The sequence below is a fragment of the Histomonas meleagridis genome (genome assembly GCF_020186115.1).
Source record: "Histomonas meleagridis strain 2922-C6/04-10x chromosome Unknown contig_283, whole genome shotgun sequence".
Lineage (NCBI taxonomy): Eukaryota > Parabasalia > Tritrichomonadida > Dientamoebidae > Histomonas > Histomonas meleagridis.
Genome location: NW_027150850.1, coordinates 3,481 through 147,659, shown reverse-complemented (window position 1 = coordinate 147,659; position 144,179 = coordinate 3,481). Strand labels below are relative to the sequence as shown.

The following is a 144,179-nucleotide window of genomic DNA, read 5'->3' as shown; positions in this document are numbered from 1 at the left end:
ATTGGATTGATCTTCCAATAGAAAAGGCTGAAGTTAAAAGAAAATCATTTGGATTATCTAGTGACGACATTATGTCTGAAATCCATGGTGATTTAACGCGAATGCCAAACTCTCAATATCTTGAATTCGGGTTTCCACTCAATGAATTTTCTCAACACATCAGAAGGATTGAACGTATTCTTTATATATTTTCTTGTCTTAATTCCACTTATTCATACACACAAGGATTCAATGAAATAGTTATTCCAATTTATTATGTATCAATGACAGCCAACAGACTCATGGGCAAGAATGACAATGATGGCGAATTCCATGCATTTTATATCTTTCAAAACCTTATTATCGGAGCTGGTTTGGGAGATATATTCTTACTTACACAAAACTTGGATTCAATTGTTTCTAAGTTTCATCTGATCGAGACAATGTGCCAAATTGCGGATGGCTCTCTTTACAAGCGCCTCTTTAAGAGTGATAAACCATTAGTTCCAGCACAATTTGCATTTTCTTGGATATCACTTCTTTTTGCACAAAACTTCACATTACAAAATTTGCTGATTGTATGGGATAGAATACTTATAAAAGAATTTAACGTGATAGAATTTGCTATGGCAATAGCTGTGGCCCAATTAATTGAATCAAAACAAAATCTTATGAACGCTAAAAATTCCAACAAGCTACTGAATGACGTTCAAAATATTCGTGATTTGGACCCTCCAACCATTCTTGCAAGAGCTGAAGATGTTTGGGATCAGTACAACTCCAGCTTACAAACTTGAGTATCAAATAACCGTTTTTTGGACTCAAAAATAACGGTTTTAACGTTCTCTATATTTCATATGCTTTGTAAAACTTTCTTTCTGTTTCTTTCTTTTTTTATAGAAAAAGAAATACAAAAAAAAAAAAAAAAAAAAACAAAAACGAAAACGAAATAAATTTATTAATATTGTTTAAATTTTTTTTTTTCTTATATTAAACTGTGATTTTTGTTAATTTTAAGGTAACATATTTGTACCATTTTATTTTTCAATATAAATTTTATTATCATATTTTACTACATTTTATGTGCAATATCAATCTTTAAAAAATAATCAAATCAATATGAACAGTAACAAGTTTTTAAGGATTTTAAAAAATGTTATTCCAATTTTTAAAAGATATTAAAACCATATTCAAATGAAATGGGCTGATAACAGGATAAGAAATCTTATGTTTAATATTTTACTGATTTCTAGTTCAATGAACTTCAAAGTTTTATTTAAAAGTGTCGTGTATTCCCATCAGAAAAGACGATCAAATCGTATTGAATTCAGAATAAATGGTTTACAAAAATAACGTACAAATAATGACGAAGAGAATTCAAGTAAAAAATGACCCAAATGATATAAAAAGCATTGTAGAACGTCTAATAGCAGGAATGCCTCTTTCAAGGGTAAGGGAAGAACTTCATCCAAAATTATTGATCCCCTTATCGGCTAAGAAAAATGAAGCCATTGTAACTGGGAATACTTCCATTGTAAAAAGAATTCAAGCACTTATGAAAGATCTTAATCTTCAACCTGGAAAACCACAAAGATCCCGCCAAATTTCTCAACAGCCAACAAAGCGTTCCATATCTATCAAAGAACCAACACCCACCAATAAAAATGACACTGAAATCGATCTCCTTGTTGATGAACTCATTGAAGGTCGTGATATCAATACAGTTGATCCCAAAGATATGAACAAAATCATAAACAATCTCAAACAACGAAAAGAAGAAACTATTTCAGAAGGTGATTACCAACTTACGCAGCACCTTGAGAATCTCATACAAGATGCCAATACTTGTATTTATAATAGTACATATCATTCAATACAAGATTCCAAACTTTCCAATCTTAAATCGCAATTAATGGAAGCCCAATCCGACTTCAAAGCAGCTGACGAATATTGGGCAGGTATGGAGGAAGAGTTTACAAATGAATATAATACGGCATTAAATTCCCTTAAACAACAACAGAAACAACAGCTCGAAGATTTCGATAATTCATTTCCCGACGTCTTACCTGCAAACTATAGAAAGGTTAGTATTCATGTTCTTCAACTCCGTGAACAAGAACGTCATCTTGTGCTATCAAAAAGATATGAGGAAGCTATTCCATTCAGAGAAAGAGCCGACAAATTAGAAAACGAAGAACTTGAACAACAAAGAAAAAGATTTTTAAAAGATTTTAATACTCAAAGAAAACAATTAGTAGAAGCACAAAGACAACAAATGCAATGCTTCGATAGGAACTGGGAACGAAAATGGGGAAAATTCGAAAAGGAAAAATCGCATGAAATTTCAGTATTGAAAAAAACAATTGCAAACTTCGAAAGAAGAATAAAAAGTTTGGAGGCGGAAACAGAAGCAACTACAGCACCACCATCACCAAGAGATCCGTATTTGAAATCGCCAAGAAGAATGGTGAGACAATCACCAGCACCTGTAGCAAATACAAGAGTAAGAACAGTGGCAGCTTCTCGTGTGTCACCAACTAAAAAACCTATAGTTCGGCGCGTAACAACAAAATAATATGTAAAAATGTGTTTTTAGTGAAATCGCGTTTGTTTTGTTTTGCACAAGAACCACTTTTGAGTATACTATTCAAAGATTGTTATTAAATTATCGGCTGGTCGGACGATAGGAATGAGATGTTTTGGGTTGCTTTTATTACAACCCAACTCATTCATTTGAAACACAATGGAAATGGGACAAAATGTACTAAAATTGATCCATGTTCATATATGAAGTTTCCTTCAAATTCAACAAAATATAAAATTATTGATGATTTCGATTCAAATGAAAAAATTGCTTCCTTTTGTAATTTTGTTTCAAATTGTAGCAATGCTCTAAAGGGTGTTATAATTATTGGACAAAATCAAACAATATCATTCAGGCATAATCATCATCAATTCAATTTTACAAATATTAATCATATAGAAATCATAAATTTTACAATAGCAGATGCTGATGAACCAATTTTTGTTGTTAAAAATTCTTCTTTAATTTTTGATAATTTATCATTTCATCATTCGTCACAATTATTTCTCACATTTAATTCCACATTATCTTTTTATAACTGTGCCTTTAAGTATCTTTTAGTAAAATATAATCCAATTTTCAATATAACTAATTCCAAATTTATTTTTAATCAAACTAATTTTGATTCAGTTTCACAATTTCCAAATTCAGGAACATCATTTTTCACTATGTCTCAATCATACATTAATCTAAACTCCGTAAATATTTCTTCAAATTATTACCAAATGCCATTTTTTCATCTCATCAATTCATCATTTTTAATTCAGCATTCATTTATAACAGAAAATTGTGGAAATTATTTAATATCCGCTTTAGATCATTCACAAATATATAATTATAATTGCACATATATTTCGAATTCTTGTTCACTTCTTTACTCTATAAATGAAACAAATTGTTTCTTCTTTAACATAACACTTCGTAAAAATTGTATATCTATTCCAATAATTAGTATAATAAATTCAACTTTTCGAGTTAATCAATCTTTTTTTACATCTAATTCATGCGGGAAACTTTTAGAAGTTAACACTTCTAAAGTTTCAATTTATTCTTCGAATTTTTATGGAAATGTTTCACCTAAAGATATCATTCAATCAACAAATAATTACATTGATATACATAACACTTTATTCATAAATAATACATCAATATATGGTTCATCATTTAATGACTTTCATTCTAATATATCTTTTGAAGAAATTTCTATAATTTCATCAAAATCAAGAATTTGCGGTGCTGCAATTTCATTACAAAATTCGAATTTTATAGTTAAGAATTCTCTATTTAAGAAAACAAATTCTTTGATTAATGGAGCTTCTATTTGTGCTAATGAATGTTTTTTAGATATAGAAAACACTATTTTTGATGATAATTATGCAATGTATGAATATTCGATATCAACAAATAATACTAAAAATCACTTCAAAAATATTACGTTCACTAATGAAATGAAAAATGAAATTTCTTCAAATTTGTTTGGAGATTGTGTAAGTTGTGTATTTTTAAAACAAGCGGAAAACATTACCGTTGATGAAATATATGAAGAAATAGAAGAAACATATGAATTAAAGTACCTAATAATATTATTAATGTTAATAATTTTAATGTTTTTGATTTTCTTTAGGAAAAAATTAATGAAAATCTTTGTAGCTATCAGAAAAGGCAAGAAAAATATAAATTGATTTTATTGATGCAACAACAGAAGTAACAAAGGGCGAATAGTTTCGGATTCATTGGATAGAAAAGTCGTTCTAAATCATACTTTCTTTTAAAGATTGACCCTCCTATCTTGACTTCAAGTGAATAAATAAATTTAATATTATTATTTTATCATGCAAAATTAAAATGTATGTACTTATGATTAATGTTTATTAATTTCTTTTTGGTGATGAGAAAAATTTGACATTTTGACGGTTCGGAAAAAATACATCGAAAAAATAGTTAAAAAAAATATTGTTGCATTCGTGTAAAAGTTTGTAATTCAATATCTCTTCCGCATAGATAAAAAATACAAAAATATTGTAAACCTATGATCAGTCAAAAGAGTTGGTTTATCAACGAATCATGCCATCCTAAAAATATCCCATAATAGATACAAATAGAACTTGTTGAGTAAAGAATTAATGCAAAAGTTAAATCAGGTTATTCAGCACAATAAGTAACACGTCATTAAATGAATAAATATCAAAATAAATTTTTTTTACTAAGCGAAATTCCATTCCAAATAAAGGGATTATTTAATTCTGATATAATTTTTCATATCATAAAATTAGATGCATTATTCATTAAGTATTTGTAATATGATAAATTAATCTCTAATCTTTGATTTTAAAAATGTTTAAAATATTTCAATTTATTGTCAAAATTATTTATTCATTATAATTGTAAAGTGGTTTTCCAACGATAGAATCGAATGAATTAGAAATCATCGGATTTATATTCAAAAACTGTAGTGTTTGGGAAACCTTTCTGCAACCACCTCATTTTATGTATTTGTTCAGTGTAATGCCTTATATTACATTTTTTTAAAGAAAATACAAAGCGATAAAGAAGAGAATAAAAAACTGAATTGGATACATTACTATCTATCAAGCAAATAATTTAAATATTTATTTTCACTTTTTTTGAAGAAGTTGACAGATCAAAAGAAATGAAACAAATCAAACCCAGAATATTTGATGTATTTTCATGTTTCCTTCTACATAAAAACACAAGAATCATATTTTCTCTCAAAGGAAATAGATTGATCATAATTTTGTTCAACCAAAAATTGTTAAAATATAACAATTCCATTTTCAAATCATTTTATGTCAGGTAGAAAAATTGATGAAATAATTGGATATCCTGAAATTTGAGCTAATTCCAAAGTATTATCATATTACACCAACTTGGGAAAATTAAACAAATTTCGGTAGTCGAGAAATTAATGTTTTCGAAAATTGCAATACACAATGAAACACTTGTAACTCACGGATTAGAACCAGCACCCTTAAAACATATTAAACAAAACTGTCCAAGATCTTCAAGGTTAACATTTCATGAAATTATACATTCAATAGCATCAATTGTAGCCCTTACAAAATAACATGAGTTTGGTGTTATACTAACAGATATATGTAATAACAATGGTGTTGATGATTGTCCTTATTTTATGAAATCATTAACTGTTTTATGTGTTTTGATGCTCCAACAACTTCTGGTAAGAAAATATTTAACATTTCATCAAAATTTTCTGTGTTTAGTATTTGTAATAATGCTACCATTGATATTTATCGATAACGTAATGTTGGTGGTGATTGAGCTTATGTTGTAGTATTTAAGGTTTTAAGTAACACAATTGTGACTGAAGGATTTGAGGATGGGCACCAATGCAAAAGGGCGCGAAATTAACTTTTTGTGAGAAAAATTTGTTTTTGAATAAATTCAAACTTCAAATAACGCTTTCATGAAAATTTTCACGATTTTTTTCAAACGTTTATAATCACATTTTTCATTCAATATTTTCTATGAGGTTTTTTAACTCCTTGTCAAAAGACGTTAAACTATTTCTCCTTTGAAATTCTCCTTTGATTTCAAATATAAAAATCTCCAAAAACTATAAAAAGCAACTACATTCAAACATGGTACAAGAAACATATACAATACATAGTGATATTAATATTAATGAATTCATTATTTAAAGATTATATTGCAGAATATTCTTTTTCGATCTTCAATTTGTTTGAGAAGTTTCGACCAATCCAAAAGATATCTACGATAGGCAGTCAGTTTGACATAGTTTTGTCAAACTGACAAGATTTGGGATAATTCAATGCGGTTGTCAAATTCATTCATGTTCGCTATTCTCCTTGTTCAATCATTGTCGAAACAACTTCCTAAAATCGAAATCCCACAGGGACTTTCTAATGCTGATGCTTGCTCAGTTTGCAAGACAGTTGTTTCAGCAATTCAATCCGCATTAAAGAATTCCAAGGTTCAATCATACGTCAAAAACGCAGCACTTAAAGCTTGCAACAAGTTATCTAACTCAGCTGCTAAGACACTTTGCAATTCAATCGTTAACAATTTCCTTGGAACAATCATGAACTTAGCTTCATCTGGTCTCGCCAAGGCTAACATCTGCCAACGCATCAAGCTTTGCGGTTCAAACGACGAAGAATATTATGTTGAAGAAGTTGGTGAAAATTCATATGCTACATGCGCCATCTGCCTTGCACAACAAATTGCCATCTACGGTTCAGTCTTAGGTCCAGTCATGGCCCTTAAGAAATGTCCAAGCATTTGCGCAAAGAACTCCGATGATGAAGTCGAAAACGGTGTTTTTGACACAGTTGGATGCTATGCTTCCTGCCTTGCTCAAATGATTTCTCAATATGGCCCAATTAATGGTCCAATCAATGCAGCCAAGCAATGCCCAAGCAGATGCTCAAATGGAGTTGAAGAAGAAAGCAATAATATCTTCGAATATAATGACTGTGTAAAGAAGTTCATTTACAAAGGATTCACAGCTGCTAATGAAAGCTGTTACTTCTTATATAATAGAAATGATGGTGATGAATCAGCTAATGGTGACGCTCAATGTGCTACATGTGTTGCTGCTCAAGTTGTTATCCATGGCCCAGTCTTAGGTCTAGGAGTTGCAGCAGTTCGTTGCAAGAACGTTTGCATTGGCTCAAATGATGAAGATGAAGAAGTAGAAGAAATCAGCACACTTGAAGGTATGGTTCAATACATGAAATGTTACAGTGAAATCGTTAGGAAGTATGGACCAGCTGGTATTCTTCGTGCTCCATCTGTTTGCAAGAAGTATACAACAGCCAATGACGACCTCGAAATCGAAATCCCAGCCGGAATTTCTAATGTTGATAGGTGCAATGTATGTAAGATCGTCGTCAAATGGGCTCAAAACGTCATCGACAAGTATCATGTTGACACATCAATCTGCAAGAAACTCCCATTAACTCAACTTCAGACACTCTGCACATCAATTATCGAAAAACGCCTTCCAACAATAATCGACTTAATCACCAAGAAGTATGATGCTGAAACAATTTGCAAGAAGGTTAAATTATGCTAAATAATGGGAAGGTAAAGAATTTTTTGGAATAGTTTTAAACTTTTTATCCTTATTTCCTTTTAGTTTTTGGAACATTTTAAAACTGTTTGACAAAAAGTGTGGAAATTGAGAATAACGATCAATAAACATTGAAACCTTACGATGTTTTGTCAGATTTATGTTTTTGAAAACGACATAAATTTTGTTAATTCATGTGATAACCAACAAAATACGTCCTTCAGAAATGGGTGCTCTTGAGCATCTGATTTTGTTGATGGATAAGTTCTTCGACTTAGTTCATTTTATAGAAAAGCGATCAAACTGTTTGCACACTTTCCGGCGGTTATCGGTACGATTTTCACTTTTTGAACTGAAACCGATCAAGTAAAATTTAGAAAAAGCGAATATTCACAAAATTCAATACTAAGTTATTGAGTAGTTTATTAGTTCAAGATGGACAAAAAGCAAACAGCAACAACAAGTCAGAAATCTCAAAACGAATGGGAAACACTTACAACGCTCAAAAACATAATCTTTGGTTTGAATATAGATAATTTTGCTCAATCATCAAATTTTATTATCAGCAAATTTTGTAAAGAATATCCAATGTCTTATGATATCACTATAAACCGAATGATATATACATCTCTTCTGATTAATAGTAATAATTTTGATATATATTTGAGATTATTACAAGAAATTGAAAAATATGAAGAAAATAATAAAATTAACACAAAAATAATAAATTTATTTGCTCAATTTTTACTTAAAGAAAACACACAAGAATCATTTTATTTACTTAATTACATGATTAATTATAATTTACTTGAATCAAAATTCATCAAAAATACATTTAATCCATTTTTTGTTCATATTAATCAAGATAAATTAGATAAATATAAGTATTTATTTGATCAAGAAAATATTGATTATGAAGAACTATCAAAGAATGATTTTGAACTTCATAAACAATTAATTAAAGAAGGAGTTAATCCAAATGAAATTGCTAAAATAATTCGAAATGATGAAATTGAAAAACTACAAGAAATATCGTCACAATCAAATTTTGATTTTAATCAAACAATTGAACCATCACTTTATGAAAGATATTCATTTATTAATCATAAAAATGTTACATTAATTGATTATGCAGCATTTTTTTCATCAGTTAAATGTTTTAAATATTTACTTATGAATCATGCAAGTGTCGAAAAAACAGGTAAATACGCTGTTGCAGGTGGAAATGAAGAAATCATTCATTTATGCGAACAATATCATCCATCATTTGAAGGTGCATATGAAACAGCAATTATGTTTCATCAAAATGAGATCTTTAAATATTTTTATGAAAATAAAATTGAAGATATTAATCAATTAAAAGAATTAGGAGAAAAATGCATTTCTTATTTTAATTATGAAATTTTTATATATTTAGAAAAAGAAGGAATGAAAATTAATGAAAATATCATTAATGAAGCAGTAAAAATTGGAAATATTTTTCTTGTAAAATATTTCCATAAAAATAATCAACTTCCAGTAAATACTTTAGTTTTTGCTTCATTTTCAGGAAATATTGAACTTGTTACATACATTTTAAAGCAAAAAGGAATTGATATTAATGCTGATGATATTTATTTGTTTTATTTAGTATTTATTATAATAATTTGATATTTCAAAATAATATTTGGAAATTATTAGAAGTGTTTGAAACAGCACTTATTTTGGCATCTTCAAAAGGTCATACAGAAATTGTTAAATTACTTCTTGAACAAGAAGGAATTGATATTAATGCAAAAGATATTTATTTGTTTTATTTAAAATTTATTATAATAATTTTATGTTTCATAATAATATTTGGAAATTATTTAAATTATTTTGGACAGCACTTATAAAAGCATCTTCAAAAGGTGATACAGAAATAGTTAAATTACTTCTTGAACAAGAAGGAATTGATATTAATGCAAAAGATATTTATTTGTTTTATTTAAAATTTATTATAATAATTTTATGTTTCATAATAATATTTGGAAATTATTTTAAATATTTGAAACAGCACTTATTTTGGCATCTTCAAAAGGTGATACAGAAATAGTTAAATTACTTCTTGAACAAGAAGGAATTGATATTAATGCAAAAGATATTTATTTGTTTTATTTAGGATTTATTTTAATAATTTTATGTTTCATAATAATATTTGGAAATTATTTAAATTATTTAGAACAGCACGAATGTATGCATATAGGGGAGGTCACAATGAAATTGTTAAATTACTTTTAGAATAGGGGCAAAAACTTGTAACTTTTTCCAAATTTGTTGCACTATTTACCAATTTTTCTTAAGGGCTGTCCTTGATAATGCTCTCCAAAACATTATTTTTCACTAATTTTAAAAATAAATAATAACAAAATTCAACCGAATATTATGTGTAAAATGATACATTGTAAATGTGTTAGAACAAAATATTACTCATGCAATGACATGTTAATAAATATATTAAGAAAAAAAAATTTGTATGAAACTATATATTAAATCTCAAATTATTAAACATAAAATAGAAACAGTTAAATTCTGATGGGTTTAATATTTAAAGTTTGAAGCTGTTGATTATATAGCCTTAAACATAAAGAAAAAGAAATTTCCTGACTTTTTATTTGGCTTTTTTATTTTGCCTCAAAAAAACCCAAAATTATGGAAAATGGCAATTTTGATTTTTGCTCAGTTTAAAGTAACAAACAAATGCTGTTCGAGTTGATTCAGGACAATTCTTTTCCCTTAAGGTGAGTGAAGTTTCGTTTACTACAAAGGATTGTTAAATATCGATTTCAAGATTATCTTTTGCAAAAACTAAATTCGGAATCATTTCATGTCCTTCTTTCTCAATTGACTCCAAATCACCATTAGGATTATGGTGTATTGCAATAACTTTTTCTGGTTTAACTTTATCAACAAATTGTTTCAATCCAAGTGTTGATGTATGACCTATATGTGGTGCAATTTCATGTTGGCTTTGGTTACAGTACATTTCATGAGCTAATACTTTGACACCAACAACATCTTTAATATATTCAGATTCTTCATTTGATGTTGTATCTGTTATATAAGCAAAAGAAATATCACTTCTTTCAACCCTATAGCCATAACAAGGATCTGTGTGATTTAATTTGAAATATGTAACCTTACATCCATTTGGAAGTTCAATTGGTTTGTTGTCTTCAAATGGAATGTACTCTATTTCAACATGAACTGGAAAATAAGGCCTTTCTAAAAGAGACTTTGCAGCATTTAAAATATCTTTTTCTGAATGAAAACGTATTTTTTCGATATGTCCAACTTCAAAGACTTCTAAAAGAACTGGTAACCCTGCGACATGATCAACATGTGAGTGAGAAAGGAAAATGTCAATTTCTTTTGTTCGAAGATTTTTCATCACCCTAAATAAACCAGATCCACAATCAAAAACAATTCCGAGTTCAGGTATCATATAGCATGCTGTGCGTCCTTTCTCACTATCATGAAAACCAAGTGTTCCTAAACATGCTAATTTTATGGTCGAAGAGCTTTCCATTTGGTCGGTTATGGAGAATTTGACTTCACATGTCAGCGACAAACGAACGATAGTTGAAAAATAGGTGGATTTATAAAATCTCACGATAGATTCATTACCAAATTTATATGGTATGTCGGAAATGTTATATGCATATTGAAAAACATAATCATTTTGGTTTTTATCTGATAGTTTTTGAGAAAAAGTACTTTTATAAAAAATCAAAAATTTTTACTTTACTTTATCAAGAGTAAAAAAAATCATCAAGAAATTTCGAGAAATATTGAATTTTTGAAAAACCTTTTCATCATTTCTTGAGATTTTTTCTTTAATATAAAAGAAAGAAGTGCTATTATTTCTTTAAATTAATAAGATATGAAGAAATTAATATAATACATTTTTCGACATAAAATTAAATTGAAACTATATTCCAAATATTTGAAGAAAACGAAATAAAATATACTTCACACAAGTGTCCATTTGAATATATGTGATAAATAAAATACTGAGATATGTTCGAAATTCTATTCTCAATGAATTTCAATTTTTCTCAAAACTTAAAAAAAAAAAATTGATCGAATAAAACCTATCACAGCTCTTCGCTTATATCGATTAATAGAATTTATTTATAAAAATATAAAAAATTTAAATTTTGTCTGCGTCTCCATATTAACTAAATATTTACAACAAAATCATCTTCTCTGAAATCTTTTGCAAAAGGATCTTCTTCAACATTTGATACATTAACAAAGTTATTTGTTGAAATGTCATAAGTATTATTACCAAAGTTTACGTTTTCATCAATTTCGCTTTCGAAAGTGCTTTGTTTCCTATTCCGAAGTTTTCCAGCCAAGATGACAACTATGATAATCATCACAATAATACCAACACTTACGCATACTCCGATTATGATTTCATTCGTTTTATTATTTTCATTATTATCTTCATTTGCATTTTGATTCAAAATCGTATAGAAACCTGTGTAATATGATAAATATAATGTATACTCAATAACTTCGTATTTATAATATATAAATATCGTTTCAACATAAGAATAAGTTGAATCAAACATATAAAGTGTAATAGTTTGTGAAAATGTCGATTTAGGAACTAATGTTTGCGATATTAATTGTGAGAAAACTATTGTTTCAACATATGTTGCTCCGAATTGATTTGATGATGTAAATGTATTTGTTATTATATTTGATCCTGTGAAAGTATTTAGATTAATATGTGCATTGGATTGAGAAAATGTATTCGATTTTGTAAATGTATTTGATTGAGAAAATGTGTTTGATTGCGTATATGAATTTGATTGAGAAAATGTATTCGATTTTGTAAAAGTATTTGATTTTGTAAATGTATTCGATTTAGTGAATGAATTCGATTTTGTAAATGTATTTGATTGAGAAAATGTATTCGATTTTGTAAATGTATTTGATTGAGAAAATGTGTTTGATTGCGTATATGAATTGGATTGTGAAAATGTATTTGATTTGGTGAATGAATTCGATTTTGTAAACGTATGCGTTGGCCATATGTATTGATCACATCCGGCAATTGATGAACCTTTGGATACCTCAAGTCCAAAAAACTCTGTGCCTTGATACAAATCTGAAGTCATAACATGTATTTCTAGCGAAGTACTAAATACATTTGAACCTGTTGGTGGCTCATATCCAGCGAAATAAATACACTTTAAATTATCACATTTGTCAAATGCATAAACTCCAATTGAAGTAACGCTTCTTCCAATTGTAACTGTACTTAAACTTGTGCAGTAATAAAATGCATACATAGCAATTGAAGTAACTAAATCTGGAATTATGATATTTGTTAATGATAAACATCTGCCAAAAGCATTTATCCCAAATGACTTAACATTTTTTCCAATTGTAACTGTTTCTAATTTAGTACATGAATAAAATACATAACCATTTATTGTGTTAACATTATTTCCGATAGTAATTGATTCTAAATTACTGCATTCATGAAATGAAAATTGTTCAATTTTAGTGATTGTTTCTGGAATTATGAAAGACGTAAAAGTTGAACATTGATAAAATGCATAAGCTCCAATTGTTGTAACAGAACTTGGTATTTCATATGTTTCACTAGTTATTCCTATTGGATAGCAAACAATTGTTGTCATATCTTTGTTAAAAAGAATTCCGCTATTTATATTAGAATAATGCATATTATCATCAGAAACTTCGAAAAATTGAAGTTTTGTACAACCTGCAAAAGCACCTGACCCAATAGATTCAACTGATTTTGGGATTGTAACATGAGTTAATGATGTACATATATAAAATGACGAGCTTCCTATTGTTTTTACATTTTCGCCAAACGTAAAACGTACAAAACCAGAACATGAAGAAAATGCAGAACTTTCAATTGTTGTAACTGATTCTGGAATAATGACATTTTTTAAAGACTTGCATAAATAAAATGCATGACCACCAATTATTATAACGGAATTTGGGATTTCATATGTTTCACTCGTTAGCCCTGCTGGATAACAAATGATTGTTGTCATATCTTTGCTGAAAAGAATTCCATTATCCCCATTAACATAATATTTATTTTCACTCGAAACTTCTATAAATTGAAGTCTTGTGCAGCCTGAAAAAGCACCTGATCCAAGTGTAACTGATTTTGGAACATAAATATTGGTGATTTGAAAACATGCTTGAAAAGCATTATCACCGATTGCTTTTACATTTTCGCTAAATGTAACACCTGTTAATTGGAAACATGATGAGAATGCTTTATCACCAATTGTTTCAACATTATTTCCTAAAGTTAAGGTTTGAAGGTTTGAACATAATTGGAATGCAAAACTTCCAATAGATGTAACTGAATTATCAATTATAACAGAAACTAATGAACCCCAATTATAAAAAGCATTTGAAACAATTTCTTGTATATCACCATTAACTATGAGATGTTGGGCTTGATCTTTGAAAAGAGTTCTTTGGTTAAAATCATCTGAATTAGATATAGTTAATGTATGAGTCGATGAAACATATGTTTCAAATGAATATGTAAAAAAGAGTATAAATATACTTATAAAGGAAATAAATTTTTGTTTGATTATTTTATTTTTGGGAATACTTTGATAATTAAAATTTACCATTTTCATATATAAAAATAAAATAACTGGTAAAATGATTATAAAAATGATATTAACAAAGAAATATAAACATGAAGAATATTGTTGAATTTTTAAACATATGGGATTAAAAAAATAAGAATGCGATCTAACTGGTGATGAGCTTGATATAGTAGGAAATGATAATAAGTGACACATAAGAATTTGTTGATGAGATCTAGCATTTGAATTTTTAGATACTTGACATAGCATTTTTGTAAAACAAGGCTTCCATTTCAGGTTTCCAATATTTTCCACTGAATGCGCATACACTAGAAACAATCGAAGAAACGAAAGCATGAGTTTTTTTTAACAATAATTAACCTTTTGAGTAAAAAATGACTTTTTCATAAGAACGTTCTCCCTATGAACGGTTATAACCGTTCAAATTCCTGACTAATTTTATACAAACGTTCAACACCGCAAAAGTTCATTTCACTTGAGGTATTGTTAAATAACTTTCAGAACTCTAGCCACCATTACTTACTTTCAGAGGCTGAAATTCATAAACTATTATCTAGGGTCAAATTGATTCTGATTGGGTCAAGCAGTTTTTTGTTTCTTTTTGTTATTTTCGATACCAAATAATTTCAAAAAAAATTATTATAAATTGTTTCGTTTTTTAATAATTTACATATATAACTCATATGGTTTTCATGATACATATTACTAAAATATAAAAATATTGAAAAGAATTTCATTTTTTTCTCCGTTTTTTTCTTCTGCCGATTTCATTGACACTTTTAAATAGATTTTTTGATATGAATATTTAAAAGTGTCAATGAAATCCCGTTTCCAAAAGAAACTTGGTCAAATATAATGTGCATGTATATGGTAAAAAAATTTACTTTTTCTAGAAAACTATCGAGAGTTTTTTCTTTATGCTTAGGTGTTATGTAGAAAAGATTTGGTCCTAATGATTTATCTAAAGAAAATGGCCAATTGACCTAAAATTCATTTAAAAGCCTAAATATTTTTCATGATTTATTTTGTAAAATCAATTTATCAAAAGATTTATAAATATAACAAAGAAAAAGATAACAAGAATTTATTCTTTTTTTATTTTATTTATTTTGTTTACACAAACCGAAACGATGCGCTCAAATTATAACGGGTTTCAGATTAATGATTTTTGAATTGATATTACTACGTTATCGTTAGCGGTTATTTCATTCAAATGCTTTTTTTTTTCGAAACGCGTTTTAAGGAGATGAATAAAATTAAACAACTTTAATCATATTATTTTTTATTCCCCCATGTTCTTAAATGAAAGATAAAAATGATAAATAAAATAACCATAATATGTTCTCTTATTAAACAAAAAATGAAATCATTTGGATTTGAAATTGGGAATTTGATGAAATGTATGATTCTGTTGTTTTTGTACAATTTTTCGATATTATCAAAGTATTTCTATAGTTGAATTAATTATTATAATTTTAGTTTGCATTGATTCGATGGTGTGGAGTTATGGACTCATGAAAGTAAATTTTTCACGTATTAAACATTTCATTATATATTTATTTATCTAAATTTATTATTGGCGACATTTCCTTCAGCACATTTTTACCTCCGTTTTCATTTATCTCGTTAAAATTCTTTGCTATTTTCTTCACTATTTGTTGCCCCGTGAACAGTTTTATGATTTCGTCGCCATTACTGTCATCGAATCTCGACAGCCGCACTACGGACGACTCGAACATTCCGAAGCTCATTGACAACGCCTTTTTCACCTCGTCCAAATTTGCGAGGAACAGCAGCGGCATAATTCTATTTTCGTAATATATGAAACGAATTTTCGGGTTTCCATCTTCATCAGTTTCGAATGCCAATGTATTAAATGCGTTTTCCAAGAATTCGATATTTAAATGTTTTCGAAGAACTAAACCATGGACAATAACAACGTTATTATATTCCAAATTTATATTTTTCAAGTTGTATAATGAATTATTGTTTTCAATCTCTTCATTATATATGTTATGAATCTCATTACGAATAAATGTTTTGATAAGAGGCTCTTGTAATTTAGTCGAATATTCATTGATCTTTTGCTTACGGCGTTCTCGCATTGCTATTAGTCGTTGCTTTTCTTCATTCCGTTGTCTTTGTTCTTTCTCTTTAAGAAGTTGTTCTTGAATTTGTTTCTTTTTGGCTTGTAAATTCGTTCGAATAATTTGATTACAATTTGTGAAAATGTATTTTTTGATTAAATTCGTAGAAATGTTCTGAATAATGGTCTGTTGATATTGTTTGGGAATAGTCTCAAGATATGATATTGTTTCGGGTTTTCGCTTTTTACGTTTCGACCGATTTTTTGAAGAAATTTCTTCTTCTTCAGGAAATGATGATAAAATTGAATCACGAAAAAAGTCGTTAGGTTGGATATATGAGTCAATAATCGGAAGTAATATTTGTTCCCCAGCATTTATATTGTTGAATGATTGGATTGGCAAATCAAATATATCATATGATGATGAATTGGTAGGTGAATGTTTTCGGATAAATTTGGTAAACGTTGAAGAATATTTCGAATTATAATAAATTCCAAACGTAGAATGTGCTTCGTCGGAATTGGAATTGTCATTGATATCAATTTCAAAGTCTTCCTCAAAATCATCATAGGACTCTTCTGAGCCGGATTCGTAAGCTTGGAGGCTTGGAGCAATGGTATTACTGTTGGATTGAAGAATATAATTTGGTTGTTTATTTCGTTTGATAGCACGATCAAATTGGAGTTTGGTAAGCATGCCTTCTAAATAATCTTTATCACTCTTAATATAATGAAGATGAGATTCAAGATGAGTACATATTTCTTTTTGGTGTGATTCAATGATATGATTTAAAACTTCTGTTCGTGAATTACAGAATTCACAAAATTGGCATTTGTATTTGTTATAAGAAATACGTTTGGTGTTGAGTTCTGAAAAACAATGTATCATGGAAATGATGGAGAAATATTCTTCTGATAATGAATCATCATCATAAACGCCAAAATTTTGCAGAGTATTTGTGCTTGAAAGGCTGTTATCGAAAATTGATGGACCTTCAAGAAATAAAGAAATGTTGGGTACTAACGGATATCTAAATAAAAATGGAGAAAGTGGATCATGTTGTCCAAGCCCATAACAATATGAATTATCGGTGTCTTCACTATTTCTAAATTGCTCTAAAAATTCTTGAATTATCAGCGAAAAATCTTCATCCATACAACTCCTATAGCTGACGAAATTTAAAACGTATGAATTATTTTGGCAGCAATATTTTCTATGAAAATTTCTCTCGTGCAAATTTTTCTTGAAGAAATTGTTTTAGGAAAATTCATCAATTTTTGGCACTGTGTGCATACACACATCAACTTTAACAAAAATAAAATTCTTTAAATCTCAAAATTTATTTTGGCAAATTATCAGAAATTTTCTTAAAAAAATTTACTTCTAAGTATTGATAAACAAAACCATTTTCATATAATTTTTTACTTAAATGTTATAATATATTAATCAGCCCAAACAAATCAAGTTGTTGAACAAGTGTTTGAATTAACAAAATCAAAAAGTTGTCTTTATTTTTTATTATTTCATCGCATACGAATTGTTCATTCAAGGATCGACTAAATCACTGTGGAGCATTGCTTTGGATGTATTTTCTGATGGTTCTGTTTTATCGCCATTAGCCACGTTATCATTTGGCTTCATATATATCATTGCAATCACAACCAATAAAACAGGTAAATTTCCAAAAACAAATTTTTGCAAGAAAAAAAGGAAAAAGTTAAAATTTCTTCTCTTTTCTTTCTCCCAGCCTAATAAGACAAACATAATATAAGGCATTAATAAGTAATCGCCACTATGAAAAATGATCTTATAAGCAATGCTGAAAAAACTAAAAAGCGAATTCACAAATATTATAATTTTCATTTTTTTGCAATACCCAGGCGAAACTATCCACTCAACCTCGTTTGAAAAGACAAATACATGAACACATACAAATGTATATAATAAAATTGATAAACTTTCAATTACAAGAAATATATAAAATTCATAGTTCTCAAAATGATGCATTGTTAAAACACATACTAAGATCGCAATGATAAAAATTGAATTAACTAATCCAATCAATACCATGATAAAGTGTAGAACAGCTCCAAAAATAGGGGAATTAACACGGATGAGGAAAATAACTTGATTTGCTGCAACAATATATGTAAAGCACCTGAGTGCCATAGATATAATATAAAGATATTGTATTGAAATTTCATAATTTGAAAAGTAGCAAAAAAAAACATTGATCAAGGAATAAAGGATCCCTGGAATAACCAAAGATGCCATTTTTCGATTGGCATTTGTTGGATTGATGAAAAAATTACGTGCAAATTTGGCAAAAAAATAAATTAATATAAAAGAAGAGATACTTTGAGAAACAACAAGGACAGTTAAAAGACCGTGTTTCCCATTCATCTGACAATCATGAGATGTATATCCGATTATACAGGCAGAATCATTGAAAATTTGATTCTGGTACCAAGTGCTAATACCTATTTCCTTTGTTACATTGACTGTATTTAAGGGAAACTGACCATTGGACATTTGAAATTTCCCACTTTTTTGACCCTAAATAATGGCCACCTTTTTGTGATGTAAACCAACCAAAGAACATTCAAAAATGCCAACTTTTTCACCTGTTTTACAGCATTTTTCAGGGGGTTATGGGAAAACGATAAACGGTTATATTGAGGATCGATATAAACGGTTTCTTAGAACTTAGATTTTGCTTTTCAAAAGAAAAATGAATGCGATGTTTATTTATAAATTTTTTGATGCTAAAAATATCTTATGCAAAGCATAGCATATAATGCCAAAATAGCAACACAATTGGCTAATCAATTTTTGAAATTGCATTTTGAAGTGCATTGTGCAATAAAGCAACATAAAAATATAATAGCAGATACAGACATCAACAATTTGTATAAATACAGACAGTTTAATTTTTCTTATGAATTCATGAATACAAGAAAATTCCGCACTGATAATTGTTGATGAAACCTTTTGTTGTTTTCTCATAACCGTATGTGATTTTTCTGTAACCTCCTGAAAATGCTGTATCGTCTTGAAAAAGCACTCAAAAAAACGCTAAGACGCAAGGATTTACAAATCATGCATAAAAAAATTGAATATGTAGCCATTTCCGGAATATTTGGCATTGCATATGTTTAATTGAAATAAACGGTAATAAAAGTCATAAAAAATAAAATAAAGTGGAAAAAATAAAACAATGTTCACCTTTCTAAAAAATTAAATTAATGCATGAAGAATGTCTAATCTAAAAATAATACCAAATTCAATATTTTCATCATGCAATTCATATCTATTTATTACTATTCCTGAATCAGTCACAAATTTTGATTCATATGCCTTTTCGTCTGTAAAATATTCATAAAAATTAATTTTACTGAAGGATTAAATACTGTTGGCGAATGTGCGTTTTTAAATTGTGTAAGTCTTAGTGAAGTAGTTTTTTCTGATTCATTAACAACACTTGGTGATTATTCATTTCAAAAATGTTATGATTTAACAATATTTATAAATATACCCGTATGGTATTTACACTTGATGGCATATTAACAGAAATTGCAATTCATTACAAAATGTTATAATAGGAAATATACTAAGTGTATTTAGTTATGAAACATTTTATATTTTTATATCATTGCTATGAAATTATAAATAGGAATAACGTAAGTGAAATTGGCGAATATTCATTTTATAATTGTAAATTAATAAAAACTATTGAGGATGTAAATAATATAAATGAAATTATTTATTATGCATTTTGTTTTTTGATACTTGCAGCGCACACAACATGTCCATGCCAAAATTCACTGAGCCAAGTTGTGTTTAAAGTCCAAAGCAACATGCTATTTGAAAACGAAGATTTTTCGAGCAACTACTGCCACGCTACTATCCATGATCACGTGCATTTCTCAGGCAAAATGTTTCTGATTCAAAACATCTTAAATTTCATGTCAACGAGACAAACATTTGCTTTTTCATATTTGTATCATTTGTGTGATTACATTATTTTCCCTTTTAAATAACACAGCCCCCATCAAAGCAAGTCCTATTTTAGATAATTGCTCCGAAGAAAGACAGTTTATTTCTTTTCTTATTGTCGTATTCTTCACCCACACGTTACAGACATATGATGATATAACGAAAACTTTCACTGTGTCGGATCCGAGTGAGTTTCACAAATGAAATACATGTAATCCCAAGCATAGTCACATTAATTGGTGATTCTGCATTTTATTCATGTAATAAATTAGAGAAAGTCACTATTGGCGAAGGTGTGAAAACAATTGGTGATCATGCATTTGAATTATGTTCTTCATTGAAAACCATCACAATTCCGAGTTCAGTCACATTAATTGGTGATTCTGCATTTGAAAAATGCGATTCATTGAAAATCATCGCAATTCCTGGTTCAGTCACATTAATTGGTCAACGTGCATTTCATTCATGTTCTTTATTAGTAACAGTCACTATTGGAGAAGGCGTGGAAACAATCAGTTTAGATGCATTTGAATTATGTTCTTCATTGCAAGACATCGCAATTCCTGGTTCAGTCACATCAAATGATAATTATGCATTTGTATCTTGTACTAAATTAGTAACGGTCACTATTGGCGAAGGGATGAAAACAATTGGTTATTATGTATTTACTCAATGTTCTTCATTGAAAGTCATCACATTTCCGAGTTCAGTCACATCAATTGGCTTAAATCCATTTGCAGATTGCCAAAGTCTCCAATTCATCAATGTGTCTGAAGGAAATGCGCATTATATCAATGATATCAATGGAATCATTTACAACAAAAATAGTACTGCTATCATTTGCTATCCATCCGGAATTCGAAGTGCAAAATTTGTAATCCCAAGCACAGTCACATTAATTAGTGACTATGTATTTTATGAATGTAATAAATTAGAAACAGTCATTATTGGCGAAGGCGTTGAAACGATTGGTGATTATGCATTTTATAATTGTTCTGGATTTGCAACAGTCATTAATGGCCAAGGGGTGAAAGTAATTGATGATTATGCATTCTATTTATGCAGGTCACTCAAATGCATTTATTTTTATGGCCAATCATCGCCATTATTTTATTATAATTTTTTTGACGGCGTTCCAGCAGAATATGTTATGACATTGGAAACATATGAAGATAAAAAGTTTGGAAATTTGAAACCTTCCAAAGGAATAACAATTGAAGGATGTCAGCCAATATCAACAATCACTTCAAACACATTCACGAAATCGAACACATTTTTACGTACATTCACGAAATCGAACACATTTTTACGTACATTCACGAAATCAAACACATTTTTACGTACATTCACGAAATCAAACACATTTTTATATACATTCACGCAATCGAAAATATTTTCAAACACATTTTCAAACATATTTTCAAGTACATTTTCGAGCGCAATCACTAATTCGGGCACGTATTCTTCCGGTATCAACACCACGACTATCGCAATTTGTGTCTCCGTTCTGCTTGCTGTGATTTTGGGTACGGCATTAATTGTTGGATTAGTTATTCTTTCTAGAAAAAAGAAACAATACAACAACAACAACAACAACAGTGAGAACACGCTTGACATGAGCTTGATAGATTAGTAAAATTGAAGTTGAATAAAGTCTTATTCAGGAAAAAGTAAACTGAGTACGAAAAATAGGGCCGTTCAATAAGTTTGAATAAAGAAAATTTCACTCGATCTTTATGTTTAATAATCGATAAATTTATCGATGAAATTCATCATTTATCTTATGATTTAGTTATTATTCAAATGATATATTATTTATTTGTAATTAAAAATAATTATGCAGATTTGGAATATTATAAAAGAAATAAGAACATTTTAATAGAACAATAAAGTCACATCTAATATAAATGTACATTTAAACGATTTAATAAAAAAGGTTTTTTAAGCCAAAAATAATTATTGTGATATTTGTCCGGCTGATTATGCGCACAAGAAATAAATTTCAATGGTTTACTATGATGAGAAAACTAATTATGCCTAAAATCAATAAAATTGTTCAAAATATATTTTAGTACATGTTTTATTTTATACATGATGGGAAATATTATGCTACAAAAAGTCCGAAAACCTATTTAAATCCAAAATTCGTTTACCAGAAATTCAATTCATTTTGATCGCCTTAGGAATTGAGAAGATAATCGGTCGGGTTTATAACGGCTCACGATTAAATACAATTCAATTAAAAACTTTTTCATAGAAAATCTCTACACGAATCATGAGATGATTTTGAAGCTGGAAATATTCATTTATGTGATTCAGAAAAACAACACAGTATTTTAAAATTGTTTAAATTATTTTATACAGAACTTATATTAGCATCTTCAAAATTTCGAACAGAAGTCGTTAAATTAATTCTTGAACATGAAGGTATTGATATTAATGCTAAAATATTTATATTAGTTTTATTTAATATGTATTTTGTTAATAATTTGATATTTCAAAATAATATTTGAAAAACGTTTTTTGTTTAAAACTTTTTTAAGATAAAAACATGAATATTTTTCATATTTCAATCTTTTAAATATTGCACATAAAAAAATCCGCAAACTAATTATTTATTCAAGGAATTAAATCACTGTGTAGCATTACTTTGGATGTACTTTCTGATGGTTCTGTTTTATCGCCATCATTAGCCACGTTATCATTTGGCTTCATATATATCATTGCAATCACAACCAATAAAACAGGCAAATTTCCAAAAACAAATTTTTGCAAGAAAAAAAGGAAAAAGCTAAAATTTCTTCTGTTTTTATATGACCAATCTTTTAAGACAAACATAATATAAGGCATTAATTCGTAATCGTCACTATGGAAAATAGTCCTATAAATAATGTTCAAAAAACTAAAAAGCGAATTCACAAATATAATAATTTTCATTTTTTTGCAATACCCAGGCGAAAGTATCCACTTATGAAGGTTAGAATGATATATATTGAATTAGCTAATCCAACCAATATCATGATAAAGGATAGAATAGCTCCAAACTTAGGGAAATTAACTCGGATGAGGAAAATAACTTGATTCGATGCAACAATATACGTAAAGCACTTTAATGCAGTTGATACCATATAAAAAGATTGAATTGAATTTTCATAATGTGAAAAGTAGCAAAAAAAAAATATTGATCACAGAATAAAAAATACCTGGAAAAACTAAGGATGCTATTTTTCGATTGGCATTTGTTGGATTGATGAAAAAATTACGTGAAAATTTGGCAAAAAAAAACAAATTAATATAAATGAAGAAACACTTTCTGATATAATAAGGCCAGATAAAAAGGAGCAATCCTGCCTATTACAATCTTCGAATGTACCCCCGATGATACATTTGGAATCATTGAAAATCTCACTCGTGTAATAACCAAGATACTTTTTACCTCCTTTAGGAATGGATCGTATATTCACAAAATTCTTCATTGTCAATCAATTCAAATCTTGTTTCCTAACGTTCGTTTAAACGTCCTCCCATTATTTTTTCACTTTTCAGAACGTTTGCATTCAATAAGTGAAATTCGGCAAAATATTTCAGCTGAACGCAATTACATTAATATCGATAATGCGCATGCTATAAATAAATACTGTTTCTAGATAAGTACACAACACTTCAAAATATGAGATAGAAATTTATTTTAAATGTGCTTATAACTTGAAATTGGCTAAACATATGTTAATGAAAGTGTTAATGTAAGAAAGTTTAATTTTTCATATTTGAAGAACGAGTTTTTTTTAAAAGTCTTTGAATGTATTAGATTTGAAAAGAGTACTTGACTTTGAAAATGTTTTTGATTTTGCAAATGAATTTAGTATGACCAATTTTCACATCACATTTCAGTAATGACTCTTTTCAGATTTTCCAATCATGAGGTCAAACTTGAAATAGATTCCATACAAGAACTTGTAGGAATGAGGGTTGGAAATGTCCATCAAATATCCAAAGACACTATAATTATCAAATTTTGGAAACTTGGCGTAACACGTAATCTTCTCATCAAGAATGGAATTCGTTTCCATCTCACCGAGTTTCCTCGAGAGAAGCCCAAAACACCTCCAGATTTTTGTTGTCGTCTTCGTAAATTACTTCGTTTTCGTCGTCTTGATGATATAATCCAACCTGGAAACGACAGAGCAGTCTACTTCTGCTTTGGAGATCTAAGGCTTTGTCTTGAACTTTTCCAAGCAGGTAACATTATTCTATTTCAACAATCAGATAGTAAAATTCTTGCTGTCCTTAGGTACCATGTTATCCAAGGAACCACAATTGTTGGTGTTAACCAGCCATATATGGTTGATCAATTTCGTGATTATGTTCCACCAACAGATGAATTTATTCATGAATCCCTCAAAAACATTCCCGAGAAAACAAACCAAAAAATCCGTACATACTTAACAAAGATATTCCCATTCCATAGACATACTTTCTTTGATCATGCAATGACAGTTTCCAAAATTCCACTTAATTCAACATTAGAAACATTTGTTTACGACAAAGATAAAGTTGACATATTCATCAAAGAAATGCGCCGCTTTGATGAAATCTTATTATCTAAACCCGCACCTAGGCCACCCCGCCAACAACCGTCCGACGGGGAGCCCCAACCGCCAGAGCCCGAAGTAACGGTCCTCCCGCCCAAACCTATCGGCTATTTGTACTCCCCCAAGAACGTTAAGGACCGATGTATTTGTGGAATTCAATTAGCACAATGGGACCCAAAGTTTGTTACCAAATGCGATACTTTTGACATTGCATGTGATAAATTATGGTCAGAAGCTGAATTAGAAACTGCCCAAAAGTCTAAGAAACAAATTGAAAGTATTCCAGAACGTAAAGTCAATAGTGTCAAACGTAATTTTGAGAAAAAGAAACAAGAATTACAAGAAGAATTAGATCGACTTAATTTAATCGGACAATTAATTAATGAACATGCGACAGAAATAGAAAATTGTCGAAATATAATTAACTCATTCATAGGTAATCATATTCGTTGGGATGAAATTCGTTTAGCAATTAGAGCTTATCAAGAATCAGGTAATCCACTTGCGAGTATGATAGACAAAGTCGAGTTCGAACAAGGAAAATTTTGGGCATTAATAACCGATAACGAAGGTGATGTTCACCGTGTTTTGATAGACTTACGCAAAAGTGCCTACGCTAATTCTTCTTTTTATTATGACTCACGTTTAGCTATAGCAGAGAAGTTAAAACGAACATCCGAAAAAGAAAAAGAAGTAGTAAAGAAAGTTGATAAAGAAGCACAGAGGAATAAGAAATCGATTGCAATGTCGATTCAAGAAAAACGGAAGACTTGGTGGTTTGAAAGGTTTCATTGGTTCATTACAACTGAGAATTATCTTGTGTTAGCTGGTAGGGATAAGATACAAAATGATGTTTTGGTCAAACATTATTTGAAAAAAGATGATATTTACTTACATGCCGAAATTCATGGCGCAGCATCTGTTATCATTAAGAACCCTAATGGGCATCCAATATCACCTATAAGTTTACAGCAAGCAGCCGAGTTTGCTGTCGCAAGATCAACTGCCTGGAAAACGAACGAACCTTGTCAATGTTTTTGGGTATATGCAAATCAAGTTAAGAAAGTCCTTGGTCAAGAGCAAGCTAAAACAGGATCATTCTTCATTGTAGGCGAGAAGAATTATATGACAATGACAATGCCTCAAATGGGACTTGGAATATTATTCCATGTAACAGAAGAACATGTGAAAAATCATTTAGAAGAAAGAAGAATTCGAGTAGAATCAGATTATGAAGGTGACACTACAGAAGATGAACCAGTTATTGAGCAAATAGACTCAGCAGATATCGCAAAAGAACTTCCATTCCAAAACGTTGAAACCGAAGAGGAAGTGAAAAGTGAAGTGAAGAGTGAAGTGAAGTTGGTCGACGATACGAAAAGTGCCGGTGAAGAAAACAAGAAAGATGAAGAAGAAGGTGATGATGATGAGGAAGAAGAATTAAGTGATTATGAATTAGCAAGAATCGCAATGGAAGAACCAGAGCGAGCAGATGTTGCACGAAGAAGAAAAGAACGTAAAGAAAAACGGAATCGACCGAAACCTAAGCCACAGCCACTTGAGCAAGAAGTAATTGATGTGATGGAGAACGAAGGGTTATCTGTTGATATCGATGTCGAAGGAATTAATTCATTAACAGGACAACCACTTCGAGATGACGAGTTCTATGCTGCGTATATTATGGTTGCGCCATTGTCTGCGCTGAACAACTTCAAATACAAAGTGAAGTTCACGCCAGGCGACATGAAGAAAGGAAAGGCGTGGCCGGTGATACAGAATTACTTCGTGTCGATGAAAGGAGTGCCACCGGAAGAAATAGCACTGATCAAATTGGTGAACGGAAACGACGTAATTAACCAATTGCCATTCAACTTGAGGATATCATTGGGCGCTGGAGGAACGTTGATGCAGAACAAGAAGAAGGCGGCTAAAAAGAATAGGAAAAAGAAGAAGTGAAAACTTAAGTGTAAATGTTTTCTAGTAAACTCATTGATATCAAAAATATATATAAATTGTTATTTAGTTGAATTTATAAGTAAAATCTGTTAATTGGCGATAATTTGCGGAAATAATATGAAAATTCGATTATTACAATTAGTTTCAATGAAGTAATTATGGGACTGCTCCAACACTTATATAAGGCGCTACAGTGGTGTATAGTTCATCAGTGGTACAAATGAAAAATAATTCATTATAAAAGTGTTTAAATTTTTAAGAGGAATCAATTCCTTATTGGAATGAAGTAATTTTGCGATCTCATATTCAAGTGCTGTTCTAAATATTTTCAATTATTTCGAAATATTCTTTTGGAATACATAATTATTAAAATGAATATATAATAGAGAAAAATAATATCAATTCCTTCTTTAATTAATTGTTTATGAAGATCAAAATTATTCTTTGAAAGTTCTTTAAATTTTTCAACTTTATTACAAATTTCGTTTATATCTTTTTTAGGAATATAATGCATAAAATATTGAATTTTTTTTTATTCTGAACAACTTTTACTGGAATAAAATTATTTTCAATCATGTGTTCAAGAATATAATTATATTCTTGTGTGGGCTTATTTAGGATTTTCTTTAATATATCATATATTTTATCTTTATTTTTATTATTTTCTTCCAAAGTTTCTATTTCATTCATAAATCTTAAATAAAAATCAACATCGTTTATTTTTATAAAACATAGTATGTATATCATTTGACTTAGGATTATGTTAAAAGTTAAATTGAAATTTTCTTCCATTTCACTAAAAATTAAATTTGCTGAGTGAATAATATTTTCTTTATTTGCTTCAAACACCAATTGTTTTCTTGACATTAGCGTTTCCCACTCATTATTAAATTGATTTGTGTTAAATCCTTCATGAATTTTCATATATGAATAAAAATGTGAATATTCTGAATTGTGATATTTCTCTGAAAAAAAGCTATCGTCTCGCAACCTAATTGACATTAAATGTCAAAAAATTGACTGTATTTAATGGCTGAGCACCTTTATCAGGCACCAAATGAAATTTATAATAATATTTCAAAAATTCATTCAGAAGTCATAAAAGGAAAGTCAGAATATGAATTAGCATTAGAACAATTAGATAATATTAATTTCCAAATTAATGAAAAAGAAAAAATGATATCAATGCTTAAAGAAGAACTGAACCAATTAAGGTCAGAAAACAATGAAGGCCATGAAAAAGTATCATACAACAAAAAATTAATCAATCAATATGAACAACAATCTGTTCAAATAGAAAGACTCATCAGTTTATTCCAAGAAAAAAATAAAGATTATGGCGAAGCAGAAGTTCCGGATATTTCGTCGACTACTATATCTGAAATTAATGAAAAAATTAATGAAATTTTAGAAATCATTTCTCAAGAGTATTCAACATGCGATTATTCAGAGTTAGAAACTGAAATAAAATCAATCCGTGAGTTAAGAAAGGCAATAGATCATGAAATTTCTCTTTTATCACTGATTGATAAAAATGAGAAATTTGATAATTCAGAAGATATCACATCTATTTTGGCTGAAGAATACTCCCTTCCTACAAGCTCTCAATGGACCAAGCACTCAATTTCGGATATTACATTTGATGAATTCAAACTTTTCCCAACAATTATAGAAAATTTCAACGATTCTCAATCGATCGATTCCAAGGTTGAAGCACTCGAAGAAGATATTCAGAACCTCATTAAAATTCTCCAATACCATGAAAATATGGAAAAATCAATTTATTCATCTCAATTGGAATTCTTTCAAAATCTTAAAAATTTACTAGAAAATAAAAAGATAAATGAACAGGAGATGCAAATTATAGAATCACAAATCCAAAATAGATTAAAAATCATTTCACAAATTGATGCAATTACACCACTCGTTATAAATGAAGAGCTAAAACCTCAATCTACAGAAGGTCCTGACGTTGTTTTGTCAGAGCAATTTAGACAATTCTACGAAAATCTCCAAAGCAACCACATGAAAAAAGATAATCAACTTAGTATTGAAAAATTATATGAAGAAACTTTAGAAATTCCAGCATTCGTACCTCCACCAAAACCAAAGTGTATAAGAAAAACCGAAATCGACAAAGAGCTGATTAAATTTTCTCAACAAATACAACAAACAATAGAGCGCACGAAAACGTTTATTTCTGATTTTGATTCTTTTAAACCGTCTTTCAAATCACATGTCACGGAGGACGTTAAAGATGATGGGAGTATTCATATTCAACTCCCGGAAATAATCCAAGATGATGAAACATGCAAAAATACTTCGATACAAAAATTTCAGTCTAATGTAATTTCGAAACTTCCTCAAAATATTGCACAGGAATTTCAACAAATTGATTTTTCGATACCAATTGAAGAAGTTGACGTACCTCAAAGTAATGAAAACTTTGAACTTCCTCCACCAGTTGAATCTAATATATCTCAAAGAAGAAAAGCGCTTACTGAAATACTTAGTTCAATGGTATCATGCACAACGCCACAGATTTCAAATGTTGTTCTCCCACAATTCATAGCTCCAAAGACCAAAAAAGTTGATACATCGCCAATTTTAGAAACAATAGAGAGTATTATGAATCCATCTCAACTCGAAACTCAAAACTAAGCGATTTTTTGTATTAAAATTTTGTTTCAATTTTATTTTATTTGTTTATGTTTAATAACTTATAACAAAAAAATAAGTGAATATAAATTATTTTGAATTCATTCATTTTTTATTGATATTAATGCTAAAGGTATTAATTTGTTTTATTTTTTGTTTGTTTTAATAATTTTATATATCAAAATAATTTTTCAATTTTATTCAAATTCTTTAGATCAGCTCTAATGCAAGCATCTGGAAATGCCTATATAGATGTTGTTAAATTACTTCTTGAACAAAAAGGAATTGATGTTAATGCGAGGGATATTTCTTTAAATAATTATATATTTGTTTTATTTATTTGGTATTTAATAACAATATATATATAATTTACTTTTCTCATACAGCGAAGCAAAATGCCACTGGAGATATTTGGTATTCGTTTCCCGATAGTACCAGTCAAATATCTGAAACAGAAAATTTTTATCTTAATACTTATGGAAACACAGCAATGATTCAAACAGGACACAGCAAATGTAATGCAACAGAATTTGAAAGGATAGTCTTTGTTAACACTATGTTTTATCTTAAGCAAAGGACGACTGAACACGAGTTTGAAGAACATCACTATTCGATTGACAAAGCAAATCCAGTGATTAGCAAGGTAACAAAAGATCTAATTAATTATTTAGCAATAATCGAAGCACACGATGTTGGAACGTTATACACATTTAAAGTTGTATCATATAATCGTGAAGGCAAAGAAATCGATAATTCAGAAGCTGATGTTAATGTTACTACGGGAATCAAATGTTATAAATATATGATTAGCGAAAATTCTAAATATGATGTAGAAGTTATGACAAACATAACATATAATAATACTATTAAATTTACTACAGAAGATATTGTTTATCAAAGATATTTCAATTTCAAATAAGTGTTCGTCTTGAGTAGTTCTGCTTTTATCTGTGATAAATTAAGTTTGAACAAAAAGTAAATTATTATGAAAATAACAAATATATTGTTAATTCATTGTATATAATTAACGCATTTTTTAACATAATTATGAAGTTCAAAATCATTATGTAAAAGTTCATCATAATTTTCTTGTTGTTTTCCTAAAATGATGAGCGTTCATCAATCAAACAAAGTATAAAATAAAAAGGTTTTATTTTTTTTTTTTTTTTTTTAGGTATAGACCATGGTCAGCTGGATGTATGAAAGTTTACAATTTTACTTGAAAAATGAAAGAAAAAAGTTGTATGCATCCACCACCACTTCAAAAATTTGTTTCAACTATAATTGTTCACACCATTTTATTATACCTTTTTCCTTATACATATCCACACCTTGTGATAGCATCCTTTTGTAGGAATAAATTGACATATTTTTTTTCAAACAAAAAATTGATGTAATTAATGGCAAACTAAATTTGTTTGAATTTTTTACAGAAAAAGTCGAATGATTTTACAACACAATTTTTGGTGAGGGAATGTAATTGATATTTCTCTTTATTACACTTTAAACATTTTCTTTTTACTTCAAATTATGTAACCAAACAACTTCAAAGCTCATTAAAATATGTTACGTGTTTTAAAAATTCTTTAACTTTTTATATATGTTTATTCGGTAAGTTTTTTAGAATGATACCAATTCCTTACCAAAATGGAAAGAATTCCATTTGATCATTTGCTTTATCTGTTATATCATCTTGGATTCCTTCTTTTTTACGAAACATTTCAATTATTTCGGTATATTCATTTTCTTGCGTACATGTATGCTGTTCAAAATACTTTATATAATTTTCAAATATGATATTATTTTAAATAATTTCCAAATATTATTTTGAAATATCAAATTATTAAAATAAATTTTAAATAAATCAAATAAATATCTTTAGCATTAATATCAATTCCTTCTTTTTCAAGAAGTAATTTAACTATTTCTTTATGACCTCCTAAAGATGCCCACATAAGTGCTGTTTTAAATAATTTAAATAATTTCCAAATATTATATTAAAATATCAAATTATTAAAATAAATTATAAACAAAACAAATAAATATCTTTAGCATTAATATCAATTCCTATTTGTTCAAGAAGTAATTTAACTGTTTCTGTATGACCATTATAAGATGCTTCCATAAGTGCTGTTCTAAATAATTTAAATGATTTCCAAATATTATTTCGAAATATCAAATTATTAAAATAAATTATAAATAAAACGAATAAATATCTTTAGCATTAATATCAATTCCTATTTGTTCAAGAAGTAATTTAACTGTTTCTGTATGACCATTATAAGATGCTTCCATAAGTGCTGTTCTAAATAATTTAAATGATTTCCAAATATTATTTTGAAATATCAAATTATTAAAATAAATTTTAAATAAATCAAATAAATATCTTTAGCATTGATATCAATTCTTTCTTGTTCAAGAAGTAATTTAACGATTTCTTTATGACCTTCTAAAGATGCCCACATAAGTGCTGTATCAAATATTTTAAATAATTTCCAAATATTATTTTGAAATATCAAATTATTAAAATAAATTTTAAATAAAACAAATAAATATCTTTAGCATTGATATCAATTCCTTCTTGTTTAAGAAGTAATTTAACGATTTCTGTACGACCATTTTCAGATGCCCACATAAGTGCTGTTTTAAATAATTTAAATAATTTCCAAATATTATTTTGAAATATCAAATTATTAAAATAAATTTTAAATAAAACAAATAAATATCTTTAGCATTAATATCAATTCCTTCTTGTATTAAAATATAATTAACAAGTTCAATATTTCCTGACTCTGATGAAAATACTAAAATATCTTTCGGAATTTGATTACATTCAAGAAAATGTTTTATGAGAAATATGTTTCCAATTTTTGTTGATTCATTAATAATGTTTTCGCAAATTAGCATCCCTTCTTTTTGTAAAAATATAAAAATTTCATAATTATGAGATGAAATACACTTCTTTCCAAATTCTTCTAAATTATTAATTTCAGCAATTTTATTTTCATAAAGATATTTAAAGATATCATTTCGATGAAATTCAATTGCTACTTCATATGCACCTTCAAATGATGAATGATTTTGTTCACATAAATGAATGATTTCTTCATTTCCACCTGCAACTGCATACCTACCTGTATTTTTTATATCAGAACCATTCATAAGTAAATATTTAAAACATTTAATTGATCCGAAAAATGCTGCATAATCAATTAATGTAACATTTTGTGTATTAATAAAAGAACATCTTTCATAAAGTGATGGTTTAATTGTTTGATTAAAATCGAATTCATTTTGTGCTGATATTTCTTGAAGTTTTTCTATTTCATCATTTCGAATTATTTTCGAAATTTCATTAGGATTTTGTCCTTCTTTAATAAGTTTCTTATGAATTTCCCAATCATTCTTTGAAAGTTTTTCAATGTTTACTATATTTTGTTTCAAATATTCTTTTTTTTCTAGAAATTTTTTGGACATGTAATGTATAAAATACGATTCTTCTCTCATCTGTACAACTATGTTTGATTCGCATAAATTTTCTTGAATCATTCTCTCAAGAAAATAATTTGATTCTTGAGAATATATATTTAAAATCATTTGTAAAAAAACTTTATGTATTTTACTTTGAGTTTGTTTGTTATCTTCAAATTTTTTTATTTCTTTAATGAAATTCATATAGACTTCTAAATCATTCATACCTGCTACAAATGATGAATAAATTATTTGACTAATAAGTAAGTTAAATGAATACTGATAATTATTATCAAATATATCAAACACTGAAATAGCTGCTTGAACAAGATTTTCTTTATTTAAGGAAAATATTTTTTGTTGAATAAACTGAATTGTTTCCCAATTGTTCATTTTGTTTTATAGTACCGGACAAGCAAACCTAGTGAAAATCTTTTCGCCCTTATCGACATATTCAAAAAAATGCGAACATATCATTGAAAACTTTATTTTAGTGCATTTTGGCGTGAGCAAATTAGAACAATAGGAAAATATTGCGATAATTTAATGGATACACATGAAACACATTTCAAATTGATAACAATGATATTTCAAACACAATTTGGCTTAGCAAATAATAACTATGGTTAAAAATATCATTGGTCATCTAAACAATTCTTCATTTGCGTTCCTTGAATTATTTAAAAATTTTTTTTTATGCGTCTAATTACTTTTTACTCATGCTTTTCTTCCAGGAGAAGTGCTCTCAATAAGGGTGATATAAAAGTACATAATGGTCCATATTATTGTGAAAAATGTGAACTTTTTGGTTGCCTCAAACAAAAGATACGTTCCAAGAAGCGTAAGGAAGCAACCTTTGTACTGTGGATGTCCAATATCAAATGGGAAGCCATGAATTGGAGGTGAATTATCAATACCAAGTTCCCAGCCATAATATGCACGTACTTTGCCAAGACGTGTATAAACGATATAATTAAGATATTGACCTATAGCAATACAAACAATACTAATATAAATATATTTAAATGTAAACTTGCCTTGGAAACCATAAGCTGCATATAATACCATGCAAATGGTTTTCATGATAGATGATAATAAAATAAGTTGATTTTGTGTCATAAATCGTTTGAATATTTGAGGATATTTATATGCAATTGAATAGAGTATATATGGCGCAACAAGTGTTATAAATAAAATTAGATCAAAGATGTTAACAACGATTATTGTTGACATCTATTTTTAAACTCTGAAAAAATAAACGGTTTTCAAGCTCAAACAAGAAATTTTTTATGGAAGATGATATCGACAGCGAATTGGAAAGTTTCTTAGATAATTCTTCTATAACAACTTCAAATATTTACGGGTCAATAGAAAAATATGAGAAAAAACTTCATATTCATTCATCCATTTTAAACGATAAGTTTTTTGTAAATGAAGAGGAAGAAGAAGAAGAATCTTTGGATTCGTTGGTTAAAAACATGTGTCTTTCAACAGTTGAAATCACACCTCAAAATATCAAAAATCCAACTAATTCATCAGAAACTACCAAAAATAACAGCAATTTTACCAATACAAACAGCCCTTCAATAAATTCAAATCAATTAGAATCTGAAATTGATAATCAAAATCTGTCTAACGACATTCCAGAATATGAAAGTGTAACAAAAACACCTATTAAAAAAAGAATCACGTTTAGTGATTCAGATGATTCTCAAACAGATCTTACAGAAGATTTATTTTCTCCAAATAGTATCAAACCACTTTCAATAGAAGATGAACAAACAGAAATTTGTTTTTCTTTTAGCCTCTGTGATACCATTCCGAAAGAATCCTTACCAAAAGAATCTAAGTATTCAAATCTTATGATCAAATCTGATGAATCCGAAGAATTTGAGCAACAAATTCCCACAATGCCCTCATCCCTCTTGAGTATTAATAATTCGATTCCAAAACCTCATTCTTTAACAATTTCGAAGGAAATATATTTTTCAAGTGAAGATGAAAATCGCGATTTTTCACCTAAAAATGATAAACCAGAACTCAATCTTTCGCCTGTTTTTGTACTAGAAGATATATCTTATGTGAATGATGATGCTGATACAAATTCACACAAGCAAATAAACTCTTTTTCTAATTCACATAAGCAAAACAGAATAAACTTTCAATCGCTACATTCACTTTCAGTTAATAACACCGAAATTGTTGATCAAAATTTTGTCAATGCACTTCGTTCAGCTAAAGAACAATTAAATTATATAAAGGAATCAATGAACTCATTAAGCATGATAAGGAAAACGAGAAATTCATCACTCGGGTCATTTGAATACACAAGAAATCCATATAATACATAAACATTTGTTTGTATTTATTTTGTTTACTTTAATATTACAATTGTAATATCTGAACCAATCTAATGATCGATCAAAAAAATTGTTTTTGTTGACTAAAATGTGTTGAGAAATTGTATGAACTCAAGATAAAAAAAGAAACTCAATTATTCATTTGTCAAGTTTCAGACTGATTACTCCAACATAATACACAAACCATATAAAATAATTACTCAAATCCAATTATGTGCTAACAGATTAAGATATACTTAAATTTAATGGAATCAAAAACGATGAAATTATGCAAAATTTGGTTTTTAGACGACTGAGATTGTACCCCTCCTGCGACCAGTACGGCGGGCGGCGACGAGACCAACCTTTTGACCTGGACGAGCGTTACGAGAAACTGTTGATGGCTTACCGATGTGTTGATGTGAACCACCACCGTATGGGTGATCGACTGGGTTCATTGCTGTACCACGGACAACTGGCCATGCCTTCCTCTTTGCAGCGTATTTGTGTGCAACTGTACCGGCCTTAAGGAGTGGCTTTTCAAGACGACCGCCACCAGATACAACACCAAGGCATGCGCGGCAATTGCTGGAAACAACGACTTTACGGCCGGATGGGAGTTGGACACGTGTGTAGCCATCATCGTTGTGTGTGATAACACGGCATGAATCACCTGAGCAACGGCCATAACGACCACCATCTCCTGGATGATGTTCAACGTTGCAAACTTCGGCACCTTCTGGGATTTGACCGAGTGGGAGAATGTTACCAACATGGAGGGAGGCTGTTGAACCAACTTGGATTAATTGACCAGTGTGAATACCTTCTGGGGCAATAACAAGATGTCTTTCAAGACCTGCTTTTCCGGATTTTTGGAAAACAAGTTGAGCAAGTGGAGCGCCTCTTCCTGGATCATGGATAATGTCTTTGACAACACCAACGATTTGAGCAGACCTTTGTGCAGCTGTTAATGGCATGAACTTTGCAGCGCCTTTCCTGTGGTGTGTGTGAGCACGGAAAACATTACCATTACCTTTACGCTGAGCACGAATGATGTGTCCCATATAAACCAAGGCTTGACCAAAACCGCCAAAACTCCCAAAACCGTTTACTACACCGTTTATTTGGGGCAGCCCTATTACTTCATTTCTTTTCATTTTGTTCTTTTTCCATTTAATTTGGTTAAAATCTCATTTAAACAATGATTATTTCATAATGCTTTTCTAAATCGTTCTGTTTTTATTAAAAATCAGAGAAATGTAAGAAATAATAACCGTACATCAAAATTTGATGTATTAATTAATTTTATTTGTGGCCTTTATTCATTGCGTAATTAATGGCTGCGAGCTGCTTGAACAGCCTTTTCACCAGCTTCTGTAAGGTTGCTAGCGGGGATGATTGGGAGACCTGATTCCTTAAGGATCTTCTTACCAAGATCAACATTTGTACCTTCGAGTCTAACAACAAGTGGGATCTTAAGTCCCACCTTCTTTACGGCTGCAATGACACCCTTAGCAATCATGTCGCATTTGACAATACCACCGAAGATGTTAACAAGAATTGCCTTAACCTTTGGATTTGAGCTGATGATAAGGAATCCTTCAGTGACGGCCTTCTCAGAAGCAGCACCACCAAGATCAAGGAAGTTAGCTGGATCACCACCGGATAATTTGATGACATCCATTGTAGCCATTGCAAGACCAGCTCCGTTAACAAGACATGCGATATCACCATCAAGTTGGACATAGTTAAGACCATATTTCTCGGCACGGAGTTCCATTGGGTTAACTTGTTTAAGGTCGCGATAGCTGAAGATTTCTTTTTGACGATAATGAGCAGCATCATCAAAGTTGAATTTGGAATCGACTGTGATAATACGGCCGTCAACTGTTTCGGCAAGTGGGTTAACTTCGACTTGTGTAGCATCTGAACCAACAAATAATTTCCAAAGCTTTTGCATTTCTTGAACACCACTTTGATATGCAGCACCTTCAAGACCGAGTTTCTTAGCGAGGCGCTTAGCAACGTCTTCTGTGATACCATCAACACCATCAAGAACTTCCTTGAAGATTGCATCTGGTTGGTTCTTAGCAACTTCTTCGATTTCGACACCACCTTGTGTTGAGGCAATTACAACTGGTGCTTGTGAAGCACGATCAAGGAGAATTGCGAAGTATAATTCACGCTTGATCTCAACTGGGTCTGAAAGCATAACGCACTTGCAGAGGGCGCCTTCTTTTGTTGTTTGCTTTGTGCGGAGATGTCTGCCGATCATTTTAGCAGCAACTTGTTTAGCTTCTTCAGCTGATTTAACGAAATGAACACCTGACTTGAAGCCATCTTCAACCCATGTGCCTTTGCCACGACCACCGGCATAAACTTGAGCTTTAACAACGACTGCTGGAAGACCGATCTTCTTGAATGCTTCAGCTGCTTCATCTGGTGTGAAAGCAACTTGGTTGATACCTGCTGAAACGTTGAACTTAGCGCAGATTTCCTTGGATTGGTATTCAAGGATGTTGAATTTACGTGAGAAGCTTGTGGAAAGCATTAAAAGTGAAGTGGCCAGTTCATTCTTCAGAAACAAATGCAAATTTTTGAATTGCTATAGCCACTCATAAAAGTGACAAAAATATGGTCAAAAAGCGAACGTTACATTTTTATTATGGAAAATGTCGGACGATGAATTTCAATTCGAAAACCGTTTACGACTACTTCACCAAAATTTAAAAAAATCAAGACAGCATCAATTTAATGACTAGAACAAGTGAAAAGATATTTTCCTGCATTAGAACCAGTTCCAACCCAAATTTGAGCAGTTCCACAATCGCCCCATCCAAGTGTTGCAGCTTCCGATTCACACATATTTAAAAGAATTTGATACCCATCTGGTGTTTGATCAGACTCACAGAAATGTGGCCATCCTGCGAGGTATGAATTTCCGCTAACATTATTTTGCATATTTATTCCATGAGCAATAAGGAAGTATCGATTACTACTTTCGATTCCTTCACTCTTTATCAACTCTTGGATTTGTTTGAGAGATGTGTATGGGACCATTTCTGTTTCTTTCCAACTTTCTATTGTACAAAATTGGAAATATTGCCTTTGCTCATCAAATGAATCATATGGCTGAGGAGAAAATGGAATTCGAGGGAAGTGTCTTCTTTCATGATATTCCGGACTTGCCCAAATCTTTCCGTGGTCATCATGATAAACGAGTTTATCAAGTTCTCCTTCTCCATAAATCTTAATTTGGTAACCATTTGAACCTAGACATTCGGGACATATACCTAGAACAAGCAAAGATTTCCGATCTGCCTCTTGAAAATATTGTTGAACAAACTCTGGGAGTGATGGAATGTAAAGTTGCACAGCCATCATTGGGAATTGTTCACACACTGGACATTTTTGAATTGTTTCATTTGGCAAATAAGGATATTTTCCACCGAATTTCGAAACTCGAGGATTTTCATCCTCTGCAACACTAGAAATCACTGGGATAGCAGTTTTTCGATATAAGTTGTTCTTATTAATGAATTCTTTGATTTGTGTTACTGTTTTTTCGTAAGTTTCCATTTAATCTGTGGTAAACCATTCAATTTTCTTTTCAGAACAGCGATGAAACCGTTTAAAATGATTTTTGAATATATTACATTTACTGCTATAAGAGAAAATGAGCTATGACCTGCCTCTCCTTTTCAGTAGCCTCCAGAGTAAAAACGATTGGGGGTCAGTGAAGACATCCGAAATAGGTTCCATGCCGCCGGGTGTTTACAACTTATTTTCAAACGGGCCATTTTTATTCTTTTCTTCATCAAAGGCAAAATTCGCTTTGTTCTGCCCAAACTTTTCTCCGATCCCTGACCCAACAAAGAAGTTTACCATTATTTTAGTGAACATGACATTTAATTCACTCAAATACAATTTGACATTTTCCGATAAGGAAAAATGTGATAACTTTACGAAATCATTCTTCGAAACTCTCGGAGAAATCGAAGTATTTTTCCGAAATGCTGAGATGAATGATTATTTAAACGTTGAAGAAATCGAAGGTCTTCTTCCAGGATCCAAAAATTTGGAATCTTTTCTTACTTCTCTTCAAATCAAACAACATCATGTATTCCTCCAAACACATTTTCAAAAAAAGAATATGATAATTCCAGGATTCGAATACATATTTGGAAGAAACACTTATATCACAACACTTCTCGAATGCCCAAAATCTTTAAAGAAGGACAAAACAATTTTCCTCAGATCATTCCAATTAATGGAAGTCGGTAATACCGAAAATTGTTATACATTTGTAGCTAAAAATGAGACCCAAGCCATGTCGTGGATGCTTTCCATCCATATGTCGATTCTTTGCAATAAGACCAAGAAATTAGAACCCAAAGAAGTTGTCGTCAAAGATGTTCCTGTTACACCAATCGAAGAAATCATTGGAAAGCCAACTTATAGGGATGTCCCATCTCTCGATTTCCAACCTTTCACAGAAAAGCCAAAATCTCCATATGTCCCATTCTTCAAAGAACTTTCCAACTTACCTTCGAACACCGAAAACCCGAACGAACGCTTTTGTTTTCTTATCATTTCATTATTCCTTAACGGGATCATCGATCAAAACCGTTTCATGGACTCCATCGTTGCATTCAAAAAGCTCTTTCAGAAAAAGTTCCCCGGATCGGAGAACGTTAAGCTCGAAGAGGTTCTTCAAGCATCACAAAAAGAACCAAAGCCAAGCAAACAAATCTCTTTATTTGTATCAAGTGTAATCAATTCCAATCTCTTAAAGCCAATTCTTACCGTAATATCTGAACAAGGCCATGAATGGCTTACGCAAAACTATACGCAATTTGCATTATTAAGTAATAAGAAAGTTATACCAAAGACATTAAAGCTTCTTGATAAACTTCCATCGAATATTACGACTACTGAACCACGTAATGATTGTATTATCAATGCCACATTTAATGATCTCGAATGTTACTTCTATAACCCAGCATACACATTCTGTTGTATCAACGAAGCTAACACAAAGAACATTGTCCAGTTTATGGTCTCTATTTTTAGTGATGGCCTTCGCATTCGAGAAGCGTTTAATACATTAGGGCCATGGAACTTCATAATGACATTTCTCCAAAAGAATAACAGCAAATTCGACAACAATAGCTTCAAAGAGCTCATCAACAAAATCGACCACTTTAACAAATCGGATATAATGGACGACGACCGATACTATGGAACGCCACTCGAAGACTTCATATTCCTCGGACTCAAAATGCAGCGAATGGTCGAATGGTACCTTTACTTGACTTCCGACAAGGAGCTTGTAGAGAAGTATTACTTTAAGTCTTCATCGCTATACGACGAGTATAGGATAAATCACGTGGTTGAAGTGCTACAGCAAAAGGTGAAAATTCTCTCCAATACGGCTGCGTGATAAATGAAATATTAATAAAAATGAACGTGTATTTCGATCACATTTCAAATGCCTTTGAGTGACTTTTATATAAAATATTGCATTGACACTTCTATAGACGCCGTATCTTCATGTGATATATATCTTTCTTAATGTGTATAGCCGTAAGCGATGGTCATTCCATTAGATGTATCTTCAAATGATAATCCACGAAAAAAGAAATAATAAAAAGTGAATTTCGATCACATTTCAAATGCCTTTGAGTGACTTTTGTATAAAATATTGCATTGACACTTCTATAGGCGCTGTATCTTCATGTGATATATATCTTTCTTAATGTGTATAGCCGTAAGCGATGGTCATTCCATTAGATGTATCTTCAAATTATAATCCACGAAAAAAGAAATAATAAAAAGTGAATTTCGATCACATTTCAAATGTCTTTGAGTGACTTTTGTATAAAATATTGCATTGACACTTCTATTGACTGATGTAACTCATGTGATATATATCTTTCTTAATGTGTATAGCCATAAGCGATGGTCATCCCATTATATGTATCTTCAAATGATAATCCATGAAGAAAGAAATAATGAAGTACTGTTCGAAATTCTGACGTATAAAATTTTAAACCTATATAACTCATTACACATTCATAAAAGATAAAATATTCTACACATTCAAGACTGCTATATAATATAAATGTTTTATTAAATATCTTTTAGTTATTGTGAAAAAGTGAGATTTAAAGACTTTTGGATCACCCTGTAATTAATGAACTTGTATGATCTGACCCGTATTATGTTCGTAAGTCCTTCAAATAAACAATATCATTATTTAAATGTTACATCAAAATAAAAACAAAATAATTCCCATTTCATTTAAAGTATTTTTGCTTCATAATACATAAAATTTGGTGATATATTCACTAGTAAAAATGATAATTTATTTAAAATAATTTTCTTAATTACTCAATATAGACTGCAGCGAAAATCTGTAGGCTGACACCTTATTATAACCCACGCCTACACTGTAACTAGGGCCACAAATCGATTAAGGGAAGAAAATAATGAAAACTTGAATTCCAACAACACAAATAAGCAACAGATGCCTTATTTGGAATCATTCGGAGATTGACTTCAATTATGTTATAATATCGCGGAAAACATATTTCATAGACACAAAAATGATAAAACCCAGTGCCGTTGAACTTGTGCCAATTATAGAGTGGATGAGGCTCTACTAGACCGAAATAAGCCTTTTTAAATGTGCTCCAAATTAGAGGACACGAATTTCTCTATAGAATCCTTTCCATTATATACAGTATTTAATGTATAAAAAATGAATTAAAAAATGAAAATTTTGATTTTTTGATGATATGCGATTTATGAAATTTGAACACATATTTATGTATTTATCAAATCGTAATATATGTTAATTTTATACGTCAGAATTATGTTTATTCAAAATTTGACGTTTGCTGATGAAACTTTACATTTGTCGACCTCTGTCAAAACCTCCAAATTGAATGTAAAACGATCACTTGCAATATGGCCTCGAAAGCTTTGTCAACAACGCCTAAAACTGTTCAAGAATTCGAAGATTTCGCTTACGCACTTGGAGAACATTGCCTTTCTTTTTCGGACGATATCCAATACAAGATATTTGTTCAAGATTTAATCAAAAATCTTGTGAGTGATTTGACACCTGAACAAACATTAGAGATTGCAAACCATACAAAAAGACTCGCTGAGCAACGTGCAAAGGGTGAAAAAGCTGGTGATGTTGAGTATCATATCAAACGAAACCAAAGCGATGACTCTGATGCAGATAGTGATAACGAAGGCCCTGATGATTTGTATATTGATTTCATGTAAACTTTATTAATTTTTTTTTTGCATTTTGTTGTTTTGCCATAAATTTCCCAACAATATAAAAAGATACAATTGATGTTTATCTATTTAAATAAGTAACACATCTTATTTACTTAAGAATTTGCATTCCTTCCAAATGAGGTTGCGTAGATGTTATATTTTCTCTTTTTATAACTTAGTTGCATAAAATGAATTATATGTACTTGTGTGAATTAATCTCTTTTTGCTCCTTTTTCAATAAGCAATTTAACTATTTCTTGGTGTCCTTTTTTAGATGCAATTATGTATGCAGTTTGAAAAATTTTTTTTTAATGTATTTCAGATTGTTCAAGAAGTAATTTGATTTTTTTTCACCTTTTTGAGATGAGTTTATAAGTACTGTATCAAATAAAGATAATTACAATTTCATTAAAAAACGATTTATTAATAAAATGAAATTATGATAAACTAAAATTAATTTTAATATCAAAATTGCGTATATGAGAAAAAAATACAATAATTGTTCAATAGCAATATGTATTAAAATTTACTCATAATAAAAATCACATTGTTTGAAATGTTACAGATCCATACCAGTGTTAAAACTAAATGTCATAACGGTTTTTCACAAAAATTGAATAGATGACATTTTGATTGATAGTCAAACTTGTAAGTTGTCATCGTTTTGTAAACAATTCATTTTAACTAGTTTTTCAAAATAACGTACTTACAAAATTACTTGTTTCACAACAGATATATTTGGTAATAATGGTTAGTGATTGTCCTCGTTTTATGATACAGCTTCATGTATTTTTGATCCATGTCCTTTTAATGCATGTTTGGTATTTGTAACAATGTTAACATTGTGATAACCTGTAGGTTAATGCGTTTTTTGGATTTGGAACTTTTTAAATACAGTTTTCATTGCATTGAAAATTGAAATAAAAAAAAAATTTCACTTCATTTGCAATGGGTTGTCCATTTTGCGGAGTTGCAAACTGCTGGAAAATCTGCCGTCGTTGCAATACTATTTATTGCAATAACTGCCATAAGGATCAAAATGGTAACAGGGATAGTTCAGCAAACTGTTGTCCCAAATGCCATGGTGACTACGGATGGAATTACACTCAACAAGCACCATCATGGGCCCGCTAAACTCATTAATAAACATTAGTTATGGCATCCATCATTTCAATATAATTTTTTAGTTTCCACATAAATTTAATTTACATTTAAAGATTACTTTTTCGAAATTACTAAAACTTAATAACGAAACATTTTCGTGTTGAACAAGGTTCTTTAGGTATAAAAAGGTTCTTTTTATCATTATTTGAATAAAATTAAATTGGAAGAATACCAAACATGCATTAAAAGGACATGGATCAAAAATACATGAAGCTGTATCATAAAACGAGGACAATCACTAACCATTATTACCAAATATATCTGTTGTGAAACAAGTAATTTTGTAAGTACGTTATTTTGAAAAACTAGTTAAAATGAATTGTTTACAAAACGATGACAACTTACAAGTTTGACTATCAATCAAAATGTCATCTATTCAATTTTTGTGAAAAACCGTTATGACATTTAGTTTTAACTGAATGGAATCTTCGATCCAAGAATTTTTGAAGGCATCTTACGATGGCAACCTAGAGAAAGTTAAATCCCTTCTTGAACAAGGAAAGGTTGATGTCAATGCTAAAAATATTCATTTAATCCATTTTCAGTCAGATATATTTAATTTGATGTTTCAATAAAAAATTTGGAATTTAGTTAAAATATTTGAAACAGCACTTATGCTTGCCTCTTCAAAAGATCGTGGTGAAGTTGTTGTATTCCTTCTTGCACAAGAAGGAATTGATATTAATGCAAAAAACATCAATTTCTTTTTATTAATATTTATATTAATAATTTGAAATTTTGAAATAATATTTGGAAATTGTCCTAAATATTTAAAACAGCCCTTGATTATGCAAGAGAAAATGTATGTTTTCAAATTATGAATATGATACTTAACTATGGAAATAATGATGAAGATGACATAAATTTTAATAATTTGAAGATTTACCAGAAGATCTATTTTCAGCAATTCAAACGAAAGATGAGAAAATAGTTAAATTCCTTCTCAAACAAGAAGAGATTGATGTAAATGAAAGAGATATTTATTTGTGTGATTTAGTGTTAATTTTAATTTTTTGATGTTTCGAAATAATATTTGGAAATTGTTTTATATATTTTATACACCACTTATTTACGCAGCTTCAAAAGGTTTGACAAATATGGTTAAAATACTTCTTGAACATGAAGATGTTGATGTTAATGCTGAAGATTTTTATAAATATAATTTGATATTTATTTTAAATATTTGATATATTATAATAATATTTGGAAAATATTTAATTTATTTGATAACGCACTTATTTTAGCATGTGTAGCAGGTTATACTGAAATTGTTGAATTACTTCTTGAACATAAAGATATTGATATTAATGCCCAAAATATTTATTTTTTAAATATGAAATTTATTTTAATAATTTGATATTTGATTATAATAATTTGTGATTTTTTCGGTGATTTTCAACACCACTTATGTATGCATCTAAAGAAGGATATGACGAAATAGTTAAATTACTTCTCAAACAAGAAGGAATTGATATCAATGCTAAAAATATTTATTTGTTAAATATGAAGTTAATTATAATTATTTGATATTATAAAATAATATTTGGAAATTATTTAAATTATTTGATACACCACTTATTTTAGCATCTAGTGAAGGTAATGTAGAAATAGTTAAATTACTTCTTGAACAGGAAGGAATTGATATTAATGCTAAAAATATTTATTTATTAAATATGAAGTTAATTATAATTATTTGATATTATAAAATAATATTTGGGATTTATTTATATTATTTAATACAGCACTCACTAGAGCAGCAAGTGAAGGTCATACAGAAATAGTGAAATTACTTCTTGAACAGGAAGGAATTGATATTAATGCTAAAAATATTTATTTATTAAATATGAAGTTAATTTTAATTTATTTAATGTTTAATAATTCTGTTGGGTGTTTATGCAAATTACTTTGGACCGCACTAATTCACGCATGCTTAAAAGAGAGAACTGAAATTGCTAAAGAACTCATTTCCAATGAAAAAATTGATATTAACATTAAAGATATTAATTTGTATTATTTAATATTTATAATAATATTTTCGTGTTTTGTATAAATATTTGGAATGAATTCGTTTTATTTAATACAGCACTTGATCATGCTAAAAATAGTGGAAACAAAGAAATAATCAATTTATTACAATCAAAAATGTAATTAGTCTTGTTTGATTGAATAAGTAAAAATTAACAAGACTAATTTTTATATTTAAAAGAGGATTTGTGTTTTTGGATAATTGGCTCTGAGAGCAAAATTTATTTATGAAAGTTTTTCATGTGGCCAAATCATTGAGATGTTTTCTATCAAGTTATGCATTTACATCAATTTCCCCTTGTTTAAGAAGAACAAAGTAAATTTATTTATAAACTTTAACTATTTCCGTATGATTATTTTTAAATGAATGAGCGATACATTAAATATTTTAAATAAATTTCATTTTGTTATAGCAAATAATATTAATTTCAAATAATATTAATAAATATTTTAGGCATTTTTATCAATTCCTTTTTGTATAGCTAATTTTGACATGCAAAATAGTGAACAGTAGACCATTAGAAAAAGTGCCGGAAGTTTTTCGGTTTTTACGGTTTTGGTCTCTCCCTTTTTTCTAATGCCAACCCAATTTGTTCCTAAACACAACCGCGAACATGCCAAAGGTGCTTTTGATCGTGGCTGCCGCTGCTGCCAACGCCGTCGTGGTGTTATCCGCTCATATGGAATCAACATGTGCCGTAGATGTTTCCGTGAACGTGCCGGACTTCTTGGATTCAAGAAATATGACTAAACAGATGGTTACAAACTATTTAGCAAAACAATAAACCTTGAAATAACAATTTTTTTTTTATGAATTTAATTATGATCTCAATTACATTATTCATACTCATAAAATATTTTTTATTTTCACTGCATGAAATACATTGTTTCCTATGTGATAAAGAATATTTTCAAATATTGAAATTGTTAAAGAAATAAATAATTCAATACCAAAAGTTTTTAGAACTTCATAAGATGTGGACGATCTCCTGGTCTAAGAGTAAATGTAGCTTTAAGGTAGTCAGACATTTCTGGTATTTTTTCTGCAGCAGCATTGATTGCTGCAGCAGATCCTGCTTCGTCAACGTTACCAATTTCTAATTTTGTGGATGTGGCAATTAAGAAATCTTGGTCAATTTCAACTGGTTTGATAGCTGGGCCATTAACTTTAACAATTCCTTTGCCATTATCGGCGAAAACAACACCACGTTTGCCCTTAAACTCTCCATCAAGAATTATGACAATTGTACCAATTTTGATTGAGGCACGAGTCTTCCTTTCTTCAACTGGAATTGTTTCTGGTTGAACTGGATCAATTTCTGCAGCAACGGCTGGGCGTGTGAGAGCAACGCGTGGAATACCGTGCCATGTTGGCTTTCTTGGATCCTTTTTTTGGATTGGAGATATGAAGAGAAGTTCGGTCATTTCCAAACAGAAAGGCCAAACACATGTCACTTTTAATTCAATGGTGAAGTTTTTTTCACTGAAAAATAATCGATGATAGTAACTTTTTAAATTATTAAATGTTCGGTTAAAGCCAATGACTCAATAGAACCGACAAAATGAAATTGTTTCAGTAATTTTTTAATTAGAATTCTAATAAAGGTAATGAAAAGCACTACCCAAGTATCACCATTAATTTAGATCAAATTTGTAATTGATAATGAATTCAATGGTGTTTATCAAAATAAATTTTTGATAAATTGTAATTAAGAACAATAAATAAATTCATGAATGGATATAAAAATTTCATTTAATGCATTTAAATTGAAAATATAATTTTACTATGTTCCTTTAGAAACACTTACAATCAACAATTCCTTCTTCATCATATTCATTCCGCTGATAACCATTTGTTGGAAAGTAGGAAGCGAAGCAAGTTTACACCCACCAATCCACGCTGCGTACTTCGGCTGTGGTGTTGAAGCGACATTTATTTTCATTGCTGATGGTGCAAGATTCAATAGCTCATTCTCTATTCGTTCTTGAAATCCTTCGAACATTGTGTTACCGCCTGAAAGGAAAACATTAACATAGAGATCTTTACAAAAATTGGTATCACATGCCATGATAGATTTAAAAAGTGTTTGATCAATGCCTTCGTAATCGAATCCATTCATGTGCGGCTTGAAAGGAAGTTCTGCACATTCGAAGCGTTCACTGCCAATGGTGATGACATTGCCATTTGGAAGTGTGTACGAGATATCACATTCAGATGTTGTAGTAATTTGCTTTATTCAATTCTTCATCAAAATCAAATGTAACATACGAAAGGTTTTCTTTGATATCGCGAACAATACCAGTGGTACAGTTAGATGAGTAAAGGGAAAGAACAGCTTGATTACCAATGTAGAATGCTGGAATGTTTCAAATTGAATATGGATTATCTTTACACGTTGAATCTTGTGAGTGATTGGGGATTCTGTAAGAAGAACTGGATGTTCAGCTGGATCAACAAGTAATTCGTTGTAGAAGATGTGCATACAAAACTTTCCATATCATCCCAATCCCCAGTAACATCGCCATGTTCAATCGGGAGAAAAAAAATATCAATTAAAATTCAAAGTTCCAAAATTTATTAACATTTAAAGAAAGCAAATTCTTCAAATTTATGAGTTCTCTTATAAAATACAAAATCATTTTTGACCAATCCTTTTGTTTGACTTCTCCCTTCCTCTTTTTGTTTTTTGTTTGACTTCTTTCTCATCATCATTAGTTTCTCGGTTATTGTGTTCATCTTTTTCAACAAAATGCGCATGTTGGAAAACAGATCTGCAAACTGGGCACGTCCCTTGTTTTCCTTGATTTTCGCAAAAATTCAACCAAGACATTAAACAATTAATGTGAAAAACATGACAGCATGAAGTAACTTCGCATTCTTCTGTTTCTATTTTCCTGAGGCAAATGGGGCACTCCATTTCCTCGTTAATTTCAACCGCTTTTTTACGGCAGACGTTAAAGTTGACGGTTTTTTCTCTTTCTTCAAATGCTTTCAACAAACCTCTTTGATATTCCAGATCAGCATCAATAGAAGACAGAAAAGCATCGACAGCATCATTTTGGCTATCAATAGCTTTTGTTAGCCTATGGGATACATCTTGTGCTTTCCCAATTACCCATTTGCGATGAAGAATTGAATTGACAGGCGCATTACGACATATTTTGTCACGTACAAGATACCCACGGAAAACACGTTGAATATCACGAGCACAACGATCGTGATAAGCAGCTTCTGCTTTGACTTCAACAAATTCATATTGGCAACGGCAGACAGGACATGTGTGAACTTTACCACGAGTAAACTTCCTGAAGTTCATTAAACAAGTGGTATGAAGAAGGTGGCTGCATGAAAGGAGAACCAGATTATCAGGTCCAAATTTTTCAAGACAAATAGGACAGCATTCATTAAAAAATCCACGTTTTTGAGTGTTGATTTTAACTGTTTCAAACTGCTCGTCTGTAAGAGGTGCAGGCGGAGGCTTTACAAGGCCGAGTTGCTCAGCAAGTGTAAGTTTTTGATTATAAATTTTACGTTTATATGATACAGATTTAGATTCGAATATTGTTGATGTAGGAACGCTTGGCTTAGTAACATTTGGATGCTTACGTTTGGGCTTTTGCCGCGATATCGTTGTTTTCGGAATATTTGGTTTATAAAGTGGTTCTGAAAGAAACATTTTTTGTGACATATGCTGTTGGAGGGCAGCAGCACGAAGGGCTAAGCTTGGCTTTTGTGCGCCGCCCCTACTTGGCTTCCTCATTTAGCAAAATTCAAGAAAAACGTGTTTTTGTCACTTTTTGTATTAACATTTCAATTCATTTTCAAAATAATATTTAGAGAAATACTAGTATAATCCACATTATTGATGTAAACAACGCGAGTAAGCAAGCCAGATGATTTGGATAAAAACAAAAATTTGATCAATTGATTATATAATCATAAATTTATGAATAATTATTTTTAGTATATTTATTGGAAATTTGGTGTATACCTTTTTTTAAAAAAGAAAGTGATAAAGAGATTGATTTAATCAAGTGAAAATGAGAAACGAAAATTTTTGTTGTGTCATAACCGCAAAATTTGTTCTGAATTTCTGACGACCAAAATCGAGGCGAGATGGCTTTTGATGCATCTTTATTGCCATACATCGAAGATGATGAATGGCGTGTTCTTACAGCAATTGAAATGGGACAGAGAAATCACGAACTTGTTGCAGCAGAACTTGTTCATTCAATATCAGGTCTTCGTGGTTCAATTCATCATGCATTAGGAAGTTTAGTACAGCGTAGATTGGCACTTCATGAAGGCAAACCTTATGATGGTTATCAACTTTCAAAAAATGGATATGATTTTCTTGCATTACATGCTTTAGTTAAAAGAGGTGTCATTTCTCACCTTGGTGGTATCCTTGGTCAGGGTAAAGAAGCTGATGTTTATGTTGGTTACACTGATGATGAAACACCTGTTGTTATTAAATTCCATCGAATTGGTCGTGTTTCTTTCCGAAAAGCTAAAGACACTCGTGATTACCTCAACAAGAAACATTCATCATCTTGGCTTTACTTATCAAGACTTTCTGCTCAAAGAGAATTTCAGAATATGACAGCACTCCAGGCATTTCCAGTTCCAACACCAATCGATTGGAATCGTCACTGTGTTGTCATGTCATACATCAATGGAACTCTTCTTAATAGCGTTGAATATCTTGAAGATCCAGCACACACCTTCGAAGAATGTGTTGATTTAGCTGTTAATTTGTTAAAGTCTGGCGTTGTACATGCTGATTTTAGCCAATTTAATATCATTTTACAGCCTGATGGAAAAATCAGATTAATTGATTTTCCACAATGTCTCCCATATACAAGTAGTGAAGCTGAGGAAAAGTTTAACCATGATTTGGGAGAGCTCAGACGCTTTTTCTTGTTAAGGTTTGATCTTGAGGTTGAATCTATTCCACAATTTTCAGACTTTGTAGATGAAATTACACCAATAGACTTAAAAGGAAAGTATTATAATAAGAAAGGAAAGACGTCTGAAGAAGAAGAAGAAGTTGATGAAGATGAGAGAATTCAGAATAGAGTATCGAAAGAAAATAGATACAAAAGGAAAATAAAGAAGAGGCAAGAGTCTAAGACAAAGTCTAGGCTTATCAGAGAAGCACGCGATTTTCAATGATTAATAAAGATTATAAATTTATCAAAAATAATGAATTTTGGAATCGGATAAAACTGTAAGTGATTTTTGACGATTTGAGTTATGATGGAAAAGTCATTTTGTTATATATATTTTTACAAAAAGAAAAAATTAGATTTTGTACGGAGCTGAATTGGAGTTTCGTTGGGCTAAAATGGTTATATACTCTTGGTAATCTATATCAAATGACTTTTTGTTCTTTGTTTTTCGAGATTGATTATTTTCTGCTTCCAATAATTGTTTAATGAATTCAGGGCCAGCATAGTTTTTTGGGACTGATTTATATAGTTCGTGAAGATTTGGTGAAAAGATGGATTGATTAATTTGTCTTTCAATTTGTTGTCTTCGCATCAAACGATTCGGATATGGCGGTGTCATTTCAGGCATTGATTGTTCTGTTCTTTCATGAATTCCTTCTACATATCCTTCAATAACATCGAGTCTACGATTTAATTCTTCAAGCATTTGTTGTATGTACGTTTACTTTATTTCTAAATATTCAATTTTACGAACTTTACTCCAAAAGTTAGATGATGAATAAAGTAGTGAAAAATTGTATACAGTTTTTGAATTGTGAAATGAAATGTGAAAAAAGTTGCGGTTTTCATTTCTCTGATGAGCTCTCAAGAGATTTCCAATAAGATCAAGGATTTAATGGCTGAAATCAAGACATTTGAGGAAGACGCCAAAGAAATCGAAACACAAATCAATTTTGCATCATTCAAGGTCAACGATTTATCTGATGAAATCACTGAGTATGAATCTCGTATTTCTTTACTCGCTAAAACAGCAGAAAGAATTCACAGTAACTTTGATCAATTAGAAAAGTCAAATATTCAAAGAGATCTTAACACGAATCTTCGTTCCTTTGCAGAAATGGAAGAAGAAATCAAAAGATATCAAGAAAGAGAAGAAAAGCGTATTGGAGATTCAGCTAAAGCTGCAAAAGAAAACAAGGCAAATCTAAAGGAAATCTCGAAGAAGATTAAGGAAATAGAAGGAATGCTCAAAGCAATCAAGGGAGGAAACGAAGCTCCTCAGGACCTTGCATCCATCCAACTTCATTTCAGAAAAGAGATAATTCCAAAATGAAAATATCACACATTAAACGTAACGTTTCATCTTCTTTTCTCGGTCTTAATTAAATGTTAATTGTTTATTACATTTCCCAATGAATCTTTTAGAAATATTAAAGTTACTTACAATTCAATAATCCAATTTGTAAATATAAAAAAATTGTTGCGCAAAACTCTACAATTTCTTCTTTGTGCCATGGGAAATATTATGGTTTTATTTAATAAAAATGAAGTATTTCAGCTTTTCTTTTCGATTACTTCTCACAACTCAGTTAAAAGAACTTTTGGATAAATGATTTAATAAGTTCTGCCGATTTTTGCATATTGCAAAATGTTCTCTGCCATTTATGTGTACGATTGCAAACGATTTCTGATTTGCAATGATGTGCTCACAAGCTTCTTCATTATATCAAGATTCGAACAGTGATATTGAGCAGTTTTTGTTTCGCTGTCTGATTCGTATTTGATTATAATCCATTTTACGTCTTTTGGAGATTCATTACTTGGATGGATATCAAAATTGGAATTTATTGGAATGATGATATCTTCTTGGTTAAGTTGTGTAACTTTAACTTCTGTTTGAGATAACGAAAAATGAATTCTGTCAGCTGGTCTGAAGATGAATTTTCCTGTTACATCTAAGACATAATCTTGCGAATAATCTGGCTCATCATTTGTGCAATGCTCACGCCACTTGTTTTGTTGATTAATTATTTCATCCTTTATTTCAACAATATCAAATTGATTTGGAGTATAAATGAAAAAATGATCAAAAGAACATTGGTGAGACAAGTTTAATCTTATTGAATGCATTTGACCGATTTCTTCGAATGCTTCTGTAATTTGAATATTGTCAACATGAAAAGCTAAATTTGGAATTGTATCTTTTTTGTTTGAATATGCGCAAAGAAAGTATGAATCAAAAGATACCCAGCGCGTTTGTGGTTCATTATCAGAACATATAACTTTAGAATACCATCCTTTATTTTGCATTTCTGAAATGTTATGTGAAATTAAATTGATCTATAAACGGTCGGCCAAAAAGCAAATTTGGATAAACCATAGAAAATAAGAATTTGAATGAAAACCGTTAAACGAAAAATGGTCAATGATTAACGGCTGTGGCATACATTCATCATTATGTTTTCCCAAAAGAATCTTCTTCAACCAGGACGAATAGTTGTTCTTCTTAAAGGCCGTCATGCTGGAAAGAAAGCAATAGTTTTACAATCTTGTTCAGAACCTACAGAATCACACAATTATCCTCATGCTGTTGTTTTAGGAATTGATAAAGTACCTAAAAAATTAACAAAGGACATGGCGCAAGGCACGCTTGTGAAGCGCACGCAAATTAAACTCTTTATCAAAGTTGTTAATTTTAATCATGTACTTCTCACAAGGCACATGATTAAAGATGATGACCTTTGGAGCAAGATCAATCCAGAACAGATCATAAAATCTATGCAAGACACATCCCAAAAAGATGCCGAGATCGAATCTGCCTCAAATGTTTTCCGCCAAAAATACCTAAATGGCAAACTCCCATCGTTCTTCAAACCACTTCAAATTTAAACTCATTTGCAAATGATTTAAAGCACAAAAAATCAAATGTATAAATAAACCAATTCTTTGACATCAATTTTGAGATTGGAGAAGTGCTTCTTGTGTGAATGACTTGATCAAAAAATAAATGATAAAATATTTTTTCCAAAAAAAAATTAATTTTATTCTGTGTAAAAAAATTAGAAACTAAAATTAGAAATGAAAATGAGGAAAAAAATAATGAAATCAAATTGATCCGTTTTAAAAAAGAATCTGATATAATGCAAATATGAACACATTATATTTTTCTCAATATAAAACAAATTAAGGAACAAATTTCTAAGACCACAATTCCTTGAAGAATTCATCTCAGCACTTTATGAATTATCAAAAGATGATTGGAAATTTCATATGAAATGCAATATGTAAAAGAAGGAGTTAATCCATTAGAAATGCTGATTTAGAAAAGTACTTCGAAATGCCGATTTAGAAAAGCTTCAAGAAATATCAACACATAATGAATTTGACTTTAAGTTGATTAATCAACTAATTAAGCCATCACTTTATGAAAGATGTTCATTTGTTAATACACAATGAAATACTTCTGATCTCGGATTAGAATCAGCGTCTATAAAACATATTAAACAAAATTAATATTCAAAGTTGAAAGATGAATTTAATTTAATTTTTAGTTAATTCAGAACAAAAAAATCACCAAAACGGACACCACCCAATGAAGTGCCTCACGTATTCGTGCGGGTCCATCGCCTTTCTGATCAATCTATCGACTTGTTCACTTACGTCGCATTCCATTCCGTCATCATTTTGATCTGTTCCTGACAACTTACACGCGACTCTTTCCAGAATTCCCTTTTGCGCCGTCTTATTATTCTTCGTTTCATGTCCATAGAATATCGGCTCATGTACGAACACTTCCAATTGTGCGATTATCGAACTTTGGTTTTCTCTTAATACCCATAAAACGTCTTCGCAACATCTTCTAAACAAACCATCGACGCAGCCACTATCCAAAGCGTTCACGATCATTCTCGTCATTCTAAATGGTACTCTTTCAGGGAAACCATTTCGATTCATAGCGACTTCGAACGAATCACCGAAATCAATGTGGACAACTTTACCAGTATGTCTTTGTATCATTATATTCGATGGATGTCGATCACCTAAACCAATACAATAACCAGCCATAGACATTAATGCCGTCGATATAGTAAAGTTATGATTTCTTTCTAACCAAATGTTCGGATTAATTGCTCGAAGCCATAACATTTCACGAAGTTCATTTGCTTTAGTTTTCGATGCAATTAAGTCAAACATTTCATATCGTTGCATTGCAGACATAGAATTAATATTCGTAGTAACAAAATATTGTGATGCTATATCAAGTTCAATCGATTGACGAATATCTCTATTATTTCGATATTCATAAACTAATTGTTGGAATGTATCTGCACCTGTTACCCAACTAATTAAACCTGCGTTAGGTGCAAATGGTACAATTGCATATTTTAATATTGTTACATTTAAGTCGACTGTATTACGATTAGTTTTAAGTAATGAATTAATTAAATCAAATGATTGCATAATTCGTTGATCAACACGTAAATCTTCTTTACCTTTTAATAAGAACTTCCATTTAATTCCTTCATTATCAATCATATAAACACAACGTGGATGTTGTTGTGAGTTTAATACATGTAAAATTGGATCAATGTATTGTAATTGTGGTGATGTAATTTCTGCATCATATGTACCTGGAATTGATAATGAAAATGATTTCTTATTTGATAATTCTTCAGATACTTTGTTCAAATGAATCGATTCCATTTTCTTTACTTTAGGTTCGATTTCATTATAAAATATTCGGAAGTTTTCCCACATTAATTTAATGATATTTTCATCACCTTGTTTATATGTATCATAAAATGTTTTACATTTCTTAAGTGTACCTTGAAACATACGTAAAAATGTTCGATCATATTCACATTTCGGATTTTCCATTTTATCAAACATCGGTTGAATTAATTCGATGATTTGTTCTTTAGAATTTATATTATTACCATTTCGATAACGTGATGCATTATCTAATGCTGTCATCCATTCTTCCATCCATATTAAAGCTGATCGATACATTCCATCGATTAATAATTTCGATTCATGATAAATCGTTGGATGTTTATTCCCTAATAAGTCCATAATGTTTTGTGATATTTTAGAGATTTCTTTATCATTTATCATACTTAAGACATTTAATGGGAATATTACTGCTTGGAAATGTATTGACCCAAATGATTCAATAATTTCTCGTACAAATTCTGAAACATTTTTACTTTTATGTGAGATATGAACAACTATTTGTGGTATAATTTGTAATATAATTGATGGTGATAATGATATTATATCATTCTTAATGTTTTGTGGTAAACTTAATGATTCACCATATCTAAAAAAGATAGAAAACATTTGACATAAAAAACTCTAATGATTCTGATGGACGTAATTGTGTTGCCTTTAAAAATCCAGAAATTGCATTAATTGCAAATTTAGATCGTAAATCTTCAAAATGTGATAATGCTCTACTATTAGTATAAGCCCAACCTGACCAAGTACGATAATCATCAGATACTATTAAATTCGATTCTTCAAATACTTTACTAATTTCTATTAATGTTTTAGCTGAAGAAGTTGAAGATTTATATAATTGATATTGCCAATTACCTTGTGTACATAAGAATCGTGCAAATATCTTTTGATTATTCTTTTGTTCTTCTTTAAAATTCTTAAATAATGAATATTTAACATCAATATTTTTATCTATTAAATTTAATGAATCATAAATATAATTTAAATCTTCTTCCGATATATTTTCTGATGTATTTACAAATTCATTTAAAGTTTTAGTTCGTAATAATTCATTTAATGATGTTAATAAACTTAAAGCTTTCTTCTTAAATCCTCGACTCCATAATATTTTTAATTTAGACATTAATACTATTAATGAATTATTATTCGAAAAAAATCGTTTCCAATATGAATCAATTAATTTCCATTTACGTTCTTTCCTTAACACAGAAAATGCTTTCAAATATGACTTATAATGATCTTCTGGTGTTAATACTAAAGAACGAATTTCTATTAATTTCATCCATGCATCACTTTCATGTGAGAAATTTAATAATCGATTTTGCCATATTTCGATTATATCAGTATTATTACTTCTTTTCATTTCTAATGCTTCTTGAAGTTCTCTTAAATGTTGAGCAAAGACCATTTTCTTTGATATTTCTTTTGTATCATTACTATTAAATATTGATAAATTATTTGTTAATATTTTGTATCCATTTTGTATCATTTTTTCTGCTTCATTATAATTTTTACTAACAATTAAATATATTGATTTAAAGAAAATAGTATTAGTATCATCTTCTTGATTAAAAAAATTCATATAATATTTAGCCTTATCTAAATTATTCTTATGATATTCCATCCATGCATACCAAATTGAATTTATTGATTTATCTTCATTAGACATTTTTTCAAATTCATTTGAATATTTCTCAATGTTATCCCATAATTCTAAATGTCCATAACAATCTAATAAATTATTTAAATTCGGCGATTTTTGTTGTTCATAAATTTCTAATGCTTTATCCCATTCGCCTAATTGTTGATTCCATTTCCCTTTATCTATTTGTGTAAATTTATTTGATACTGATGATAATAAACCTCGAGCAGAATCAATTCTTCCCATTTTAGAATTTAATTGTAATAACTTTTGGATTGTATCTTCATCACATTTAGTATCTCGTAAATAACGTTGATAATAATATAATGATAATGCATTACTATTACAAGCTTTAGCTATTTCATTATCTGGAATTAACATAGGTAATCCGACATTATCTGCTATTTCTACAAGTGTTAAAGCTTGTGGATCAATATGATCAAAACATAATATTAATTTAATGATATTTGAAAAATTAATTTTTTCATTTGTAGTAGCATATTTCCAACATGCTAAAAATGCATAAGGAAATAATTCTTGTCGAAATGCTTTACTTTGCATTATGACTTGTGAACATGCTCGAATTGAGATAGAACGTGAATTAATAACTAATTGTATACATAAATCTTCTAACCATTGTCGTGCATTATTATAAACTGGACTTTGAAGACTTTCAAATACATTTTGAATTGTAGGTGATAATTGTGAAAATGTTATATGATGATCAGTACTTAAATTAATTTTAATTTTCTTGATAAATGTTAAATCATTTATATTAATTTCTCCATTATTTAATGAGTTTTGGATTTCATTTAAAAATGGAATTTGATGATTTAAAATTGTTAAATTCTTTTCAACAAATTCAATTGATAAATTACCAAAAGAACATAAATTATATATTAATTGATTTAATTCACCTAATTGTCGATATTGGATTAACTTTAAACATAAACGACCTAAACGTGGTGAATACATTCGAATTGACATATTTTGTACTAATGTTGAAAATGTTTTTAATATAAATGAAGTTCGAACTTCATCAATTTCTAATGGATTTATAAATAAATTCTCAATATATTCTATAAATGATTCGATAGATTGATGTTGATATAATATAGAAAATGTTATAAATTGTAATAAACATTTTAAATATCGTGAATCAGTCGAATTATTTAATAGTTTTAATGATTTCGGATATAATTTTGATGAACATTCAATAAATTGCATCTTTAAATGAAATGATAATGCACTACAAACATTCATACAATTAATATTTGAAAAGTTCTTTTCTAAAACTTTCGATAATAAAGGTATAAATGGATAAATATTAAATCCACAATGTATAATAATAATTTCTATTTGATTAAATAATGAATTTGAATTTTCATTATGTTCAATACTATTAACAAATGCTTTAATTATAGGCTCTAAATAAGGTAATGAATATTCTGTTTCATTAGCTATAATACATGTAATAGCATCAAATAATGCTGGAGAAGGTTCTTTTAACATTTCAATTAAGTTCTTTAAGACAAAATTAGTGAAAAATGATTCTGATTTAAATGAAAATAAATCTTTCGATGATTTTTCTATCTTAGATTTCTCTGATTGTATACTTTTAGGTGCGCCCATAGCACCTGTTAATTTAAATATTGCTATAGCAACTTTTTGATTTATAGTATCTGAAGCTAAAATTTGTAATAAAGTTGGTAAAAGTTTTGGAAATATTATAATGAAATTAAATCGAGCTTTAGAAGCTATAACTATTTCAGTCAATGAATTTAAAGCAGATAAATATACTGAATTTGAAGTCTTCGATTCAAATGTATTAATATATACTGGTATAATTTGTAATAAATATTGGATAATATTTGGTGCTAAAATTCCTAATGTTTGAAATAAATATTCATCACGTTTCTCAAACCATTTATCATTTTCAACTTGATAAATTCGTGATTTAATTGGATTCTTTTCAGATATTTTATTCTTAAATGAAAATATTTGTTGATTAAAATCTCGATGTATAACTTTCTTTAAGTCTAATGGATGATAATCTTCAATTTTAATTTTAGGATCAATGTTATTAATACCTTTACCATTTGATAATAAATTAATACATAACCAAGCAATTATTGGTATAATTGATTTAGAATAAGGTGCAAAATATTTTGCTATATTTGGTAATAATGAACAATTCTTTGCTGATAAAAATGGATCTTTAGATGCAGCTTTAGATAATAAATATTCATTAGTAAATGTAATAACATAAGGTATAGTATAAATACTTTGAAGATTTGCGGATTCAGATATTAATGGTATAGATGTTCGACGTATAGTATATGATGGATCGACTAATAATTGAATAATTATATCGGGATTTGATATTAAATGAATTGGTTTAATTTGTTGTAATGCTGTTAATCGAACATTCTTTGATTCATCCATTATAACAAACCTTAATAATGAATTGATTGATTCCGTTGTATTAAATAATGATGATATTTGCGCCATTAATATTCGGACTTTTTCATTCGTTGAAAAACATAAAATTGATATCTTTTGATATAATTGTTCAGAAATATCGAATATTAATTTCCCAAAGATTTGTATCATTTTAATGGATAATAATTGTTCATTACTTTCTGATTTAGGTTTAATACCTTTTTCAAAATTTTTTATTAACATTTCTTTTAATTCATTTAAATAATTTGTTTTAAGTCGTAATGAACGTAATAAATTAGTACAAATTGGTGTTGTTGAAAAGATTGAAATTGGAATATTATATTTTGGAAAATATTTTATTATTAATAAAACTGTTTTATAAATTTCATTGTAATGTTTTGAATATAATTGATTAGATGTAATACTCTTTAAATAATCAATTATAATTTGTAATGGAAATTTAGGATTTGAATGAAAGATCTTTATAAAAGTATTAAATTGAATATATAATTTCTTTGGAGTTTTTGGACTTGATAATATAATCTTTGTAAACCCTTGAAATAATTCACAGGCTGTGTCAGCACTGAAAAGTGACAATTTATTTTCCGAAATTAATGTTAAAAAATCATAAATTTCTATTAATAAATCATACTGTGTAATAGATGTAATATCACTTAAAAGTTTCCCAATTAATTGGGTAATAGAAGCATCAGAAAAAATTATAGGGTAAAGATTATATAATGAATGAAGAATTAAAAAAACACCATATTTTGTATCTTGGTTGGGCTTGTTATTTAACCTTGTGTTACAATCAACTAATAACATCTTAAGAAATTGATCTTGAATATTACTTGGAATTCTTGCAATATGAATATTAATGACTTTGACAGCTATTTTTCGTAATGTGTCGTCATTAGAACATGCAGAATTAAATAATTCTTGGAAACTTAATATTGTTACTGTAAATACATCATTTGGTAAAAATCTTCCAACTTCTCGTAAAATGGTTAACGAGTTAAAAATGTATCTATTCTTTTGTGGAGAGTTTAAAAATACTTTGGCTTGCTCTAAAGCATCCCTTAAAAAAGAATGATTTTCTGAAGATTCTTCAGCTAAATATCTTAAACATGTTATAGCTGACCTACATACTTCATGATTTGTGCTTACTATTAAGGTATTAATGGATGGGAATAGTTTGGTAATTTGATTAAAAGATCTTCGAAAGAAATGAAGAATAGAGATTTTTAATAATCCTAATAACTCATTCTCTATAAGGGAATTTACACAAAGATCTTTGGATTCGTTTTCCATTTGAGAAAATAATGTTGTGATTTCATTTTCTTGTAATTGTAATAATAATGGACCTAGTGATAAAACTAATGATTTTCGCTGACTTTTCCATGATGAAAAGGTATTGATTTTAAGGTCTTTAAATTTGTTATTAATTTCTTCCATTCCCTTTCTATAAAAAGTGTCAATGAAATTCAAAAGTGTCAAAACGTTGAAAATAAACTTTTACAGGCGTTACAAAAAGTTTGGGTTATCTAATAAAAGTGCCAGCTTCAACCTACCACCTCCCAAAAGGCATTCCCAACTTTAAGTAAACATACTTGAGTGGGACTTTTTAGAAAAAATAATGAAATGTTTGAATAATGTGTAATACATTACGTTGTAACTATTTAAATCGAAGGGAGAATTGATCCTCTCAATTCCAGCATTTTGTTAACAACACTGTCACGACACTGTCAACCAACTTTTCCTCTTATAGATTTCTTTTTAATTTTAAAATTATTTGTAATGTATTTAATACATTTCAAATTTAAACATATAATGACAGTAGACAAATTTTTATGAAAATATAATAATTTTTTAAAAATTTCCTTTGAATTCAGTCACTTTCCATTCAAATTCTTACGATACAATACACAAACGGTCATCTAAGCATTGGTACAAATTAACCACATCTAAACCAGTATATACAAGTATTGTTGAAAAAATGTTTAAAATATTTTTATTTTCTGTTTAAATTTGTGGTTCTTTTTTGTGAGTATCGTTCACTTGATAGAGGAACGAATCTTGATTTACCCATTCAAATATTGGATTTGTAACCGCAAAATGAATTCAAAAAGTTATTTTTTCTTCTTTGTCCAATTGGACAATTATTGGAGCTCCAATAATGAATAAATTTGTTTCAAGAATTTTCCTATTTATAGCACAAATAAATTATAAAAAATTACGAAGGCAGATTTTTGAATTTTCGCTCTGATCTATAGATAATGAAAATCTTGGATAACTTAAAAATAGTATGAAAACTGTTAAAAAAAATTATATAAGTTAATATTGACTATTATTTGTTCTATATATTTATTGGCTTTGAACTTCTGTATTTAATTCTAAAGCCCGAAAAAGTATTTTGAAATTTTGGAGAAGCATTTTTTGATATTATTTACAGACTATTATATATGATCAATGATTAAGTAAATAGCTATTAATTAAATAAATAATTTTTCTTAATTATTATTCTTGGTTTATTTTTTATGTTTATCAATATAATATCTCTTGTGGAATATAACCTTACAGAGATAGTTGTATATCAAAAAATCATTGAAATTATCATCAAAAATTCATCTTTATTCTAACAGCAATATATGCTTCATTTCCATTTCTTATTGAAAGTGAAGATCTAAATTATTAAAACATATATTAAATTATTCAAATGAATAGTTTTTGCATTAACATCAATTCCTTCTTTATCTAAAAGTAATTTTACTATTTCTATGTTATTATTTCTAACTGCTATATGAAGTGCTGTTCCAAATTATTCAAATGAATATATTTTGCATTAATATCAATTCCTTCTTTATCTAAAACATATTTCACAAGTTCAACATTTCCTGATTCTGATGCAAATGGCAAAATATTTTTTGGAATTTGATTCTTTTGCATGAAACATTTAACAAGATATAAATTTCCATTTATTGCTGATTCATTTATATTACAAGCATTAATATCAATTCCTTTTTCTTCCAAAAATGCTAAAATATCATAATTATCTTTTTGAATACAAAGATCTATCAAATAATGTGTGACTTTAGGCGTTTTTGGCTTTGATTGTATTTTTTCTAATTTATTATCATAAATATATTTAAAGATATCATTTTGATGAAATTCAATTGCTGTTTCAGATGCTTTATCAAATAAAGAATGATTTTGTTCACATAAATGAATGATTTCAATATTTCCACCTGCAACTGCATATTTACCCGTGTTTAATACATTTGAACCATTCATAAGTAAATATTTAAAACATTTAATAGAAGAAAAAAATGCTGCATAATCAATTAATGTAACATCTTCTTTGTTAATAAAAGAACATCTTTCATAAAGTGATGGCTCAATTGTTTGGTTAAAATCAAAATCACTTTGTGAAGATAATTCTTGAAGTTTTTCTATTTCATCATTTCGAATTATTTTTGCAATTTCATTTGGATTAGCTCCTTCTTTAATTAATTTCTTATGAAGCTCCCAATCATTCTTTGAAAGTTCTTCATAATGATCCAAAAAGTATTTTTCTGTTGGATCATTTCCATTTGCTAGTTGGGTTTGTTTTTGGTTTTCTTCTTTTGCTCTATAATGCGAAAAATATTTCGATTTAATATTTTTGGTAATATTTTTATCAATTAAATTTTGTTCAATTAGTTTCTCGATTAAATAATATGATTCTTGTGTGTTCTTTGTAAATATACGTTTGATAAAAATTGAGATTACTTTAACAATATTTTGATTAATTTCTTCTTCTTTCGTTTGAAGTGTTTTTAAAAAAATTATGTAAATATCAGACATATGCTTTAGTGATGAAAATGCGCTATAAAGTAAGTTACTTATAATAACATTAAACGTGTATGGAAAATTTGAATCAAAGATTCCCAATACTTTTTTAACTGACGTCTCTAAGTTTTCTTCAGTTAAACCAAATATATTTTTCTCAATTTTAATTAGGAATTTCAAGCAGGTTGATAAATTTTCCAACTTTTTATCTCCTGTGCTTATGGTAATCCCATCATTAGGCATGTGATTTTTCATCTGAGTGTTGTGTACCTAAACCCCCAAAAATCATCCAATTCTCAAGTAAACCATTCAATAAATTCGAATTCTTTTTCAAAACCCACTTTTTGACAACTTTATATTTTGCGAGATTAAAATGATTCAAGTGGGATGATATATGAACTCTAAAAAATAAAAATGTTTTGATTAAATAGGATCATAAAGATTTTTCATTCATTTGATTCTAACGTTGGAAATCTGCATCTAGTTTATTAAAAATATCCTTATGCAAATATGTACATTCTTTTTTCCCATCCAATTTTATTTTGATATTATCCTTTCAACATACATGTAAATTATAATGTTTTATTTATTATTCATAAATCTTTGATTCTTTTTCTTTTTCAGCATATGATATTTATCAATTTTTTTCTTCTTAACTGCATTCACCAGAATTTGAAACTCAAAAAATGTGAAGAAATTCTAAAAACCAATAATTTATATGATTTTGTTAGCTCCTTTTCTCATATCATAATTTTTTCTTCATAATCTGACATTTTGCTCCATCTATTTTTTATCTAACAAATTTAATTGCAGCAAAATGACATCTAAGCTATTTTTTTGCTACTAAAATTGACAACAGCAAGTTTTTTTAAAATGAGAAGAACGATATTTTGTTATATAGGGTGGTTTTTGTAATCAAAACCGAATTTTTTGGGCAAATCTTTTGCCCTCCAGTGGTAAATATTCAAATTAAAAGTGTTTGTTCGAAGTAATTTGAAATTCTTTGAAGACCATAAAAAATTACCCACATGTGCCCACTCCACCGCCGGGGTTTTAGATTGTATCATTGATGTGGGGCTCAAACTTGCACATGAAATAATGGTATTCAAAATATTTATCGTTATTCTGAAAATTTACTAGGGTGTGCTTTGAATGTTTTTGGGGTAATGTGTGAACATGCTCATAAAGAGAACGTTTGCCCACAGTTTTTTTTTCTATGGTGAACAAAATTTCAAAAAATGTATATTTTAACCCCACCCTAGTGCTATATTTGATAACCTATACTTTTAATACATATATATAATATTGACTCACAATTTCTGAAACTCGTATATACCGATCATCCTAAGATCTTGATATCATGAATATATAATATCTATACATAGTTGCATCTCAGATTAATATAAATCTAATAATATCATGATTAGCACGAGAAAAATTATTTTCATTTTAAAAAGTTACAAAAATGTCGACATTTGCATAGTTTATATCGAACGATAGTGGCGCCGATAAATGCCGATAGAAGCGAATTTGAATGATGGAAAATATTTTCAAATTTCTTGATATCAAAGAATAGTAATTTTTAAATATAGATTTTCCAGATTGATTGCATTTGAAATTATAATGCTTACTAAACTAAATACGATTTATGAAATACAGAATTGCATAATACTTCAATATTATAAACGAATTAAATATCATAACGGTTAATTCCACAATTTTTATCGAACGTTAAAAAATCCTAAATGTTTTTCTTTACATGTTTTGCGATTGAATCTTTATCATTTGTATATAAAGAAAATGAAATAAAAGCATACGAGAATTTTTTTGTTGATCTTGAAAAAGGAAAAAAAGAAGCACTAATTCTTTGGAGTCATAAAAATGATAATGATGCAAACATCACAGTATTTAATGAAACCGGTTTTACTATGCGACTTCTTGAAGGTGATACAACTGCTTTTATAACTGGTAGTCACAATTTTACGATTTCAGTATCAATTGATTGTAAAATTCATGTTTGGATTTTCCCTAAAGGAACTTGTTTATCAGGTTCACTTCTTTATTCTACGACTTCTTTCATGAACAATCATTTTAACGTAAGTCATAATTATGATTCTATTTGCATTTTCTTCGCCAATCATGATCCAGGAATGGATTTCTCTTTTTCTATAAAAGGTAAAAGCTCATCCAAAGTCTCAATGTTTTCGGAATCAACTGAATCAACAAAAAGCTTTCCATACAAAATAATTAATTTTCAAACTCGTTCACATTTTTTCATTCAAATTCAAAACATAACAAAAAGCGAAACGGTTCATATGAAATATACACTTAATGAACCAGAAGGTATTGATATTCAATGTGATCATATCCAAGTTCCATATTTCTCAAATAATGTTTACTCAGTTCACCCGTCAATTTTTGGTGAGAATGATATGCAGTGTAGTCAAGAAGAAGATCATTCCGACTATTTTATGTATCTCATATTTTTAATTGTTTTTGTTGTTATAATGATTATAATTGGTTTAATGTTCACTTGTGGCTGTTGCAAGTGGACGTATTATACAGTCCAATTCAGAAAGAACATTAAAGATGACCAAAATGAAATTAAAATTGATCCAAACGAACTTTTAGAATCAAGCGAAGAAATGGAAAAGGTTAATGAAGAAGAAGATAAGGATGAAAATTAATAAAAATGTTTTCAATTTTTTGGATTAATTTCATTACTGATCAGATTATTATTTGCAGCTAAGTTATGAGAACAATTTATTTATATGAGAATTTTAGATAGTTTTAATGACAACAAATTGTATATGTCAAGCAAACTTTTCAGAAACTGTAAACCGGCTGACCTCATAACGAGGTTTTAACAAATGTAATTCCGAACTGCTTTTGATCGTTTTTAACAGAAATACCATTCAAAAAGTTGGATTTGGTGTTTCCATTTTTGAGCACCCATTTCCGTTAGACCGGTTTTGTCAAATATCATCATGTTTCGGATATGTTTTAATAAGACACGACCCTCACAAATTACGATCCGCACCGATTAGCTTCAAAACCAACTTACAATCGGTTATATGAAATTAAGTAGCAAAAAAATTTCAATACTTTAATATTTTTGGTTCACCAAAAAGCTGCATTAAAGCGGTTCTAAGAAAAAATGGTAATTGTGGATTACATATATGTCGTATTAGAATGCTTATTTTCAATTGGCTATTTTATTGCAGTTTGGAAGATCAATTATTTATACAAAGAAATTAAAAGCAGTATTAATAATTTGGAGTTCAACGAAACAAATCGCACTGTAAACATTACATCGTCTTATAAGATGTTATTTCTTATCATTACAATGCCAAATAGTGATAGGCCTATACACATGTCTTCTTATTTTATTAATGATCTAAATCAAATGTATGGCTATAAGGCTTTATATCTTGATTGGAAAAAAGAGAATAAGACAGTTCAAGAAAACAAGGAAGATATATTAAATCTTAAAGTTCCAGAGTATTATCGAAACATAACCTCTAAAATCAAGCCATACCAGAACTATAATTGGAAAAGCATTGATATTTATCGAAAGACATATTTTGGACTATCTTATTTTTTACATGAAACTAATTATCGATGGCTTCATAGAGGTTCTGATGACAATGTTGTCAACCTAAAGAATTTAGAATCATTTTATGAATCAATTGAACAAAAATATGATCCACTTAATGAGAAAGTTATTCTTGGCTGTTGCACACGGCATGCTTCTACGCCAGGATATCTTCAAGGCGGCTGTGGCTTTCTATATTCACGGAAGGCGGTTGAATTAATGCTTCCCATTTATGAAGATGTTATATTTAACTGCAAAGTTTCCGAAGATGTTTGTCATAAGCAATTTTTAATTCGATTAAACATTACAATCATTAATGCAACATCGTTAAGCTTTTTGGGTCATCCATTTAGTAAAGAGGACTCAGAAAGAATCGATAAAAATGATTTCCATGACTTAGTTCCATGTCCAAAACAACACATATTCCCCGAAAACTTAAACCAATGCGGTGTCTTTCATGGGCCCGTGAATAAACTTGTTTTCTTACATCATCATGCTGATGGTGGTGTGACTGGAATCATAAACAGAACAAAAAAGGTGTTTGCTGTGAAAGATGAATATGTTCATTTTTATTTCCCTTATTTTAGACATCCGAGACTATGTAATGCCAATATGTCTAAGTGAGGTTTATACAAATTTGTATTGAGAATAGAAAAGATATAAAATGTTTGAACTTTTAATAAAAAATTTAATAATTTGTTATTGCTGTTCTGTAAATAAAAAGTCTCAAAATAATATTTTTGATTGTGCTTTTGTTAGAAAAAAAATTACCGTTGAAATGCAAATTTTAATGCTTAGAAGCAAAAATAATGATTGTATTTATATTGATTTTTTCAATATTATTAAAAGTATTTATCTGGATAATAAAGATGGAGCATGAATTAAAATTGAAATATATATGTTAAGGTTTGCAATGTACCTATCTTCATAAAAAATATGAATAACAAAGTTAAATGGAAATGATTATTGATTGAAAAATAAAAGTGACAACATCCCACTTTTGTATGGTTTATTTTGGTCATGGTCGTACCGATAGGCAACGATGAACAACGATATAAACCGATAGGAGGACGATAAATGATCTACCTTCCTAAAGAAAGATAAATAATATTTCTTGATTATTTCAAAGCCTTTCGAAAGATATTATGCATTAAAAATCAATTAATTGATATAAATCGTCAAAAGCTTTCACGAAACAAATGGTAAAATATCAAAAAATTAAATTTCTCAAATCATCAATTTTTTTATAAATTCTTGAAAAAAATAAATTTGTGGTTATTCATAAACACCTTGATCAAAAACACTTGATTGTTTATTCAGATTTATGATAAGAACTAAGAATTCATCCACTTTAAATTTCTAAAAACAACTTTAAGCACTATTGTACTCCAGCAATACTGATTTGATTAGTATAATAACTCCCATTAAATTTTCTAGAATCTCAAAAGGCAGATTTTCTTAATTTTTTTTCTTCATTAATTAAAGTTAAATTTTGGCGATTGGTTTGAAATCAATTTTACCTTGAGAAAAAATTATTTAAACTTTTCACCTCAACTTTGGATACAAATGACTTATTACCTTAAAAAAATCATTATTAATAGCATTAATGTTTCTTAATGATTGGTGACCTTATGATTTAACCATTGCTTGGATATCCATTGAGAAATAATTCATTTTTTGAAATTAACGTACAATTTCCGACCGTTTATGCATAAGAGCATGTCCTGTCAAAATCAATACAAAAAATTGTAAACTGTTGAATAATATATACGTTTATTAATTAATATGAAAACAAAAAATCTCATAAAATAATATATTTATGTATATAATAACAATAAAATATAATTAATAACCAATATATATATTATAATAACAAAAATATAATTATTTTCATTGAGCATATCATTAGATATGCCCTTCGTTACTTTGTGTATTCGATAGGAAATTGAAAATGAAACCGCTTTATTTCAATCATATGATAGAGCTTGAAGAAACAGACCAAACGAGAAAACTTTTATTAGATAAACCATATGAGGTAACAGCTCAAGTTGTAAAAGAGGTGTTGATTCAAGTTACAAATCAAGAGTCACAATTTCATGGAATAAAATCATTTTATAATTTAATCAATAATAACAAATCAATACTTTCAACAAGTTTCTTGGAGGAAGAGTTTATCGGAATTGCTCATAATATTTTGAGTTGTACGACTCAAGAAGTCATGACTTATGTTTTAAAGATACTAACAATTAGTGCTTCTATCTCACCTCAACATTTTGAAATCACATGCAGATGCATTAGTTGTCAGCAGCTTGTTGAATGTATTCTTGATCCTAAGTTTAATGTATATGTTCGTATTGAACTTCTTAAACTTTTTGAACAATACATAATATATTATGAACCAAAAATCTCACTCCCTTTTGCTCACATCATATTCCAAATCATTTGTCATACGATTCAATCAACAAATATAGAACATAATTGTTATTTGCACTTAGTTGGAGCTGCGTTTGGGTGTTGTCTAACATTTGCTAAGAAAAACACTGCCTTAGATACATTTCTCAAAGAATATAATTTATATGTGGAGATCAATAAATTTCTCACTCAAAAATGCACCACTCTTAAACTTAACCTCCTTCGCCTTATCACCGAAGCATACAAACAAAACGTTGAATTTGACAAATTTAATATTCCATATATTATTGAATTGATGAAACATCGTATTTTGAGCATACAAATCAGTGCAATTAATTGCGTCAAAGTATTTATTGAAAAAAACGGAGATAAAATTAGACTTATCAGTGATCAATTAATTGAAAGCATCGATTTTTGTATGTCAAACCGGTTTAAATCGCAAATCTATTGCGTATCTTTGATATATACATTGGTCGCCTCCTCTGATTATGTGAACACGCAAGCGTTTGTTCTGGAGCTTATCAAAAGAGGAATCGGACATTCGATTTTGACACTTTTGCAGTCGGGAGCGAATTCTATTCGACTTCTTGAGCTGTTGAATAAAATACTTTTCGTGCTGGAAGCGTGCGGTAATATGGAACTGTACGCTGAATTCATCCAACAGATGGATTCCGATGAAACATTGGCCGAACTTGTCGATTCGCCAGATGTTTACGTTGCAGAAAAGGCGGTTTTACTTAATGATAAAATCGACTCTTTTCTCACCCTAATTTCACAATCTCAATAAAATGTTTATTTTAATCATATTCAGTAACTCTTCAATAATTACATAAGTAATGTTTTAATGTTTTCACATACAAATTTACCACATTTAGTTCATATTCAGTAACTCTTCAATAATTACATAAGTAATGTTTTAATATTTTGACATACAAATTTACCACATTTAGTTCATGTGCAGTAACTCTTCAATAATTACATAAGTAATGTTTTAATATTTTGACATACAAATTTACCACATTTAGTTCATATTCAGTAACTCTTCAATAATTACATAAGTAATGTTTTAATGTTTTCACATACAAATTTACCACATTTAGTTCATATTCAGTAACTCTTCAATAATTACATAAGTAATGTTTTAATATTTTTGACATACAAATTTACCACATTTAGTTCATATTCAGTAACTCTTCAATAATTACATAAGTAATGTTTTAATGTTTTCACATACAAATTTACCACATTTAGTTCATATTCAGTAACTCTTCAATAATTACATAAGTAATGTTTTAATGTTTTCACATACAAATTTACCACATTTAGTTCATATTCAGTAACTCTTCAATAATTACATAAGTAATGTTTTAATATTTTGACATACAAATTTACCACATTTAGTTCATATTCAGTAACTCTTCAATAATTACATAAGTAATGTTTTAATGTTTTCACATACAAATTTACCACATTTAGTTCATATTCAGTAACTCTTCAATAATTACATAAGTAATGTTTTAATGTTTTCACATACAAATTTACCACATTTAGTTCATATTCAGTAACTCTTCAATAATTACATAAGTAATGTTTTAATATTTTGACATACAAATTTACCACATTTAGTTCATATTCAGTAACTCTTCAATAATTACATAAGTAATGTTTTAATGTTTTCACATACAAATTTACCACATTTAGTTCATATTCAGTAACTCTTCAATAATTACATAAGTAATGTTTTAATATTTTGACATACAAATTTACCACATTTAGTTCATATTCAGTAACTCTTCAATAATTACATAAGTAATGTTTTAATATTTTGACATACAAATTTACCACATTTAGTTCATATTCAGTAACTCTTCAATAATTACATAAGTAATGTTTTAATGTTTTCACATACAAATTTACCACATTTAGTTCATGTGCAGTAACTCTTCAATAATTACATAAGTAATGTTTTAATATTTTGACATACAAATTTACCACATTTAGTTCATATTCAGTAACTCTTCAATAATTACATAAGTAATGTTTTGATGTTTTCACATAAAAACTTTCCACATTTGGTTCATGTGCAGTAACTTTTCAATTTGCACAAGTTACAGCTTTGAAACAATATGAAATTGCGGACAAACCCTTTTAAGTTATTGCTTTACTTATTAATTAATTATTTTGGACATCATTGAGTGCCGATGGCCTTCTTCTTGTTGTGTTTGATCTTCTATTCCTTGTAACAGTTAATTTAGATGGGTTATAATCGCCACTTTCGTTTTCGTCCTTATCTTCTGCCAGCAGTGAATCTCTTGTTACTCCTGGCGCAAACGAAGCGCGTGGCGCGCCGGGCACTGGTGGACCGTTCGCATTCAAAAATGCAATTCGGTCGCTCATGGAGTTCCGCTTTTGTTTCTCGTCGCCAATTCGACGCCTTGTTTGCCTCGGCGCTGCTTTCGGCGCTTCTTCTTCGTCATCGTCATCGAACAATCCCTTCGACTTCTTCGGCTCCTCCTTCTTTACAGGCGCTTCATCGTCGTCTTCATCGTCATCGAACAATCCCTTCGACTTCTTCGGCTCTTCTTTCTTGGGTGCAGGTTTAGATGCAATTGGTTCGTCATCGAACAATCCCTTCGACTTCTTCGGCTCTTCTTTCTTGGGTGCAGGTTTAGATGCAATTGGTTCGTCATCGAATAATCCGCCTTTCTTCTTCGGCTCTTCTTTCTTGGGTGCAGGTTTAGATGCAATTGGTTCGTCATCGAATAATCCGCCTTTCTTCTTCGGCTCTTCCTTCTTTGCAGGTGCTGATTTAGGCGCGGCTGGCTCATCATCGTCGAATAATCCTTTGGACTTCTTCGGCGCGTTTGTGCTTGTTGTTGGCTTCTTCGGCTCTTCCTCATCAAAGAGGCCGCCACTGGACTTCTTGCTGCTGCTGCTTTGCTTGCTGCTCTTCTTCTTTTTCTTGGAATCATTGTCTTCGTCAAAGAGTCCGCCACTGGACTTCTTGGATGACTTCTTCTTTACTACTTTCTTCTTTTTGCTCTTCTTTGGTTCATTATCATCAAATAATCCGCCGCTGGACTTTTTGGTTTCTTCTTTCTTCTTGGGCGCAGATTTGGCTGGGGCTGGCTCGTCAAAGAGACCGCCGGACTTCTTTGGCTCTTCCTTCTTTGGTGCTGGTTTAGATGCTATTGGTTCGTCATCAAATAATCCGCCTGATTTCTTTGGCTCTTCCTTCTTTGGTGCTGGTTTAGAAGGTGCTGGCTCATCAAAGAGACCGCCGGACTTCTTTGGCTCTTCCTTCTTTGGCGCTGGTTTAGATGCTATTGGTTCGTCATCAAAAAGACCACCAGATTTCTTAGGCTCTTCCTTCTTTGGTGCTGGTTTAGATGCTATTGGTTCGTCATCAAAGAGACCGCCGGACTTCTTTGGCTCTTCCTTCTTTGGTGCTGGTTTTGATGCTATTGGTTCGTCATCAAAAAGACCACCAGATTTCTTAGGCTCTTCCTTCTTTGGTGCTGGTTTGGTTGAAATTGGTTCGTCATCAAAAAGACCACCAGATTTCTTAGGCTCTTCCTTCTTTGGTGCTGGTTTGGTTGAAATTGGTTCGTCATCAAAGAGTCCGCCAGATTTCTTAGGTTCTTCCTTCTTTGGTGCTGGTTTAGATGCTATTGGTTCGTCATCAAAAAGACCACCAGATTTCTTTGGCTCTTCCTTCTTTGGTGCTGGTTTGGTTGAAATTGGTTCGTCATCGAATAATCCGCCAGATTTCTTTGGCTCTTCCTTCTTTGGTGCTGGTTTGGTTGAAATTGGTTCGTCATCAAATAATCCGCCTGATTTCTTTGGCTCTTCCTTCTTTGGTGCTGGTTTAGAAGGTGCTGGCTCATCAAAGAGACCGCCGGACTTCTTTGGTTCTTCCTTCTTTGGTGCTGGTTTAGATGCAATTGGTTCGTCATCAAATAATCCGCCGGACTTCTTTGGTTCTTCCTTCTTTGGTGCAGGCTTAGATGCAATTGGTTCGTCATCAAATAATCCGCCGGACTTCTTTGGTTCTTCCTTCTTTGGTGCAGGCTTAGATGCAATTGGTTCGTCATCAAATAATCCGCCGGACTTCTTTGGTTCTTCCTTCTTAGGTGCTGGTTTAGATGCTATTGGTTCGTCATCAAAGAGTCCGCCAGATTTCTTAGGCTCTTCTTTCTTTGGTGCTGGTTTAGATGCTATTGGTTCGTCATCAAATAATCCGCCTGATTTCTTTGGCTCTTCCTTCTTTGGTGCTGGTTTAGAAGGTGCTGGCTCATCAAAGAGACCGCCGGACTTCTTTGGTTCTTCCTTCTTTGGTGCTGGTTTAGATGCTATTGGTTCGTCATCAAAAAGACCACCAGATTTCTTTGGCTCTTCCTTCTTTGGTGCTGGTTTGGTTGAAATTGGTTCGTCATCAAATAATCCGCCTGATTTCTTTGGCTCTTCCTTCTTTGGTGCTGGTTTAGAAGGTGCTGGCTCATCAAAGAGACCGCCGGACTTCTTTGGTTCTTCCTTCTTTGGTGCAGGCTTAGATGCAATTGGTTCGTCATCAAATAATCCGCCAGATTTCTTAGGCTCTTCTTTCTTTGGTGCTGGTTTAGATGCTATTGGTTCGTCATCAAAGAGTCCGCCAGATTTCTTTGGCTCTTCCTTCTTTGGTGCTGGTTTGGTTGAAATTGGTTCGTCATCAAATAATCCGCCTGATTTCTTTGGCTCTTCCTTCTTTGGTGCTGGTTTAGAAGGTGCTGGCTCATCAAAGAGACCGCCGGACTTCTTTGGTTCTTCCTTCTTTGGTGCTGGTTTAGATGCTATTGGTTCGTCATCAAAAAGACCACCAGATTTCTTTGGCTCTTCCTTCTTTGGTGCTGGTTTGGTTGAAATTGGTTCGTCATCAAATAATCCGCCTGATTTCTTTGGCTCTTCCTTCTTTGGTGCTGGTTTAGAAGGTGCTGGCTCATCAAAGAGACCGCCGGACTTCTTTGGTTCTTCCTTCTTTGGTGCAGGCTTAGATGCAATTGGTTCATCATCAAATAAACCTCCGGACTTCTTTGGCTCTTCTTTCTTAGGTGCTGGTTTGGTTGAAATTGGTTCGTCATCGAATAATCCGCCAGATTTCTTTGGCTCTTCTTTCTTTGGTGCTGGTTTAGGTGCTATTGGTTCATCATCGAATAAGCTGCTGCCGCTCTTCTTCGTATCTTTCTTTGGTGCAGGCTTAGATGCAATTGGTTCATCATCATCAAATAAACCTCCCGACTTCTTAGGAGTTGATTTAGCTGGTGCAATTGGTTCATCATCATCAAAAAGACCGCCACTCTTCTTAGGTGTTGTCTTCTTTGGTGCTGGCTTAGCTGGAGCAGGTTCATCATCGAACAAACCTCCTGACTTCTTAGCTGCTGGCTTAGCTGCAATTGGTTCATCATCGTCGAAAAGACCGCCACTCTTCTTAGGTGTTGTCTTCTTTGGTGCTGGTTTAGATGCAATTGGCTCGTCGTCGTCGAACAATCCGCCAGACTTCTTAGTTGTTTCTTTCTTAGCTGGTGGCTTAGTTGTAATTTCGTCATCATCGAATAATCCTCCAGTCTTCTTAGCTGCAATTGGCTCATCATCAAATAATGCACTTGGTTTCTTTTCTTCTTTCTTAGGTGCTGGCTTAGCAGTAATTGGCTCGTCGTCGAATAATCCGCCAGACTTCTTTGGCGTTTCTTTCTTAGGTGCTGGCTTAGCAGTAATTGGCTCGTCGTCGAATAATCCGCCAGACTTCTTTGGCGTTTCTTTCTTAGCTGGCGTTGGTTCATCATCGAATAATCCGCCAGACTTCTTAGATGTTTCTTTCTTAGGTGCTGGCTTAGCAGTAATTGGCTCGTCATCAAATAATCCGCCAGACTTCTTTGGCGTTTCTTTCTTAGCTGGCGGCTTAGCTGTAGTTTCATCATCGTCGAACAATCCGCCAGTCTTCTTGGCTGCTGGCTTAGCTGGTGCCGGTTCGTCATCGCCGAATAATCCTCCAGACTTCTTCTCTGTTGGTTTCGTTTCAGTATCTGCGTCATCAAATAATCCAATCGAAGCTTTCCTTGCTCCTTTCTTAGCTGGTCTCTTCTTCGGCTTCTCATCATTTGTTGCATCAACATCATCAAATAATCCAATCGATGTCTTTCTCGTTGTCTTCTTCTTTGGCTCTTCATCAATGCCATCGAATAATCCGCCGCCTGTTCCTTTCTTTGTTGGTTCTTCGTCAACGCCATCAAACAATCCGCCAGTAGACTTTCGTGTTGTCTTTTTCTTTGCTGGTCGTTTCTTTGGTGGTGGCTCATTACCGAACAATCCGCCATCTTCGCCGAAAAGTCCACCAGATTGTCCGCTAGAAGCTGTTTCTGCGTCATCGAATAAGCTCATAGACTTCTTACGACCTTTCGTCTTAGAAGATGATGATTTATTATCATCTTCTGTTGTATCAAATAAGTTGGTAGTAGATTTGCGTGGCTTCTTTGGTGCTGGTTCTTCGCCTTCAGTACCAAATAAGCCTCCTTTGTTATCTTCTTGTTCATCGAAAAGATTTCCATCAAATAGTGATGAACGCTTTCGGCTCTTTCTGCGTGGTTTCTTGGGTTGAAGATCATCAGCGTTGAATAGATCGACGTTTTCTGTGTTTTTGCTCTCGTTTTCGTCACCTGTGATATCAAATATTGATACGCGCTTCTTGCCTTTCTTCTTGGGACTAGGTGCGCTAAAGATATCTCCTGTGCCTGTATCTTCCGAGAATAGCACTGAATTCTCTTCGGATTCGCCGAAAAGTGTTTTCTGTTTTTCTTCCATTTCTTGTTTCTGTTCATCAGTAAGCTCAGGCTTTGTCTCTGTTGTTTCTTCAGATGGTGTTGTAGTGGTTGTGGTGGTTGTTGTTTCTGTTTCTGTGGTCTCTTCAGGTGGTTTCTCTTCTTCTGCTGGAATTTCAATTTCTGGTTCTTCAACTGGTATTGGTTTAATGAATGGAACTGTGATCAGTGGATTTGATACTTCTGATGTTAATGGACTTTCTTTAAGAGTAACAAGTGTGCTTTGAAATGCAGATTGGAATTTTGGAATTACATATTGACGAACGGCTTCTTGCCTGGTAAGTGGAACTTCTTCTTCAACATCTGTTTTGGGAACATCCATTATGTCTTGTTCTTCAATACGTCGTTCAACAAATTGATTTAAACAAAGAACATCAAGAGATCCAAAAGCATTGTTAACCTGTGTTTCAACTGAATCAAGAGCTGACATTAAACCTTCTAATTTGCGTTGTGTATTTCTTGTCTTTTCGAAAATTCGTTCTGAAAAATCTTTGAGAAAATGGTAAAACCCAATATCTGCTTGAAGTTTCCAGTCATTCTGTTTAGCTGCAGCTTCCATTTGTTCAATTGTCCATGATTGATTTTGTGTTCCTTCTTCTTGATTTTCTTCAGTAAGTGGAGGTGGGGGAGGTGGTGGTGGAATATCAGGGCCACTTGAGACAGTTGGTTCTCCTGCTCCTGTAGCATGTGGAGCATTGTCCATCATTTTTTGGAATTTATCATTTGTCTTGAATTTTAATACCTTCTTTTGAGCTGTTGGTGCTGGGGGAGGTGGGGGAGGAGGAGGAGGCGGTGGGGGAGGTGGGGGAGGTGGTGGTGGTGGTGTAGACATTTTTAGCTACCGCAATATAACCGTTGTTGTTCTTCGGTTTTACAACAGTGAAAATTCAGAGGTCTGGTAGATCTGATTAAATAAACTGACAAAGTACTCACAATTACTATTGTATCGTTTTTTTCGAACAACAATTTATTAGTACGTAAGAATAAGAAAACGAAAACAAATTTGCTCAGAGAGATTGGATGATGAGATCGAAAAGTTGAAAAAAAAGAAAAAAGAACTCGAACCAATAAAGCAAAGAATCTAAGAAATACAGGGAACAACAAACACATTGATATCAATAGTTGTTTGTTAATGAAAAAACTTCAACATGCGAAAAGATAAGGTATTTTATAAAATTTATGATGTGTCATTGAAACCGATTTAATTAGACCTTTTAGTAATTCAACTATTTCTGTATAACTTTTTTCAGATGCTAATGTAAGTGCTGTCATAAAAAATTTAAATAATTTCCAAAATATTTTTTTTTTAAATTTTAAATTATTAAAATAAATACTTTTAGCATTAATATCAATTCCATTTTGTTCAAATATATTTGACAAGTTCAACATTACTTGATTCCATACCAAAAATTAAAATATTTTTTGGAATTTTTGTATTTTTGAGAAAATGTTTAATAAAATATAAGTTTCCAATCTTTGCTGTCTCATTAATATTATTTTCATTAATTATCATTCCTTTTTCTTCTAAAAATGAAAGAACTTCATAATTTCCACTGTTAATACAATAAACTATCAAATCATTATCTGATTTTTCTTCTAATTTATTTTCATAAAGATATTTAAAGATATAATTATGATGAAATATAATTGCTGCTTCATATGCATCTTCAAATGATGAATGATTTCGTTCACATAAATGGATAATTTCTTCATTTCCACATGCAACTGCATATTTACCTGTGTTATCTATTTTAGAACCATTCATAAGTAAATGTTTAAAACATTTAATAGAAGAAAAAAATGATGCATAATCAATTAAAGAAACATTTTCTCCATTAATAAAATCTTCAAGAAATATCATCACGAGATAATTTTGATTTTAATCAAACAATTGAACCATCACTTTATGAAAGATGTTCATTTATTAATCAAAGAAATATTGCATTAATTGATTATGCAGCGTTTTTTTCATCAGTTAAATGTTTTAAATATTTACTTATGAATGGTGCTAATGTAGAAAAAACAGGTAAATACGCTGTTGCAGGTGGAAATGAAGAAATTATTCATATATGTGAACAAAATAATTCATCATTTGAAGGTGCATATGAAACAGCAATTATGTTTCATCATAATGAGATCTTTAAATATTTTTATGAAAATAAAATTGAAGATATTAATAAATTAAAAAAATTAGGAGAAAAATGCATTTCATATTTTAATTATGAAATTTTTACATATTTAGAAAAAGAAGGAATGAAAATTAATGAAAATATCATTAATGAAGAAGCAAAAATTGAAAATATTTTTCTTGTAAAATATTTCCATAAAAATAATCAACTTCCAGTAAATAATTTAGTTTTTGCTTCATTTTCAAATATTGAACTAGTTACATACATTTTAAAGCGAAAAGGAATTGATATTAGTGCTAAAAATTTTTATTTGTTTTATTTGAAATTTATTTTAATAATTTTATATTTCAAAATAATATTTGGAAATTATTTAAATTATTTAATACAGCACTAATTTATGAATCTGAAAAAGGTTATACAGAAATAGTTAAACTACTTCTTGAACAAGAAGGAATTGATATTAATGCTAAAGATATTTATTTGTTTTATTTAAAGTATTTTTAAATAATATGATATTTCAAAATAATATTTGGAAAATATTAAAACAATTTAAAACAGCATTTATATTTGCATCTTGGAATGGTCATACAGAAATAGTTAAATTACTTTTAGAATAGGGGAAAAATTTGTAACTTTTTCCAAATTTGTTGCACTATTTACCAATTTTTCTTAAGGGCTGTCCTTAATAATCTTTTTCAAAAGTGTTTAGATATATCGAAGTCAGCAAATGTCGGGACATACTGATAATCGCGATTGTTATTCGAATGTTACAGTAACTTTACTTTAGGTTGGAATGGTTTGATTGAATTTTGAATAAAAATTACCCTTAAAGAGCTCCAACCTAAAATGCAGTGACAGTATCCCATAATATACTATTATCACATCTTGCATCATCAAAATTATATAAATTTTATGATTATTATAGGGATAGATGCACTTTTTTACACACCAAATATTTTTTTTAATAAAAAATTTCAAGGTTAAAATTATTTATATAAAAAATTATGAAGATGAAATCATTTTAATAAATTATGATATCATAAAACCATTAAAAGCAATATATAATTTATATCGGAGAAACAATTTTATTTCATAATTTCACATCTAGTTAACTCGAAAAAACGTTGATATTCATGTTTTTCTATATTTGCGGTTGCTTAAGAGGCAAAAGGCGACAACTTGCATTTGATCTATATTTTTCATTAATTAATATGAATAAAATTAAAATGATCATTTTTTTGATTGGTATGTATAAATTTGTTAAAGTAGATAAGTATATTTGCCTATATTTCATGTTTGCATTCATGCATGAGCTTCAATAAGTGTAATATTGTTCAGTATGTTTCAGCTTTTTAAATATGTTGTTTATCATCATCTCAATTTGGCATATAACTAATTCTAATTCCTTCAACTTTTTTATCAATTTCCTATCATTTCAGCAATTAAAATGAAAGACAGATGAATGAGTAAAACAAAGTAGCATTTGTTCTATTTTGCCAAAAATAAAAATATACAAAAATTATTGCCAATTTTTTTTCCATCCTCACTTCAACTCATGAACTTAGTAAAAAATACCAATCAAGCATTAGTTTATGATATAGGATCAGCTTCAGTTAAGCTTGGATATGCAGGCGATCTTTACCCCTTATATGCTCCACCATCCTGGTATGCAGTTCAAAGTTTAGAAAATGGGGATATTCAATATCAGTTTGAAAAAGAATGGCTTACTAAATGTGTTGCAGGTCTTGAAATAAAACCCATGGAAGATGAAAATTCTGAAGGTCTTACCACTTTTTTAGATTGGACCTATTCATATTGTTTTGGAGAAATTGAACCAACTAATTGGTCAGTTCTATTTTCTCAACCTACAGTAGCCATTTGCAACACACAAAATGCCAAAGCACTTGAAGACAAACAAAATCATCTTGCCGAAATAGCCTTTGATTTTGGATACCATCCACGTCTAGGCTTCCAACATGACTCGTCACTTACATGCTATTCCCATGGCATTCATACAGGTCTCGTTGTTGACTTTGGGTGGAGTTGTCTTCGAGCTGTTCCAATAATAGAAGGACATCCATATCGCAGTGGGATACGCATTCATACATATGGTGGCAAAGATCTCTCATTTTTATTATATCGTATGCTTACTGACCATGGTAAAAACATCCATACACATCGCGAAATCATTGATCCGAATGCTTTCATTACAGAAAGTCAATTACAATTTTGTCGTATGGATCTATTAATTGACATGATAAAATCGAATTTAAAGTTTGATGTTCCTACAGAAAACACAACAATTCTTGATAACATATATTTTATGCCCGGAAAAGTTCCAATTGATTTAGAAAACGAAATGAATTATATATCGAATTTTTATTGGGAAGAAGAAACACCTTTACAAGAATTAATTAAAGACGCAATTAATGCTACACCAGAAGAGTATCAAAATGTTCTCTGGAAATCAATTGTAACTGGAGGCGGATTATCAAATTTAAAAGGATTTAGAAATAGATTAAAAATCGAAGTGGAAAAAGTTGCGCCAAATAACATAAAACCAAACGTTATATTGCCAAAATGTAGAGAGGCAGCAGGCGAATTCGCAACTTGGGTCGGTGGTTCAATATTCGCTTCTTCAGAATGTTTCCCTTCGTTTTGTATGACAAGAGAAGAATGGACTGAGGTCGGATCTGCGAATAGATTCATTTGAATTATATAAATTTTGTTTTGAGTTAAATACTGTTAATGAACATATGCTGAATAAATAATTTGTTTATTTGTATATTATTGTCGTGAAATTAAAAATATATTTTGAGTATTGGAAAAAGTTTATTGGATTTATATGTTATTTATTATATAAATAACAAAATTATTTCAAATATATATAAATATATATTTGGTTTTTAATCAGTTGATATTGGTGGACAATCTTCAAATGAATCACCTTTGAAGACACTAAAGTTTCCAAACTTTTCACTTGTGTATGAAGGCTTCACAATTATTGTAGATATATTTATTTCTAAAAATGAGTTATTAAGTATTGCTGGTTCTTTGTCACCTAAATAATAAATGCACTTTAGTGAATAACATTTATAAAATGCAAATGAGTTAATCATATCAGTATTATTACCAAATTGAACTGTATGTAATTTTACACAATTTTCAAATGATGAAACACCAATTGATCTTGTTGAATGTGGTAATAATATTTGTAATAAATTAATACACCCTTTAAATGCGAAATTACCTATCACCCATATTTTATCGTTCAGATGAATAAATTTTATATATATGCAGTCAAGAAAACAAAAAGGAGAAATTAATTTTACATTTTGATGAATAGTATAATTTTCAACTTTTTTCCCTGGTGGAAAGCGTTGTAAAAATATATGATCTTTGGCATATAAAACTCCATCATTTTCATAACATAAAAAATCTTCATTATATTGATCTACTTCAAAGAAAGCTAAAGATTTGCATCCCTTAAATGCATCAAATGCAATTTCTGATACTGATATGCCAATTTTAATCTTATTTAACTTAATGCAGTTAATAAAGGCTTGACTACATATACCTTTAACCAAGAAAGGAATTTTAACCTCTAATAATTCCCAACATTCTGCAAACATTAAATTATCAATTTTTTTAATGCTACATCCAATATCAATTGATATCAATTCTCTACATTCTTTAAAAAGTCCAACACCTATTTTTTGAACTGAATTTGGTATTATCATATGTTTAATTGATACACAAAAAGCAAATGTCAAATCTCCTATTTCCTTAACATTTTTTCCGATCAAAATATTTTTAGCACTTGAACAAGTTTCAAATGCTTCTTTACCGATTTCTTGAATGGAATCAGATAGGATGATATTTTCTAAAGAAACACAGTTTTGAAATGCATAATTTCCGATGAAAACAATCTGTTTACCAAAGAAAATGGTTTTTAAGTTAATACAGTTTCTAAAGGCACCTTCCCCAATAATTTTTGTAGAATGCCATATTGTAACATTTGTTAATTCTTTCCATGAGTTAAATGCATCTTTTCCAATTTTATAAACTCCATACCAAATGATAACACTATCAGGTATTTTTCCAATATAATCATTTTTTTTGATTTTATTTATTTCGGAAAATTTAATTTCCATTAAACACTGAGAATGATAAATCATAACAAAGAAGATAAGAATAAAAGAAATTAGTACCATAAGGAAAATAATTTTTTTAATTTACAACTTTTAACTCAATCTCAAATAAAAACATAATTGATTATTTTAATTGTGCATATATTTGAATTATTTATTTTATTATATCATCACTAAATAAATTTTTGTGAATAAAACAGTAAATATCTGCATCAATGATGAAAATCTCCTTTGAACATCCTCCAATTTTTAGAAACCACAACATTTTTTAAAGTTTATATATGTTTGTTATGAAAATGTTTAAAATTTATGTGAACATAAAAATAATTTCTTTGATCATTACTTTCTGATTGATAATCACTAACAACTTATTTAAAGTTAAAACAGACATATTGTATTTGGAAAAGGAAAATTATTCAAAATAAATTTTATTAAAAATAAAAAATCCGCTTACTAAAACTTATATTATCAACGAAGAGAGTGTGGTTTTCCAATGAATTTATTTGGGGCTTTACTTTTTGGTTCATAACAATCTTCTTCTTCTCCCCAATTATGAGTTAAAAATTCCTGGATCTTATCTGGAGAAGGAATCATTTCGAGATTTACATCAACATTAAATGTTGACGCCATCTTTGGAGGTTCCACATAAAGTACTTTAACTTGATGTATTTTGTTGAATATTGAAAGAGGGAGAATGGAACCAATTGTTAGGCAAGGAAAAGGTCGAAGTGCAACTTGAAGAACTGTTTGAACTGCAGATGGAAATTCATTTGTTAATGGTTGAAGTGTCAATGATTCTGCAGGAGGTAAATCTACAAGAGAAACAATTACTTTATCATTTTCTTCAATGTTAATCGTTTCCATCATCCACTTGGGTATAACACATGAAACAACATCTGAATTAAAGGATTCAACACCTGCAGCTACTTCTTGGTTTGTGATTGGATTTTTGATTGAAAATAATAGAATTGGCTTTTGTATATTATTTTTCTCAATAAAATGAAGAATTAATTCAGGAAGGATAACTTTTCCTTTGTAATTAAGACTTGGATCACCAAATGTCTCTGGGGAAACAGCAAGAAAGGTATTTTGAACCCTCATTAATTAACGAATTTTTCACATCACATCAACTTTTGATAAAAATTACTGTCATATATTTTGTTTCAAAAAGAATAGACATTGAATAAATTAAAAAATGACATAATGAATAAAACCTCAGAGGAAATCGAAGAAAAATTTGTTTTTAGACCATACAAGTCATTATGTACACATTACGCTAATAACAAATATGATCGTTGGAAAACAATAGAACAGTTTATTTTTTCATTACCACCTAATTCAATGATCCTTGATATAGGGTGTGGTACTGGGAGATACCTTAGCATAAACAATAAAATAATTGACATTGGTATTGATCCAATTTTTGAACAATGCAAATTTTCACATGAACAACATCCAAATTCAATCACATCTGAAATCTGTGGAAATGGACTTATGCTTCCATTTCAAGACAACACATTTGATCACGTCATATGTATTCACGTGATACATCATTTTCCTTCTAAAGATCATCGGATTAAATGCCTTAAAGAAATATGTAGAGTTTTGCGTGTTGGAGGAACTGCTCTTGTGTCTGCATGGGGAATTAATTGTGAAAGTTCACGATCCAACGAACAAGATCAAATTGTTCCATGGAAATTGAGTCAAGAAGGAATAGATCCAAATGTAAAACTTGACAGATTTTACCATTTCTTTAAGGAAGGAGAATTTTCAGAACTTGCAAATGAAATTTCAAACTTAGAATTACTTGAAGAAGTTAATATATCTGAGAGAATTGAAGCTGCTTTCCTCAAAATACCAATATAAACTTATATTTTTAATAAAAATTTAAGGAATATAAAAATTAGGCGCCGAATTTCAAGCTTTCAAGCTCCTTCACACATATTTCCTGCTTCATGATATGTTAAACGTTTTCGTTTGATCGTTATTTCGTGTCACATTTCATAAATATGTTTGTTCAAGCAATCTTTTTATTTTTTATTATATCATCATGTGATGAAGAACAACTTCCTTTTGATGACAACCCAGAAAGCATTGAAAAAGAACCAAAACCAACCACAATCCCTAAAAAACCGATAATTATTTCTTTAATTAAACTTCTTGGAATCAGAGAAATAATTGTTGGGTTAATCATTCTATTGTATATTTTGGTTTATATTGTTGGAGGTAATATTTTACAAAAAAAAGTTGAAGAACTTTCAAAACAATTTAGAACATTAATGCGTAATTATTTCATGATTGTACCAGAAACATTCTTTAAAGTTACCAATCATATGTATCATACATATATAACTGGGCGTACATATTATACAGGAGGAATTGTTCGTATCCAATTTCAGAAATGTCGTGATATTTTAGGTATTCTTTACGACAAAATTTTAGGCAAAAAAGATGTTATAACCTTTGAACTTTTATGTGAGCCATTAATGAAAAACACAGCAATTTTCTCATATCGAAATTCAATTATGAGAGAATACAAAGAATATAATCTTAACGAAGAAAAAATTGAAGGATTAAACAAAACAATTTTTACAGATTTTGGGCCATCAAAAATACCTTTTATTGAATTAATTAAAGATTATGAGCAAAAACATCCAAATTCAATTGTAGCAATCGATATGAATGACATGAACAGATTTGAAACGAGAGAAGAAGGGAGATTCATAGCTCGATTTCAGTTTCAGGTTAATGATGTTAAAGATGTAAACAACGAAATGATTGAGTTTGTTATGAAAATGGCTGACGATTTTAATATGCTTCAATTGGATACTGAAACTTATGATAGAAATTTGCAAGTAAGAGAGGCAATGGTGATAAAATCAGATAAAGAAAAATTAAAACCGTAAAATAAATAAACTTTGTTTAATTTCTTTTTTGTTTTTGGAAATTTGAAAATGTTTAAGAGTTTGTCATTCAAAGATTGATTCAATGTTAGAATATCTGTGGAAAATCTATTTCACATTCACAAAAATGATACAAACCCAGTGGCTTTGAAATTGTGCCAACTAGAGAGTGGTTGAATGAAGCCGAGCTGGGGTTTTTTGAAGGTGTAACTAATTCTGGGTTGCGATAAGTAAATTTGTTTAATTTACAAATTTATTGATTATTTTATATGAAAAAGTGAGATGAGGGTACCCTTACTTTCAATTTCTATCAAAAGTGATCCTGATAAACGAACGATACGCACAAACAAAAAGTCAACATTAAAAAGCCGTTAAATCCTCTTCTGCTTTCTACCATTGTTCCAAACTATTCAACAAATATGGAAGAAGTTTCATACACTACCAATTCTTTGCTATTCATTTTACCTTGTTTTTAACTACTGGGACAATTATTGGAGTTATATTGCTGGAACTAAATACTTCATCCTTTCTGTTCTTTTATTAATTTCATCTTTTGCATTACTTTTTGCATGTGTAAGTTATTTTTCATCCAGGCGTATGGTATCAAGTTTGTATGTATATTTTTTTACAGCAATAATAATTTGTTTTATTTCTTTTTCTTTGATATATCTAACAAGAGCCATAAAACACAGACAGTGTTTGTATTTTTTGATGCAAGCAATGAGTGATACTACAAATACAAGTATTTTTCAAGGATTTCCATATAATAATAACCATCAAAGTAACAATTTCATTTATCAAAAGACAGTAGCTGTTCATGATGCTCTTATTTGCATTATATGTTATTGGGCGTTTTGTCTTATTTTTATTAATTTTAAAAAATTTAATGAGCCAACAAATTTGAATAAAATTGCCATAACTCACAATATTGAACCACTTGTTTACAACAAAAGCGAAGAAGAATCAGAGTATGAGTATGACACTTCTTTCATCGAATCCAAATCCGATAAATCTAAATCTTCAAATTCAAACTCAGAATTTAATGAAACACAAAAAACACATTCACAAAAAACAAGTTTCATCAGTAATAAAAGTATGGACATGAAGCAATCAGAAGCTAAAACAGATGAATCCAATTCAAGCGAACAAAAAACAGATAATTCATCTAATAAAAACATAAAATTTGATATTTTTGAATCAACAAATAGCACAAGCAAAGCAGCGAAGAAAAGTAATGCATTCGAACAATTCGCATCGCCAAGTGACTCATTTACCAAAAAGAAAAATAAGAAAAACAGTGTTTTGGATCAATTTGCATCAGACAGCACAAACGAAGCGAAAACGAAAAATGTTTTTGAGCAATTTACGTCTTCTGATAGCGAATCCAAGAAAACAAATAAGAAAAATAACATTTTTGATCAATTCGCTTCTTCTGATGACTCTTCCAATAAAAAGAAAAATGTTTTTGACATGTTCGCCTCTGATAGCACAAGTAAAGCGAAATCAAAAGAAAAAAATGTTTTTGATCAATTCGCGTCAACTGATAGTGAGCAAAACGAAACGAAAAAAGATGTTTTCGCCGATTTTGCTTCAAGCGATAGTTCGTCTGATCAAAAAGCTAAGAAAAAGAAGAATGTATTTGCTGATTTTGCATCTTCAAGTAGTTAGAAATATTATAATTTTGTTTATTTATAAATACAATAAAATGCCAATTTTTTGTTTGCTGTGAAAATATTAACTGTGTTTGTGAATTAAAGATTAAATGTTTTTTTGGTTTTTTGCTTTAATAAAAGCAGATTCATATATTAATGTACGCCGTTATATTTTAGGTAAGTGGGATGTTGAGAAGCTTCATTGCCCTGCAAAAACAGAGAAATGCTTTAAAGAAAATTTCGATATTTTCTTTTTAGAAGGAGATTCTGCAAATACGGTCGATGTGTTTATGAACTCAACAGAAGGGCAATTCTTTTTCAAAGCTATCTTTACAGGAAATGCCATATTTGAATTTACTGAAAGGGATTCTAGCGAAAAGATAGCAGAATTTGAATTCTACTCAAAACTGTTTCCTCACTTGAATGCTGTTGGAAAATGGAAGGAAGATTCAACATATTCAGCCGAGTTCATTTCACAAAATTCCATTCACTTATCAATATTCAACAGAACAAATCAAGATTCCTATTACTATACTTTCTCTAAGGAAGTTCATCAACTCTCTGCACTAGAGAAGAAAATACCAATGATCCTTACGGCCGGAATGGTAATTGTCAAATTGTTGATTAGTGAATTTCGAAAACGGAAAGCCGCAATACAGCGACAAATTCAATCAGAGAAAGAGACCAAAGAGTTTGAAGAAAAAGAATTAAAAGAATTGGATGAAGATCAAAAGGAATTTATGAAAAAGATGAAAGATGCAGTTCATAAATCAAATGATATGTTTGAAGATGATGAAGAAATAAAGAAATTAGAAAAAGAAATCCAAGAAGATGATAGGAAAGAAGATGAAGAAATCAAAAAATTAGAAAAAGAACTTGAAGAAGAGGAACAAAACGATGATGAAGACATAAAATTAGAAGAAATTGATGAAAGTGATTAAAGAAAATAGAGTTTTTAATCTATATTAAATATTTTCTATGTTTATAAAAATGATTTTTTTTTGTTAAGAAGTGATGTTTTTTTTCTTTAAAGAATTTATTCTTGATATCTAATAATTTTATATCTTAATATGTTAACCCAGATTATAATATAAGTTATGCTTAGATACATCTAAATAATAATATGCAAGCAAGAAAATAACTTAAAATTGATGTTTTTTAAATAAAACAAGAACAAATTAATGAATTGATGAGAAATATTAATGAAATTAAAGAAGAAATCGAAGAAATACAAAATCAAATTGATGACTTAAAATTGAATAAAATTATTCAAGACGCACAAAGAGAAGGGAAACAAAATGTTAAACAATTATGTTCAACTTTGAATATCTTAAGAATTATCGGTAATAATAATAAAGAAAAAATTAAAATGTTCGAAATCGAAGATGAAATTAACCAACAAAAATTATATGAATTAAATGATATGTATTCCGATGAAGGTATAGTCAATTGAAATTAAGAATTCACAACAAATATTCTGAAAACAAAAATCGTGTTTTAATCAGTTGCTAAAAAATAAAGTGCCAATAAAGAATACGGATGAAAGAATTTAACGAACAAATTAATAAATATAAATTGAAAATTGTGGTATTAAAAAGAAAAGAAAGTGATTTAAGAGCAAAAGTGGAAAAGTCTATTAAAACTTTGAAATTTTATAACTTAGATATACCTGCGCCACCTGCAAAAAAACAAAATAAATAAATTTTTCTAAATTTGTAATTTTTTTTTTTTTTCCCCCGAAATGATATTGAGCAATGCTTTTATGAAGATTAGTTATGGGATTTTGAATCATTTATATTCTTCAATGTTCAAATGATAAATTATACAAATAGCGATATTATACTTCTTTAACATTAAAGTGTTATGCTTATAAGACACTATTTATATAAATAATGAATAACATAAAAAACCTAACTGCTTGAAAAATAATACGATGTTGATCTATTAAAAACTGTTAATAATTTTACTATCACATGAACATGTTCACATGCACATCAAGTTATTAACATACATATTATATCAGACAAAAAAATATTTCATATTAACATAAATTGATAAAAAGTAGTTAACTCCATCGTTTGGAGAAGAACAGTAAATCTTACCAATGTTCTTGAATATAAATTTTACAAATCATTTACCGTCAATACGCTGCCTTGTTTATATGCATGTGCGTTGATGCTATTCTCGAAACATTCCATCTTTTTGTCGAAATCATGGGTAGATACTTTAAAAAAGTTCGTGAAATAGATTTACGAGCACATTTCAATCAAGCGTATGCAATGCTTGATGAATTCATAATTGCTGGTGAAGTTGGTGAATGAAATAAACAAATTATCGTAAATATAATGAAACATCTAGATGCGCTTGACTAAACCAAAAACATTTAATTTTTCTTTATTGACATTCTATTTTGAATTTAATGTAAAATTTATTTAGCTAATTTGTGCAAGTCATTTTAAATTGTTAATTTTTATTTAAAATAAATATTTTAAATAATTTCCAAATATTATTTTGAAATGCCAAATTATTGATTCTCCGTTACACTTAGACGCAAAGCATTTTCACTTATCGATAGATGAAATTAAAAATAAGATTAAAGAAAAAAATATTTTCGAATTTCTGCCCTCATATTATTAATAGTAAAACTAATGTTGCCAACTATTAAGAAAAATTAATGCTATTAATAATGATTTTTTTAAGGTAATAAGTCATTTGTATCCAAAATTGAGGTGAAAAGTTCAAATAATTTTTTCTCAAGGTAAAATTGATTTCAAACCAAGAAACAGAAATCATGATAACATAAAATGTATCTATAAAAACATATTTTATATAAAAAAATTCACAAAACAATTTTTAAAAAATTGTCTGAATTTAAAAGAAAAGAAAGATTTTTTTCAAGAATTTATAAAAAAATTGATGATTTGAGAAATTTAATTTTTTGATATTTTACCATTTTTTTCGTGAAAACTTTTGACGATTTATATCAATTAATTGATTTTTTATGCATAATATCTTTCGAAAGGCTTTGAAATAATCAAGAAATATTATTTATCTTCCTAAAAAAGATAGATCATCTATCGTCCTCCTATCGGTTTATATCGTTGTTCATCGTTGCCTATCGGTACGACCATAATCAAAATAAACCATACAAAAGTGGGATGTTGTCACTTTTAAAAATGAAAAAATAAATAAATTTATCTTGACTTATCATGAATATTATTTAGCATTTATATTAAAAAATTATGTACATATATTATATAATATTTTTAATGACTGGTTCTCATATCATCCCAGTATAACTATGGCGAAATTTTCGAAACGAGTTTATATATAATATCATCAAAAATATGTTGAATAGTACCTCGCAGGAATGAGTATTTCACACCTTTTCTTCTTCTAATCATTTTATTTTCGGCTTAGAGTTAAAGAAGATGTATATCATTAAAAGTGTTTTTTCATTTTTGGTTTGGAACACAACCGTTAAAACAAATGGGTGAGACCCAAAATGAAAATCTTGTTTTGTCATCTCAGGATATAAACTTTGATGAAATGGAACAAGATATTGAACGCTTTGCAAATGAACCATCTGTTCGTGAAGTTTTAGAAGTTGGTGTTGATCTTCAAAATTATAGCAGTACCATTTCAAAGGAACTAGCAATTGCAGAAAAAGATTCAGTAGGTGACTATGTTAAGCAAGTGGAGGCAACTAAAACTCTTTGTAAAGAAATTAAAGTTTGTGATTCTTCTCTTGAAGCAATGGAAAATGTTCTGATGTTATTCAAGGATTCCATTGGCCAGCTTTCATCAGATATTTTTGCCTTACAAGCAAAGTCACAAACAATTACCATAAAACTAAGTAATCGAAAAAATCTTGAAAACCAACTTGGATTTTTTACCAATAACATTTCTGTTTCCAGGCAATTTATAAATCATATTCTTAATGGTGAAGTCGGACCTAATTATATTGAATATGTTAGAGAACTCCAATCTAAACTCGAGTTTTCTCGTTCTGACATAGCCAAACATTCACATTCTTGCCAGGAAGTTCAAGAGGTACTTAATACTCTCAAACTTAAGGCTTCAGATAATATCCGACAATGGCTAATTACCAGAATCAATGAATTACGTGATCATTATGATACTGAGCAAGTTGCCATTCAAACCATTCTACTTAAATCCCAATATCTTTATAGTTTTCTCAAGAATAATTCACCTGATTTCGAACAATCAATTCGGCAATATTACACATCGATAATGTCACGAATATATCATGCGAACTTTAAGTTACTTTCACAGCGTATTATCCGCCAAATGAATCCCATCTCAACAAATAATGAAACAATAGCACCATTTATTCAAAAAGGATTTTTTTCATCCAAAGTTTTATCAGCTGATTCAACCACATTTTTTAGCATTGGTGAAAGGATCAAAATATTAAATGAAATAATGTCACCACCACAACCATTTGGTAATGAGATTTATCCTGTTGAGTTATTATTAAGATCATTTTATCAAACATTAATTGACACTGTAATTTCGGAATATAATTTTTCTTCGGTATTTTTCGAAGAGAAAGAGATAATTTCGAACATTTTTTCATCGACATTTAAATATTTAGATGCATTTATGAATAATTTATTAATCAAAATCACTGATCCAATTTGTATTATACTTTTATTAAGAATTATAAATAAACAAAAAGAATTCATTACATTAGATAACTTAAATCGATTAGAAACACATTTAAACACTTTACAATTTAAATTATCTGATAAATTCAAATTAATTATTTTAAATAATATTAACATAATTAAAGCTTGTGATGCTTCAATGTTTAATGATTATTTTAAAGTCGCTTCTTTTGTACAACGATTTTCTGATTTATGTTTCTCATTAATATTAATTCAAGATGAATCAATATTTGATTTGATTAATCAAAATTTATTAAATTTAAATGATGAAATAATTACTTTAATCGAAAAGTCAGCTAATAATTTCCAAAGTGAAGAATTAAAATTAATTTTCTTAATTAATAATTATTATCATATAGCGTCAAAATTAAGCGAAGTTAAAAATAATAATAAAACAGTTCTTTTTAATGTGTATGAACAAAAAATTACCGAAAAAACTGCTTCGTTTGTTGAGATGCAATTAGTTTCTGGTTTTGGTAATTTGTTAAATGTCGTGAAAAAGGCATTTCCCAAACTTGAAAGTTCGGATTCGCCATTGAAAATTAACGTTTCTGAAAACGAATTAAAAAATATAGCAAATGATTTTAAGGAAAAACATACAAAGATTTTAAAGGAAATTTCGGATATGCAAATAAAACGTTTTTGCGATTTTGTTAATGGAAGAGAAATAATGAAACTAATTGCAAAAAGAATTGTTTTGTATTGGGCAAAGTTCGAACAATTGTGTAAATATAGCGCAAGAAATGCTCCTTGGATTAGTAATATGATAAGCGTAAGACAATTAGTAAGTAATATACAGGCGTTAACACCTTATTAAATATGTAAATATATAATTTATCTAAATATTTATTTTCTTTTTATAAAATAGTTTATAGTGATTTTCATTAAAAAATTGGTTAATATTACATGTGTATTAGTGATTATTAATTAACAAGTTGCTTTGCCTAAAAAAACGCTGAAAGAAGTGGGTGAAATGCTTTCAAAAAGTGAATTATCGGTTGAAAATTCAAAAGAAATGTTACAAAGAGTTCGTTTTTTTCCCCGAAAAATGAGTACTTTACTTTATTTGTAACGTACTTTCATCCAGGGCACCCCGAGTGAGCTCAAAATATCATGACGGACAAAAACTTTTTTTGGCATGGAGTTCTTTCACTAAATGACATGGGAGCCCATGCATTTTTTGATGTAAAAATCAAGAAGAATGTTCCAGATGCACCAAATATGGTTGGTATATATACAAGTGATATTCCTCCATTACCTTTGGGAGCTTCTGATACGTTTCATGTTACCTTCCTATTAGAAAATAATGTGGGTCTAAACACGGTTCGTTACAGGGTTGCTGAATCTCAATTTGAAGGATCAGAATTAATGAAGACTATTAGTGAATCTTCTTCAACTCAAAATACAGTAACTGTTTCAAATGAAACTGGCGAATGGCAATTTTCACTTCAACAGCAAACATGGATCATTCGTTCAATATTATTATATGTTCCAATGGCTCAACTTAAAAAGTTTATAAAAGATCCTTGAAACTATCATTAGTTTTTTTTTTTTTCTCGTAAATTTTCGAGTAATATCATTATTGATATCTAGACATAATTTGTAAAAAAATATTTTTGAAGTTTTAGATGCCTTTTGCTTGTTGCATCAAATAAACAAAATAAAAGCTTTTTATTATTATTACAAAGTAAGTTATACCATTTTTGTTGATATAATAGATGACACTTTTTAGCGACAAGAAAGGGATCATTATTTATCACAGGAAATAACTAAATGGAATCAACAAACCAAACCAATAACCACAGCGCTTTTCAACCTAATCCTACAACGTTTCAAAAATCCAGTGTAAATATTGGAGATGTTATAAATATTAATAATTATATGTATCAGGGCTTATATTTTAAAGTAGTAGATATCCAAGAAGACACAGTTACAGCGGTTCCACTTCCTATTCCAATTTCTGGCCATTTCTCTGATTTTCAACCAATTGAAACACCTTTTACAGCAAACATTCCACATAGATCCAATGTTATTCAAACCGAAACAGAAAATCAAACTGATCATTCATTTACAAATCCAGTTATGTTATATAGAGCCGGTGATATAATTGAAACATTAGATGGTTCAATATATATTATTACCGCTTCTCCACAGTGTACAGATGACTGCCTTTATGTTATGACTTTCGATAACAAAATTATTGATTATGAAATTGATCCAAAAAATATTAAACGAATACGTAAAAACGATAATTCATGCAGAGATCGAAATAATAAAAGAATTTACGTTGGAGATACTGTTGAAACACCAAACAGGAACTATTGGAATTGTAATGAATACATATAAAGGAAAAACTCTCGTTGGAATGGAGGAAAATGATGAACAAAGCATAATTGGAATGGATTCGAGGGAATTAATACTCATTGAACCTAATAAAAAAGATTGGAACACACAAAGTGAATATGGCTATTAAATAGAATTATAATATTGTGAATAAAATAATTATAAAAAAATTAATAAATGTTTTATAAATTTGATATTTTCTTGTTTTGACTTGATTTCAATATTATTTGCAAAGATTAGAGAAGTAATATGATTTGAATTTATGTAATTTACAAAAATATAAAATTTTCATCTTCTTCATGTGATTAAATTGGTTAATTAACAATAAGATTTCTCGTATGTGTTAGATTTCAATAATAATTGTAATCTTGTAAGATTTGTGTTACAATAATTTAAATCTATCTAAAACTTCATTATAATTAATTAATTTGCATGATCTGACCAGTATTGTGTTCGTAAGTTCCTTCATATAAACAATATCATTTATAAATGTTACATCATAGTAAAAACAATTTAATTCCCATTTAATTTAAAGAATTTCGCTTCATAACACATAAAATTTGGTGACATATTTACTAGTAAATATGATAATTTATTTAAAATAATTTTCTTAATTACTCATAATATATATCTATTAATTATTTCGTCCCAATTAATATCATTATTGATACCTTTGAGCCAATTCAATGCCTTTGTCTCAATTAGTTGCCATGAGTCCCTTTTCTCTAGTGCCTTTTTCCTTAGCACAGCCACGGCCAAAACAGTTGATATTACTCTGTCCATCCCCTCACAGTTCTTTATTTCAGTTAAAGTTGGATATTCTTGCAAACCAGCAAATTCCAAAATTTTCTGATTCTTTTCCCAATATCCTTCGATTTGTTGTAGTTTTACAATATCCATAAAATCGAATGAATTTTTCTCATTCTCATATTTCATTAGTTGTGAGTGATCTTCTTCACTACTTTCGTCATCCGAAAAGTCTCGATAATCAGAATAAACATTACCAACTTCAAAATCCAAATCCAAGTCCATAGATGGAATGACATTTGATGAATTTACGTCATTCCGATATGCGCATAACTGCGATGGTAATTTATATTCTATTAGTCCGACATAAGCAGTAAACTTTGAAATTACACCGCTTTCAATTGATAATTTGATGCACTTTTCCTTATTCTCATTGTTTAGTTCTAAGTTACGAATCATTTGATAAGCAAATAAAGGATAAATGCAATTCGTATCCCAATTCTCTACTTTAATCATAAAGTCATTGTCGGAATCATTATAATTCCCATTAACAAGTACAAAGTCATTATTAATTTTAGTATTAATATACAAAACTCGTGAAGTTTTAGGTAATGTTATAGGTATTGGAAATGGTACAACTTCGAAATTGTTTTGGTTTTCTACATGAACATTTATGTTAGTTATCGAATTTGATATTGACAAATTTAATAATGGAATAATTTTCATTGATAAGTCTTCGCCATCATTAATAAAAACTGATTGTCCTGATGTGATAGAAGCCATTATTGAAATAGTTCCTAAATCTGCACCACTCCCAAACCCAATTGTAAAGCATCGATTCATTGTATAGTTTTCCTTTAATAATTGATAAATTTTTAATGGATCATCGATTTCTCCATCAGTTAAAATTAATAGTTGTCGTTGATTATTAGTTGGTAGTTTAAGAACATATTCTAAAGGTGAATAAATATTTGTTCCGCCTAAATCTGCTTTCATATTTTGTACACAATTAAGTGCACTTTCGAAGTTTTCTTGATTATATGGTAATGAATTTTCAAATAATGTTTGATATTTGGAGCCAAAACGTATTATATTAAAACTACAATTCATTGGAAGAGAACGAATAAATAATTGTAAACATCGCTTAGCGTTATTAATTCGACTACCTGACATAGAACCACTACAATCAATGAAAAAGATAATTTCATTTGTGGATTTGGGAATAATATCAATATTTGGAACAAAAATAATAGCTGAAGAATTATTGGCTTGATATGCAACGCTTTGAAATTCTGTTTCAAGATGTGTTTTGATGAAATATGAATCCTTAGTGGAATTGTCTGGTGAGGATTTGATATGGAGAATTCCTTGATTTGGAGAGCTTTTGATGAATTCAAATTCAGAACAATTTACTGAAACATTTGAAATGTGCACTGGTTGTTGAATTCGAAGTTTAAAATCAAAATCAATATGATTTAAAATGCTTGATTGAATTGGGAATTTAAAAAGAATAGTTCGAGGATCTTCAAGAGTTCCTTCAAATGCGGAATTAATGATAACTTTAACATCAACACCAGCAGGAACATTACCAAGACAAAAGTTGCTATAGCCATTATTACGGTGTTGCACAATAAATGCGAAATGACCGGTATTAACAGCTTCACGATAAGTTGCTTGTGCATTCCCTTTATCTTCAAGTTTTAAGGGAACAACTTTGTCGCCTACAATAAACTCGGTTTTGTACGTGCAAATTTGATTATCATTTGGAAAAGAATAAATTAATTCTGGAATTTCAGATTCTGTTGTAAAAGATTGGGTAGTTTGAAGATCTATGATGGTGCCACGTTGTTCTCCTGTTATTGTTATTGATTTGAGTGGAATTTTAATAGGCAATTTATCTTCAATTACTTGGAAATGACCCAAATACATCTGATGGTGAGCAGGTATATTTTCATGTGGTTTTGGTGAAATGGTTCTGTTTTTCTTACCAAAAAGCCATGACATGGGTTGTAAAACTGAATCAAAAATTGCGGAGGTTTCATATTCAAAAAGTCATATGAAAAAATGCCGAATTTAGAGAGGACGATCAATCAACCGCTGTCAGATGGAATTTGAATGATAGTGTCAAATGGAGTTTTAAAATTGGAAAACATTTACAAATTTAGAAAAAAAGTAATTTTATTATATTAAAAATATTTATTAATTTATTATACTTTGTTGTATTTTGCTTACATTTGCTTGATTGTATTGCATCATTTCCATGATATTATCTAATCCAAATGATTTAACAATTTGTTTCCAAAGGTTCATTTGCTCATCCGGAATCATTCTTTTCAGCCAAGTTGGTACAGCCATAATTGTACAAACGAATTTTCCCAAATGTTTTCCAATTATTTGTTGATTTGTATTATATAATTGCCATAAACATTTCGAGAAAATTGGTATTCCTTCATCATCTGGATCAGGCGGTAACAATGATAAAACATGTTCCATTTGTTCACCAGTTGAAGGAGCTCCAAAGAGTACAACAATAATAATCCAATCTAAAGCAGCTGTCTGTCTTAATAATAAATAATTAGATGCTAAATCAGATTCAATTAAATTCTTTAACAATAAAATTTGTTGTTGATCAAATAATTGCGTATAAATTATCATTAAATACATTAAAGAAGCATAATATGTATTACGCATTTGATCAGTGAGATTTTTGGTTTGCGTTAATATCTTTAATGTCGTCTGTATGATAATAGGCGCAAATTCATTTAATGTTTGTGGTGATACAAAACATATACGCGCAAGTGCCATAATGGAATAACTTTGCATAACTTTTTTCTTTGGAGAATTCATATAATTAACTAATGCTTGAATTAATAAATTTGGATTCGAACATTTTACAAAACATCCGCCAAGAATAAAACTTTGTAATGAATAACATAATGGTGCTTGATAATATTGTGATATCGTTTTACCATTACTAGTAATAGAACTTACATGACATGTTAAACATTCGACATAAAATGAATTAAGTTTTTCGATTATTGCTATATCAAGTTTATCTCCAACTTCTACAAGTAGACATGAAAGCGATATGAATAAACTTACAATAATTTCGACTTCTTCTTCAACAGTATTTTCGATAACATTAAGAATTGAATCAATAATAGCATTATATGATATTGGGATATGTGATAATGCTGGACATAAATATTCAAGTGTTTCAGAACCAATTTTTTGACTAACTTCATCTTCTTGTGAAAGTAATTCGATTATATATTGAATTAATATTTGTATTTGATTAGAAAATTGTTGTGGATATGTTGAAGCAATACTTGCAAGACATTTAAGTGATTCACCTCTTGCTTTATTAATAGGATCTTTTTCTTCTTCTGTGTTATTTTTAGTATTTGAGATGAAATTAAAGAAAAACTCAAAAAATGGTAATATAAATGGTTGTATTGATATTGGAAGATATTGGATAAGTAACATAACAGAACATGCTATAGTTATTAATGTATCAGAATCATATTCTTGAACTAAATTTGATGACATTATAGATAAAAATGATGGTATATCTTCAATGATAAGTCTTGGTGCAATTTTTACACATTTACTAAAACATTCATAAACTTTTGGTAATGATATATTTGCATTTAATAAATCCGTAAGTATTTTTCTTATTGAAGTATATAGCTCTTCATTAATCCCTTCATATTTATATATCGCATTTGATATACATGGAAGTATCAAATCAGAATTATCTTTATTCATTAATGAAACAAGCGCAGAAACAATTTGAAAAACATTTTGTAATGGTTCATTAGAATTATGAAGGATATTTTCAAGTGCAAGTAATGCACTTGAATAAGATGAATGATTTAAAAATGATTCAATAAGTGTATTAAAATGAAGCTTTAAACACATTGGTGCATCTTCACTTAGACTTGATATAAATATACAAAAATCATTATATACATATGGATCATTAATTTGCATCCCGGCTGATATTATATTATTAATTTCATCAATGTTACTTTCTAATAATTCACCCGCTGTTTCAATCATATAAGTAAAACATACTATACCTACACGAAAGCCTACTAAATCATTATTTTGAATTTGTGATACTATAAAATCATATAATTGAAAGAATAATGAATCATTATAATTTTCTTCTGATGCTAAATCAGAAATAAAATGATCTTCCCAAAATGGTTGAAATTCTTCTGGATCAAGTTTACATTTCGTATATAATATTTGGATGACTTCATTAGTAATGTTTGTTAATTCCTTTTCTAATGAATTTGGCTCAATTTCAAGAATAGTTATGAAAAATTGAAGAGCACATTCACGAACATATGGAGGTAATTCATGATTAAAAACAATTTGCCTGGAAAATGTATAATAAAACTCAAGATCAGCAGAAATCTCAGGGACAAAATAAAATAAAAAACATATTAACTCATATATACGAAAGACTTCTTGTTGATCTCCATATTCAAGAACACTTTTTTGACATTCGATTTTAAGAGATTCAAGTAGTTGTGGAAATACACTGAAAAGTTGTTTAAAAAGACCACTTTGAATGATAGAAAATATTAAACTAATCGAACGAAATCGTAAAACTTGGTCAGGACTATTCATTGCTTGAAGAATACATTGAACTAATGGTTGAATTACTTGTTGTAATAAGGCTTCATCAACTGCATTGGTCTCAAGAAACATAGACCATGATGCAAGGCCAATTCCAGCTGTGCTTTGATCTGTCAAAAAACAAATTGCTAAATTTAACAATTCTGGAAATCCAATATTAGGCTTCCTAACAATTTCTGTGCCACTACTAAACAAATAACAGCGATTTTGATCAACTGTTTCTTTTTGTAAGATTTGGATTATGTTGGACTTGATAAAATTAAATTGATCTTCATTATATTGATCAATATTTTTTGTAATTACTTGATCCAATGCAACAATAGAATAATATCTAAGAATAGGATCTGTATTATTTAAAGAAATAAATAAAAGATCATTTACAATAGAAGGAATTTTGTAAAGCTCAATTAATTGTAAACTAGCTTGTTCAACAAGCCCAGGGATACCTGCTCTTAATTGAGTGTAACATGCAACGAGTTGTTCAGCAAATTGGGGTTGCATGACCAAATCTTAGATTTTGCACATCACATGTCATATCAATTTTCCTTTGTTGTTATTTTTAAATCAACAAATTATTCTGAATTAATATCAAAATGTTTTTCATCAAGAAGTAATATATAGAAGTTATAACATAACATTCACATAAATTTTTATTTAATATATTTAAACAATTTATTAAGCGAGGATACTTGTATACTTACTAATTTTTTTGCCTCTCAATTTTCCTTTTTCTTGTTTTTCTTTAAACTTTTGTACAGATTCATCATCAGGCAACAGAATGAATGGAATTACAGGTACACTATCATTAACAAATGTACCTAATAATGTCATATTAGATGCTAATTCATGTTTTCTTGAAATATTTATCATCAAGTTATCATCAGATTTGTTCTTCTTCTTAGTAGAAGATCTTGTTTGCATACTCGTTTTATATTCGGGATCATCTTTAATTTCGATTATTGTTTTCACTTTTCTTCTTTTTTCTTTCCATTCACATTTTGGTAATGGATATGGAATATCGCCATCAAAAGGAAGAATTATTTCACTATCCTTTTGTATAGCAAATCCTCTTCTTGACTTCTCTTCATTTAAAGGTCCTTTCATTCTTGTTGCAAATAACCCAACACTTATTTCATCATTAACACGAATTAATCTTACAATGCAATTAAAATGAAAACTCCTTCTAAAATAAGGAGTGAATGAAAAACTTGTATTCGATGTATCAATGACAACACTACTATCTGTTACTACTAAACATGAAAGTGGAATTCCATCTTCACATTGTACTTCATCTGTATGCATTAAAACCCCAGGAAGAAGACATATTAATGTGCCATCTTCCACTTGGACAGATGAATGAATATGTCCGTCTTCGCCTTTATATATTTCAACTTGATTTGGCTCTTTTTCAATTCGTGGAATTTGTGTTGAGTTTAAAAGTTTTTCGATGGATTCTGTGTATGTAAAACTATCATTATTTGGATCTGTTTCATTAGATAAATTTTCATTATAAATAAGTTTCGTCGCTAAAATGTCAATTGCATTTAATAAGACTTGTCTTTCACAATTAAGCAATTTACAAAATGTATTATTAAAAACTTTCCAAAATTCATGCGCTTGATCAAATAATAAAGAGGCAAAAATATGAAAATATTTTTCTAATGTTAATCTAAAATGAATTTGTGATTTCCCAATTTCTTCAGTCACGAGTTGCGAAAAATAACCGTTTGGAATTGAATTGATAAGTTCCGTTCTGTCAAAATCAACCGTTACATAACCGTTTGGCACAGAAACGTCTTTTTCATCAAAAGTGACATATGGAATTTCGTAAGTGTTTTGTCCACAGCTCCAACAAGAAAAGTTCTTTGGGTTAGCCCCAAAATCAAGTTTTTCACATGACTTATGAACCCACATTTTACATCTTGTACATTGAATTAAGGGTTCATTATAAAGAGTATTACGATTACATTTACAACGTATCTTTTTCTTAGAACAATAAGGACAATTATATGCTGTTCGCTGTTTGTACTCGTTTACACACATTGCATGTAAGTAATTTTTGCATTTTTTGCACTGTATTAATAATCCTTCTAAATGATGTTCATCACAAACACACCTAAGGTATATTTGCTTACCATCTTTTATTATTGGGTATGCATCTGGCACAAACATTTCATCTGAATTTAATGGAATTACAAATGGTTGTGGAAAAGAATTTTGTTGGATCATTGGTTTTGGAATTGTAACATGCTGCTGGGGAATTGGAACGTACTGAGGATATACAGGATATATTTGTTGAGGATAATATGTATTATTAAACGCAAAATTTGGTTGATAAAATGTTGGAGAAAAAGGCCGTAATATTGGCTGGCTTTGAATATATGGTTCTGGCGGTGCAAGTTGTGGTGTAAAATTCGACTGAATTGGAATAGATGGTAATGGCATTATATTAACGGATTTAGTTGGTTTTGGTTTTTCTTCAACAACAGGTTGAACAACTCTTCGTCTGACAATTGGTTGCTGAATTATTTTTCTTCTTACAATAGGATTTGTTTCTTTATTTTGTTCATCATTTGATGATGCTGTTGGATTATTAATAAAATTATTTAGTAAATTAATTGGTTGTTTGGCTATTGCATTCGTTTGCTTGGTATTTGAGCTAGATAATTTTGAATCATTGATTAGAGAAGAAATTGACAAACCAGATGTTGAATGCATTGACAACACCTCAGCATCGGATAGGTTGGCCACAGGTTCGTTCTCCGAACTTTGATGTGTGGCGTCAATGCTCATACAGGTAAAACTTAAGGGCGCGGGATTGAATATTTCAAAGTGTTTTGAATTTTGATATCCGCCCGACAATTCACATAGAAATGACTTTCAAAAATTGGTTTTGCTTTCGGTTTATTTTTTTATGAATTACTTGGGGCACGCCTTTGAAAACAGCTTACAAAAAGCCTCAATCATTTCAGTTCACATCCATCGAAATGATGGAAATGTTGTAAGTACGGTTCCATGACGTACTTCGCACTAATTTTTTATTGTTCTTGTTAAAACAATTGTTATGAGGAGCGTAACCACACCAAATGATAAAAAGTGCCATTAAATTTGAATTGAGTTTATGCAGAACAATTTGTTGCATATTTTTATGACCAAATTTTTCGATTTCATCCAACAATTCAATTGAATGTTTACTCATAACTCTTTCATTTCATTCTCTTCATCGTTGTCATTTCTCTTTCTATATAACTTTATCATTTGCGGCAACGCGACAATACAACATACAACAATTGCTAATATATCATTACAAATGTATGCAAAGAATATTCTTCTTGGGTCGTCTTTCTTTCCCGTGTAATGTAACAATGCGGCGAAACAAGGCAACGGAACTAACTCAGTTACCACAGATAACACAACGGCTGTTATTACCATTTGTGTCACCTGCAAATAACTAATTACAATAAATTTTATCGACGCAAGTATTATCGTGTAAAAGCAAACAGTCAAAATCTTTTCTGACCAATCAAGGAATTCATTATCAGTACTCCAAAGCTTTGCGACATCGCGTGGAAAGACACTTACAACAAAGGTAACCAATGCGCCCCATGCAGCAGCAATCCAAACTGCATGAAATGTTAGTTGGAAAACGCGCTTGATTTTACGTTTACCAAATGCATATGAAGCAGATGGAAGATATGCGGCGTTGATTGCATTTGGTACACACATGGTTACTTGGAATAGTCGTGTGTATGCGTTCCATATTGCCATAACAGTATTATATGATCCGATGTTTGATGCAGCAGTAGCAACAAACTTTTGGATAAAAATCGCTGGAATTGTGACAGACAAATTAAGGCCAAGAGACGACGCACCAGTACCTAAGGCCCCAATCGTTGCCTTATCGAATTTATTAATAAACCCTCGAAACGTTGGCTTGACAGAAAATTTATGCACAAAAACAAGTATAAATAACACAATTCCAGGAAGTCCTTCGGATAATGCGGTGGAAAGAGCACCACCATAGACATGTTTAATTGTGGATAAAAATAATGGATCGAAAAGACAGGTACTTACAACAAGAGAAATGATTTGGACAATGGTGTAAAGCCATGAACGGCCTTCGGCTTGGAGAATACCACAGCAAAAATAATAAAGTTCTGATGTGAATGTACATGATAATAAAGGAATGGTATAAATAAATGACATTTGTAATACATCAGCACCTGCGCCAAGCCATGACATAATATACTTGGAAAGTGGAATAAAAATGGCAGGAATAATGAGACCAATTAAAAATAATACACGGATTATATCGGCAATAACTTGTGCAGCAGAAGAATAGTTATCACGACTAAGGAGATATGAAATTTTAGTGTTGGAAGCTGTGTTTGCAAAGGATCCAAAGGCCTGAATTGCATTTTCAAAAATATAGGCTTGAGACATGGCTGTCAAACCAATTTCGCCTATGAATTTGGAAACCCATATAGAATTAGCAAGACCATCAACTGATGTAAGCAATTGTGATATGAGAGGTCCTACCAAAAGTTTAGCGATTGTCTTTAAGGGTGGGTACCCACCTAAACGCATGTGTTCATCTTCAACAGGATCTTGAATAATTTCTTGTTGACACTCCTCATTGGTATTCGTAAATTCTTCTTCCTCCATAATGTGACATGGTCATTCAGCAGCTTTGAAAGAAACGAATGTTACATGACCATTCATTGAGAGCATCATGTCACTGGTGACATGACTCATCCAAGTTGGAGATCTTGAACATTGAAAATAATGCGGTTAATTACTGAAAAAATGTAGTATCGTTTTTTATTCAAAAAGCGCTACACATCGGATGGTTCCAATCAATTAATCTCACAAAAATGACAAAGTAAAGTTAAGAATATTATTTAACGTTCATTCTCAATTAGGCGTTTTTGGATTTGTACACTTTTTTATAACTTCTACGATAGTAAAAAAAACGATCATCCAATTTATGGAATTCTCTGGTGACATTTATTCATTTTGGACTAATGTCGAAATTGAAATGACACCTGGAGAATTCGCTATTGGAACATTGTTAATGATTCATGATCATTCATTATATTATTTGTTGTGGACGCCAAATATTGTTAATGCAAATACATCAGATTTATACCCAGGAAATTATTCTTTCACCATCTTGCTACACCAAGTTGAGGTAATTGAAATTATTTCAAGCAATCCCAAATCTACGATCATCAACATTTTATTCAAGGATTATACAATATTTCCAAAAATAAAATTTAATATGTTTGGAAACCTAGCTGTAACACAATTATTCTCTTACCTTGTTCATGAAAATCAAGCTTTTTACATCAATAAAAATGAATCAATTGGTATTACTTCTTCAAATAATTCGTCTTCTTCCTCATTAACATTTCCTAAAAACTGCATCCATTCGTATCGTTTCGTGTCAATGACAAACTATTGGCGAGTTCTCAATTCTCTTGGAATCAAACAAAGCCTTCCACCAATTTTACTTTCAGATATTCACTTTGATGAAAGTGGACGTCTTCAAAATGGTAATGATGTTGTTAAGTGGTGTTTTAAGAGGGGCTTAGATGATAATTCAAGATATATTATATGGCCATTTCTAGTATCACTTTATCCAATTGATTCAACGCTTGAAGAAAGAGCAGTCATTGATCTTAATAATCTTGAAAAGTATGACAAATTTCAAAATTTACAAAATTTATTAATTTCAAGACAAAAAGAAATTTATCTCAAAACACTTAAAGGAATACACGAAAATATTAAATCTGAGTTTAACATTGATAAAGATCGTTTAGATTTTGTAATGAATATTATTGGAATTTATTTACTTATTGATAGAGACATATGGAATCACAGTGAATACTTCAAAATACTTCTTTTTCTTTTAGATGTATTCTTTATCTTTCCCATTGACAAAGAAACCAATGAAGTTACGACAAAAGATGGAAAGAAACTCGATCTTAAAGAGGCTTCATCATTTATGCTTTTTTTCTTTATGAAATTATCGGAAAAAGATTCGCTATTTCTTATCAACTTAAAAGAAAATTATAAATTTTTTTCAGAACGAGTAAGAATGATCATCGAAAATGTTCATCCTGGAACAACTAAATTTATTGGGTTAAAGAAAATTATTGATCCAGAAACTATGCATGATGAATTAAAAGCATTTTTCAAGAAATGTTTTAACAAAAGCGAAATCGTAAAACGATTTTTCGATTCATCTTTAGCAGCAAATCCTGATAAAAAGTTTTTCTTGTTCTTTACTGCTGCTATCATTTTGTTGTTTTATGTTCCTCTAATGATTAAAAATGGAGGAGGTGTATTCGATTTCTCCAATGATCATGAATTTTATGATCACATTGATATAAATGTAATCATAGACGTGGCAAGGAAAATGCCAAAGAAGCTGTCAAGTTTAAGAACAAAAAATATTATCTTCGAAAAAATAAAAGATGAAAAGGCTTTCATAGATTATGAACCAAAATTTATGCAAATAAGTAATGAATAAAAAATGTTTTTATTTTTCTAATTTTTCGTTTTTCATGTCTTTTATGTAAAATCCTTTAAAGGATTCTCAAAAATACCCATCTTAATGCGATTATATTTGTAGAACGTGTATCTTTCGAATAAATTTGAAATATTAAATTATTTTTATTATTAGATGTTCTATTAATATCTATAACTACAGTCAATGAATTAATTTATAAGTTAAAAATTTATTCATCCATCATCTCCTATGTATTTCATGTCTATCAAAAATTGAGTCTTTTGTTTTAAGATAAAAAAAATAAGGGGCAAATGCACTTTTCCCCACACCAAATATTTTTTTAATAAAAAATTTTATAGCTAAAATTATTTTTATAAAAAATTATAATGATGAAATTAAATTCGAAAAAATAATATATATGAAAAGTTATCTTCGTTTATGACTTACTTAATTTTTTATTGACATTTTTGTATCAATATCAATAAAAAAATTATGAATTATTCTACGGTTGATATTATGTTAAATTTAACATATTCAGAAGCAAATTAAAACGGTTTTTCATATCACAAAAATGAATTGTTTAAAAACTTTGGAAAAACTCGTATTTACTATAAGCGAAACAAATTTTAAAGAATTAGCGAAGCTAGCCTATGATTTATTTGATCCAGATCTCCCATATACTTTTCATTTAATGATTTGTAAATTAATATACTCTGCATTCTTATCCAAGGGAAATAATATGGAAATATATTTTGATTATTTAAATGAAGTTCAAAAACAAGAAGAAAAAATCACAATTTTTTCGATCATGGAAATTTTTCTAAAATATATTCTAGAAATTGATTCACAAGAATCATATTATATCCTTGAAAAAATGATTCAAAAACAATTGATTGATATGAATATTATTAAAAACAAAAAAACATTATATTTTGAGCATTACCAAAGAAATGAAAAAAATTATAATTCTTCTTTACCTTTTTCCAGCCACTTTATATCAAATATCGAAGAACTTTCAAAAGATGATTGGAATTTACACAAACAATTCATTAAAGAAGGACATAATCCAAATGCAATTGCAAAAATAATTCGAAATGATGAAGTAGAAAAACTTCAAGAAATATCATCACAAAATAATTTCGATTTTAATCAAAGAATCGAACCATCACTTTATGAAAGATGTGATTTTGTTAATCAAAGAGGTGTTACATTAATTGATTACGCAGCATTTTTTGGTTCAATTAAATGTTTTAAATATTTACTTATGAATGGTGCAAAAGTAGATAACACAGGCAAATATGCAGTTGCTGGCGGAAACATTGAAATCGTACATTTATGTGAACAAAATCATTCATCATTTAAAGATACATATGAAACAGCAATTAAGTTTCATCGAAATGATATTTTTCATTATTTTTATGATGATGAATCTTCAGAACTTAGGGATTTAACTGTGTTCGGAATTGCATGTCTAAATTTTAATAACTTTGAAATTTTTTCTTTTCTTCAAGAAGAAGGAATGAAAGGGGATTCAGAACTTTTTAAAGCAGCAATAAAATATGGAAATTCATTCTTTGTCAAACAGTTTCTTCAAAAAAATACAAATGATATTAATATGATTAATATTTAATATTAATTATTAAAGTTTAAATAAATTAATTGAAATTTTAAAATTTTATATGGAAATTATGAAAATAATTTGAAACAGCACTTATTTTAGCATCTAGATATGGAAATATTGAAATAGTTAAAATGCTTTTAGAACGAAAAGAAATTGATATTAACTTACCTGATGTTTAATTATTTGATTTTATCTTAATTTTAATTATTTCGTATTTTTATAAATAATATAAAATTTTATTTTATCAATTGAAACGGCGATTTCGAGTGCATCAAAAAATGGTCATATTGAAATTGTTAGAGTGTTATTAAATCTAAAAGGAATTAATATAAACAAAAAAAATATTTCTTATTTTTAAATATTGTTTAGTTTAGATGCTTGAAATTTATCATTTTAATTTGGAAAATATATTTAAATTTTTTGACACCACTTGTTTATGCATCAATGAATGGTCACTCAGAAATTGTAAAATTACTTATTTCACAAGAAAATATTCATGTTAATGCTACTGATATTTTATTATTCATAATAATGTTTAATAATTCTAAATACAATTTTATATATTTAATTGGAAATTATTTTATTTGTTTCGAACAGCATTAATTCAAGCAGTAATAAAAAATAATTATGAAATTGTCCAAACTCTTCTTCAAGTCAAAGGAATTGATATTAATATAAAAGATATTTAATTTAAATCTTTATATTTTAAATCTTAAATTTGATGTAATTTTTCTAAATTTGGTAATTATTTAAAATGTTTCAAACAGCACTCAATAAAGCACGTCAAAGCAATTACAATTCCATTGTTGAATTACTCGAAAATTATTCAAATACTCATCTTTAAATATATCTAGTTCAGTAAAATATCCAACAATAACTTTTTTAGGTTTTACCACTTACTAAGGATTTCAACAATGATTCATATGTAGTAGATTTTAAATGGGTAGAACAAAAAAATTGTTTAAAATGAAAATTAGTAAAATATTGGTTCCGCTTAAAACTTAGAATTTTCCTTTCTTAAGATTATATAATTATTTAGGTAAGACAAAGCTTCCGAAACCTACACGTGTAGGTCACTTAAGTGACCAATTTTCAAAGCTTTACGCAAAACGATGAAAGTATCAAAAAGTGGCACAAATGTTCTTATACATTCTTTCATCAATTCTTGAGGCTACTTGTATCACAGGAACAACAAATTGCTTGCGTTGCCTTGAAGATACTGGGTGTTTCTTTTGTTTAGATGATTCAAGTTGCTATACTACAAATACTACATTCGAATGTAAAAACAAAGAAGCAACAAGAACAAAGCGTTGTATAGAAGAACTTGGTGGTGATGCAAAGGATTCTGTTAGATATGCAATTGGATTTTCAATTCTTGGTGCATCAATTATTATAGATGTAGCTGTTAGAATATGCAATAGGCGTTCAAAAGATGAGTATGCCCATTTATAAAAAATCAAACCTAAAATTAGTAAAAATATATTTCTTTTATTTACACATACTCTAAATTACTTTATGAAAGACCTCTTTGCTTATACTCAAGTTTTAATTTTGAAATCTTTCTCGTGAGTTCATCAATTTCGTCTTCAAGCTTTTCTTTTTCTTGATTTATTTGATAAATGTTTCCTTTCCTTATATAAATTCTTCTTAACTTCCACTCTTTTGACTCAGCAATTGACGTTAAATTTTCTATTTCTTCTGTAAGTTCATCATTACTCATTGCTTTGATATTATTCATTGGAATTGCTTGAACTTGTCCAAATACAATGTTATCTTTCATAGCAGATGGTATTTCGTTTTTTCTAGGGTTTTCTTTTTGCTGATTATTTTTGTGGAAGTAATTAATTTTTGGTGAATGACTTTCGTTTATAGAATTGGAATTTTGCTTTCTGATGTGAAGGTTTTCATCTGCCTTGGCACGATAGTAAGTAGATACGTTCCTTAATTCAACAATTCTTTTGTATTGTTCTTGAAGTTCTGTTTCAAGCTCAGCAACTTTTGACTGTGCCTGTAAATATTTTTTTGATTGGATTTTCATGGTGTCTACAATTTTTTGATAATCTTCTAATAGATAATTAATTTCATCTTTCATTTTTTTAATTATTTTTTCTTTTGATGAAAGCAGCTCTTGAAGTTCTTTGATTTTGTTATGCGAGTTTTCAATTTCTTGTTTAAGATTTGCATTTTTTGCCTTTTGTTCTTTCAATTTTATTCTTAATTGAGTTATTTCAGAGTCACTTCGGGTCTCTAAAATCAGGTTTTCTTTTTTTAATCCTTTGATGCTTTCTTTAAGGTTTTTAATGAACCTTAAATCAGATATTTCTTCATTTTTTTGTTCAATCTGAGAAATATGAGAACTTTCATCAAACATTTCATTCATGGATTGTAATTCTTTAGGTGATGTATTACCTTGTTTTTGAAAAAATGATTGTGGTTTGATAGGTGATATATTTGAGGGCAATTGATTCCAGTTTTCACCATTAAACACTTTCTTACTTGAATTTCTTTCATTAACCCTGTTCTTAAGGGCTATAGCAAATTCTGGAAGTTTTTTTGTTTGCAAACTTAATTTAGAAAAAAAAAAATTAATGTAAACGTACATAAAAATGGAAAACACAAAAATTCAAGCCTTTTTAAATAGATATCAAAAAGAAAGAGAACTCAGATACTTCCTTTTATATTCACTTGAGAAATCAAAGCAAGAAAAAGAAATAGCTACTCTAATAAGTTCAATGCCAAAAAAGATTAAAGAAAACAAAATGTTAAATATCTTAAAGAAACAAAACAACACTACTTTCAAAGAAATGCCTGATTCGAAAACCCAGCAGAAAATTTTATTATCTTTATTACCAAGAGAATTTTCGGATTTAAAGGATGAAATTCAAAGTAACAAAGTGCATCCAGAACTTTTCTTTTCAATGTTTCAGTTCTTGTCCTATCATTCCATTCTCCAAAAGCAAAACGAAAATCTACAAACACAAATAAAAGTCTTTAAAATGACTTTAAATTCTCCTCCACCAACGCTAAATAAAGAAGAAAACGAAAGCACCACATTTTCACCTACATCAAGCGTGAATACAAAGGAACAAAAACTGAGATCTTTAATCCAAAGCAGGAAAAATGATATTAAATATTTACAAAAAGAAATTGAAAATCTTCAAAGGCAATATGATTTACTTAAAAAAGAGGAAGATGAAAAGTTATCCAAAGATCAAAACCATGCAAAAGGTTTGTTTTTGGTTATTGATTCTAAAAAGAAAGATTTAAATGAATTAAAAGTTAAAATTAAAGAAGAAACACAAGAAAATATTAGACTCAAAAAGCAATTAAATTATATATAATTATTAAAAAATTGTAATTTTTTTTTTTTTAGATTTACAAATTGTAAATTTTACAAAATATGTAACGATAGATTTATCTATTTGCCTTGCAACCAGATTTTAAACGGTCAAAAATTAGCACGTTAAGGGAATATTTTGATAAATCTCATAGAAAATATCAAGTCCATGAATTGATCAAGTAAATCAAATCATTTTCCTTCCTGCAAAAAATATATTAATTCAGAAATAATTACAAAAAATTAAGCGATAAATAATGTCAAAAATATAAAGAGAGTTTGGAAACCTAGTGATGTATCCAATTTTTTAAAAAATCAAAAAGACTTAAATGTAGTTATTCACTAAGGTTTAGACTTTCAACAATACTTCAGGAAAGATGAAAAATGGTTTTATTGATGATTAATTTTCTGGATCTTCTTTATAATAATCAGAATCCTTGTTATCTTCGACTCCACTCTTTGATTTCTTGGATTCTTTTTTGCCACCACTTTCTCCTCCATAAAAATCTGCGGATGATAAGTCAAATGATGGTGGTTCACCTTTTTGGAGAAGAGGGGCTGATGAACCTTTTGCAAAGAAGAACGAAATAACACAAAGAACGAACAAGCACCAGAAGATTACTGCAACAACGATTGCAAATGTTGAACTTTTTGAAAATATGAAAAATCCCATAAATAAGTACATAATTCCCTTTCCCCAGAAGGTGATGATGAATGCAAAATACATGAAAAATTTGAAGATATGGACTTCAACTAAAATAAGCATTAAGCAGAATATGATTGTAAATATACTTAAGATAAGTCCACCAACTGTAAAATGATCGAAGATATTGTAAATTCCGCAAACAATACCTAAAATACTTGCTATGATTGATATGATTTGAATGACAAAAGCAAAGTTGCAGGCAACCATTGTTATTATGTTACTTTTATTTCAATTGTGCGGTACAACCGTTGTCACTGTTGAAAAGCATTTCGTTTAATTCACAAAATTTGACCGTAATACCGTTAATCCAATTCAAAAACCGGCTATCAAAATCCATCAAATTGAATTTCCAATTGCGATCAGCACCAAATTTGCCAAATGGTAAACCCAACCCAAATTTCAATGCTGACGGTGGAACACTTATGCAAAAGTGAAAAAACTAACGAATTCGTTTAGGTTTAGTGCTTAGGTATTATATTTTGATATATATTACCAAAAATGTGAATTAAAAAAATCAAAGAAATTTCAATCAGAATATGTTCGTATTTTTTTTTAAAGATTGTTATACAGTCCTTCCAATACTTAGTCTAGCCGATGGGGAAATTGAATGTTAACATAGATTTCTGTGAACAAAAAAACGTTTTCTATTCAATTTTCGAACCGTCACATCACATCAGCAGGAATGTAAATGTGCAAATAGTATGATAAAGGACAAAATCTGATCACTTCTTTCTAATTTGCAAACCAGAAAATCGAGTACATTGAAGACCTTGACAAAAGTCAATATTTTTCTCTTCGGTCGGGATGGGAGATTGACTGAAACCATATCCTTCATGTATCGAAAGTGACAAAGCTGATGCAATCACATTTGACTTAAAACCAAATCCTCGAAGCCAGATATGAACACAAATTACAGTGCTATATCCAAGGGTAAAATTTCAACATAAAGATTCATTTTAAATTTTGATGTATATAATATTTAAAAAGTTATGTTGGCGTTGTTAGTAAATCATTATATTTAAAATGAGTATGAAGCTTCATTGTGGCTGCAATTTTTTTCAGAGAACCAAAATAAACGTTTATTTTTGTGTGCCTTACGTTTTTAATTTCAAGCGAGTCGTAATAACCATTCCAATTGCATTACCGGCATGACAATCTCTATGCTAGAAAATAATTATGTTGGTTTAACTATGGTTAACTTTTTTAGAAGATTGCATCTATTTAATAATAGGAAATAATGTTGAAATTTTAATATTATTTACATTTAACCTAAACAACGAATAAAAAAACACTATTAGATCGCTCCTAATATAAAAATTTGGTGTAATTGTAATTGTGCACGATTATTTTTGGCGACTGTACCCATTCACAAAATTGAAAGCGTTATTTTTCCTAGAAAAAGGCAACTCAAAATTTCAAATAAACTATTCGAAATACCGCATAGCTCCTTGGCATCTTCATGAACATTGTCTTTCTTGATAGCCTTCCTGATGATTATTTTGAAAATATGCAGCTAACCTCATTCGATGTATATGCAAAGGATGTCAAGGTGATACCAGTAAAACAAGATTTGATACCAAAAATTACCAAAGCTAGGTTTATTAATTGTCAGCTCCAAAGCCTACCCCACGGTCTTAATAAATACACAAACGTTACAATACTTGACTTAATTGAAAATCATATTCAAGATTTTCCTAAACATATTTTTTCTCCTTTTATAAGACTAACATCGCTTGACCTAACAGCCAACATTTTAAAAAATTTAACCTGCTCATTACCAATTTCACTTACAACTCTTAATGTTTCTTATAATCCCCATTTCGAGATCTCGTCAATTTGGTGCCAAAACTTACCTTTCCTTACGACATTGAAGGCTACTCATTGCTCTCTTTTTGATCTTCCAAGTGAAATTCCATCTTTTGTTAATTCCCTTAAATCTTTACATCTTGATGGGAACAATCTTACCAACCTTCCAACAGTGTTGCGAGAGTTTCCTTCACTTGAAGAACTATCATTATTTGGAAATAAATTAAATTCCATCAATCTTGAATTACCACAAGAGTTCAAAGTTTTCAATCTTTACTATAACGAATTCCATAAATGGAAAAAATCGTTCAATTTAAAGGCACAGTCACTCAACTTAAATAGTAATCACTTTACAACTTTTCCACTTAAAGTCATGGAAATTGATTGTTTGCGATCTCTTTCATTAGCTAAATCCCAAATTTCAGGTGTTTTAGACTTTGCACTTCCTGACAGACTTCTTGCACTTGATCTTTCACATAATCAAATCAGTGCAATTTCGGAGAAATTTGTTTCTTCACTTAAATCTGTTTCATTAATTAATCTTTCGTATAACTCAATATCAGAGCTTCCTGATTGTTTTCCTCCATCTCTTAAACTTAATAAGATATTTCTTGATTGTAATAAGTTAACTTCTCTTCCTAACTCTTTACTTAACAATGCTATTCGTATTGATAATTTTTCTGTTTCAAGTAATCGCTTAGAAAGAATTGAAACGTTTAATTTCCCACAATTACGAATTTTAAATGTTTCCATGAATAATCTTAGGGAGCTTCCCGATTGTTTTGCGGAATGTAATTTTTTAACTGAATTAAATGTATCTTTTAATCAACTTGAAGATCTTCCACATTCACTTTCTAATTGTCGAAAAACTCTTTTTATTTTTGCAGCAGGTAATTTATTTAAATCTGTACCACGATGTATATTTTCATTTTGTCAACTTAAGTCACTTGTTCTTTCAGGTAATAAACTTACAGTATTACCTAATTCAATGAGTTCTTTCTTCTTTCTAAAGTCACTTGATTTAAGTAATAATTATTTTCAATCAGTACCAAAGTTAATTGGTCATTTAAGATCACTTAAATTTTTCTCAATGAGTCATAATGCATTACAAGATATACCTGATGATTTAATATTGCCAAAAACACTTACACTTGTAGATTTTTCATTTAATCGACTTACGAAATTTAAATGTGATTTACCAGAAGCAAAATCAATTAATTTGGGATATAATTTAATTACAGAAATTGATTTAAAGTTGTTTCCTAATGTGCAATTCTTATGTTTAAGTCATAATAAATTTAATCAAAAGTTAATAGATATACTTGGATCATTATGTTCATTACAAAATTTAAAGGTGTTCGAATTCTTAGGAAATGAGTCAGGTCCAGCATTAAAGCCGCCGCCATTACGATTTCATATATTGTCTGATTTTCTTTCAAGTGCTAATAGAATGTATGGCGTTGGTTATTCAGCTACAATGGGTGAAAGACCTACAATGGAAGATTCAGTAGCAATAAAATCATATGATAATAGGCATTCTATATTTGCTATATTCGATGGGCATTCAGGTAATGTATCATCTGCAATAGCATCAAATTGTCTTGTCAGAGAAATGGAATCAGTAATTAAATTTGATGATGATTCAATAGCAAAAGAATTCTCTGATTGTTTTAAGCGTATTAATGATAAATTAAAATTAATTAAAGTTACTGATGGATGTACAACTGCTGGCGTTTTATTTAGAGACAAACATTGTTATATTATTGGCGTAGGTGATTCAAGAGTTGTTAGAGTCAGAAAGAATTCCGTACATAGAATGACAGTCGATTCAAAGCCTTTAATTAGATCTGAATATCAAAGACTTAGAGATTGCGGATTAATGATTAACAACGAAGGAAGAATTAATAGAAAACTCGCTGTCGCAAGAGCTTTGGGCGACTTTTGGATTGGCGATGGAATATTTGTTAAGCCCGAAGTGAACGAATTTACTGTCGATGATGATGACTTCGCTTTAATTGTTGCTTGCGATGGTTTATGGGATGTTGTGACTGACGAAATGGCTGGAATGATTGTAAGGCAAAGTCAAACAGCTGCAGATGCTGCAGTAACTTTAAAAAATTATGCGTTTGCACTTGGGTCAAAAGATAACATAAGTGTAATAGTAATATACTTAAATTCACAAAATGAAGATTGCGGATTTGTTACAAGAAATACAGTCGATTTAATAGAACCTTTTAGAGAACCTGAAGAACAAGAAGATAATGAATTAGGAATATTGCAAATTAATCCGTTGCCTGGCGTTAGAAGAAGGCGAAGATAAATATAAATAATTTATTAGATTTGAAATGAAACATTTTTTTTAGATAATATTTTTCTATTATTTTATTTAGATGAAATATTAAAAATTTTTTTATGTGCTTTATCTCTTTTATTTATATTCGTTATGTGAATAAAATTATGGCCGATGTATTTTATATAAGTGATATTACACTTTCACTTGTATTTTTTTCTTTGGGTTTTCTTTTTAATATTCTTTTTAGACATGAACATCTTTTCTCTCTTCTAAGATTTTTATTTCTTTGTTCGATTGATACAAAATCAATTCCATTGAAACAATTGTTCATAACATTTGTTTCTATATCATATGGAACAGATTGCCAAACTTTATTGAATGATGACTTAAGTAAAGATTTCATTTTTTTCTCACTTAAGTTAAACATTGGATTATTAACTTCTTTTTTAATATATTTTTGTATTTTAGATATTGTCAATTGTATTGTTTCATTTTCATTTTCATCTTTTTCAAATTTTTCTTTTGATCCTGTAAGAATTGTTGCAAATAATGCTGAAATATGTCTCGAAACAGTATATATATTTTCAAACCATTCCTTAATAAATGTCCAAATAACTCCTAAAATACCTGTGCCAACAATTAATGTTGATAACCAAATAATAACTTCTATTGTAGTTTTAAGTTCACAACTTTCGGCAACATTTGAATTGCCTTTTTGAATAATATTAAATCCTGTTGAATCATAACATCTATTATCAGATGTATTACCTTTACAAGTTTCTGGTACATTTGATAAACATTTTATTGCTAAATTACCAAATGCTTTATCACCAACGATAATTGATTCGTTTTTAGATGTTTCTTTATTAAAATATATTTTAGTAAATCCTTTACATTGTAAAAATGCATTTCTACCAATATATGAAATACTCTTAGGTAATTGCAATACTTGTGTCAATCCAATACAATATGCAAATGCTGAATCACCAATATATATTAATGATTCAGGTAAAATTAATTTATTATCTAATCCTTGACAATTAAAGAATGCGAAATCACCAATCGACATCAAAGTATTTGGTAAATTTAATGTACCTTTTAAGGATGAACATGAGAAAAATGCATTGTTACCTATTTCTTTAAGGATTTTAGTATGAATTTCAAGCTGACCATTAAATCCACTACATTCAGAAAATGCATATGCACCAATATATTCAACATTATTACCTATAATTAAAGAACCTGTAAATGATGAACATAATGCAAATGCATATTGATTAATTATACGTACATTATTAGGTATAATTAAAGGACCTGCAAAATTACAATTAGAAAATGCATATGCGCCAATTTCTATTAAAGATTTTGGTAAAACTAATGAACCACTTAAAGAAGAACATCCAAGAAATGCATATGAAGAAATATTTCGTAAATTAACACAGTTTGTAAAATCTAAAATTCCATTTAATCCATTACAACCTGCAAATGCATTCGAACCAATTGAAATTAATTGTTTAGGTATAAATAATGAACCTGTGATTTTACTGCACCCCGAAAATGATTCTCTTCCAATACTAATAAGTCTTTCTGGAAGTTTTGAAGCTAATTCAAATGTATCCATTTTCCAAAATGCTTCATCATCAATAATTAAATTATTTTCATTAGATTCAGGATTAAGAAATTCTAATGATTTAAAATTAGGACATTGTTCTATAAAATGAGGACTAATTTTTGTTACACTTGAACTTATTCTAATATATTTTAATGTAGATGCAGTAATTACATAAGAAGGAATAATTGGAACAAAAAATGTGAAACTTTGATAACAAGAATCTTGAAATGCATATGACTCCATAGATAAAACATTAGAACAATTAAATTCTAATAAAGGACATTTATAAAATGCAAAAGATTCAATATTATAAATATATGAATTATTGTCAATTATAATATTCTTAAGAAGAGCACAATTACTAAATGAATATTGTCGGAAAGTGATATTAGAATTTAAGAATTTTACTTTTTCGAGTGAAGAAAAATCAACAAATCCAGATTCAAAACGATAAGTTGCATTATCTAAAGTAACTTCTTTAAGATTTGGACAATTTCTTATTGAAAAATTGATTATATCTTTTACTCCAGCAATACTCAAAGTTTCTAAACTTTTACAATTACAAACAAAATTTTCAGAATAATATAAAGAGCTTCCGATTATAAGTGTTTTTAAATTGTCACAATTTGAAAATACCTCACCATTTATAATTCTATTTTGATTTGAAGCAATTTTAATTTCTTCTAAATTTGAACATTCATAAAATGCATGATAACAAATCAATACATTTCCATATATATTAATAAATTTTAAACTTGTGCATCCATAAAATGCTTTATCTCTTATTTCTAAAGCAGTAATATCACCAAAAGGGATAACAAGATTTTTACATTGATAAAAACATCCTATAGCAAGAATTAAATTACTATTTGTTTGAAATTCAATTTCTTTAATATTTGTGTTTGCAAAACAATAACCATCAATAATACTTAAACTTGATGGAAAAGAAATACTACAACTTAATGCTGAATTTTCGAAAGCACTAAGCCCTATGTAATTAAGTGAACTTTTTAGATAATACTTTTCACTAAAAGAAATGGAAGAAATATTTAATCCAGTAAAACTTTCATCGCAAATTTCAATAATACTTAGAGGAAAATCAATACTACCAGTTAATTTTGTTTCAATGAATGCACCTTTGCCTATATTTTGTAAATTTGAACCAATAGAAAATTCAATTGAAGTTATTAATGTTCCTCTAAAAGCATAATCATTAATTACTTTTAGTGACGAAGGAATCTTTAAATTTCCAGAGATTGTTGAATATGCAAAAGCAGATTGTCCAATGTTTATAATTTTAGTATCTTCTGGAAAATTAATAGAAGAAATTTTAATATTACTAAAAGCAAAATTAATGATTTCACTTAATGAAGCAGGAAAATTAATTTCACCACTTAAGTTAGAATCTTGAAAAGCAGAGTTCTCAATATTAAATAATTGTGAATCTCTTGGGAAAGTGATAGAGCGAATATTGGAATTCTTAAATGAATTAGGCCCTATTGTTCGTAGAGAAGCAGGAAAATTGATATTAAAATCAACAGTAAATACAGAATTTTCAAATGCACTATCTTGAATAGAAAAAAGTTTAGAATTAGGTTGGAATTCTATTGATGGGATTGTCGTATTATAAAAACCATATATTATAATTTGTCCCAGTGAAGATGGAAAAAGAATTGGTTTTGTAAATTTAATTTTACAAAAAGCAAATTCACTTATTACAAAAAGTTTTGAATCAGAAGGAAATGAAATTGAAGAAATGTTTGTTCCTTCAAAGCAATAACCACCAATAAATGATAAAGAAGAAGGAAATGCTACATCACCAGATAATTTTAAACAATTAGAAAATGCATTTTTTTCTAAAAATAATTTCGAATTTTCAAATGAATTTTCAAAAGAAATCGAATAAATTGACAAATTATCAAAACAATATTTACCAATATGCTGCAATGAAGAAGGAAATTTAATTTCACAACTTAGTAAAGAATAAGTAAAAGCATAATCACCTATTTGTAAATAAGTTTCATGTGATGGTTTTTCAAAAGAAATTGATGCAATAGATGAATTATAAAAACAATATTCATCAACAAGTTGTAAATTCGAAGGAAATTTAAATGTTCCACCAATCTGTGTGGAATCAAAAGCATGTGCCCCAATTTTTTGTAAAAATGATTCTTCTGGAAATATTATTAAAGGAATATTTGAATACATAAAACACTTTTCACCAATTTCTGTTAAGGAGGCTGGAAATGTAATTGATTCCGTAAATTGAATTGATGAAAATGTTGATGAACCAATAATTGACAAACCGGAACCTAATCTAAGAGAAGAAATACCTTGTCCTTTAAAATAGTCATCTCCAATAAAAGTTACATTGTCTGGAATAGTGAGAGAACCGGTAAGATTACCAGTAAGATTTCCATGAAGTACCAAATAAGTAACAATATATTCTTTGTTATCATGTTGGATTGTTGATGGAATAACCAAATTTTCAGCATCTTTAAGAATATTAGTAAGATTTATGCTGTTTGTAAACTCATTAATACAATACTCGTAAAGGCCATCTTCCGTAACAAAAAATTCAGGATTGTTTTCTTTTCCAAATGACAAGACGAAAGAAAAAAGGAAAAGCATTTCTCTCAACCCAAGACTATTGAATTTTGTGTTGGAGTAAAATTCTGAATATGCAATTTAAACCGATCGAACAGAAGCCACTTTTCAACGGTTATGCCGATGGAGATCTATCGGCTGATTAAAAAGAACGAATTTTTTTATAACTCAAAAGTTAAACCCATTGCAACAAATATTACAAAAAGAAGTTTTTCAAAAAATAAAAATTGTGTTGTCAAAACTTCTATATTAAATTATTTTTTTTCTCTCCAAAAAAATGTTATTTAACTATATTTATTTATGCATTTATAAATCAAATGAAGCTGCGCACAATCAGAAATTGATTAGATCTTATTGTACTCAAGTTTCAAGTTTAACTTGAGCTTGTTTTCAATAATATGCTTACTAATATTCTAAAATTGATGAATAGTCGACAAAAAAACCTAATTTTTAATGAAAAATATACAATTTTAATCATTTTACAAATTGACGTTAAGGTGTTTTTAGCGAAATCAATATATCATGAAATCATACATGATTTAAATAAAAAAAAAGTTGTATAGTCTATTCACTATAATCCAATTTCTTTTCATGTTGATATCGGAGATATCTAAGCGATAATAAGTTTTTAATGAATTAAGCGATTGAAATTATTTGTAGATTGTAACTTGAGTAGAAATATGCGATTTTTCATACAATCATAGTAAATTTTGGTCGAATCAGCAAAATAATGTGTGATGTAAATGAATTTGTATTATAAAATTTATTAATATTGCATATAGAAACAACATTTGATATTTAGAATATTAATGTAAATGAGATCAATTACACAACCGCAGACCAAACCTCCAAATCTTCTCAATCGATTTTTAAAGGGTAAATTCCGAACGATAGGAAACGAACTCACTTTTTAAAAGGAATTATTATTTCATCAATTTGATTATAAATAAAAATATAAATGACACTTATTTTGAATGAAAATAGAAAATGAAATACGGTTTGGCAAAATACAGTCCGATTAAAAAACATTAAAAAAGTGATGAGTTTCACAATAACTTATTGAATACTTTATGAATATGTAAACTATTCATTGATTTTACACGAATCACAGTGAGTGATATGAATTTTTGATTTTTTTATTAAAAAATATTAAATAAACATTAATGTTTTGTGACTTTAGAAATCATGTTTTACATAAATAAGATATTGAGGCTTTTATTTATTATCGATAACTTAGAATATTTTATATATTCCAAAGCAATGCATTTATTATTAAATTTTATTATTTAATATGTTTCGTTTCATTCGGATTTTACAGATGGAATAGTTTATTCTATGGTATTTACATTATGTATCATGATGGTGAATATAGATTGTATTTATAATAGTTCACATAATGTAAAAGGAAATTTTGATCAATAAAAAAATTTATCAATATTTCGAATCATAATTCTGATATTAGAAGTCGGATGCTTCTTAAAGTACTAATAATTTGTCATTATTTAATCTCATAGAATTGTTATAATTAATAATTCTTCATTATGTAATAATATATATAGTAAAAATGTTTCTCATGAATATTTACTGTGTTATATCTTTTGTAATTTATATGAAATTGTGCAATATGACAAGGTCATTATGCAGTTGCAAAAGTACAAAAAGAAATCGGTGGTATAAATGCTAATGATATTTATTTATTCTATGAAAAAAACACTTTAGTAATTTTATCTTAAATATTATAAGCAGCACTATGGGCATCTTCAAGTGGTCATGCATAAATAGTTAGATTACTTATGGAACAAAAATAATATGATATTAATACTATAGTTATTTTATTTTATTTTGTAATCATTTTAATCATTTGGTATTTTTAAATTATATTCGGAAATATAGATAATCCATATAAACATTTGGAATTACTTATAAACATGTAAAACAGTGCATATGATAGCATCAAAAAATATAAATACAGATATTATTCAAATGATATATTATTTAAATCCAAATTCATCGAAATGATAAAAGGATGATATCCAATTATCGAAATAGACTTTTTATAAATCTGCTTTGTTTGAATACAATATTATTATTTCATGATATTCGAACTATTAGAATTATATAAATACAAATTCGATGGATCGAAGAATATTTTTATATCATATTTCATCACAACAGAAAAAAAATATCAGAAATAATGAATATTTATATATAAGATTCGAATTTGATGCTATCATATAAATTTCGGTCATAATCATATCTAAATCATTCTAATAAACTTTCGGTATATATATGACGTAATATAAACTGGTACAAATAAATCGAGAGTACGATAGATTGAAAATTAAAAGGATGTTCAGTAAACTTATCAAAATTGAATAGGGGATTATTATCGATTTTCTAGCTAAAGTCGCTTTTTAATTCAAATTATTTATTAAATTTTCTAATCTTTCTTCTCTAAGTTTTTTTTCGTCGAATCTTAATTTACAGAACCATCGACTTTTACATTGTACAGGACTTCTGTTTTGCAAACATTTGGAAATATATTTCCATTGATGATCAAATTTGCAAATCATATCGTATAGAACTTTATCTTCTTCTTCTGACCAAGGACAGTATGTTCTCATGTTAAAAAGAATTTCTTTAAATTTCTTTTCTAAACCTAAAAACCTTGAAATTGAGCCTCCATTAATTTCAAGACAAAGCCGTAAACGGTCTCCAAAACCCAAACAAAGATTGTTAATTAATGAAATGTCTAAATTGTCCCATGTTTGTTCCAAGATCAATTTCAACTCTTCCAGATCTTTTGGGGACCTCTTGTAAATTATTTGCTTCATTATAGCCCAGAGCAACTCGATTGGGTTTAGGTCAGGCGAGTTGGCCGGCCAATCATTTATTACATCGACACGATCCTCAAGCCACTCCATAGATTGTACTGAAGTATGGCACCGAGCCCCATCCTGAACATAAATCCAATCAAGCTTACCATGGGTTTTGTCATATCCTCAATAAAATTGGAAACTTCCATGTTTTGTATATATTGTCCTGAGTCAATCGATTTATCTACAATTACTAATCTGCTCTTGTACTTAAAAGATATCACACCATAGGTCATTACAGATTTTGAAAATTTGGCCTTTTTTATAATCGTTTCTTCGACATACTCGCCTTTTCTCATCCACATCCATTCATTATCTTTTTTCAAGACAAATCGCGATTCATCAGAGAAAGCGATCTTGTCAAGATATGATTTTTGTGTGAGTATTTTTTTTGCAAATTCGATTCTTGCTTCTATTTGTTGAGGCGTTAAATCTTGTTCGACCTTACAAGGTCTATACCGAAATTTCATTTCGTTTCTGACCTTTGTAACAGATTGATGGGAAATCGATAAATGAAGACATTCTTCAATTTTATCCGCTTATTCTTTTGAATATAATGTTAATTCAAGAAGGGTCTTTAATTCTATAAATTCTCTAATTTTATTTGTGATAACAACTGGTCTTCTACTTTTTGTTGCATCATATAATTGACCAGTATTGGTGTATGCTTTAATTGTACTGCTTATCCTGTTAGTACCTACATGAAGGGTATTTGCTATTGTTTGATAGTTGTGCCCTAATTTGTACATTTCTATTATTGACTGTTCTTTGTTCCACGAGGTCATCTGATTTGAATTAATAAACGGTGTTTATTGAAAAAATTCAATATGTTCTCTCAAGCTCGAATTATTTGTACCAGTCTAATTTTACTCAAATTTCAACTTTGATAAATGAATAGTTTACATATTCATATAGTATTCAATAAGTTATTGTGAAACTCATCACTTTTTTAATGTTTTTTAATCGGACTGTATTTTGCCAAACCGTATTTCATTTTCTATTTTCATTCAAAATAAGTGTCATTTATATTTTTATTTATAATCAAATTGATGAAATAATAATTCCTTTTAAAAAGTGAGTTCGTTTCCTATCGTTCGGAATTTACCCTTTAAAAATCGATTGAGAAGATTTGGAGGTTTGGTCTGCGGTTGTGTAATTGATCCTGTAAATAATATACTCATTGTTAATTTCAGATCAGAAATAACTGATTCCATTTCATTACGAATTTAATTGTTAAATATAAAATATAAAAAATTTGTTTGATATATTTCAAGTGTCGTTTCAAAATGTTTTTATTCATATAACAAGTATCCCTGCGATACAATGATACTCGAATAATTCTTTTATATCTCGAGATGATGCAAAATTAATCTTGTGGATTTTTCCCTATTTCACAGGGATAGTTCGACCCCAATCCCATCCCAATGGGAACCCCATTTTTTCGATACTTTATTCAATAAATTTCATTTTTAGCCTCTAAACCGAAACATTTTCCCCATTTCTTACTTTTTTTCTATGTTTCCCACCTCATTAAACTTTTTCTGAGATTAACTTGAGAACGATAAGCCCGGGGCGGTTTTTGGAAAACGATAAGCCCAGGAAAAAAACGGTTATCCCATATCGTACATATTTTTCTTTAAATAACCGTTTAAGGAGGCGATAAGCATATTTTCTTAAGATTTGAATGCATTTTGTCCGTCATGGCATTCAATTTTGACAGAAAACCGTCCTGGGAGACGATAAGCCCATCCCACCCTACGATACGGACAAATTGAATAATATTGAAAAAATTATAATTCTCATTGAGCTTATAGAAAAAATCTAGAAGCAAGCACACTTTAATCATAAATTAATTTTGGATCAAATCAAACTTCATATAATCAAATTTTAACGGAACTAAGAACGGATGTTTCATGGCATCTTTTGCCTTTAATCTTTCTTGGTGATGGTAGCAAATACATTTATCGATCAAATCTAAACCGATTCTATTTCATCCTCTCTAATATGAAATCTGTCCACTCTTTTCCTGACTCATTTTTTAACTTATTTTTGACAAGTTCAATACATGGGATTATAATTTTTCATGTAGGTTCCATATTTTTGACTTCCAAGGACTTCAGCAATAACCTCTATGATTTCCATGCCAGCATCTCCATCACTTATTCTTCTTACAGACGATGATGAAAAAAATGAAAAAAAATTTATTCCGTAAATAGCAAATGTTTAATCATGATTACTGAGCTCATTGCTCATAGAGTATGGAGAATAAACTAATTAGTCTTGAAAAGAATCGACAAACCTTTCACTTTGATTTACAAACATAATATCAAAATCATTGTCAACATCCAACAGTACTTATGGCTCCAGTGAAAAGAGTTCATAGCTGTGGCTTTTGTGTGTTCGGTAGGTGACAGAAGTGGAGAAAATTGACCTGATTTGAGATAAAATATTTCTTAATTTTCTGCTGAAATTGTTTCCTCGGAGGCTGGAAGCGTTAATGGTATGTTAGTTGAAACTTTGTGTTTGATGGTTTATCAATCGAGACTTTGTTCCAATTTTTGATATATTGCTGCAGAGTTAAGTTATAATAATGGAAATTGTTTTTGTTTTTTGAGTATCTCATGAAGAGACGAGTAGTTCAATGCTGTTTTGTGGTGGAGGTCAACTCTTTTTCATGAACATCAACTTTGTTACGTAGCAATAGTGTTCGAGACCCATGAATTGAGAAAATTTCCGGCCAATAGATTGTGAGGGGATTTTGAACTGCTTTGCTACTTACTTCATTAACAATCATATTATCATAATTGCAACAAAATGTCCGTTGGATAAATGAACGAATTCTCTGAATTTGTTTAACAAATATCAGAAATAAATGTTATAAATTTTGAAATGATTACTACCATAACTTCTGGGATTGATTTTATATTCCAGTTCTACTTTTAACTTGAACTTTATTTTTCACCTGATCAATATTCGATTCTAATATCAAAATTCTTTGATTCCGTTAACCGAACTTCTTAATTTATATATTTATTATATCGTGTATTGATTATTGAATGATTTAAATACAAATTTTTATATAAAATTAATTTCCAATGTTCAATAAAAAAAGATTTTTAGAAGATCCTTTCACTTATATGAAATCACTCACGAAAATCATCATCAATATTGCAACTGTACGAATACAGATGCAAATGGTTTACAATGTAACTTTAAAAAAAAAGTTTATCATTTTTCCGATCAACTTAGAGAAGGAATTATTCATAAATGTCAATATACAAACGTACGAACAAGTGCTACTCTTGATAATTTTTTTAAATCAAGTTTTTCATAAGAAATAAAAATCGAAAATATATATGAAAAAATTGCCTATTTAATTGGAAAAAAAAAATCCAATTTTGGATTTTTGTTGTTCACAAGAATTATTATAATTAATCAATACATCAATTAGTTACGGCATTAAAATTGCCAATAAATTAAAAAAAGATTCAATCAATATTTATAAGAATCTATCAAGAGATATGATCAGAACTATTTCAATAAACAAATGTAATGAAGATCATAGAACAATTATGAAATTTTTTTATAATTTTCCTTATGTCTCGATAAGTTTAGATGAAGGAACAACACAAAAAAATAAATTTTAAGATTTTTGTGTCGAAAACCCTTTCTATGGAGTTACACCTTATACTGTATATACAACAATCATGAAAGGTCTAAAATCAATAGATTATTATGAAAAGATTAGTACAGGGAATATATAATATTTTTAAATATAATATTAATATAAGTAGTTTGGTTGTCGATGGAAGCAAATCTCAGCTAAAGGGAATGAACAAATTTATTAACCATTCAAGAGAGGTAGAATCAGATCAATTATTATAGTTCCTTGTCAATGTCATAAGGTGCACAATTCATTAATAAGTGCAACCAGATAAGACAATCAACTGTAAATAATTATTGATACAATACATATATAGGGGGTGGAGAAAGTCCGTTCGTCAGCTTTTTTTTTTGATTTATATTAGATATTAATGAAATCAAATTATATAAATAAAATTTATAATAAATATATTATCATTATTATTATAATACTTTTTTCCAAGTAAATATGATGCATGAAGTAAAACTACTTTTTTTCAGGATATATCTGAAAGAGAACGTATAATCATTTTAATGTCAGTTCCAATTGAGGAATTACGTTCTGTTGTCCATTTCCTTTGGTTAGAAACAAATGAAAATCAAGACATATATAGGCGATTATGTGCTGTATATGGTGATAATATTATTACACTTCGAACAGTTCAGAAATGGACAAAAAAGATGAATGAACATATTTTCTCAATTTTCGAACAGAAAAAAACAGGGAGACCAAGAAGATCAGATTTAGATCAAAGAATAACCAGTTTTATATTAAGTTATCCATATGCATCGACGAAGAAAATTGCGAAGAATTTAGGCGCAGATCCGAAAACAGTGAAAAATATAATGATTAATATTTTATAGATGAAAAAAGTTAACTTCAAATGGATCCCACATAAGTTTACTCCTGAAATTAAAACCAAAAGAGCTGCCATTGCGTCTGAATTATTTGAATTCCTTAATAGTTTAAATGATTACAAACTGAGGCACATATTGACACAAGATGAAACCTGGATTTATAATGTTAACGGGAGAAACTCGATGTGGATTGAATCTGGAGTGCAAAAACCATACAAACCCAAACAAACTATTGCCTCCAAAAAAGTAATGATATCTGTTATATGGTCTATAACTGGTATCAAATCAATAACAATGCTCCCGATAGACCAAAAATTTAATCGAATTTTTTTTTCTGAAGTTGTACTTGGACATTTGGCAATAAGAATTTAAACGAAGGGATATTTTTTGCATATGGATAACGCCCGGCCTCATTCGGTTCATGAAAAATTGAATGAATTGGGGATTAAAATACTTCCGCAACCCCCGTTTTCGCCAGACCTCGCACCTTCTGACTTTTTTCTGTTCGGATATCTAAAAAAAATGCTCGAAGGTGAGGAGTTTGAAAATGAAGATCAACTTTTTCAAAATATTGAAACATTACTGTATAATATTCATAAAGACATTTTCAGAGCCGTATATAATGAATGGATGAACAGACTTTTAATTACAATTGAAACTCATAGTGAATACATATCATAATAAATAACCAAATTATATTTTACTTTTGAATTCATTAAAAAAAAGGCTGACGAACGCACTTTTTCCATACCTCATACTTTCTAAAGAAATTAATTTGAATATTGATGAAATTGGATTAATGTGTCCACCACATGTAAATACTTGTTGGATTTACGATCTCGATATTGTTGAATATATAATAATATTCAATTCTATTATTTCGAAATATTACGAAATTTCGTAGTCAATTGATCAACTTCATAAATGTATAAAAATTTCAAAAGTTTTAATGAAAAAATTTGAAGATCTTAAAAACATGATTAGCATTGCATATTCTTTAATTGAAGATGCAATTGAAGCATTTAATGCATTAAATGAAATGGGAAATATTTATGCTAAAGTTATTTCACAAGAATTATATAATTACACATTTGGTTCTGAAGAAGTTCATGGTTTATTACTGACTTCTTCTTATATTTTAACTCCAGATGGTCATGATGATTATTATAATAGATTACTGAATCCTAATTTCAAAAGAAAAAAAACATATATATTTGAAAAATTTAATATACCATTTATCTTTATAACATAAAAAATATCTGGATTTGAAGATCCTATTCAAGAATTAAGGGAAATGGCAATCAATACAGTAATGGAAAGCACTGTTATAGAAATTACTAATTATGAAGAAAAAGAAAAGGAAGAAGAAATTGAATCTGAATTTGAAATTGAGTATTTTCAAGAAAATAATAATGTACTTGTAAATGATAAAGTACTTGGTGTCACTTATGAAATAGATTATAGGAATAGAATTTTGAGTTCATTATTCAATTATATTTAGAAATGAATTACTAGATTTGTTAGTGATCGAAAAAAATGTAAATTATTTTATTCTAGCATGAATAACTTTATTTCAACACCATGCTCGGTTGAAGAAGTTAATACATTAAAAGGGTGTTTTAATCGGCTCAATTTTAGATCAGTTGAAAATATGGAGTTATTAAGTGATTTGGTCTTAAGATTGCAAAGTACATAATGCAGCGAATCTGCTTGTGAACGTATAATATCTGCTCAAAGGTTAATATTGACGCCAAGAAGACTTAGATCAACAATTCAATTAAAAGATTCCAGACTTAATATGATGAGAAGTCAAAACAATGAATAGGAATATATTTTATTGTGATGATGTCCTCAAAAAGTATGAGAATTGTCTTTATTAAACATTAGAGTTGGTTTTTGTTAAATTTCATACACCAGCGGTTATGATGCAATTCCTGATACGAACGATACAATTTTTAACATAACGATAGGACTTTTTCATAATATAACGGTTTTTTTATCTCAAAGTTCTATCGTTTGTCAAGCGATTTCTGACACTAACCGTAAACTTTCGGGCTACCCTTAAACGGTTTTATTTTTTGGGCAAAATTTTCGGCCTCGAATCAAAAATTTTGCCCAAATTCACATGATTATGCAAAATAAAAATATAATAATAAATAATTTTCATATGAAATTCAATATGATAGCTATTCATAGAAAATTTTGTATAATTATGATATTATGATATAATATATGTTTTCAATTTTAAATCTTCGTATTAGATGATATTGTTGTATCGAATAATGATAATTTCCATATGTCAACAAAATCCAAAATATTATTCAGAATAATTTGAAATATCAAATAAAATATATACGCAAAACATATCATTTATCAAAGTTCGGATCGAATTATCTGACTTCGAACACAATCACGTGTAATACTTACATCAACACTCAAACACCTTCACCCCCTCTTCCCACACAACATACACATGTACCACTCACACACACACGTACCACCCAAACACAAGTACCACCCACCCACACAAGTACCACCCACCCACACAAGTACCACCCACCCACACAAGTACCACCCACCCACACACACGTACCACCCACCCACACACACGTACCACCCACCCACACACACGTACCACCCACCCACACAAGTACCACCCACCCACACAAGTACCACCCACCCACACACACGTACCACCCACCCACACACACGTACCACCTACACACACACGTACCACCCACCCACACACGTACCACCCACCCACACGTACCACCCACCCACACACAAGCACCACCCACACACAAGCACCACACACACACACAAGTACCACACACACAAGCACCACACACACACGCACCACACACACACACGTACCACCCACCCACACAAGTACCACCCACCCACACACACGTACCACCCACCCACACACACGTACCACCCACCCACACACACGTACCACCCACCCACACAAGTACCACCCACCCACACACACGTACCACCCACCCACACACGTACCACCCACCCACACAAGTACCACCCACCCACACACAAGTACCACACACACAAGTACCACACACACAAGTACCACACACACAAGCACCACACACACACAAGTACCACACACACAAGTACCACACACACAAGCACCACACACACAAGTACCACACACACACAAGTACCACACACACAAGTACCACACACACAAGTACCACACACACAAGTACCACACACACACAAGCACCACACACACAAGTACCACCCACCCACACAAGTACCACCCACCCACACACACGTACCACCCACCCACACACACGTACCACCCACCCACACAAGTACCACCCACCCACACACAAGTACCACACACACAAGTACCACACACACAAGTACCACACACACAAGTACCACACACACAAGTACCACACACACAAGTACCACACACACAAGTACCACACACACACAAGTACCACACACACAAGTACCACACACACAAGTACCACACACACAAGTACCACACACACAAGCACCACCCACACAAGTACCACCCACCCACACAAGTACCACCCACCCACACACACGTACCACCCACCCACACACACGTACCACCCACCCACACAAGTACCACCCACCCACACACAAGTACCACACACACAAGTACCACACACACAAGTACCACACACACAAGTACCACACACACAAGTACCACACACACAAGTACCACACACACAAGTACCACACACACACAAGTACCACACACACAAGTACCACACACACAAGTACCACACACACACGTACCACACACACAAGTACCACACACACACACACGTACCACACACACACAAGTACCACACACACACACAAGTACCACACACACAAGTACCACACACACAAGTACCACACACACAAGTACCACACACACACAAGTACCACACACACAAGTACCACACACACAAGTACCACACACACAAGTACCACACACACACAAGTACCACACACACAAGTACCACACACACACAAGTACCACACACACACAAGTACCACACACACAAGTACCACACACACAAGTACCACACACACAAGTACCACACACACACAGTACCACACACACAAGTACCACACACACAAGTACCACCCACACAAGTACCACACACACAAGTACCACACACACAAGTACCACACACACAAGTACCACACACACAAGTACCACACACACAAGTACCACACACACAAGTACCACACACACAAGTACCACACACACAAGTACCACACACACAAGTACCACACACACAAGTACCACACACACAAGTACCACACACACACACAAGTACCACACACACAAGTACCACACACACAAGTACCACACACACAAGTACCACACACACAAGCACCACACACACAAGTACCACACACACACAAGTACCACACACACACAAGTACCACACACACAAGTACCACACACACAAGTACCACACACACAAGTACCACACACACAAGTACCACACACACAAGTACCACACACACAAGTACCACACACACACAAGTACCACACACACAAGTACCACACACACAAGTACCACACACACAAGTACCACACACACACAAGTACCACACACACAAGTACCACACACACAAGTACCACACACACAAGTACCACACACACAAGTACCACACACACAAGTACCACACACACACAAGTACCACACACACAAGCACCACACACACACAAGTACCACACACACAAGTACCACACACACAAGTACCACACACACAAGCACCACACACACAAGTACCACACACACAAGTACCACACACACAAGTACCACACACACAAGCACCACACACACAAGTACCACACACACAAGTACCACACACACAAGTACCACACACACACAAGTACCACACACACAAGTACCACACACACACACGTACCACACACACACAAGTACCACACACACAAGTACCACACACACAAGTACCACACACACAAGTACCACACACACAAGTACCACACACACAAGTACCACACACACAAGTACCACACACACACAAGTACCACACACACAAGTACCACACACACACACGTACCACACACACACACACCCACACACACACACACCACACACACAAGTACCACACACACAAGTACCACACACACACAAGTACCACACACACAAGTACCACACACACAAGTACCACACACACACAAGTACCACACACACACAAGCACCACACACACACAAGCACCACACACACAAGTACCACACACACAAGTACCACACACACAAGTACCACACACACACAAGCACCACACACACACAAGTACCACACACACACAAGTACCACACACACACAAGCACCACACACACAAGTACCACACACACAAGTACCACACACACAAGTACCACACACACAAGTACCACACACACAAGTACCACACACACAAGTACCACACACACAAGTACCACACACACACAAACCACACACACACAAGCACCACACACACAAGTACCACACACACAAGTACCACACACACAAGTACCACACACACAAGTACCACACACACAAGTACCACACACACAAGTACCACACACACACAAGCACCACACACACAAGTACCACACACACAAGCACCACACACACAAGCACCACACACACAAGCACCACACACACAAGCACCACACACACAAGCACCACACACACACAAGTACCACACACACAAGTACCACACACACACAAGTACCACACACACAAGTACCACACACACAAGTACCACACACACAAGTACCACACACACAAGTACCACACACACAAGTACCACACACACAAGTACCACCCACACAAGCACCACACACACAAGTACCACACACACAAGTACCACACACACAAGTACCACACACACACACAAGTACCACACACACACACGCACCACCCACACACACAAGTACCACACACACAAGTACCACACACACAAGTACCACACACACAAGTACCACACACACAAGTACCACACACACAAGTACCACACACACACAAGCACCACACACACACAGTACCACACACACACAAGTACCACACACACAAGTACCACACACACAAGTACCACACACACACAAGTACCACACACACAAGTACCACACACACACAAGTACCACACACACAAGTACCACACACACACAAGTACCACACACACAAGCACCACACACACAAGTACCACACACACACACAAGCACCACACACACGAGCACCACACACACAAGTACCACACACACAAGTACCACACACACAAGTACCACACACACAAGTACCACACACACACAAGCACCACCCACACACACGTACCACCCACACACACAAGCACCACCCACACACAAGCACCACCCACACACAAGCACCACCCACACACAAGCACCACCCACACACACGCACCACCCACACACACGCACCACCCACACACACGTACCACCCACACACAAGTACCACCCACACACAAGCACCACCCACACACAAGCACCACCCACACACACAAGCACCACCCACACACAAGCACCACCCACACACACGCACCACCCACACACACGCACCACCCACACACAAGCACCACCCACACACAAGCACCACCCACACACAAGCACCACCCACACACACGTACCACCCACACACACGTACCACCCACACACACGTACCACCCACACACAAGCACCACCCACACACACGTACCACCCACACACAAGTACCACCCACACACAAGCACCACACACACGTACCACCCACACACACGTACCACCCACACACAAGTACCACCCACACACAAGCACCACCCACACACACGCACCACCCACACACACGTACCACCCACACACACAAGCACCACCCACACACACGTACCACCCACACACACAAGTACCACCCACACACACAAGCACCACCCACACACAAGCACCACCCACACACACGTACCACCCACACACAAGCACCACCCACACACAAGCACCACCCACACACACGCACCCCCCCCACACACAAGCACCACCCACACACAAGCACCACCCACACACAAGCACCACCCACACACAAGTACCACCCACACACAAGCACCACCCACACACACGTACCACCCACACACAAGTACCACACACACAAGTACCCACACACACAAGCACCACCCACACAAGCACCACACACACAAGTACCACACACACAAGTACCACACACACAAGTACCACACACACAAGTACCACACACACACAGTACCACACACACACGTACCACCCACACACACCACACACAATATGCACCATCCACACACTGAAGCACCACCCACACACGAGCACCACCCACACACGAGCACCACCACACACGCACCACCCACACACGAGCACCACCCACACACAAGCACCACCCACACACAAGCACCACCCACACGCTAAGCACCACCCACACACAAGCACCACCCACACACAAGCACCACCCTCACACAAGTACCACACACAAGTACCACACACACAAGTACCACACACACAAGTACCACACACACAAGTACCACACACACACAAGTACCACACACACAAGTACCACACACACAAGTACCACACACACAAGTACCACACACACAAGCACCACACACACAAGTACCACACACACAAGTACCACACACACAAGTACCACACACACAAGTACCACTCACACAAGTACCACACACACAAAGTACCACACACACAAGTACCACACACACAAGTACCACACACACAAGTACCACACACACACAAGTACCACACACAAGTACCACACACACAAGTACCACACACACAAGTACCACACACACAAGTACCACACACACAAGTACCACACACACAAGTACCACACACACAAGTACCACACCCACAAGTACCACACACACAAGTACCACACACACAAGTACCACACACACAAGTACCACACACACAAGTACCACACACACAAGTACCACACACACAAGTACCACCACACACACACAAGTACCACACACACAAGTACCACACACACACAAGTACCACACACACAAGTACCACACACACAAGTACCACACACACACAAGTACCACACACACACAAGTACCACACACACAAGTACCACACACACAAGTACCACACACACAAGTACCACACACACAAGTACCACACACACAAGTACCACACACACACAAGTACCACACACACAAGTACCACACACACAAGTACCACACACACAAGTACCACACACACACAAGTACCACACACACAAGTACCACACACACAAGTACCACACACACAAGTACCACACACACACAAGTACCACACACACAAGTACCACACGTACCACACACACAAGTACCACACACACAAGTACCACACACACAAGTACCACACACACAAGTACCACACACACAAGTACCACACACACAAGTACCACACACACAAGTACCACACACACACAAGTACCACACACACAAGTACCACACACACAAGTACCACACACACAAGTACCACACACACACAAGTACCACACACACAAGTACCACACACACAAGTACCACACACACAAGTACCACACACACAAGAGACCACACACACAAGTACCACACACACAAGTACCACACACACAAGTACCACACACACAAGTACCACACACAAGTACCACACACACACACAAGTACCACACACACAAGTACCACACACACAAGTACCACACACACAAGTACCACACACACAAGTACCACACACACAAGTACCACACACACAAGTACCACACACACAAGTACCACACACACAAGTACCACACACACAAGTACCACACACACAAGTACCACACACACAAGTACCACACACACAAGTACCACACACAAGTACCACACACACAAGTACCACACACACAAGTACCACACACACAAGTACCACACACACAAGTACCACACACACAAGTACCACACACACAAGTGCACCACACACACAAGTACCACACACACAAGTACCACACACACAAGTACCACACACACAAGTACCACACACACACAAGTACCACACACACAAGTACCACACACACAAGTACCACACACACAAGTACCACACACACAAGTACCACACACACACAAGTACCACACACACAAGTACCACACACACAAGTACCACACACACAAGTACCACACACACAAGTACCACACACACAAGTACCACATACACACACAAGTACCACACACACAAGTACCACACACACAAGTACCACACACACAAGTACCACACACACAAGTACCACACACACAAGTACCACACACACAAGTACCACACACACAAGTACCACACACACAAGTACCACACACACACAAGTACCACACACACAAGTACCACACACACAAGTACCACACACACAAGTACCACACACACAAGTACCACACACACACAAGTACCACACACACAAGTACCACACACACAAGTACCACACACACAAGTACCACACACACAAGTACCACACACACAAGTACCACACACACAAGTACCACACACACAAGTACCACACACACAAGTACCACACACACAAGTACCACACACACAAGTACCACACACACAAGTACCACACACACAAGTACCACACACACAAGTACCACACACACAAGTACCACACACACAAGTACCACACACACAAGTACCACACACACACAAGTACCACACACACAAGTACCACACACACAAAGTACCACACACACAAGTACCACACACACAAGTACCACACACACAAGTACCACACACACAAGTACCACACACACAAGTACCACACACACAAGTACCACACACACAAGTACCACAAGTACCACACACACAAGTACCACACACACAAGTACCACACACACAAGTACCACACACACAAGTACCACACACACACAAGTACCACACACACAAGTACCACACACACAAGTACCACACACACACAAGTACCACACACACAAGTACCACACACACAAGTACCACACACACAAGTACCACACACACAAGTACCACACACACAAGTACCACACACACAAGTACCACACACACAAGTACCACACACACAAGTACCACACACACAAGTACCACACACACAAGTACCACACACACAAGTACCACACACACAAGTACCACACACACAAGTACCACACACACAAGTACCACACACACAAGTACCACACACACAAGTACCACACACACAAGTACCACACACACAAGTACCACACACACAAGTACCACACACACAAGTACCACACACACAAGTACCACACACACAAGTACCACACACACAAGTACCACACACAAGTACCACACACACAAGTACCACACACACAAGTACCACACACACAAGTACCACACACACAAGTACCACACACACAAGTACCACACACACAAGTACCACACACACAAGTACCACACACACAAGTACCACACACACAAGTACCACACACACACAAGTACCACACACACAAGTACCACACACACAAGTACCACACACACAAGTACCACACACACAAGTACCACACACACAAGTACCACACACACAAGTACCACACACACAAGTACCACACACACAAGTACCACACACACAAGTACCACACACACAAGTACCACACACACAAGTACCACACACACAAGTACCACACACACAAGTACTCCACACACACAAGTACCACACACACAAGTACCACACACACAAGTACCACACACACAAGTACCACACACACAAGTACCACACACACAAGTACCACACACACAAGTACCACACACACAAGTACCACACACACAAGTACCACACACACAAGTACCACACACACAAGTACCACACAAAGTACACACACAAGTACCACACACACAAGTACCACACACACACAAGTACCACACACACAAGTACCACACACACAAGTACCACACACACAAGTACCACACACACAAGTACCACACACACAAGTACCACACACACAAGTACCACACACACAAGTACCACACACACAAGTACCACACACAAGTACCACACACACAAGTACCACACACACAAGTACCACACACACAAGTACCACACACACAGTACCACACACACAAGTACCACACACACAAGTACCACACACACAAGTACCACACACACAAGTACCACACACACAAGTACCACACACACAAGTACCACACACACAAGTACCACACACACAAGTACCACACACACAAGTACCACACACACAAGTACCACACACACAAGTACCACACACACACAAGTACCACACACACAAGTACCACACACACAAGTACCACACACACAAGTACCCACACACACAAGTACCACACACACAAGTACCACACACACAAGTACCACACACACACAAGTACCACACACACAAGTACCACACACACAAGTACCACACACACAAGTACCACACACACAAGTACCACACACACAAGTACCACACACACAAGTACCACACACACAAGTACCACACACACAAGTACCACACACACAAGTACCACACACACAAGTACCACACACACAAGTACTCCACACACAAGTCCACCACTAGTGCACACACACGTACCACATTACATGGGCACACACACAAGTACCACACACACAAGTACCACACACACAAGTACCACACACACGAGTACCACACACACAAGTACCACACACACAAGTACCACACACACAAGTACCACACACACAAGTACCACACACACAAGTACCACACACACAAGTACCACACACACAAGTACCACACACACAAGTACCACACACACAAGTACCACACACACAAGTACCACAAACACAAGTACCACACACACAAGTACCACACACACAAGTACCACACACACAAGTACCACACACACAAGTACCACACACACAAGTACCACACACACAAGTACCACACACACAAGATCAAGTACCACACACAAGAACCACACACACACAACCACACACACAAACACCACACACACAAGCCACACACACACAAGTACCACACACACAAGTACCACACACACAAGTACCACACACACAAGTACCACACACACAAGTACCACACACACAAGTACCAAGCACCACACACACAAGTACCACACACACAAGTACCACACACACAAGTACCACACACACAAGTACCACACACACAAGTACCACACACACAAGTACCACACACACAAGTACCACACACACAAGTACCACACACACACAAGTACCACACACACACACAAGTACCACACACACAAGTACCACACACACAAGTACCACACACACAAGTACCCACACACACACATACCACACACACAAGTACCACACACACAAGTACCACACACACAAGTACCACACACACAAGTACCACACACACAAGTACCACACACACAAGTACCACACACATAGGTACCACACACACAAGTACCACACACACAAGTACCACACACACACAAGTACCCACACACACAAGTACCACACACACAAGTACCACACACACAAGTACCACACACACACAAGTACCACACACACAAGTACCACACACACAAGTACCACACACACAAGTACTCACACACAAGTACCACACACACAAGTACCACACACACAAGTACCACACACACAAGTACCACACACACAAGTACCACACACACAAGTACCACACACACAAGTACCACACACACAAGTACCACACACACAAGTACCACACACACAAGTACCACACACACACAAGTACCACACACACAAGTACCACACACACACAAGACCCACACACACAAGTACCACACACACAAGACCCACACACACAAGTACCACACACACAAGTACCACACACACAAGTACCACACACACAAGTACCACACACACAAGTACCACACACACAAGTACCACACACACAAGTACCACACACACAAGTACCACACACACAAGTACCACACACACAAGTACCACACACACAAGTACCACACACACAAGTACCACACACACAAGTACCACACACACAAGTACCACACACACAAGTACCACACACACAAGTACCACACACACAAGTACCACACACACAAGTACCACACACACAAGTACCACACACACAAGTACCACACACACAAGTACCACACACACAAGTACCACACACACAAGTACCACACACACAAGTACCACACACACAAGCACCACACACACAAGTACCACACACACAAGTACCACACACACAAGTACCACACACACAACACACACACAAGTACCACACACACAAGTACCACACACACAAGTACCACACACACACAAGTACCACACACACAAGTACCACACACACAAGTACCACACACACAAGTACCCCACACACACGCACCACACACACAAGTACCACACACACAAGTACCACACACACAAGTACCACACACACAAGTACCACACACACACACGCACCACACACACAAGTACCACACACACAAGTACCACACACACAAGTACCACACACACAAGTACCACACACACAAGTACCACACACACAAGTACCACACACACAAGTACCACACACACAATTACCACACACACAAGTACCACACACACAAGTACCACACACACAAGTACCACACACACAAGTACCACACACACACAAGTACCACACACACAAGTACCACACACACAAGTACCACACACACAAGTACCACACACACAAGTACCACACACACAAGTACCACACACACAAGTACCACACACACAAGTACCACACACACAAGTACCACACACACAAGTACCACACACACACAAGTACCACACACACACAAGTACCACACACACAAGTACCACACACACAAGTACCACACACACAAGTACCACACACACAAGTACCACACACACAAGTACCACACACACAAGTACCACACACACAAGTACCACACACACAAGTACCACACACACAAGTACCACACACACAAGTACCACACACACAAGTACCACACACACAAGTACCACACACACAAGTACCACACACACAAGTACCACACACACACAAGTACCACACACACAAGTACCACACACACAAGTACCACACACACAAGTACCACACACACAAGTACCACACACACAAGTACCACACACACAAGTACCACACACACAAGTACCACACACACAAGTACCACACACACAAGTACCACACACACAAGTACCACACACACAAGTACCACACACACAAGTACCACACACACAAGTACCACACACACAAGTACCACACACACAAGTACCACACACAAGTACCACACACACAAGTACCACACACACAAGTACCACACACACAAGTACCACACACACAAGTACCACACACACAAGTACCACACACACAAGTACCACACACACACAAGTACCACACACACAAGTACCACACACACACAAGCCCCACACACACAAGTACCACACACACAAGTACCACACACACACGACCCACACACACAAGTACCACACACACAAGTACCACACACACAAGTACCACACACACAAGTACCACACACACAAGTACCACACACACAAGTACCACACACACAAGTACCACACACACAAGTACCACACACACAAGTACCACACACACAAGTACCACACACACAAGTACCACACACACAAGTACCACACACACAAGTACCACACACACAAGTACCACACACACAAGTACCACACACACAAGTACCACACACACAAGTACCACACACACAAGTACCACACACACAAGTACCACACACACAAGTACCACACACACAAGTACCACACACACAAGTACCACACACACACAAGTACCACACACACAAGTACCACACACACAAGTACCACACACACAAGTACCACACACACAAGTACCACACACACAAGTACCACACACACACAAGTACCACACACACAAGTACCACACACACAAGTACCACACACACAAGTACCACACACACAAGTACCACACACACAAGTACCACACACACAAGTACCACACACACAAGTACCACACACACAAGTACCACACACACAAGTACCACACACACAAGTACCACACACACAAGTACCACACACACAAGTACCACACACACAAGTACCACACACACAAGTACCACACACACAAGTACCACACACACAAGTACCACACACACACAAGTACCACACACACAAGTACCACACACACAAGTACCACACACACAAGTACCACACACACAAGTACCACACACACAAGTACCACACACACAAGTACCACACACACAAGTACCACACACACAAGTACCACACACACAAGTACCACACACACAAGTACCACACACACAAGTACCACACACACAAGTACCACACACACAAGTACCACACACACACAAGTACCACACACACAAGTACCACACACACAAGTACCACACACACAAGTACCACACACACAAGTACCACACACACAAGTACCACACACAAAAGTACCACACACACAGTACCACACACACAAGTACCACACACACAAGTACCACACACACAAGTACCACACACACAAGTACCACACACACAAGTACCACACACACAAGTACCACACACACAAGTACCACACACACAAGTACCACACACACACAAGTACCACACACACAAGTACCACACACACAAGTACCACACACACAAGTACCACACACACAAGTACCACACACACAAGTACCCACACACACAAGTACCACACACACAAGTACCACACACACAAGTACCACACACACAAGTACCACACACACAAGTACCACACACACAAGTACCACACACACAAGTACCACACACACAAGTACCACACACACAAGTACCACACACACAAGTACCACACACACAAGTACCACACACACAAGTACCACACACAGTACCACAAGTACCACACACACAAGTACCACACACACAAGTACCACACACACAAGTACCACACACACAAGTACCACACACACAAGTACCACACACACAAGTACCACACACACAAGTACCACACACAAGTACCACACACACAAGTACCACACACACAAGTACCACACACACAAGTACCACACACACAAGTACCACACACACAAGTACCACACACACAAGTACCACACACACAAGTACCACACACACAAGTACCACACACACAAGTACCACACACACAAGTACCACACACACAAGTACCACACACACAAGTACCACACACACAAGTACCACACACACAAGTACCACACACACAAGTACCACACACACAAGTACCCCCACACACAAGTACCACACACACAAGTACCACACACACAAGTACCACACACACAAGTACCACACACACAAGTACCACACACACAAGTACCACACACACAAGTACCACACACACAAGTACCACACACACAAGTACCACACACACAAGTACCACACACACAAGTACCACACACACAAGTACCACACACACAAGTACCACACACACAAGTACCACACACACAAGTACCACACACACACAAGTACCACACACACAAGTACCACACACACAAGTACCACACACACAAGTACCACACACACAAGTACCACACACACAAGTACCACACACACACACAAGTACCACACACACAAGTACCACACACACAAGTACCACACACACAAGTACCACACACACAAGTACCACACACACAAGTACCACACACACAAGTACCACACACACAAGTACCACACACACAAGTACCACACACACAAGTACCACACACACAAGTACCACACACACAAAGTACCACACACAAGTACCACACA

The 144,179-nt window shown here is 31.2% G+C and overlaps 34 protein-coding genes across 34 annotated transcripts in view; 18 read left to right on the top strand and 16 right to left on the bottom strand.

Moving 5' to 3' along the window:
• Positions 1-776, top strand: part of GO595_004806 (TBC1 domain protein) — a gene marked incomplete at both ends in the record, with an annotated part of 1,032 nt that extends 256 nt beyond the window's left edge. Inside the window, one exon of the mRNA XM_067917979.1 lies at positions 1-776. This exon is cut by the window's left edge and continues 256 nt beyond it. Within this exon, the coding sequence (XP_067775059.1) occupies positions 1-776 (776 nt within the window).
• A 638-nt stretch (positions 777-1,414) lies between these two features.
• GO595_004805 (uncharacterized protein) lies at positions 1,415-2,554 on the top strand (the record flags this gene model as incomplete). Its single annotated transcript, XM_067917978.1, has 1 exon — positions 1,415-2,554. The coding sequence occupies one exon, from the start codon at positions 1,415-1,417 to the stop codon at positions 2,552-2,554; it is 1,140 nt and encodes a 379-aa protein (XP_067775058.1).
• Positions 2,555-6,395: 3,841 nt separating this feature from the next.
• On the top strand, positions 6,396-7,640 carry GO595_004804 (saposin-like protein 1; the record flags this gene model as incomplete). Its single annotated transcript, XM_067917976.1, has 1 exon — positions 6,396-7,640. One exon carries the CDS (start codon positions 6,396-6,398, stop codon positions 7,638-7,640), a length of 1,245 nt encoding a protein of 414 aa, XP_067775057.1.
• Positions 7,641-10,428: 2,788 nt separating this feature from the next.
• Positions 10,429-11,184, bottom strand: GO595_004803 (ribonuclease Z; the record flags this gene model as incomplete). The annotated part of the gene is made up of 1 exon (XM_067917975.1): positions 10,429-11,184. The coding sequence occupies one exon, from the start codon at positions 11,182-11,184 to the stop codon at positions 10,429-10,431; it is 756 nt and encodes a 251-aa protein (XP_067775056.1).
• A 13,073-nt stretch (positions 11,185-24,257) lies between these two features.
• Positions 24,258-26,912, top strand: GO595_004802 (nuclear export mediator factor NEMF-like; the record flags this gene model as incomplete). Its single annotated transcript, XM_067917974.1, has 1 exon — positions 24,258-26,912. One exon carries the CDS (start codon positions 24,258-24,260, stop codon positions 26,910-26,912), a length of 2,655 nt encoding a protein of 884 aa, XP_067775055.1.
• A 1,185-nt stretch (positions 26,913-28,097) lies between these two features.
• Positions 28,098-29,573, top strand: GO595_004801 (uncharacterized protein; the record flags this gene model as incomplete). The annotated part of the gene is made up of 1 exon (XM_067917973.1): positions 28,098-29,573. One exon carries the CDS (start codon positions 28,098-28,100, stop codon positions 29,571-29,573), a length of 1,476 nt encoding a protein of 491 aa, XP_067775054.1.
• A 4,185-nt stretch (positions 29,574-33,758) lies between these two features.
• GO595_004800 (phospholipid N-methyltransferase) lies at positions 33,759-34,124 on the bottom strand (the record flags this gene model as incomplete). Its single annotated transcript, XM_067917972.1, has 1 exon — positions 33,759-34,124. The coding sequence occupies one exon, from the start codon at positions 34,122-34,124 to the stop codon at positions 33,759-33,761; it is 366 nt and encodes a 121-aa protein (XP_067775053.1).
• Positions 34,125-35,685: 1,561 nt separating this feature from the next.
• On the bottom strand, positions 35,686-36,444 carry GO595_004799 (60S ribosomal protein L8; the record flags this gene model as incomplete). The annotated part of the gene is made up of 1 exon (XM_067917971.1): positions 35,686-36,444. The coding sequence occupies one exon, from the start codon at positions 36,442-36,444 to the stop codon at positions 35,686-35,688; it is 759 nt and encodes a 252-aa protein (XP_067775052.1).
• A 269-nt stretch (positions 36,445-36,713) lies between these two features.
• On the bottom strand, positions 36,714-37,931 carry GO595_004798 (succinate-CoA ligase; the record flags this gene model as incomplete). Its single annotated transcript, XM_067917970.1, has 1 exon — positions 36,714-37,931. One exon carries the CDS (start codon positions 37,929-37,931, stop codon positions 36,714-36,716), a length of 1,218 nt encoding a protein of 405 aa, XP_067775051.1.
• A 200-nt stretch (positions 37,932-38,131) lies between these two features.
• GO595_004797 (uncharacterized protein) lies at positions 38,132-38,959 on the bottom strand (the record flags this gene model as incomplete). The annotated part of the gene is made up of 1 exon (XM_067917969.1): positions 38,132-38,959. One exon carries the CDS (start codon positions 38,957-38,959, stop codon positions 38,132-38,134), a length of 828 nt encoding a protein of 275 aa, XP_067775050.1.
• A 97-nt stretch (positions 38,960-39,056) lies between these two features.
• On the top strand, positions 39,057-40,823 carry GO595_004796 (neurofilament protein; the record flags this gene model as incomplete). Its single annotated transcript, XM_067917968.1, has 1 exon — positions 39,057-40,823. One exon carries the CDS (start codon positions 39,057-39,059, stop codon positions 40,821-40,823), a length of 1,767 nt encoding a protein of 588 aa, XP_067775049.1.
• A 1,529-nt stretch (positions 40,824-42,352) lies between these two features.
• Positions 42,353-42,679, top strand: GO595_004795 (uncharacterized protein; the record flags this gene model as incomplete). Its single annotated transcript, XM_067917967.1, has 1 exon — positions 42,353-42,679. One exon carries the CDS (start codon positions 42,353-42,355, stop codon positions 42,677-42,679), a length of 327 nt encoding a protein of 108 aa, XP_067775048.1.
• A 4,146-nt stretch (positions 42,680-46,825) lies between these two features.
• GO595_004794 (60S ribosomal protein L6) lies at positions 46,826-47,290 on the bottom strand (the record flags this gene model as incomplete). Its single annotated transcript, XM_067917964.1, has 1 exon — positions 46,826-47,290. The coding sequence occupies one exon, from the start codon at positions 47,288-47,290 to the stop codon at positions 46,826-46,828; it is 465 nt and encodes a 154-aa protein (XP_067775047.1).
• A 359-nt stretch (positions 47,291-47,649) lies between these two features.
• GO595_004793 (actin) lies at positions 47,650-47,985 on the bottom strand (the record flags this gene model as incomplete). Its single annotated transcript, XM_067917963.1, has 1 exon — positions 47,650-47,985. The coding sequence occupies one exon, from the start codon at positions 47,983-47,985 to the stop codon at positions 47,650-47,652; it is 336 nt and encodes a 111-aa protein (XP_067775046.1).
• A 516-nt stretch (positions 47,986-48,501) lies between these two features.
• GO595_004792 (RING finger protein 32) lies at positions 48,502-49,626 on the bottom strand (the record flags this gene model as incomplete). The annotated part of the gene is made up of 1 exon (XM_067917962.1): positions 48,502-49,626. One exon carries the CDS (start codon positions 49,624-49,626, stop codon positions 48,502-48,504), a length of 1,125 nt encoding a protein of 374 aa, XP_067775045.1.
• Positions 49,627-49,982: 356 nt separating this feature from the next.
• On the top strand, positions 49,983-51,041 carry GO595_004791 (uncharacterized protein; the record flags this gene model as incomplete). The annotated part of the gene is made up of 1 exon (XM_067917961.1): positions 49,983-51,041. The coding sequence occupies one exon, from the start codon at positions 49,983-49,985 to the stop codon at positions 51,039-51,041; it is 1,059 nt and encodes a 352-aa protein (XP_067775044.1).
• A 129-nt stretch (positions 51,042-51,170) lies between these two features.
• Positions 51,171-51,524, bottom strand: GO595_004790 (uncharacterized protein; the record flags this gene model as incomplete). Its single annotated transcript, XM_067917960.1, has 1 exon — positions 51,171-51,524. The coding sequence occupies one exon, from the start codon at positions 51,522-51,524 to the stop codon at positions 51,171-51,173; it is 354 nt and encodes a 117-aa protein (XP_067775043.1).
• A 150-nt stretch (positions 51,525-51,674) lies between these two features.
• On the top strand, positions 51,675-52,151 carry GO595_004789 (uncharacterized protein; the record flags this gene model as incomplete). Its single annotated transcript, XM_067917959.1, has 1 exon — positions 51,675-52,151. The coding sequence occupies one exon, from the start codon at positions 51,675-51,677 to the stop codon at positions 52,149-52,151; it is 477 nt and encodes a 158-aa protein (XP_067775042.1).
• A 1,124-nt stretch (positions 52,152-53,275) lies between these two features.
• On the top strand, positions 53,276-53,707 carry GO595_004788 (60S ribosomal protein L27; the record flags this gene model as incomplete). The annotated part of the gene is made up of 1 exon (XM_067917958.1): positions 53,276-53,707. One exon carries the CDS (start codon positions 53,276-53,278, stop codon positions 53,705-53,707), a length of 432 nt encoding a protein of 143 aa, XP_067775041.1.
• A 681-nt stretch (positions 53,708-54,388) lies between these two features.
• GO595_004787 (PIKK family atypical protein kinase) lies at positions 54,389-55,828 on the bottom strand (the record flags this gene model as incomplete). Its single annotated transcript, XM_067917957.1, has 1 exon — positions 54,389-55,828. The coding sequence occupies one exon, from the start codon at positions 55,826-55,828 to the stop codon at positions 54,389-54,391; it is 1,440 nt and encodes a 479-aa protein (XP_067775040.1).
• Positions 55,829-66,795: 10,967 nt separating this feature from the next.
• On the top strand, positions 66,796-67,689 carry GO595_004786 (uncharacterized protein; the record flags this gene model as incomplete). The annotated part of the gene is made up of 1 exon (XM_067917956.1): positions 66,796-67,689. The coding sequence occupies one exon, from the start codon at positions 66,796-66,798 to the stop codon at positions 67,687-67,689; it is 894 nt and encodes a 297-aa protein (XP_067775039.1).
• A 4,183-nt stretch (positions 67,690-71,872) lies between these two features.
• GO595_004785 (uncharacterized protein) lies at positions 71,873-76,108 on the top strand (the record flags this gene model as incomplete). The annotated part of the gene is made up of 2 exons (XM_067917955.1): positions 71,873-73,700; positions 73,764-76,108. 2 exons carry the CDS (start codon positions 71,873-71,875, stop codon positions 76,106-76,108), a joined length of 4,173 nt encoding a protein of 1,390 aa, XP_067775038.1.
• Positions 76,109-76,114: 6 nt separating this feature from the next.
• On the bottom strand, positions 76,115-77,160 carry GO595_004784 (WASH complex subunit 2; the record flags this gene model as incomplete). Its single annotated transcript, XM_067917953.1, has 2 exons — positions 76,115-76,152; positions 76,215-77,160. 2 exons carry the CDS (start codon positions 77,158-77,160, stop codon positions 76,115-76,117), a joined length of 984 nt encoding a protein of 327 aa, XP_067775037.1.
• A 2,852-nt stretch (positions 77,161-80,012) lies between these two features.
• On the top strand, positions 80,013-81,170 carry GO595_004783 (actin; the record flags this gene model as incomplete). Its single annotated transcript, XM_067917952.1, has 1 exon — positions 80,013-81,170. The coding sequence occupies one exon, from the start codon at positions 80,013-80,015 to the stop codon at positions 81,168-81,170; it is 1,158 nt and encodes a 385-aa protein (XP_067775036.1).
• Positions 81,171-83,076: 1,906 nt separating this feature from the next.
• On the bottom strand, positions 83,077-83,709 carry GO595_004782 (putative ubiquitin fusion degradation protein UFD1; the record flags this gene model as incomplete). Its single annotated transcript, XM_067917951.1, has 1 exon — positions 83,077-83,709. The coding sequence occupies one exon, from the start codon at positions 83,707-83,709 to the stop codon at positions 83,077-83,079; it is 633 nt and encodes a 210-aa protein (XP_067775035.1).
• Positions 83,710-83,811: 102 nt separating this feature from the next.
• Positions 83,812-84,474, top strand: GO595_004781 (S-adenosyl-L-methionine-dependent methyltransferase; the record flags this gene model as incomplete). Its single annotated transcript, XM_067917950.1, has 1 exon — positions 83,812-84,474. The coding sequence occupies one exon, from the start codon at positions 83,812-83,814 to the stop codon at positions 84,472-84,474; it is 663 nt and encodes a 220-aa protein (XP_067775034.1).
• Positions 84,475-87,453: 2,979 nt separating this feature from the next.
• GO595_004780 (uncharacterized protein) lies at positions 87,454-88,104 on the top strand (the record flags this gene model as incomplete). Its single annotated transcript, XM_067917949.1, has 1 exon — positions 87,454-88,104. One exon carries the CDS (start codon positions 87,454-87,456, stop codon positions 88,102-88,104), a length of 651 nt encoding a protein of 216 aa, XP_067775033.1.
• Positions 88,105-94,815: 6,711 nt separating this feature from the next.
• GO595_004779 (von Willebrand factor type A domain containing protein) lies at positions 94,816-96,873 on the bottom strand (the record flags this gene model as incomplete). The annotated part of the gene is made up of 1 exon (XM_067917948.1): positions 94,816-96,873. The coding sequence occupies one exon, from the start codon at positions 96,871-96,873 to the stop codon at positions 94,816-94,818; it is 2,058 nt and encodes a 685-aa protein (XP_067775032.1).
• Positions 96,874-100,269: 3,396 nt separating this feature from the next.
• GO595_004778 (PHD-finger family protein) lies at positions 100,270-102,387 on the bottom strand (the record flags this gene model as incomplete). Its single annotated transcript, XM_067917947.1, has 1 exon — positions 100,270-102,387. The coding sequence occupies one exon, from the start codon at positions 102,385-102,387 to the stop codon at positions 100,270-100,272; it is 2,118 nt and encodes a 705-aa protein (XP_067775031.1).
• A 402-nt stretch (positions 102,388-102,789) lies between these two features.
• Positions 102,790-104,259, bottom strand: GO595_004777 (MatE family protein; the record flags this gene model as incomplete). The annotated part of the gene is made up of 1 exon (XM_067917946.1): positions 102,790-104,259. The coding sequence occupies one exon, from the start codon at positions 104,257-104,259 to the stop codon at positions 102,790-102,792; it is 1,470 nt and encodes a 489-aa protein (XP_067775030.1).
• Positions 104,260-108,866: 4,607 nt separating this feature from the next.
• GO595_004776 (uncharacterized protein) lies at positions 108,867-109,181 on the top strand (the record flags this gene model as incomplete). The annotated part of the gene is made up of 1 exon (XM_067917945.1): positions 108,867-109,181. The coding sequence occupies one exon, from the start codon at positions 108,867-108,869 to the stop codon at positions 109,179-109,181; it is 315 nt and encodes a 104-aa protein (XP_067775029.1).
• A 2,285-nt stretch (positions 109,182-111,466) lies between these two features.
• Positions 111,467-111,793, bottom strand: GO595_004775 (COPI associated protein; the record flags this gene model as incomplete). Its single annotated transcript, XM_067917944.1, has 1 exon — positions 111,467-111,793. The coding sequence occupies one exon, from the start codon at positions 111,791-111,793 to the stop codon at positions 111,467-111,469; it is 327 nt and encodes a 108-aa protein (XP_067775028.1).
• A 2,158-nt stretch (positions 111,794-113,951) lies between these two features.
• On the top strand, positions 113,952-115,898 carry GO595_004774 (protein phosphatase 2C; the record flags this gene model as incomplete). Its single annotated transcript, XM_067917942.1, has 1 exon — positions 113,952-115,898. One exon carries the CDS (start codon positions 113,952-113,954, stop codon positions 115,896-115,898), a length of 1,947 nt encoding a protein of 648 aa, XP_067775027.1.
• A 14,041-nt stretch (positions 115,899-129,939) lies between these two features.
• Positions 129,940-139,841, top strand: GO595_004773 (elicitor-like mating protein M81; the record flags this gene model as incomplete). Its single annotated transcript, XM_067917941.1, has 2 exons — positions 129,940-134,710; positions 134,809-139,841. The coding sequence occupies 2 exons, from the start codon at positions 129,940-129,942 to the stop codon at positions 139,839-139,841; spliced, it is 9,804 nt and encodes a 3,267-aa protein (XP_067775026.1).
• Between the last annotated feature and the right edge of the window lie 4,338 nt (positions 139,842-144,179).